At 36.3% G+C, this 106869-nt stretch overlaps 3 protein-coding genes across 9 annotated transcripts; 1 reads left to right on the plus strand and 2 right to left on the minus strand.

Moving 5' to 3' along the window:
• Positions 1 to 511: 511 nt before the first annotated feature.
• Lipn (lipase family member N) lies at positions 512 to 47845 on the minus strand. 7 transcript variants are annotated; one of them, XM_047553569.1, is made up of 11 exons: positions 24973 to 24992; positions 22291 to 22368; positions 20935 to 21050; positions 19938 to 20055; positions 17458 to 17656; positions 13565 to 13674; positions 11026 to 11162; positions 9439 to 9585; positions 7927 to 7998; positions 7311 to 7382; positions 512 to 3463 (listed from the first exon to the last, which is right to left on the minus strand). In XM_047553569.1, exons 3-11 carry the CDS (start codon positions 21037 to 21039, stop codon positions 3230 to 3232), a joined length of 1194 nt encoding a protein of 397 aa, XP_047409525.1. In that variant the 5' UTR covers positions 21040 to 21050; positions 22291 to 22368; positions 24973 to 24992; the 3' UTR covers positions 512 to 3229. The 7 variants fall into 7 exon arrangements, with proteins under 7 accessions (XP_047409525.1, XP_047409526.1, XP_047409522.1 ...); XM_047553570.1 differs by lacking the exons at positions 22291 to 22368; positions 24973 to 24992 and adding an exon at positions 47826 to 47845; XM_047553566.1 differs by lacking the exon at positions 22291 to 22368 and having other exon boundaries at positions 24973 to 25066.
• LOC124985144 (chromobox protein homolog 3-like) lies at positions 34202 to 34789 on the plus strand. The gene has a single exon (XM_047553572.1). It carries the CDS (start codon positions 34203 to 34205, stop codon positions 34575 to 34577), a length of 375 nt encoding a protein of 124 aa, XP_047409528.1. The 5' UTR covers position 34202; the 3' UTR covers positions 34578 to 34789.
• On the minus strand, positions 35466 to 81917 carry Lipk (lipase family member K). The gene is made up of 10 exons (XM_047553564.1): positions 81824 to 81917; positions 69699 to 69811; positions 67732 to 67849; positions 64546 to 64744; positions 63440 to 63549; positions 62235 to 62371; positions 49815 to 49961; positions 47826 to 47897; positions 40632 to 40703; positions 35466 to 37035 (listed from the first exon to the last, which is right to left on the minus strand). The coding sequence occupies exons 2-10, from the start codon at positions 69798 to 69800 to the stop codon at positions 36778 to 36780; spliced, it is 1215 nt and encodes a 404-aa protein (XP_047409520.1). The 5' UTR covers positions 69801 to 69811; positions 81824 to 81917; the 3' UTR covers positions 35466 to 36777.
• Positions 81918 to 106869: the final 24952 nt, after the last annotated feature.

Raw genomic sequence — 106869 nt, forward strand, 5'->3', positions numbered from 1 at the left:
CTAGCAATAGCCCACTAATCTCAATCTGATGTTTAGAGTTCATAAAGAAAATCACTTCCCCAGTCTCTCTTGCTTTACTTTTCCAAGGGATTTTGGTAGAAATGTAATATAAATATGACCTTCAGCATGGTGTCCCATTGTCATTTCTATACCATTCCAACAAGTATACATTTAAACTATTTCATGCTGTTGTGTAGCTTTTAGTGTGTCAGACTCCCTGGGTTAAAATCATGATCCTTTACTTGTGTGGTCTTAGACAAATTCTTTGCCTCAAATTTCTTATCTGCAAAATAAAGAAAACTATGATACCTATTTCATATGGTTTTAAGTTTTAAATCAGATATTTCATGTAGAATTCTTAGCAAAGAAAATGTTATTATTACTCAGACCTGTAATAGAAGATATATTTGCTACCATGTGCAGAAATAGTATGTGAACAAGTGGTATCGATAACAGTGTCCTTTTTTCTGTACATTTTAATCTGTTAATTTAGAACAGAAATTTAGCAGTTTTCTTTTTAAGAAATATACTTTAGTATAGCAAGCACAATAGAACATGTTCATATATTATAAATGTATCACTGGATAAATTTCACAAAACAAAAGCACTTGCATAACAGTACCCACATCTAATATTAGGACATTTTCTGTCCTCCATATGTTCCCTCCAAGTTCTGATTCTTCCCAAAAGGTAACCACTTTGAGGTTTGTAGCACTCACATGCATTTACATTAAAATGTATAATAAAATATGTATTCTTTTGCATCTCTCTTTCTTTACTGTGCTTGGGAGGTTTATCTTAGTTTTTGAATAATTCTTCCTTGTTGTTTTTTTGTAGGCCATTGTATGATGATACCATCTTTTATTTATTCATTTTCATATTATTGCACATCTGGGTTGTTTTGAGTTGGGGACAATTATGATTAAGTTGGTATTCATACTTTGGTACAAATATTTTGGTGAGCATCCATCTGCATTTTGCTCCATAAACCTAATATTGGAATTACAAGGTCTTGCAATATGGATCTATTCAATTGGAGAAGATACTGTCAAAGACAGAATCCAAAGTGCTTGTACTCATTTATGCTTCTTATTCATTGTAATTTTAGCACTTCTAATGATTTTACTTCATACTTTAAATTTTGCATTTTCCTGATTATTAAGGAAAAATAATTCAATGTAGCACTAATAATAATAAAGTTTAGCACTTCATCCATGAGTATGTCCTCCCTTTTGACAATGCTTATGCAAATGTTTCCATTTTCTATTATGTTTGCTTTCATTTAAAAAAAGTCAATTCAAATAAATGATTTATATATTCTATATGTGTTTTCTGGATATATATTTTAATTCCATTCTATGGTTTGCATTTTTACTCTCTTAATTATTGCTTTGTTTATGGTTCTAGAGATTGAATCCAGGGGTGCTTTACCATTGAGCTATATCCCCAACCCTTTTTATTTTATTTTGAAACGGGGTCTTGCTAAGCTGCCCAGACTGGTCTCAAACTTGGGAGTGGTTCCTGGTTGGTTGTTTCCCAGCATTGTTGTAATAGGAGCTCTCTCAAGTAATCTCCACTTAACAGATTCCTGTGTTAACCAATGTCCTGCATTTCTGTAAAACATATTAGCTAATGTTCAATGCCACTTAAATGTTCATAGCTATTAGCAGGCTAATGTGGTATAGCCAAACCTTCCTACTGTTTTCTCTCAATTCTTATATTTACTAAGAATTCTCTAACCTATTTATGTTCATTTTATTTATTATAGCAGTTAAATTCTTTCATGAATTTTGGTAATCTGATGAAATGACAAAAATACTATTTGTATGAAAATTACTTTATATTCTTTGAAAATCTTGATTTTAAAAGTTGTGAAAAATTATGATCAAAATAGTTATCTTCATAAAGATTATAAAAATATAGATTTTCACTTAAAACTGACTTTCAAGTGGTGTTAATTTTCACCCCATTTTCAAAACATCAAAACTAAAAACTAAGAATGATGAATAATGAATTATTTATTGAAGAATAACTATATGATATCCAATAATCAAAAGCCCTTGGTCCTGCATGTAAACATTAGTGTGCTAATTTATATTTACCTATTTTAAGTTAAAATAAAGTACCAAAGGTAAGTATGTATATCACACTTTTTAAAATGATTCCCTGAGGATCATGAGCAGTTCTGAGTTACATCTTCACAGAAGGTAAAGACTCTTTTTGAGTTCACACCATTCAGGATTACAGGATCTGACAGTAAAACTTCATGTTAGACATTGAACTTTCTACAAAATCTTGGAATCAGTGTCCAGCCTCTTTTAGAGACTATAATGGAGCCGTCCTGTGGGTTTTCTTTGTATATTCTAAATCAGGCTTTGAGGGAACTGCTTTCAATGTTACACATAAAGCAGAATAAATTCCATTTACAAATAAAGTAGTATAAATTCCATTTTGATCCTAACGACATAATAGCTGATCAGCCTAGTTTTTCCTTAGAACAAATCAAGAGGGAATCATTTCTAAGTCTTCTGTCAGTGATCCCTAATACACTATTATCAGACAAATATATTAGTTTGATTTTGTTTCAAAGGCAATGGCCTATAGTGAATAAGTTTAGTTATTAACCATTCAGTTTATCTCAGTCTTTCCCCCCCTAGCTTGTTACAGTACAAGCTCCTGGAAAACTTAAATTTTATTAGTTTTTCATTCTTCCATTTCCATCAGGCTTATTGATGTTGGCCAAATTATTTCATAGATGACTATTATGACTATTGGCCTAATTGTGCCTCCAGGTAAACCACAAGGTAACAGCCATACTAAATATATTCCTAAATGTCTGCCCTGATGAAGACTTTCTCTCTAGACCAGTATGACTCTGCTTCCATTCAATTCTTTGAAAAAGGGTATAAGGAGGTGGTAAGTTTTTGTTTGCACGAAGTATAGGGCAGAGAAACTCCTCTTTATCTATTCTCTTTTAAATGTTCATCTTGTATTAAAAAGAGGCCTTAGCCCTGTCTAAGACAGTAGGATCCTGAAATTTCAGATGCAAACATTTCTTGGAGAAAAGAGCAGCATAGTGCAAATAATCTCTATTGGGATGCCCAGATAAGGGAACACCTCAGCAATAGCAGCAAGGGTGGTAGGGCTATCTCAATGTTCATGAACATTTCCCCTAAGGCTTCCTATGGACTTGGAAGCAACTTTTAACTGAAAAGCAGATGCATTGGATTTAGATATATTCTTTCATCAAAGCTATGATCTTATTGTATACCCGTTTTGGGGCATCGAGGCCCCAGATAAAATCAAAGTGGTTCCAATCTGGTAATACTTTGAAGTAACGGAGATTCCTGATTTGGGGGAGTATCCTGTCCACATCCTTTGTTGTTATAAGGATGTCATGTCCAGCAGCCCAAATAGCAGTAGGCACGTTCATGGCAGTCAAGTCATACAGTGGAGGACGACTCTGTGAAAGAGAAAGAAAAGGCGTTTGTGAGAGAAGGTTCCCAATAGCAGCAGCTGAACTCCAATAAATGGGCAAGCTGTTAAATGAGTCATAGCTCTGTTAGGCCAAGAGAGAGTTAAGAAAACAAACAATGATCCCTTTCTTCAAGGAGTTTGCAAGGAGAGAGCAAGACAAGATAGCTAAACAAACTTCTGTATATAAAGTAGCGTATGTTGTATGCCAGAAAACACTCCCAAAAGGCAATGGAGTTAAAAAAAAAAAAAAGAAGAAGAAGAAGAAGAAATTATTTCTAACTAGGGCTTCCTAAAAAGAAGAGACAACAAGTCACCATGCTATATGCTTGTAATCCCAGTGATTTGGAAGTCTAAGGCAGGAGGATAGCAAGTTTGAGACCAGCCTGGGCAACTCAGTGATACCCTGTCTCAAAATGAAATATTAAAAAAAGGCTGGGAATGTAGCTCAGTGGTAGAGTATCCCTGAGTTCAATACTCAGTATTGTTAATATATATATTTAAATCTCTTGTGGGTGGTTGGATTTTGACAAACAGAAATGGAGATGGGAGGGCTTCATAGGAGACATGAAGAGTGCAGATAGTAATCAATAATGGCAAGCTTCCCAATATACCAGGAGCACAAAATTGGTAAGAGAATATGGTAGGATGTAAGGTTGGAGGCAGATAGTCAAGGTCTGAATATCAAGCTTAGGAATTTGGACATCTTTCAGAAGTTTTAGGGACAAAGCAGAGTCATTTCTCAAAGCTAGTCTTGAGACAATTGTTTTGAGTATAAGTTAGTGTGATGACTTGAAGGAGTAGGTTGAGGATTGGTCTTAAAAAAATCTGAACACAGAATATGAATGGTCTAAATTGAAGTTATGGAGATGGCTAAATTCTCCAAAGAAGAAAGGAAGGGAGTTGTGAAGAATCCTGGGACAATGCTGGTAATTTGAAAAAGGTGTAAGGAAAAGTAGCCGGGGTTGGTGACAAAGACAGTAATCAAAAGGAATGAAAAGATTCCATCTCACCCCAATTAGAATGGCGATTATCAAGAATACAAGCAACAACAGGTGTTGGAGAGGATGTGGGGGAAAAGGTACACTCATACATTGCTGGTGGGGCTGCAAATTAGTGCAGCCACTCTGGAAAGCAGTGTGGAGACTCCTTAGAAAACTTGGAATGGAACCACCATTTGACCCAGCTATCCCACTCCTTGGCCTATACACAAAGGACTTAAAATCAGCATATTACAGAGATACAGCCACATCAATGTTCATAGCTGCTCAGTTCACAATAGCCAGATTGTGGAACCAACTTAGATGTCCTTCAATTGATGAATGGATAAAGAAACTGTGGTATATATATACAATGGAATATTACTCAGCCATAAAGAATGATAAAATTATGGTATTTGCAGGCAAATGGATGAAACTGGAGAATATCATGCTAAGTGAGATAAGCTAATCTCAAAAAACCAAAGGAAGAATGATATTGCTAATAAGTGGATGATGACACATAATGGGGGGTGGGAGGGGTTAGTGTTGGGGTTGGAGTTGGGTTTAGGGAGGAGGGCAGGAATGGAGGAAGGAAGGACTGTATAGAGGGAGGGGAGGGGTGGGAGGGGTGGGGGAGAAGGGAAAAAAATAACAGAATGAATCAAACAACATTACCCTATGTAAATTTATGATTACACAAATGGTATGCCTTTACGCCATGTACACACAGAGAAACAACATGTATCCCATTTGTTTACAATAAAAAAAAAGTAAAAAAAAAAAAAAGGAATGAAAAGATTAGAGATCATTGCTTATGAAACTTCAAGTTAAGGGATTATGTTGACTATGGTAACTAACACAGCATACTTCAAAAAGACCATTGAATTTGGCAATTAAAAGCTGAGAGTGACTTTAAATATGGTACTTGTAATAGAAAGATAAAGAATGAAACTACATTTTCCAAGGTTATCTTCCTGATAGAGAAAGGAAGGAGAAAACAGGAAGACAGAGATATTTGGGTGCAGGTGGGAGGGAAGTTATGCATTTCATTCATGCAACAAATAGATATTAAAGGCTCTAGACATGCCAGGTTCTCTTTTGGGTGAGAAAACACTGGTGAATGAGATGGAGAGAAATCCCTACCCTCATGGCAGTTACATAGGTTGATCTTCTAACACTCAATAATACACAGAGTGGGAACAAAGATCATGCTGGGGACTTGAGAGAGAGGCAAGTTGAAGCTGGTAAAGACTAGTTTCTCTAGGGGAATGTAATAAAATTGACTTCAAATGATCTAAAATTCACAAAAAAAGCAGGATTGACCTGGAGCAGGACCAGCTTACTGCTGATAAATTCTAAAAGGATATTGACACTCATACATACTTGAGAACTTGATTACAATGGTCTTGAGTTTGTGTGTGTTTGTGCATGTGTGTTGTTGTCATTCCACTGTCTTCTAAATAGAAAACATATACAAATATAATATCCTTATTAAAATTAATGAAAGTAAACAGAAGTACTATTATGTGAAGTCCAGAATGTGTGCCCTATTCCTTTGTGTTATCTGCTTCTCTTCCCCTTTCTTCCCCTCCCTGAAGACTACCACTTTAACAATTTTGGGGGGAGCTTTCCTAAGCATTTTCAGATGTATTAACTTATGTATATACATAGTCTAAGAGACAGAAGAAAACTAGTATTTTATAATTTAATTAAGGTATGATTATGTGAGTGAATATATTTGTCAAAATACATTGATTTGGAAACATAAAATTAGCTAATTTTATTGTATATAAACCACATCTTTAACAAACTGATTAAAAATTAAATGATATAATTTACCTCATGTAATTAAGGCCTAATAGAATATTATTCCTCTAATAATTTTTTCATTGCTCAGGAAAGTGACTGATCTGATTGTTTCAATTCTCAGAAATAACTTCATTGATCTATGTTTACACTATTAAAAAGTCTAAAGATTATCTTGGAAAACACTGGAAAATTTAATTTAATGTGCTTAGTTCATATTTAGAAGCCCAGACCTTGACTGAACGTAAAAAGGTTGCAAATGGAGAGAATTAAAATGCAGTGCTAAAATGTCTACAAATTTTGATGTGTTAAAGTAAATGGAAAAAAGATTCCATATGACCCAATTCTTCAATGTTAAATAATACTTTTTAACTTTCATGTGGAATCTTAGGGTTTGTTTTTTCCTGTTGATAATAAGAAATGTGTATTTATTCTATCAAGGTTTTTCCTGAAACAAATTCCATTATTATGTACCTATTAAAATTAAACATATATATCAGAAACTTATTTCAAGATAACTTTATTATATATTTGGAAAACCCAATACTTTAAAATGTTCCTAAACAACAAGATAGTAAAATAGAAAATGAATATACATAAATTGAATGAAAATGAGAAACTAAGGCAAAATATAATTCATACTTTCTGTTATCCATGAATAATATTTTTTGCCTCTAAAAAACATGTTTTAAAAAAAAAAGCTATCAGTAACATTGGTTATCTTGCTATAGTTTGAAATGAAGAAGCAAGATTAAACATTGCACAAATCAACATGCTACTGGAAAAACTGGAATAAATAAGTCAAATCATTAATATATCCAGTTACTTCTGGGTGGAGGGATACAAATGATTTTACTTTCTTTTGTATGTGTTCCTTTTATTTCCTAAAAATTTTTAAATGAATGCAGTTTAAAATTAGAGATTTTTTTTTCATAAAACTGTCATCAGTGTAAATGTCACCAATTAGCAGGTAGGATTCTTCTTAATCTCAAATAATTTCTTATTAAAACTTCTCAAAACCCCCTCCTGGGTTCATTCTAAGTAGCTCACCTGATTATAATGATGCATATTTTCAGCTTCACTTCCCCAGTCATAAGCTCTGAATTCATCAGATCGGTAAAGCTGAAAGAAATGTGTTTTAGAAAAAGAATATTTAGGATAAGAGTCATGAGTTCTAACAGCAAATCTGAGAAAAGCATTGCACTAGGAAGAAAACAAAGCCTCTGGATCACCAGAAGAAAGTCCATCTTACTATCGTTATTAAAAATGGTGTCCAACAGAAAGGGAAACAATGGTCTTCCTTGGTTTGTAGGAAAAACTGATGAAAAACCAAGGTTCTGTAAAAGAAAGTCAAATCCCAGATATTTGTCTCTCTGGGGAGGTTGCAGCTCTTCTGAGGCCCCCTCAATTTAACTCTTACTTAAACTCAGGGCCTTCTTTAATAGTTTTGGTTTAAGATGGGATTCATTTGTCATCTAGCTGGTCTGCACTGTAAACCTCCCCACCTTTTTTTTTTTTTTTTTAATCTAAGGAAATCAAAACATGACGATGGCAACAAAGACAAATTGAAAGCAAGTCGCTAAGATCTTGGGGCAGGCCTAAGAGTGAACTCTGTTCTTTCAAATATAATATGAAAGAGTGTGGTTTCCCATGACAAGGGCTCTACCTGTTTTATATGCAGCATGTTCTGTATTGATGATCCAGTGGGAGCATGGGACATATATACATCCATTCGACTCTATGGGAAATCAATGTTACAGCAACAATGACCCATGGAAATAAATTATGCATTTTAGAATCAGAGAATAATAGGCAGAGTAATTATGCAAGGAATTAATGATGATTACTGATGCTTTGGAAATGAGGGAAAATCATCTAGATAAAACTGTATTTGATGTCAGGCACTTGAATGTGAGTGAACCATAGGTTGACTAGTGGGATGGGTTGCTTAAGAGCAAACCTGCACTAGCTCTGACTATGCAGGGCATCCATTCATTTACTTTGAATTAGAATCAGCAGTGATTGACATTAAGGAGCTCAGATACCAGGGAAGGTGCTATGTGCAAGTGCAGGTTAGTGTGTGCATGTGCATGCATGTGCACTGTCACAGATCCGTAGGTCATAAACCCTGGATTTCATACCCATGTTGTTAATTATCAGCTCTATGACTTTGGCCAAGTTATTGAATATCTCTGAGTTTCTGTTTTTTTCTTCTAGTAAATGAACATATTAAAAATACTACAAACTTGGTAGACTCTTATGGGAGTAAAATGAAATATTCCAAAAGTGAAACTAAAAGTCAATTCTTTCCAAAGATTGCTTCAATCTCTGTAAACATCATAAGGATGAAAATGATAGAAATCAAAGAGTAATCATAATTATATGTCTTAGAATATAATGAACTCATTCAAGGGAAATTTAAAAATCTGTACTTTTGAACAAACAGACTTTGAACAATTGTTCCTCATGAGTTTCAATTTAACAAAATTTAGCTTCTAAAAGCACAGAGATGGACTGGCTGGTGGAAAATAGGTATCTTGGGACTGACTTCACTGCAACAGTTTCATTGGCTGCCAAATAGAATATAGAAGAGATGACTATTTAAACATTAATCTGTAAATGGAAATTCCTCCTCTCTTCCTCCTTTTTGAATCCTCAATAACAGGAAACAAAGAGTTAAGGAAAAAGGACTACTACTTCCTCATAAAAAGGAAATTCCCTCTCCATTTCATATTGTCTGAGATTTTCCAAGTTAAGTGGTGAGTTTTATTTGAAACCACAATCACTCATACAGGAGGGCACATATGAAATGAGAACAATATGTTCATGTGCTTTTCTCCTTTTTTAGGATTTCATTTTTAATGCAACATATTCAAATGCAATAAATTCATGTTAACTGTAGTACATTGTGGCTGATTGTGAACATGTGAAAAATCTATTACCCATCACAGAACATCCATGCTCCTAACTTTGACTGGGGATGGAAGGATGCAGCTGCCTTTCCCTTCCCCAGTCCTTACATGTAAGGTCTATGGAGTATCTAATCAGCTATGCACAGCAAAGACTTTAAAGGTTTAGAACACCATATAAACTATAGTGTAATACATGGATCAAAATGAATTACAGGAAACCTGGAATTTCTTCAAGTATCAAATGGCTCCATAATTATCATACATACTGCGTTCATATTTTTCTTGTTGGATCCAGCCCATAAGGACATAAATTCACTACATATCAACCAGAGTATTTTATTGTTGCAGATTTTGGTAGAAGGTGTCTTCTTGGTCTTATCTTCTAAAAAGAAACCTTTGTTACCAAACATAGCCTGTAAAAGTAAACAATTATCTTTTCAAGATCCACCTTCAGACTTCTTGATATTCCTGAAAAGCAGGGTTTTTGTATTACTCATGTACACATTGGCTTTCTTGTACTGCCCCAGATTAGTCAACTCTCACCGTGAGAGAACAAGATACCAATTGTACTGCCCCAGATTAGTCAACTCTCACCGTGAGAGAACAAGATACCAAAAAGAAGGTGCCACTGGATATCTAAGTTGTGATGATGTCACAAAAATAGCATGGTTAAAACTTTTAAGCCTTGGGAAAGTAACCTTCTGAGGGAAGTCAACAACAGTGGGTAGCCAGAGCATGGGACTTAAAGTGGGAGGAATTTTGACAATAGTGAATGTGAACAAAGATAAGTCAGGAACATTATCTGGTTGATATCTGATTTGTATAACAGCAACACATATACAAAATTGGTTTATTTATAGATAGATGTATCTACATCTGAATTTAATTTGACAGATTAGTTTATTTTACCTTGCCCAAATGGAGATAACATTCAAAATTAACTGATGCAAACACATTTTGAAATAAAACTACCGACCATGCAAATGGGGATATTACATCACTTGTGCTCACAGTAAACAATACAATAAAATTATTATCAAATGAACATTAGGCCTTATGGAAAATATTTCTTCTGTTAGCTCACTAATATTTTTTCCCACTCCTACCACTTTACCCCAAATCAGGGCTTCATCTTTATATACATGAATTATCGTGATATGTTAAATAGTCTCTTTTGACTTCATTTTAGCTCAAATTCATTTTTACCATTGCCCCAAATTCAAAGGGCAACCTTTTAAAAATATATGCTCTTTGTGTACATGTCCTTCATGGAACAGCAAAAACAAACAGACAACAAAACAGAATAGGCCTTTAGTAAATAAAATTCCAAATCCATAATTGTCAATTAGAAAACATTTTCAACCCTTGAAGAATACCAACAAATATCCAAATAAATATGTGAACTGTAATACACTGAGACTTCGGAATGTAAATTTAGCAAATTAGAGCAAACTCCCATAGGGAAAAGTTATATTAGGTTTATCTAACATCTAAACTAGGACATCCATGATCACACATAATTCTAATTGGGCATCGTGAATTCATTGATGATGAATAAACGGAACAAGAAAACATGTGAGCAGAACCTCTGTGAAATTGCACTCAACTTAGATTGAGATTTTGGCATGTACTCAGCTCTGTGGTTAGGTATAGTAGATAGTATGTGGGACCTATAGATACCATGGCACACAGGTGCACACTCAGCACACACATACACAAGCACATGCTCATAGAGTCTGACTTAGATTTTATCTAAGTTTCTTACTTTTACTTCATAATAGATTTAAAACTAATAAAAATCTATGACCCGAAATGAGATCCTCAGGTACATTTTGGCAAAAGGAGAAGCCTACCTTGATTATGGAATTTGGAAGTAGAAAAAAACTGGTAAAAATGCTTGTGGGATATTTGAATGAGATCACAGGACCCAAGGCAAAATTCATTTTGATTCTTTGTGCCAGTTCAGGTATGGTGGAAAAGGCTACAAATCCTGAGAGAATAGAGACAAGACAAAATCTTGTAAAAATTAGAAATATATAGGCAAATATCTACCAACAAAACTGGGGATCTGGTTAGTCATTTCTTTTGTCCTTCTATTGCAAATATCTGATGAATGAATTGGGAAGTTTTTCTGAATTATTCTGCAAAGATAATCAGTCATCAGCTCTTTCTGCTCCTAAGTCCCCTTTTCTTTTATTCCATTGATGGACAATTTAATTTGGTTGGGGATATGGAGTAGCTGGCAGGTGAAGGGTGAGGGTTAGGCTGCTGAAACAGCTCCCAGTAGCTGGGTGAACTGTAGGCAGCCTCACCTCTCATGCACAGGATAAATGCTCACAGTGCTCTCATTGCACTTCCAACTCTGAGATGAGGAATGAGTCACAGAGCTTCTGGAAGTAAATAATCAGCCCACGAGACTTGAATTAGTTGATTCATCTGTAAGATTTATCCAGTTATTCCACAGGCTTTCTTTCTCACTATAGAGTAAGATTTCATTGATCCAGTGACTTGCTGGATGCTCACCAATAACTCAGACTTTCCAGCCTCCAACATGGAAGGGGCTTTTGCTGGGTCCACTATGGTCCCAGAAAGAACCTAGTGCTTCCAATGGCTCTGCTCTTTCAACAATAGCAATACAGCCCTGTGAGGATGAAGGTGAAGATATCACTACGCTGAAAGGACTATGCAGGGTATCTGTGTATTTTGATTTCCTGAAGTGATTTCCTGAACCTCTGCTGGAAGGGTGGTGGGTGTGTGACACACAGAAACACTTACTGAAATGTTAAAACTGTTTTGGTCAGGAAAAAAACATAACTGAACAATTGACTGAATAATTGATTCAACAACTCTGAGCAAGGTGTAATACTTCTGCCGAGAGTTTTGAAAATGTGTACAGGTGAGATTTTTTGGTGGTTACACTGATTGGAAAACCATACTCACATTTAGTAGGCCTGAGACTTGGGTTACTAAATGTCCTACAAACAGTGGATCTTTCCCACATAACAAATTGCTCTGTCCAAAATGTGAACAGTGCTCACTGAAGCATTTCTTGCCCTCAGTGTAGCACAGAATGCTGATGGCCACATTTTCTGTATTCTTTGCAGATCAAATATAAGAGTGTATCTAAGTCTCATCCACTTTCCCAGACACAACTCAAGTCATTCCTCCTCTGCGCAGTCATCTCTCCACAGTGCCCATACCCTCCATTGGTGAAGTCAGACTGGCCTGGTTAGAATCTATGTTCTGCCTCTATGTGCTAAGAGACCTTTGTAAACTTAACTTCTCTGAACATCTGTTTCCTCTTGTATGAGATGGAGATAATAGTAGTAGAGTTGTTCAGAAGATTAGAGGGAGGAAAAACATCAAGCCTAAGGTCCTATACATAATCAGTGCTCAATAGGTGCTAGAAATTATGGTAAAATTATTTGCCTCTTGGTGGCACTTCTTGGGGTCTCCTAGTAGTCCTCTGATACTCTTTTAGTCTGTGTTCTCTAATAATCCTACATGTTTCAAGCTTGTAAACTGTCTGTCATTATAAGGTAATGATCTGTATCTGTTTGTTATTAATGATGATAGTGGTGGTTGTGGACATATGGTAACAGGATTTATTGTTTCTTGCACAGTTTTACCCAAACTGTGCATTTTGCATGACTTACTCTCTTAAAATTAGAAACGTTAATGGAAGATCAATAACAAATTCAAATTTTTATTAGTAGTTTCCTTTAAACTTTTATTTGGAACTAGATTACTGACTTCTTTCCAAAAGATCTAGGTGTAAAAGATTTAGGTGTAAATTTTTTAAAAGAAGGTAATTTTTGAAATTGTAAATATCTACACTGTTTACATTTGTTGTTACATGAATATTAAATAATATGCTGAACATATTAGCCCAGTTAATTTATCACATTAAGTTTTTGTGTTTCAACCCACAAACAAATGTAACCATATCTTTTAAACTTGTTTAAATTAAGTATGATCCCCTCCCTTTTATTTTTTTTCAATCCAATCTGGGTTGTGAGGAAGACCCCATTGGTTTATGTTTATCATTCCTCAGTGATATTTCATGATACTATACTTCAGTTTTTCAGCTCAGAGGAAATTTAGAAACTTACTCTTTAGAATTATTTCCTTGGATTGGGGACACATGATTATTTACGGAAAATTACATCATCATTACAAATGTGTGGCTATGACCCCAAATTGAGGAAAATTGAAAAGTTTGTTGGACATGCTCACAGTCTTTGAACTGGAGGTTCACGGTCACTTAGAGCATGAGAGTTATTCCCAGCATTGGACAGAGTGTTAAGGGCACTTACTTAGAGCAGTTACTCTAGTCCAGTTTAAAGGCATATTCCCATAAGATTCTAATAACGCTGACCCTTGTAAGCATACCTATTGTAGTGCCCAGTGAATGTCCAATGAAATACAACTTCTCCTGACCAGTTTTATTCACAATGAAATCTATTATTCCTGGGAGATCATATTTGGCCATTTCATCAAAACTGCAAAATAAAAGAGGGATTTATAAATACTCGTAGCTGTAAGTTAAAATTCAGACACTTTACCACTTCTTTTTTTAATATGCAGAAGTTTGAGCTGTCTACTTACTCAGTGGGTATCTCATTACTTACCCAATTGAATATATTCCATTGTAGCTTTGTCTTGACTTACAGTTTACTTCCTAATAAAAGAAATGCTTGCAAGACTTGGGTATGCTATCTGAAGTTCAGCCTTATTCTTTATTCTCTTCTCTTGCTTTCCTTTTACTTCCCTTTTCCCATCTAGTTTGCATGCCTCTGCTTCTGACTGTCCCGTGGGATTCAAGACTCCTAGGGCTATTTAATACTCACCTTTGGAAACAGGACTGTTGTCAATTTTGGTCCTATAATTCACTAGCTGAATCACTTTTTTTTTATTGTAAACAAATGGAATACACGTTGTTTCTCTGTTTGTACATGGAGTAAAGGTATACCATTTGTGTAATCATAAATTTACATAGGGTAATGTTGTTTGATTCATTCTGTTATTTTTTCTCTTCCCCCCACCCCTCCCACCCCTCTTTTCCCTCTATACAGTCCTTCCTTCTTCCATTCTTGCCACCCTCCCTAACTGAATCACTTTTGATAAGCTCCTGAAATGCCCTGAACCTAAGCTTCCTCATCTGAGAAATGAACAGGGTAGGGCCTGTTTTTCAGGGCTGCTAAGGGGTTGCACAGTGTGAAAGAAATGACTTGACTGCTGGTAGGCACCTAATCATATGTACTTCTTCAAAGTTCTATAGCACCAGTTCAACCAACATTAATATAGGAGAACAAAAAGACCTGTTATATTGTCAGGTATCCCAAGAGCTAAGACCAGCTTATTAAAAGCATATTTGAGGAGATCTCTAAATTGGTATTACCAAGTGTAAGTGAAATTTTGCAATGTCTTCAAGTATATTACCTCCAAGTTTGCAATCAAGAAATGGTAACATGAAATATTTCCTGACTTGCCCCTTCCACATAGCTCTAGCCCTAAGAGTTTATTCTATCCCCATTCTCCTCTCAGTCTGTCAGTGAGTGATTAATATTGCATTAATATTCAAGAATACAGGAATGCATGATCTATTTTAGCAGCAAACCAATAGGGAGCTCAAGTTTGAGGAAGGACAAGCTATATTATAGGTACCAGCTTATTGCCTGGTGACAGAAGAATATTTACATTAAAAGAAATAGGCAGCATATTAAAATGTTCTTATTCCTTGCCCATTATGCTGTTTTACAACTTTGTATTGGATTTTTTTCTGAAAATGGAATTCTATACAATCCCAGAATAATGTTTTTAAGATTAATACAGTATTAATACACATCATCTTTGCAAAATTGGCTGTCTAGGAAAAGATTTATAAAAAATACCATTAGAATAAATACAAGCTTCATGAGGCCAGGGATTTGATCTGAATAGATTTGAATACTCAGGGCATAGGACAGTGCATGCAGTAGGTACTCCATAAACATTGGTTGAATAAATGCATGCATGGGTCATAGGAGTGTTCTGAGATGTCCCTTGGACATACTTATAAAGTATAGTCAGACAGAATTGGAGTTTCAAATAATCTTGTTTAAATGGCACAATTTGGACTGGGGTTGTGGCTCAGTGATAGAGTGCTTACCTAGTATGTGTGAGGCACTGGGTTCTATTCTTAGCACCACATATAAATAAATAAATAAATAAATAAAATTAAGGACTATCAACATCTGAAAAATATTTTTTTTTTAAAAATTGCACAATTTGCCTGTGGAAGAATCAGTCAAAACCAAAGCTTCTTGCTGTTTCTCTCCTTAAGATGTTAGTAGAAACTACCCCATTCACAATAGCTTCGAAAAAAATAAAATACTTGGTAATCAATCTCACAAAAGAGGTGAAAGACCTCTACAATGAGAACTACAGAACACTAAAGAAAGAAATTAAAGAAAACTTTAGAAGATGGAAAGATCTCCCATGTTCTTGGATAGGAAGAATTAATATAGTCAAAATGGCCATACTACCAAAAGTGCTATACAGATTCAATGCAATTCCAATTAAAATCCCAATGATGTACCTAACAGAAATAGAGCAAGAAATTATGAAATTCATCTGGAAGAATAAAAAACCCAGAATAGCTAAAGCAATCCTTGGCAGAAAGAGTGAAGCAGGGGGTATCGCAATACCAGATCTTCAACTATACTACAAAGCAATAGTAACAAAAACGGCATGGTATTGGTACCAAAATAGACAGGTAGATCAATGGTACAGAATAGAGGACACAGACACAAATCCAAATAATACAATTTTCTCATACTAGACAAAGGGGCCAAAAATATGCAATGGAGAAAAGATAGCCTCTTCAACAAATGGTGCTGGGAAAATTGGAAATCCATATGGAACAGAATGAAACTAAACCCATATCTCTCACCATGCACGAAACTAAACTCAAAATGGATTAAGGACCTGGAATCAGACCAGAGACCTTGCATCTTATAGAAGAAAAAGTAGGTCCAGAGCTTCAACATGTCGGCTTAGGACCAGACTTCCTCAACAGGACTCCCATAGCACAAGAAATAAAAGCAAGAATTAATAACTGGGATAGATTCAAACTAAAAAGCTTTCTCTCAGCAAAGGAAACTATCAGCAATGCGAAGAAAGAGCCTACAGAGTGAGAGAAAATCTTTGCCAATCATACCTCAGATAGAGCACTAATCTCCAGAATCTATAAAGAACTCAAAAAACTCTACACCAAGAATGCAAACAATCCAATCGACAAATGGGCTAAGGAAATGAATAGACACTTTACAGAAGAAGATATACAAGCAATCAACAAACATATGGAAAAATGTTCAACATCTCTAGTAATAAGAGAAATGCAAATTAAAACCACCCTAAGATTCCATCTCACCCCAGTTAGAATGGCAATTATCAAGAATACAAGCAACAACAGGTGTTGGAGAGGATGTGGGGAGAAAGGTACACTCATACATTGCTGGTGGGGCTGCAAATTAGTGCAGCCACTCTGGAAAGAAGTATGGAGACTCCTTAGAAAACTTGGAATGGAACCACCATTTGACCCAGCTATCCCACTCCTTGGCCTATACCCAAAGGACTTAAAATCAGCATATTACAGAGATACAGCCACATCAATGTTCATAACTGCTCAGTTCACAATAGCCAGATTGTGGAACCAACCTAGATGTCCTTCAATTGATGAATGGATAAAGAAAATGTGGTATATATATACAATGGAATATTACTCAGCCATAAAGAGTGATAAAATTATGGCATTTGCAGGCAAATGGATGAAACTGGAGAATATCATGCTAAGTGAGATAAGCCAATCTCAAAAAACCAAAGGAAGAATGATATTGCTAATAAGTGGATAATGACACATAATGGGGGATGGGAGGGGTTAGTGTTAGTGTTAGAGTTAGGTTTAGGGAGGGGGGCAAGAATGGAGGAAGGAAGGACTGTATAGAGGTAAAGAGGGGTGGGAGGGGTGGGGGGAAGGGAAAAAAATAACAGAATGAATCAAACAACATTACCCTATGTAAATTTATGATTACACAAATGGTATGCCTTTACGCCATGTACAAACAGAGAAACAACATGTATCCCATTTGTTTACAATAAAAAAAAAAAAAAGATGTTAGTAGAAATGATGAGGAACTTCATGGCTTGAAGTATTATAGACTATCATTAATACCATCCATACTATGATTTTTAAAGAAATTGCCTCCAACTTTCTCCTTGTTTTTTTCTTATCTATGGTTTACCTAAAGGCCCAGAATTTCTCTTCATTTGCTGAGAGTGTTTTGTGTCTTCTTGACCAAGTGTTCCCCCGACTGTTTCCCATCCAAACGTCATAACCTGCATCTGCTAGAAGGAATCCAAGGCTTCCATTGGCATAATTCTCAAGCCAGTAGGCAGTGTCTGCAAACAGGGCATGCTGCAAGTACACAACTGGCCGGGGACCTGGGAGGGTGGTACAAAGACAGAAATCAAAAAGAATTTGTGATAAAGTATGTCAAAACATGATAGAAACATACACCACACACAAATACATGCACAGAATAAAAGACATAAACAGTATATGCTCCCCCTCACCATCATTAGTGCAGAGAATTATAATAATATAAGTTCAATTTCTTGAGCACATACTGGTGCTAGTTTGACAGAATTACCTTCATTTGCTTATTAAATTCTTACAATAACTTATTAAAGTAGCTGCTATTTTAATAATAATTTTACAGTTGTGTAAAACAAGGGGAATTGAGTAGTTTTCCTAGAGGGTCACTCAACTAACAAAAATACAGAGCAGAGATAAACCTGATTCTGTCTCATTCCAACAGAGAACTGTAACTTCTCTGCTTTTATGTGTTCATTTACAAATGGTCACCAGTTTATGATGGTTTGACTTGCTGTTTTCAAACTTACCATGTACAAAATTGATATGTATTCAACATAAATTATATTTCAAATTTTGAATTTTGATCTTTTCCTAGGCCAGCAATATGTTATATAACACTCTTTGAAGATGCTGGGCAGTGGTGGCAAACAGCTCCCAGGTTGTATGCTATCACGTGGATAAAAGATCCATACTACACAGTGCACTGTGTTGTTAAGCTATGGTGTTTGGTAGGTAAGGTGTATTAAATGTACTTTTTAAAATCTTATGTAATTTTTCTTATCAGTACATAATCCCATGCTAAGTTGAGTAGCATCTGTAAACATAGGCTCTGCATATGGCTTATAAAGAGGCAGAATTTGTCATGATTAATGGAGCCTCATCTCTTCCAAGGAGGAAGTGGAGGTAAGCATAAATGGGCACTCATGAGTTCCTTACAACCTCTATCCCAAACTCCAGCCTCTCCTCACTGGATAGCATTGGCAAACTACAATGTTAGAATCAGCTTAACACACTTCGTTCAACTCCCAAATTCATCAGGGAGAGTTTGCAGGAAGAACCAGGATGGACAATGCAGAAACATCACCATAATTCAGTGGCTGCCTGGAGTTTAAGTTCTGGTTCTGTCTCTTGGTTACTTGTGTGACTCTGGGTCGGTTACATAATCTATTGTGCCTCAGTTTCATCATCTGTAAAACGGTGACTATTGGGTTGCTAGAGGCTTTAACTGATTTAAAATATTTAGAATAACACAACAAATAACTGGTTTTTAACTACAAATCTTTCCAAAATTCTCTGTTCTTAAGCAAACCTTTTCTTATAAAATTTTTTCTCCTTTTGTATTTCAAAGCTTCCTCTCCCTCAAGTCTGCTATTGCCAGATTTAGCAAAAGACGAAGCCAAAAATAAACAGAGAGATGCAGGATGCTCTGTTAAATTTGGAATCATGATAACAGTGAATAATTTCTTTAGTACAAGCATAGCCTAAACTAGAACTTCAAAAAACCTATTTGTTGCTTATTCAACATTCAAATCTAACAGAGAATCCCATACTTCATCTGGGAAAACTACCTACACATCACACTCTCCTTTTTCATTCTGAAACTCTTGAATTATGAATTTTTTTCCCTTAAACATGACTTTAGCTGTCACTTGAAAGTAGTGACAGGAGAGACAATGCAAGACCAGCATGGTAAGCATCTGTCAATAAGCGACTTGCCTCTGAGTCTTTGCAGGTATTTTGCTTACTCTTATTTTTCCCTTCTGAAAGACTGTGCAGTTACAGTTCCCCTTTAATAACCACCATCCCAGGCTTTTGCATGCTTGGTTCTTCATTCTACAATTCAGGTCTTATTAATGCCATGCTGTTTCCATTCATAAACTGTTCTTTAGGCCAAGGAGAATCTGAATATTAATTTTTATTCCTGGAAAAAGTTCCTATTCTCATTTAACTTGATGTTTTACTCGACAGAGGAAGGATCATGAACCTTAGTGGGTGCAAAAGAGGCTTTTTGGGTACCCCAGTGGAATCAATTCCTTTACACCCAGAGAAAACCCTTTCCAACAATGAGGAAATCCAACATCCTTGGACATATGAGGAACCAGGAATGACTTAACAAAATGTAGGCTCCATCTTAGCATTTCCACCCTAAGGAACAACCCCAGCAGCTCTGAGCAAGATCCATCTTACCCTTTGTATTTTTAGGTTTTTGTCTTCTTTCCAAAAATTAGAGGTAAAAGAATGAACCTCTTTTAGAGACAACCCCAGTAATTCAAACAAATTTTGATAAAGTACTCTATTTACATTAAGTCACATGCAGTCCCTTCTCTGCAGACATGTATCTTGTACCTGTGCTTTTAGCATGCCTTCTCCCATAGGGGATTCTGTTGATGCCGAGTATGTACCCATCTGCAGTGGTAACTTCATACTCTTCACTGGGGTAGCCGTTGTAGGTGATGATTTCACTCTGCCCAGGGAAAAGACAGATGTCCACTATACCTCTTCTCTGAAGGATATCAAAAGAAACTAGAACAAAGCACCTGGTGCATGCTTATTGGGGTGAAGTATGTAAAATCCACAGCCATAGGCAACTGTGGCATGTAAAATTAATCTACCTTATAAAATGTTGACAAAAAATAAGTAGTCAGGCATGGTGGTATCCACCTGTAATCCCAGCTACTTGGGAGGCTGAGGCAGGAGGATTATAAATTCAAGGCCAATCTGAGCAACTTAGTGAGACCCTGCCAAAAAATAAATAAAATAAAATAAAATGGGCTGGGGATGTGGCTCACTGGTAGAGCATTCCTAGGTTCAATACCCTGTACCTCAAAAAATAAAAATAAAAATAAAAGCAAAACAAAAGAAACAAGTAGAATGTTAGATAATATCTCTTGTGGGCAAACTATTTTGGGGGGTGATATTTAGCATTGATATGTTTTTTCTGACAAAGCTATATTTTCAAGTCACTTGTCATTAGAACCCTCTCTTGGTTTAAAAATGGTAAAACTATAGACCAGTAGCAGGTACTCATATATATCACCCAAATGGTTAATTTAACCCAAATGGTTAATATTAACCCAAATGGTTAATATTCTGAAAGTATAAATTCAGAAGAAGAGTTGTTGTATATAAAAGGTACAATACAATTCTGCTTTGCATTACTAGTGGAAAATATTACTTATTCAACTAAAGGAGCAGATCCACCTAATTTGACTCTTCCAGAGTTGTTTAAAACTATCTACCTGCTTTTCTTATCAGAGATTTTCTGCTATAGCAGGACCTTTCATAATTCCACCATACATTAATCCTGCTTTATTTGATGTTCTTAGGAATCGCTCTTACTTACAGTGTTCATCCATACTTCAGGATTCACTTCATTTTCCAAATCCAAGAATCCACCAGCATTTAATGTTCCACAAATCAAACAAACTGTTGTTAAAAACAGCCACATTGCAGGAATGCCTGACATAAAACATTTAATAGTCACAGATTTATTTCAGCCATCAATCTTGACTTGTGAAATAAAAACAGTGCCCTAATGAAAACCGGAGTAACACCCTGAGAAAGTTGATGTTTGGAAGACAACAGATAAATTGAACTAACTCGGAGTACTATTAATCTACTTTTGCACATAGAAACTGTCTTGACATAGTCCAGTTCTTGAAAGAGAATGAATTTAATTTAGTATAGAGGATTTTTTTTGCTTCTATTTTAATCAAGCTTTTTCAGTTATTTTAAGATATTGTTCATCTGTGAGATACCTGAATTCCTCATGGTTTAGAGGACAAGTTTTCATATCACAGCACGGTGAAAGTAGAGGAAGGAGTCTCTAAGGTAGCCCAGCATCCCACAAACAGTCAAGAAACTGGAAATGATGAAACTTGCCAACAAACAAGCTTACAATCAGTTTCTAGTGCTGTGACTGTGTCTTATGTGGACATCCAAAGGCGTATCTTGCATATGCCCATGTGTGCCTCACTTTGTTGCTATGGTTCAAAACCAGTTTCAATGGCAGGCTGACACCAGTAGGAGAGTAGCGTGTTCATCAGCTGAGTGCTGCTTCAATCAGTTGACCTGAACCCAAAATCCAGCCTCACCACAAACAAGATTTCTGACCTTGGGCAAGTTATTTTGTAGCTCTGTCTTTAGGTTTGTTAGTAACATAAGAATAATAATGTAAGCTACCTCATAGTGTTACAGGGAGGACTAAGTGACATAGTATATATAACACACCCATTGCGGTGTGTAAGTCCTTAGTAAAGTTTCACTGTTTTTTTTAACTCTAAGAATGAGCAAAGGACTAATACCAGAGCGCTTTTACTGTAACAAAAGCATGTCTGACTTATAAAAAACACAGTTTACTTTTGAAGCAAATAACTTTGCATACATTTGCTATCTAGATTAAGATGATTTTATATTTGTAAATGTTATATAATCTTAACACTGCTTTGAAACTATTAGTAGCTAATGTTTATTAAGAGCTTACCTTATGTTAGGCATTGTCCTCAGTGCTTCATAAGTTATTTAAACCTAGAAAAACTCCATGAAGTTGGTGCCAATATTAGCTTCATTTTATCAATTAAAAAAGAAGCAAAGGCTTGGAGAGTTTGAATTTCTGTTCAAGAGCACAGAGCAAGCAGGTGACAGGTCTAGGATGGGCAGGTATGCGGCCTCATAGAAGAGCCCTTGATCTCCATCTTACCTACTTAGGTGAGCTTCACCTGCTCCCAAGGACTCCTGATTGATTAGGAACTTCTGAATTTTTGCATTTGACATCAGGCTGACAAGTAAGATATGGTTGCAATAACAGTTAGAAACTGGGGAGATGAGAAACAGGAAGCTTGTGGAAATGAGGAAACCTTGGACTGTGCCACACCTAAGGCGTCTCCTTGGCACACCAAATGTCATGATGCACTTTGCAGATTGGGTAATTGTGGTCTACTTGATGCCAAGTAACAACTTTAGCTGAATCATTCATATTTCCACCGTGGATCTGTCCTCGTGGGGAGTGTTCAGTAACATTTTTAAAACAGTGCATGGAATGGGGAAGTAGATCAGAATCCTAATGGAAAAAATCAGAGATAATAGTATGTCCCCACAAACCCCACAACCTAACGGTGAGGATCCAAGGAAGCAATGGGTGTGAAAGTATAGTGTCGACCATGTAGTTTGCAGGAATATGCATGACTGTAACTCAGCAGAGAATATGAAGCAATTCGGTTGGTGATGCTTGAGACTGGAGGAGTTTGGAGCTAGAAGTGTGGTAGGAAACTGACTCACATGCCAAAGGTATTTGGCCTATTGTCAACTTTGGCAGCAACTGCCGTGTTTGCTGACCCAGAAACCATTTAACTACTGCTTTAAACAAAGTAGGAATGGAAGCCTGAAAAAATAATGAAGACAATTTAGCTCTAAACTCTACATGAAATATCACATAATGGAGGCACATGTGCTCAATTTTCTACTTTTTTACATACCCATAGAGACTAAACATGAACTCAGTCTCTTTCATCTCAGCATGAAGGATAGGGGAAATTAAGTTACTACCCAGCATGATACAGGAGTTTCACTTCTTTTCATTTGAACTCATTCTCAAATCCTTTCAGAAACAAAGGTATTATCAGTGTTTGTCCAAATCCTAAGATCTATTTCAGTTAAGTGAGAAATTCCATCCTACTTAAATATGGAGCAAAAGGAAGATCACAACATGTTGAAACAGGGAAAAGTTGTGCACTACTTGATACTCATTCAGTCTTTGATGAAAGGTTCAACTATGTTTTGCTCGTATTGATTGTATGATGGCAGAGATGTGTGGATTTGCTTGAAATTGCTCATAGTTTTTGATTTTAAAATGACCCTTTCTGACAAAACTTGAATGGACTCTAGAGAGTTCTAAGAAGCATATTATTATTATTTTGTTGATTTGTTGCCATAACTTAATGTGGAAATAGCATGAGTATAGTCGAATTTCTCAGGTCTTTACAGATTATAGACTAGCTCAAATCTCAAAAAATTTCTGTATTGTTGATTCCTCATATTCTTCCCCCATTTTGAGGGTTAGCTTAAAATCTGAGGAATTCTTCCAATTCTCTTGCTTGTATAGAAACAAAGTCATATCAAATAAATGACACTAAACTTTCTGGCAAAGTTTCATTATTCTTCTTATATAAGCTTGCAATTTTAATAAGCATTCCACATATTGAATATTATATACTATTATACATGGTAGTACATGTATGTGTGAAGCACAGTAATGCATATTCATATTATAATATACCTGCTATAATAGTAAGACTATATATAATTATTATATAGTTCAAATATTCATGTTGACATTGATTCAGATGAAAATTGAAACTTCTTCCTTAGCCCTGTGGAATACAAAATGATAGCCTCTATTCTATTCATCTATTATTTCCTTTTTTTCCCTCATAAAATTAGATGATATAAGAACTAGAAAGATACATGGGCAAAATATATATTGAGGGGCAATCTTTTGGACAAACTGATATTTCTGATATCTTAATTCAAGAATCCTGCCACAGTCTGACAAAGTATTTAATGACCACTGCCCATTGAATTATCAAGATGGCTGAAAATGCATGGCTGGACATGGATCTCTGACTGTGAAAATGGTTCTCACTTAATTCAAAACATGTTTGCTATAGCAATGTTTTGTCTTTTTGCTTGTTTGTTTGATTGCTTCTTTATCCCCAAAGACTGTTTTTTATCTTAACATACAACTTTGTGCAAAAGGGCGTATAATTTCCCCTTAAATATAACTCCAAGTTTAAAGACTTAAGCAACAAACAACAAAATAGAAAGTAATGAGAATTTTCAAAAAATAAATAGTTTAAAAGTTTATATCTTTGAGACAAATTTTGCCCTAGAGTAAGACTTTGCAGGAATAGGAGCCTGGAATTTGTCTCTTGCCCACTAGATAATTAACTCATTTTTATATCCTAAAATTCAAGGAGAGCTCAATAGAACCATGAGAGAGAGATGTAAGACAGAAAGAGAGAGACATGATTAAAATAGCACATTCTGACTTGTGGGAAAATACTTTAAATTTACATGTTAAAATTTTATTTCCTTACCCATAAAGCTAAATTGGCAATATCCATGATATCTATAAGAAATGGTTGCTTTTGAGATTCCCAGTTAGATTGTAACATGATTTCTTTAGTGTTGGTGACAATTATCTTCATTTAATATCACTAAACTACACCAATCTTCAAAACAGCATAGTGATGATAAAGAGGCAGAAGACAGAGATGGCAAAAAGGTAAATAACCAAAATATTAAAGGTTTCTGAAGAGATCATAAAAAACTAGTTGAACATATACCCATCCCAATACAAAATGGTTAAGGGAAAATAACTTACATTTAAGGAGAAGTTTTTACCCAAAATGCTGGTGGCTGCCCTTGATGACATCCATGTCCCTGAGTGGCAGAATCAGGATTGTATTTATGGAAAGGTCAAAGCTTTGAGAGAACAAAGAGGAAGGACCATACCATTGAAGGGGGGGAGGAGATGGTATAATTTCCAGCTTGCCTCACATGCACCACTTATGCATGGTATTCTCTACAACTCGTTTTGCATTTGAATTTCCGTAGGAGGTATATTCAAATGGAGATTCTTTTTTCAAAAACACACAGAACACTTAGCCAGGAATTCAAGTTGGATCTAGTTTTAGATATAGGCTCATCCAATTTTATGGGTAAATGAAATTGTGACTGGAATGTACAAAGAGGTAACACTGGCTATTTTGAAATATGCACCTGTGTCTATCCCAAGTTCATATTCTATTTTGTGCAATTACTGTTAAATCACCTTCAAATCTCACCAGCATCTCTGAAAATAAGTGGTTTTTAGTGTCGGAGGATCTTCATTTCATTCCCCTTGCCATCATCATCACCATCAAAGTTTTTAATAAGTGAATAAGTGAATGAATGGATTTATCTAGAAGTCCAGAGAATGTAGCCTAGTGACTGAAGAATCGAGTAAGTACTCTGTGTCAGTTTTACTTTGATATGCTACTAGCTTGACTATGAATTCTTCTGAATCTCTCTGCTCTTAAGTGTTTCAAAGAAAAATGTTCTTAATTATCTAACAAATCTTAGAGGAGAGAGAAAATTTATGGGGAAAAATTGATTTTGCTTTATGTTTGAACTAAATTAGGCACTTTATTAATCATAAATTGCATAGCATACTAATAAATGAAAAATTGAAACTTGACAGCAGTTGTTTTCCCCCCTATTCAGTCTCCAAATTACCCTCAAACCTGGTAAATGCTATGGCACAATCTAACATCTTTCACACCATCTGTATTCCCTCATTTCTGCATACATTGAAAAAAAAATCTTTCAAGTGCAGAATTATTCAAGTTCTTCTACAAATAATCAGATGCTTTAGGAGAGAATTTCCAAAGTGAACTACATATGCAATTTTTTTCTATTAATCACATTTTTTAAAAAATCTAAAGAAATAGGTGACATAGGTTTTAATAATTGATTTAAACCAATATAATTTAATGAAATTTAAATTATTAATAGATTTATAATTTATATAAAATAAAATTTTATGAATTTATAAAAATAAAATTATTTGAACCAATATATTAAATAAATTATTATTCAAAGTGTAATCAATATTATCATTGAGGAGATACTTTCCATTATTTTTTCACCTCAGTTTTTGAAATCTGCACATCTCAGAAGTAGTCACTTGGTAGCCATATCTGACTGTGTAGCTGTGTTTTAGTATAGCTCTGAATAATCAGTCTTCTGCTCTTGTTTTTCTTTCCCCCTCAAACTTTTCTTTAACCAGATTCTCAATTTTTCATATAGTACTCCTGCTGAATATTTAATTTCATATTGTATGTTTAACAAGATTTGAAATGTCTCCCTATGGAATTTCCTACCCTCCAAATCATTGAACACATATTCTCAAGTGCTTGGCTTCTGTTCTCCAACTGAGATTTGAGTCTTAATCCCCAAGAAATAAAGGTGAAGGATGTGGAAAATGACAACCTTCCAAGACAGTGTGACCTGGGAGGAGAGAGAGAGAAAGAAGGCAAAACATTCATCCCTTCCAATAAATCCTTTCCCAGAGACAAGACAATCCCTGGGAAGAAGGCAAACATCAATCTTAGAATGGCATTCCCTGGGAAGAGGACAAATATTGATCCTTTCTCAGTAAATTCTTTCCCAGTGATAATGAAGTCACAAGTAAATCCTGTCCTAGTGACAATACAATGACCTCAGAAGGGCAAGATAAGCACTGGGCCTGAGCTCTGGGCCCTCCATCTTTACCCAGTAAAAACAAGTTTCAAAATTTTACAACCTTTTTCCTAAATGCCCAAACTGACACATTCTGTTGAAGTGATTAAGTCACCCCTCAGTGTAACCTATAAAGACCCAGATGCTTTTTGTAAAAAAAGAGGCCATTTTCTACCCAGAATTTGAGCCCCTCCAACGCCTGACTCCAACTGCTGAATAAAAGGCATTGCTGATCCGTGAAGTCTGCTCCCTTCCCAGTTATTTTTGCTTTCATGATGGTGCTGAAACCCTTTTGGTTATTTTTGCTTACAAAAGGCATTTACACAAATCCCTAGCTATAATCTTACCAAAAACAATATACCCTCTACTGTTCTAAAAAGATAGCTTGTTATAGTGACTCCACTCAAACATGTTAAATTATTATGTAGTTTTTAAATGATTTAACATTTCCAGATAAAGGGTGACTGATATGATTATGCCAACATCCATGCATTTGAAAGTTTTCCAGATTTAATTCTTTTGAGAGTGTTGATTGAAGAAGCAATAATGACTCTACAGACATAACAGCTTTCTGGAAGGTTTTGTTTTGAGACTATGGATATCAGTACAAATTCACAGATTGTCCATAAAAGAGGACTGAGTTTCCTTATATAGAACTGAGAAATATTTGTTGTTGACTAGTTTTGTGTTTTCAGATAGCTGTGCAATAACCTGGGCTGCCTTTCTCCTTGCCGGGACCACCCCAGACTTCTCAGTACTCCCTGCCCAGTCACTTTTCATGCTGCTGCCGTCATCATTATGTTTAACTGAACATCAGATTGTGTTTTAAGCACTCTTGAGATTGAAGTCCTTCAATGTGACTAGGAAGGCCTAAAACCCAGGCTCTGCCTACCTCTTCAAGTTCATCTTGCCTCACCTCCCCTGGCTTCCTTAATTTTCTCCATTAAACCTAGCTTCTTGCCACCAGAGCTAGTAGTTCGCTGCAGATGTTACAGATCTCAACTGAAATGTTCTGTCCTCAGTGATGTCTACCCGAGGGGACATTTCTTCTAGGAAGATTCATCACAATTATAGTTAAAGATTTAAGTATTTGAGTGAATATCTGTAGAGTGTCTTGTCTGCCTTTTCTATTACTCTAAGTTCTACTTGGACAAGAAAAGAGTCTACCTTATTGTTCCTTTTGTTCTGACTGTCTAGCTAGTTCATGATACATTCTTGCAACATTATGGCATAAAAGATTAAGAGCTTAGGTATCTAAAGTCAAGATGCTAGAGTTCAGAGAATAGGTCAAGTTGCCCAATATCTATAAACTTCAGTTTCCTAAGCTAACAGAAAAAATCCAAGTAGTACCATTTTGTAAGGCTGTAATGAAGACTAAATGAGATAGTTCATGTACAGTGCTCAGAATGTTCTTCTTATTTAAAAGATTTTGTGAACTTGAATGATTATGGAGGTGATAGTTTTTGGCAAACCATATATTTCCTGTTTGTTGGTTGTTTTCATACATACCAAACAACATTTTCATAGTAGAACTTTCCATATGTTTTATTACAGGTAAAAAATGCACCAGTCTGGGTCAAAAACTGAAAAAAAATTATGATAATAATTTTGATGGCATGTTTTTTATCTAAATTATAAATATATGTTTTGGTCTTATGTTCAGCAACTTCTTATAAATTTCAGTTGCATGACTCAGCATATCTAAGTACAGTCATTTCTGGAATGATGACAAGACTGGGTGTCAGAATGTGCCAGTATGATATGCCATAGACACCACAGAGGTGCCTCCCTATGAATCTTTTGGTACCTGCCCACCAGTCTTCCTTCTCAAGGCTCAGACCTAATTTAACAAGATCACATCTATAGCCCCTTTATTTATACCAAGAAAATCTTGAGAAATGAGTCTTAGCCAAATGTACATTAATTTCAGTTTCTACATGATTCAAACAAGTGCTTCATAAAAGAAAGGACAATCCCAGTCTTAATCTTTTGTTGATCACTGACTCTACCTGGGTGATGGTGTTTGCAAATGTGATAATAGATAGATAGAGCCACTGCCTTCCAGAAGCTAGGCTCCCACCTCAGTTCATTTGGAACCCAGACCATCTCACATTCTTTGCTCTTTTATTTGTCTGTACATACCCTGACACTTCCTTCACTACTTTGGTCATTCTCTTCCTCCTCTGAAATGTCTTTTCTGACCCTTCTGTCTTCCATGGTCTTCTCATGCTTTGAGATTCAACAACACCCCATACCTAACATTCGTGGAGCATTTCATGTCTGTTATATCCTGTTACCCTTCACACATATGTGATTATATCCATACCAAATTCACAACCTTGAGAACATATAGAAAAGCTCTTGGAAACTAGAACAGACAGTTATTTGCTATTTGACTTTGAGAACTTTACTCAATGATTTTTGGGTCTTCATTGTAACAAAACAATACTAATGTCTAACTTATAAATGATTGTGAGGACTAAGGGAGATAATATGTATCTCATATGAACTTGATACATAGCAGGGGCTTAACAAATAGGAATCCTCTATCTGCTTCCACACCCCCATACCTCTTCTCTTCCTCTTCCCATAGTAGATAGCACAACTGGATAAAATATGAGAATTAATAGAGAATAATGGGTTGAAAATACTATTATACAGGCAAAAATACACTGTGAAAGGCAGGATAGGATCATGATTAGTCAGGAGAGTGTCACAGTTAGTCAAGAGTGCTTGTTCTGTAATAGGACAGCTTTTGGGTTCATAACTTTCCAGACATTCAGTCTCCTCAGATGTAAAATGGGTGAGACATAGAATTCATCTTCTACATACTATGAAAATCACATGAGATAATGCACAGAGAACACTTAGCAATGAACCTGACAACTTTTAAGGGCTTACAAATATTAAGTAGAGATGGTTTCTGTTAATATTATCAAAATAAAATATGTCCATGTCTCAAGAAAGCAAAGAAACAAATTTTGTGATTATGACTTTATATGCCACTAAAATCTTCATATATTTTATTCCTTGCAAATCAAGAAGTTTATTTTTCCATACAGGATTATGCTCATGATGAATAAAACTGTAAGTTGTCATCTTTATTTATTATTTTAAGTAATAATTTTTATTATCCTCTTTTCATTAACTGACATTGTGCTAAATTCTTTCAATGCATTCTCTCACAGCAATACAATGATAGTGATATTAACATAATCTCCATTTTACATATGGGGAAAATGTGAACTACAATGTCAAGATCTAAAAGACAATAAGAGCCAAGACAATAGGGGCTGTATGTTTAGGTGCTATGCTATTCTAAACTGCTTCATGTACATCTTTATAACAATGTATGAGGTAGGCTGAAGTGTAAGTCTCTATTTTATAGAAAAGGACATTACAAGAATTTTTTAAAAATCAACTTTTCCAGAGATACCCAATGTGAAGTAGATCTGCTTCTGAGATCCCCATCATTTAAACACACTAACATGAACATCCATTCCGTAGCAATTCCACGTTGCATCTCAACTAATAAAAAGGAAAGGCAATTATGCCTGAGAAAGCACTTTGAAAAGAACATGAAGTGCCATAGAAAGAAGAGGGTTTTTTGTTGTGATGATCTTTATCGTTACTGGTAGTGCTCACAATGTCCTAGAGGGGAAGCCCTTACAGAGAACTGGTTCATTTCAAAACCTAAATGTGTCTACCTGGCACCATCTTAGGGAACAGGATACAACAGTTATAACCCACAAATAAAGAGCCAAGCCTGGAAGATGGAACACAAAAGGTGTGATAATGTTCAGCCTTAGGTAAGAAGTCTCAGATATGAAAATAAGGCACAGGTCTTATCTTACAGGATACGGTGACTCCTCAAAACTGCAGATTCCGCTTTATTAAAAGGTGAAGTGTGTTTTGTTGAGGTTTGGGTGATTCTCCAGCATCACAGGGCAACATCATTGAGGGACTGACGTTGGGTAGGGTCAAGTAGATGGTGGCTGGCTTCTACCTTTGGTGGTGTTGCTATGGAAAAAGTCATCATGACACATCTGTTGACAGGTTTTTGCAACGAACACTACCAGGCCAGCAGCCCTGGCCCTGTTCTCTGCCAACCTGTTTTGACTCAGAACTTGTGTAACCTGTTTTACATATGTATCTACACTCCTATTTTGTCCCAACATTACCTATTTCATTCCTGGCCCCTGTTGTTGGTTCAGCCACTCCCCTTCAGTCTCTAGCTCTTGTGACACTAATTTTGTCTTAGTCTCTCTATTAACTATAATCTATTCTAAATTATGTCCTTGCTCATTGTACAGATCCGCAGAAATTTTCACAACACCAGGTGCTCTGATTAGGGTACTCTTCCCTGATTACCCTTTCTTGATTAGGGTACTCTGGACATTCTCACTTGTATCTTCAGAGCAACAAGAGAAGGACATGTTAAGAGCCTGGGACTTGGATACAAATAACTCTGGGTTCAAGACCCATATTTTTTACTAATTCTTAAATTTTATCTGAATGACAGTATCATGTCTTTGTCACTGAAATGCTAAATAGTTTTAGTTATTTTTATTGCTACCCTCCTGGGGTCAACATCTTTGCAGGGATTAAAAGACACACTGTCACTGTGGAGACATCTGACTGCTCAATCTCTTCATAAAGCTGTATTATGGTAGAATTCAAAACTGGTTCAGTGTGAAAAGTTTTCTCCCTTCTAGAAGCTGTTTGTGTTCAGATCCCTGAACATGGAGTGCATAATCAAATTAAAAATATTAAATTGATATGGGTGGTGACAGTGATGGTAATGTACCATGAAATTCCTATTAAAAATGAATTACTAATTGAAAAGGAATTTTCCCAAGATACAGCAATAGAAATAAAATTCTACTTAATTGAGATATGCAATGTTGGGACTTAATTTTAATTTGACTCCATTTGGTTTAAGGTAAACAGTGTGGGCAAATCCTGTCAAGGAGATGTGTGAGAAGACATGATACAAATCTGTTTGAATGGAAGATGTGCATTCCTGGTTAGGAAGCAGAGACAATTATCTTTGTAAAAACAGGAAGAGTCAGATTATGGGAAAGTCTTGAAAGACAGGCGGAGAGGTTAGGATTTGATGGAATAAAAGAAAAAGCAGAGAGTCATTGCATTGCATTGTTCTAAATTCTTTCAATGTATTATCCCACAGAAATCTAATAATAGTGATACTAACACTATCTCCACTTTGCAGATGGGAAAAACAGGGACCAGTACTACATCTTTGTGAAAACACTGTTTCAGGATATTAGAGGAAGTTAGATGAGTAGAAAAACTTGGGATTAGAGATATTGGAGAAGAAGCAGAAAGTCTTTGTAAAGAAATAAAGATTGGTGTAGTAGAAGTACTATAATGGACAAGTATTTGGGAAATACAATTCTAATCCTATTTTATTCATGAACTTAGATAATGTGGATAAGTCACCAAACTCTATGACTGCATAGGCTTATATCTAAAATTAAAGGGTTGACTTGCATAAGAATTTTCTGTAGCATAATAATAGTAAGAAATACAATTTTAGATGAAAATAAACTTAAAATTATAATAGGCATGTATTAATTTTTTATAGTTACCTTCCAGGTGTCAAGTTATACTGGTAAGGCATAGCTGAGTGTTATAACTTTTTAAAAGCATCTTGACTTTTGTTTCTGATCTTTAGGGAATAATAGACTCTGAAATTATCATCCCACCATAAAAACTAGACATTGAAATCAAGATAATAAATAAAATAAAAGATAATTTTCAGACATTGGACATCAGGCAGTATAAGACTGTGATCCCAGAGAGGAAGACAAGCAAAACATGTGCCATGAAGACCTTGATTTTCTCCCTTGATGGCAGCAGAGGAAGGAGAACCCAAAAAGCTCAGTGCTCTGGTTAATTTAAGGAGGTCAGAACTCGAGAAGATGAGAACAACACAATTTTTGGGTCAGAATGCTAGAAAAAAAAAGTGGGGGAGCAATGCAGAGAAAGAGCTCCAGAAACATGGAGAGGCATGCCCTTCAGTCTTGGGCTAAATTATAATTTGCACCTTCAAAGATAAAATACACAAGGGTGAATGAAATGAAACTTTCAGAGAAAGAGCATTACCAAGGATCTCCACACAGAACAATTCCTAGCATGTGAATAGTGCACATAGGGATGAATTTGAATTCCTGTGAGCCAAAATAGACTTTTGCTTACAAGGGGCATTGAGTAGAATCTTCAGAAGGTACATGCCTTTGGAATAGGGCATAAGTCCTCAGAGCAGAAGGAATGCTAGACCTGCCCTTGAAGAGATAAAAACAAGTGTCAGAATGATCAAACCTGTCTGCAAATAGATTGCTTTACTGTCCAACAATTTCCAATCATCTTGAAAGGAATAAAAGAAAATCTAGCACTCTGCAATGCAAAATTCAATGTCTAGCATCCAATAAAATTTTTTTAAGGACCATAACAAAAAAAAAATCATAGAAAACACTCTGTAACAAAGATAATTGCGTAAGAAGAAATTATTTTTAAATAATGCTAAAACATGGCTGGGCTATACTCAAGGATTTAAAGAAAAAAATGAAATATGGAGAAGAAAAACAGAAGATATAAAACTCACCCAAATGGAATTTCTAGAGATGACAAACACGGAATTTAAAATACAAAGACCAACATATGTAATTATAGCAGTTTAAGCGTTGTGAAAGAAAAAAACCTGCAAATGCAAAGACATGAGAGCAGAAACCCTCTAGAATGAAGCACCCAGAAGAAAAACACAGGAGAAAACACTCAATTTCAGTGACTTTGGGATTAGCATACAGTGCTCTAACATTCATATAATTAGAAATTCAGAAAAAAGTGGAAATATAAAAACTATTTCAGGAAATAATACCCCCCAAATTTCCAAATTTGATGAAAACTATAAATTCACAGGTCCAAGAAACTCAGCAAACTCTAAGAAGGGAACAAAAACCATACCAAGGCTCTCCCAAATCAAATTGGTGAAAACCATTGATAAACAGAAACTCTTAAAAGCAGACAAGGGGGAAGAAAAAGATGCATTACATTCAAAGAAACAAAGATAAGAGACCATAGATGAATCAGAAATGATTCATGTCAGAAGACGATGAACATTTTTAAAGTCCTGAAAAAAAAAAAAAAACAACTATGAAACATGTCAATCTAAAATTCTGTTCTTTTAAAAACGTTCTTTTAGAAATGAAGGCCAAAAAAGACTTTTTCAGGGAGATGCTGCAGATTCACGACCTGGAGCATTGGAGGTGGTAAATAATAGCTCTTCAAGTCTGCAATAAAAAAAAAAAAAAAATGGCCTCCAATAAAACTACATTGCAAAAAATAGGAAAGAAACAGAATGGAAAGAGTAAAAAAGTTGAAGAGGCAGAGCCTGAAGAATTTGTGGTGGAAAAAGTACTAGGCCGGAGTGTAGTAAATGGAAAGGTGGAATATTTCCTGAAGTGGAAGGGATTTACAAATGCTGACAGTACTTGGGAACCTGAAGAAAATTTAGATTGTTCAGAGTTAATTGAAGCATTTCTTAATTCTCAAAAAGCTGGTAAAGAAAAAGATGGTACCAAAAGAAAATCTTTATCTGACAGTGAATCTGATGATAGCAAGTCAAAGAAGAAAAGAGATGTTGCTGACAAACCAAGAGGCTTTGCCAGAGGTCTTGATCCTGAATGAATAATTGGTGCTACAGATAGCAGTGGAGAATTGATGTTTCTCATGAAATGGAAAGATTCAGATGAGGCAGACTTGATGCTGGCAAAAGAAGCAAATATGAAGTGTCCTCAAATTGTAATTGCTTTTTATGAAGAGAGACTGACTTGGCACTGTTGTCCAGAAGATGAAGCTCAATAACTGTTTGCATTGTTTTATATATATAAAATCTGGGTCTTGGCTTTTGATTTACTAGTATGAAAAAATAACTACATTCTAATGAAAATCAAGTTTGATATGTTGGTTTTGAAAGTAGTATTGGGGGAGTTGTTGCATTTTATTTTTTTGTTTTGCATCAGTAGCACTGGTTACTTTGAACAAATAAAAGTTTTCTGTAGTTGCTTCCTTTATCAGGAAAGAGCATTTGATATGATGGTATATTTCCTCTGCTTTTCTAAAAGTTAGGGAAATTTTCCACAGTCATTACTCAGATTTACTCATATTCCTAAGGATCATTCTGGGGGTTTTATCTGTGTGTGTGTGTGTGTGTGCGCATGTGTACATAAAATACTTACATAATGGTTTTTGTTTTTTAAACATTCACCAAAATAAATACCATGGGTGTAAAACCATGTTCCTGAGATGCCATCATTCTCTGTAACCTATAAGTCACTTCAAGTTAAATTGAAATTTTTCCTGAAACCATAACCTTTCAGATTAAATAAATGATTCTGTAATTAAAACTGGATAATTAAAAGCAACCACATTAAATCTACATTTACAGTCACATAAATGTAGCAGTTTTATTTACAAAATTCCTGAAAGGAAAAATACTATCAACAACTTCTGCACCCAGACAAGTAAATTAGACAAATCCTAGTTTGTCTTAATTAACAAGACTTAAGTGGACATTTTAAGGGTTCCTCTAGTTAGCTTTCCTTTTTTAAAAGTTGAAATCTCTGTACTAAAAACTCATAATTCATGGAATGTCTTAAGATTTGGCTCATGGAAACCTCATCAGATGGCTAGAGATGTTGGCAATTTACAACCTGCTCACATAAATGGGTGAGGAATTTTTTATAGTCTAAATTATTGACCTGCATGTTTTTTCTTTACCCCAATTCATTCCTTACATGTAGGCTCAATCTTTTCAGTGTTTGGGTTACTGTTACAACACAAGCCAGGAAAATAACTTTGTTGTAATCAGAATGTTACCCAACTGTATATTGTTTATTTTATTGTATATATACTGGTGAACAATGGTCAATAAATAGTTTTATATTCCTTTAAAAAAAAAAAAGACTTTTTCAGACAAAGAAACAGTGAGTGAATCAATCACCAGAAGATCTGCAAAACAAATGCTCAAGGAAGGTCATCTATCTGGCTAAAGGGAAATAAGTAAAATAATGAATGGGGTCTATCAAGTTTTCAGCCAAATAGACAGAACAATAACCATATATATAGTATAAAAATATGGTATAGATTATATATGTGATAAGTTGTATGTAACAAATTATATAAGATCACATAATAACATGATGTAGAATAGAACTAATATAATGAATTAAATATTATATTTATTATATGAAATAATTATTATATATTAACAACGATAATAATTATTAGTAATAGTTTCTGATAACAAATTACCACAAATTTGGCAATTTAGAACCACACATTTATTATCTTACTGTTTCTGTGGGTGAGGAGTCCAGGCATAGTATGGCTGGTCATCTGCACAGGGTTTCACAGGTTGCAGGCAAGGTTGGTATCTCAGTAAGAGGCTTTGCTATGCAAGAACGGGCTTCCAAGAAGCAGCAGGTTTTAGGCACAATTCAATTTCTTGTGGCCATATGACTATGGGCCCTGCTTTTTGCTAGTTATCCAGCGGAGGCCACTGTCAGGTCTTAGAAGCCATATGCTGTTCTTACAATGTGGTTTCCTCACATATCCTTTATTTCCTCAAGCCACAGGAAGATTCTCTTATTCCAGTCTGTATGGATGGATTCATATATAATGCAATGTAATTATGGAATGACATCTATCAACCTGTTCAACTTAGTAGAACCTAACCAAAAGTATGGCATCTTTGCAAATTCTCTTGGCTAGATGGAAGACTCAGATCCCATTCGTGCTCCAGGGGAAGGAACATCAAGTGATGAAAATCACTGGGGAATCACCTTAGGGTCAGTGCACTTCATTATTATTACAAAAACCCGTATGTTTAGAGAAAAAGGTGTGTTTCATTTTGTAAACATTCCTCCATTAACCTAATTAGGTCTTGATAAATTTCCTGGGGAGCATCCTGTCCAAGGTAAAAATCCATATGATTGTAGTGTGGGATCGCCTTATAATAAATGAGGTTGGCAACTTTAGGGAGTAAATTTTCAATGTCCTTGGGATCAGCCACAACATCCTGTCCACCACTCCACATGGCTGTTGGAACTTCCATCTTAGTAACGTTGTATAAAGGAGGAATGAGCTAAGTGTGATGAAAGAGATGGAGAGAAGGGGGGAAAAGCTACATTAAAAAAGTGACATTAACTCTCTGTTGCAAAGCAAGTTTTTCAAATGCTCAAAGTGTGCAGGTTGGAGACATTTGATTTGTAAACATTAAAATGTTAAAAACATTTGAAAACACTTTTGTGCAATAATATGCATTGTGAATAAAATAAATAAATAAACAACAATCATTACAGTCCTGGCTTGCAGTTTTGGAAAATAGAAAACAATCCAAGAGGAAGACTTTTATTTCTGTGGGGGATCATCTTTCTAGTTGCACTTAGTCTGAGAATGCATCTTTACAAACAAATTGTTGAATAGGAAAACTATCCAGTCATATGCAGAAATTTGGAATCAGTGACTTTATTGACACTTGTACATCAGTATCTTCTTGGGGAGTATTGATAACTAATGCATGAAAACAACTTGAAGTATGAGCTTTAGAAGAAGCCAGTCTGCTACAGAGAAATAGTTTTTAACTCCAGCAAATTTTCCCTTACCCTTTTTCTTTTGCTGATTCAACACAACCCCCACCAAGTGAACAGGTCTGGTCAATTAATCCCTCATTTTTCTGCCACAGTGATTGAATGATACCTTGGCATTTCACCAAATCTGGTCATAGGTTAGTTTGGAACTTCCTACCAGAGCTACTGAGAAAATATTGGATTTTTCTTTGGGTTTCTGATTGCTAGGACTACACGAGTTACCCCCTCAGCACTTTGTTGAAAAGAACCTAACAATGGAAATAAGCATCTCAGATCAAAGTTGAGAGGGAGAGGGAAAGAGAGAGGAAGAGCAAGAGGAAGAGGGAGACTTGGTTGTGTTTAAGTTCCTGGGTATTGGCAGTTAAGTACTACTTAAGAGTTCAGTATGCAGTACTATTTTTTTAAATCTCAAATACAGTTGGTTTCTGCTACTTGCAACTGAATAACTGTCTACTTCAAATAGCTTCTGATTATTATGTGCTGTGTACTGAATTTGTATTCTTCCCAAATTCATATGCTGAAGCCCTAACTCCCAATGTGAGGGTTGAGGAGGTGTGGAGATAGGGCTTTTAGGAGGCAATTAAGGTTAAATCAGGTCCTAATGGTGTGTACCTAACTACATAGAACTGAGAATCTTATAAAAAGGTAAGGATTTCTCTCTCTCTCTCTCTCTCTCTCTCTCTCTCTCTCTCTCTCTCTCTCTCTCTCTCTTTGGAGCAAGCAAAAAGGAAAGACCATGTGAGTATTAGAAAGGTGCCATCTGCAAGCCAGGAAAAGAGCCTTCCCTTGAACCCAGACACGCTGGTGCCCTGATCTCAGACCTCCATCAGACCTCCAGCCTTCCAAACTGACAGAAAATAAATTCCTATTGTTTAAGTCACCAGTCTATGGCATTTATTATGGCAGCCCAAGCTGAATAGTACACTACTTATTTGTGACAGAGAGACTAGGAGGAAGACATAAGATAGACAAAGATGTAGATTGTAATGAAGCTGTGACCATGGCCTGGGAGAGATTAGAACAACAGAAACATGACTGGGGGTGACTGCACCTCAGGTTCTCTTAGGAGAGTAAAATTCAAGCAGACCCCACTGGTATAGTCACATCAGATGTTTCTATCAGTTGATGGATTGCTACCTGGGTCCTAAATATTGTAAGCATGTCCTGCTTCCCTCTAGTTTTAGGAGGCTTTGGATCTAGGCTTTAAGAATAGGTGGTAAATGAGAATGTGGTTTTGAGAAGGCAAAACAAAGGGCAGAGAAAGAAGTAAGTACAGATTAGCACTGACCAGTGGTATGTACAAGGAAGATGGGTTCCAGAAAGCTCTGCACAGGGCCCTAAATGCAAAGTACAACTGATGAAAGAGGAGGCATGTTTGTTGTTCTGATTGCTGTTTTCTTGACAGCAGAATATAAAGCATAAATATTTAAATTCAAAGATATAGAATGACAAAGAATAGAAAAAGCATCAGAGGGGCAGCAATAAACACCAGCAAGCTTTGTGGCACAATGGCACAACGTGGGTCTGAGAGTCCCTGAAATCAGAATTCCTTCAATCCAATGATTTAATTACTTTACTAAGACTGAAAGTGAATGTCTAGAAAATGTCAAAGCAAAAATGAACATCAAAATTTGGATTTAAGTTATATCTGGCATATCTTTGCCAGGAATATTTTAAAATTTATTTTTTAAGTGGGCACTTAAAAATTGTATATAAGTATTAAAAATGAATTACTTTCTTAGAAATAAAGGATTATTGGTGATTACACTGTTAATTACATCTGCCTAATTTATGGTGCTATTAATTACAGCTGTGACTAAAGTTATTGCCTTTTAAACATGTATGTAGTTCATCTTCTGTTTGGGGTTTTCCTTCCCCCACCCAAAGTTCCAAGCCAAAGTTCCATATCTGAACCTGAGTCATCATGCAGGCATAATTTTGATGGGATCTGCAAGCACAATGATAAAGCAGTAAACACCAGCAAGCTTTGAGGCACAGAGTGGGTCTGAGAGCTTTTACCCAGCTTTCATCCAAGCAGGTCTCAGAGTCTTATAAGGTGAGGTCATCAACTAAACGACTTTTCCTCAAGAAACCACACACTCTTGCTAGGACAAAGAATTCACTAATTGCAAGAGAAAATAGCACGTTGATGTAATGTATGTGGGCACCCCACCCTGAACCACATATACTTCTAACTACAGCAGCTTAGGAGGAAAATACAGTAGCTGGAGTTAGGCATATTCACTATTTTAGTTTTTATGGTGGCACTGAACATTGTCATCTTAAAATTTTTGAAGCTTCCATATTATAGATTTGAAAAACTTATGCATACTTGATGACCACTTGTTCAGTTTGAACTTAGTCTATATTCAAGAAGCCAAAATAATTAGTGAATTCCCTTATATACTGGGGAAAAGTAGCAAGAACAATAACATATACTTTCTTTTAATATAGAATATTTGCTCTCAAAGTTTCCATAGGTAATGTCAAAAAATATTTTGATATACCATTCTCTAGCAGATAGTGCCTTCCTAAAGGTGATGATTTTGGTTGATATATCTTTAACGATCCATTTGTATATAGGTTTTTTAAAAAGTACTTAGTAAATGACATAAATCAAAAGCTATTAGAACAAAGTTTATTAGAAATGGAATAGAAGTTAGAAAATATGCTTTAAAAACAAAGATTGTGTATTTCTAATTCACTCTTCAAAATGTAGTGTTAATTAAATGCTGAGAGTTTTTGTATCTTGAAAAAGAATAAGTGTAGTAGAAGAAAAAATATTTTTAGATTTAGGAATCCCTGGTTGGTTGTCCCATTCTGGTTATTAGCTAGCTAAATAATTGTGGCAATTTATCTAACCTCTTAACACCTCTGGAAAAATGGCAATAATATTATTTACCTTGCAAGATCTTTGTGAGGATGAGAAATAATTATATGACACATGATAATACCCAATAAACAACATGTGATAGCAGCAATAAGCAAGATCCATGGTACTGAATGGGAAGTAGTAGGTACTTAAGAAGTGGATACTGTTTTTATTAGTTCATGTTCGGTATGTCACTGACTATGATTATTATTATTATACCTGGTGGAAGTGCATCATGTTCTGATCAGGTTGTCCCCAGTCAAAGGCTTGGAGCTGACCAGAATTAACTGCCTAAGATAAAACAAAAGTAATAAACACATTGAAATGATATAAGAAAACAGTGCACATTTAAAGTTAGCAAGCAAGAGATTTACAAATAAAGCTGATATTGCAACTCTTTAGGTACAAAAGCCAAATTTCAATAAGTCAGTCAAATAGGAAAAATTATGAAAAATGGATACAAATTCACAGAACTGACAAAACTGCTTCCTCTCCTGAATCTTTCCAGTGAAAATCCTCAGAAAGCAATGCCTTTAAATGTTACAAAGTTGCATATCAAAACAGTTTTAAAGAATGTCAAAAATGTTAAATATCTTGGCTATATATATATATATATATATATATATATATACACACATTATATATTTATATTGATATTTAATATATTTATAATATATAAATATATATATTTATATATATATAAAATTTGGGGTGATGAGGTATCTTCCAAAAGATTTTATGATAATACAGGAATATTCAGAGATAAAATTATTAAATTATGAGAGCTGTAAACTAATCCATCCAACCTAAGTAAGTTTCCATAAACTTACTAGGTGGTAACTATAGGCAGACGTCATGTGGTTAGATGAGGTAAATAACTAGGGATGTGTTCTAAAAGGTTTCATCTTCCCTGCAGCCCCTTCTCCTCTCTTCCTCTCTCTGCCTCCTAGACACTTTGAGTGGAGCAGTGCTCCTCCACCACACCCTTCCATCTTGAACCTAGAGCAATGGAATCAACTGACATGGATTGAACCCCCAAATCTGTGAGCCCACAAATAAACTTTTCTTTCTATAAGTTGTTCTTGTTGAGTATTTTGGTCACAGTGACAAAAAACTGACTAACACAAAAATTGGTACCAGAAGTGGGGTTGTTGCTATGACTAACCTGATCCTGTGCTTCAGAAGCCATGGGAATTGTCTTACAGGAGGAGTTTGGAAAAGTTTGGAGATGCAGGTTAGAGACGATTTAGCAGTGGAGGTTAATATGTGATTCTGGTGGAAACCCAGAAAACCAGAATGTAGACAGTACTGTGCTCATGAGCTTACATAGAGGAACAAAGATTATATTTGGAACTGGACTAGAGGTCACTCATGTTATATTATGGCAAAAAAAGTGTTTACATTTTGCCCTTATCCTGAGACTTTGAATAAGTCTGGATTTAAAGGTGATGGACTAATTAATCTGGGGGAGGATTTTTTAGGACAGCACAACATTTAGGCTGTGGCATGGATATTTCTGACAACATTAAGACAAGTTCACTGTAATAAGGATCAGAAAGCAGAGAAGGATGTTTTAAAATGCTTGTAGTGTGGCCAGAAAAGTGCATGTAAAACCAGGGCCAAGGAAGTTATGGTTGTTAAAGAGATACAGTCACTAAGGAGATGCTAAGTACTTTGCATAGAGACAATAAGAAAGATTGCTTGAGTGCATCTCAAGAATTGAAAAGACCTTCCAATCACAGGCTTAAAGATATAGAAATAAAAATTCCCTTGGGAAACAATCATGGGGACACTCTTCTCACACAGGGGAGCCTAGGAAGTTGTTTCATCATACTCAACCACCCAGGTACTTGGAGGTCATTGAAGCCACAGTCCAAGGGGACTTGATTACTTCTTCAGCTGGCAGCAGACCTTGGCATCATTCACATGGTGCTGGCTCTGCAGGAATTTAGGATGCTGAACTTAGGTGATCAAGGAGGCTTCCACTGAGATTTTAAAGGAAGGTCTAGGAGGCCAGGTAAATTGTATCGGGGTAAAAGTCCCTGTGGGGTGCCTCTGAGAAGAAAATGCATTAAGCTGTGAAGGTGAAGCCAAAACTGGAATGGAAATCCCAGAAATTAAAAGATGACAGTAACATGAACTGACTGCTGAGGAAAGCTGTTGGTTGCAGAGAGAGGTCACATGGGCTGCAACAGGCAGGGGGAAAAGGATGAAAAAGGGGCAAGGCTACCAAAGCCCTTTGGAGAGGATATCTCAGTGCATGTGCCCCTGATACCAGGGATAGCACTACAGGACTTGTTGGATCAACTTGTTTTTGGTCTTGTTTTAGTCCCATTCATTCTTCCTATGCCCCATTCCTCCCTTTTGGAATGGGAATCTTTATCCTGTGCCATTGTCTATTGAACATATGTAACTTGCTTTTGATCATTATAGGAGTTCAAAGTCAAAAGTTTGCCTTGAGTATCAAACGAGACTTTGAACTTGGACTTTGAGGCATTGCTGACACTGTTAAGATTATGGGGATTCTTAGAGATGGACTAAATGCACAGAATGCATTTATTACAACCTTTTAAGTCTAAACACCAAAATGCAAAAATAGTCATGCAGAGTGTCTCAAACACTCAACCCATGCTATTTGACAGATATCTTTAAGAATAGGGAATGTGGTCTTAATAGCTTAGACCACTTGATGGAGATAATAAGGTGCAAATGGACACAATGCATTTTGCATTGTGGGATGGACATCAACTTTGGGGGGTCATGGGTGGAATGTCATGGTTTGTATATGAAGTGTCCACCAAAGATCCTGTATTAATTCATGGATATTCAAAGTAAAATGATTATATTATGAGAGTTATAACCTAATCGGTCTATCCTAGTTTAAATGGAGTAATTGGGTGGTAACTGTATGCAGGGAAGGTCTGACTGGAGGCTATGGGTCACTGAGGGTATATCCTGGAATGGTTCATCTACCCTGAAGACCCTTTCCTTCTCCTTCTGCTTCCTTGCTGCCAAGAGCTGAATAGCTTTCTTCCACCACATTCTTTGGCCATGATGCTCAGTCTCACCTTGGGCTCAGAACAATGAAGTCAGAATATCATAGAAAGACCTCTGAAATTGTGAGCCCAAAATAAACTTTTTCTCTTCTAAATTGGCCTTGTCAGGTATTTTCATCACAGCAACATAAAACTGACTAATACAGTAAACATATATGTTTTTAAATGGTACCAGTTATATATTTCCAACACTAAAATTTTCTATTACTGTTATTAAACAACTTTGTACCTTATTATCTTCATCAAGTAGTCTAAGCTATTAAGACCACATTCCTCATCCTTAAACAACTTTGTCCAATATAACCAGGGGCTAAGTGTGCATAATAACTATTTTTAAATCTTGGTGTTTAAACTTCAAATAGAATAGAAACAACCATATATTTAGTAATTCCTTTTTTCTGTTGTTTGTCACCCATGTTGGATTAAGGAAGCAGAGAATTTTCACATACATTTACCACAAGCACTTTATTAAATGATCCTTAGACTACACTAAGAGTTTTTTCTAAGCTTGAATCTCAGATTTTTAATCCTGATGTCCAGTTTAAACTTATTCCCATCATAGTTTACATTGATGGATGCAGCAATTTGCTGTTATTGAAATCTGCAAGTTTTCAGCAAGGAGAGTAACAGAAAATACTACTCAGGGACTTGGTCTCTAGCATCAAATGAATCTGTTTTTTATTCATGTTTAATGGATGACTAAATCTGTTATCTAGGGCAAAATATTAGTGAAATGACAATGACAATGACATTCTTTTCATAGAACTGTGAAGATTAAATAGGGTACTGTATATATAGCATGTGGCACTTAGTAAAGTTTCACAAGTAGCTAATTTCACTAATATAGCTGTAGGTCAAGTATCACTTCTCTGAAATGCTTGAAACCAGAATTTCTTCACATTTCAGAGTTTTTAGATTTTGGAATATCTGCATAGATATTATCAGTTAAGAACCCCTGATCTGATAATTCTAAGTCCAAAATAACTTCAAAAATCCAAAATTTTTTGAGCACAAGTTTTGGATTAGGAATACTCAATCTGTAATATCATTATGATCATTACTCTTGCCCTAGCTGTTCCCAGCACTATTTATTTCTATTTTAGAAAAGACCTTCCATCAAATAAGAAGAGTTCTCTTTAAGAGAAGTCAACTGTGAGATGTATAATGTATTGAATGATAAATTGTGTGTGTGTGTGTATGTGTTATAAAATCAGCCTATGTTATATAAGCTGACTATCATGACCAAAGGGTGTGGTAGAAGTCAACTTTTCAATGCATTTCAGAAACCCTCAACTGTGTTTCACACTATCTTTAACAGTGATTCTCAACTTGAAAGTAGGAAACATATGTATTAGTATGTAGGTTAAAATGCAAATTCCTAGGACTCTCACGCACACACCACACACACACACACACACACACACACACACAGCATATACACAGAGAATTTTATAAATATATATAAAATTTTATGTATATTGAAATGTAGAGATAGATATGTGTATATGTACATATATACACACATGTGTGTATACACGTGTGTATATACCTATGCACATGTGTATACACACACACACACAGCTCCAATTTTTGAAAGATATGAGACTATAGTCAAGGTTGCAGGCAAAGGTTACACAATGAAAGAATGAATATGCACACACACATGCATATTCTTGACTCAGAAAGGTATAATGACTCCCATTTGCAATAACCTCAAAAAAATACTTGGGAATCAATCTAACAAAAGAGGTGAAAGACCTGTACAATGAAAACTACAGAACACTAAAGAAAGAAATTAAAGAAAACCTTAGAAAATGGAAAGATCTCCCATGTTCTTGGATAGGCAGAATTAATATTGTCAAAATGACCGTACTAGCAAAAGCACTATACAAATTCAATGCAATTCCAATTAAAATCCCAATGATATTCCTCATAGAAATAGAGAAAGCAATCGTGAAATTCATTTGGAAAAATAAGAGACCCAGAATAACCAAGGTAATCCTTAGAAGGAAGAGTGAAGCAGGAAGCATTATAATACCAGACCTTAAACTATACTAAAGAGCAATAGTAACAAAAATGACATGGTATTGGCACCAAAATAGGCAGGTAGACCAATGGTACAGAATAGAAGACATTGAGACAAACCCACATAAATACAGTTATCTCATACTAGACAAAGGTGCCAAAAATATACAATGGATAAAAGGCAGCCTCTTTAACAAAAGATAGCTGGGAAAACTGGAAATTCATATGCAGCAAAATGAAATTAAACCTCTATCTCTCACAGTGCACAAAACTCAACTCAAAATGGATCAAGAACCTAGAAATAAAAGCAAGAATCAAATGGGATGGATTCAAACTAAAAAGCTTTTTCTCAGCAAAGGAAACAATCAATAATGTGAAGAGAGAGCCTACAGAGTAGGAGAAAATCTCTATCACACACACTTCAGATAGAGCACTAATCTTCAGAATTTATAAAGAACTCAAAAAACTTAACACCAAAAATACAAATAACCCAATCAAAAAATGAGCTATTACAGAAGAAGATACACAATCAATCAACAAATACATGAAAACATGTTCAACATCTCTAGTAATGAAAGAAATGCAAATAAAAACTACTCTAAGCTTTCATCTCACTCCAATTTAGAATGGCAATTATCAAGAATACAAACAACAATAAATGGTGGCAAGGATGTGGGGGGAAAATACACTCATACATTGCTGGTAGAATTGCAAATTTGTGCAACCACTCTGGAAAGCAGAATGGAGATTCCTCAAAAACCTTGTACTGGAACCACTGTTTGACCCAGCTATCCCACTCCTTGGCCTATATACAAAGAAGGACTTAAAATCAGCATACTACAGTAATGCAGTCACATCAATATTTATAGCAGTTCAAGTCACAATAGCTAAATTGTGGAACCAACCTAGATGCCTTTCAATAGATGAATGGATAAAGAAACTGTGGTATTGTTATGTGTTGGATGTGAGGTGTCCCCAAAAAATTCACATTCGAAACAATGCAGGAAGGTTCAGAGGAGAAATGATTGGATTTTGAGAGTCTTGACCTTATCAGTGAGCTAATCCCTGATGGGATTAACTGGGTGGTAACTGGAGGTAGGTAGGGTATGGCTGAAGGAGGTGGGAATTGGGGTGTGGCTCTGAGAATGTATATATTTGTAACTGGCAAGGGGAGTCTTTCTCTGCTTCCTGATGATGCAAGCTGCTTCCCTCTGCCATGATCTTCCATCATGATGTTCTGCCTCACCTGGATCCTTGAGGAATGGAGCCAGCCTTCTACAGACTAAGACCTCTGAAACTGTGAGACCTCAGGTAAACCTTTCCTCCTCTATAATTGTGTTGGCCAGATTTAGTCACAGCAGTGAGAAGTTGACCAAAACAGGTACATATACACAATGGAATGTTATCTGTCTTAAAGAAGAATAAAATTATGGCATTTGCAGGTAAACAGATGGAGTTGGAGAATATCATGCTAAGCAAAATAAGACAATCCCCCAAATCCAAAGGCCAAATGTTTTCTATGATAAGTGGATGCTTTAATATAATGGGGGGGGGCGGGTAAGGGAAGAACAGAAGAACTTTGGATTGTGCAGAGAGGAATGGGGGGAGAGGAGGGATGGGAAAGGAGTGGGAAAGATGGTGGAATGAGACAGACATCATTACCCTATATGCCTGAATGATTGCACAAATAGTGTGACTCTACATTATGCACAACCAGAGAAATGAAAAGTTGTACTCCATTTGTGTACAATGTATTAAAATGCATTCTGCTGTCATGTATAACTAAATAGAACAAACAATAATACAAAAAAGAAAGGTATAAAACCTGAACTTGGTTTATCTTTGAGCCTACAAAATACTGAGAAATATAATAAACAAAAATTTAACTAAGGGTAAAAATACATACTATCAATCTATTTAAATCCTTCCCCAGCATTTAATTTTCTCTGAATTAAACATTATTTCTACGCTTTAAAATACCTCATATGCCAACTGCAGAATGAACAGGTCTTTCAGGGAAAAAATATACAATTCTATTAGATATGGTGATTTCCAAAAAAGAATAAATAAAAACCTTTCCTGAAAAGGCAACATGCAATAATTTAAGGATCAGAACTCAGTCTCAATATGTGGGAGATAGGTTCATAACCCAGACTGAAGACAAGGAGATAGAGGGGAGCAAAGAAAATCAAAATGAAGAGTTAGTGCTGATTCCAGAAACATCAATGTGATGGATGGTGTCAGGTGCCCTGCTGTGAGTTTCTGGGAGTCCTCTTAGAGAACCTCACAACAGGGGTATAGATGCCGTCAGTCAGGGACAGAAAATACATACCTGGGCCCAGTGCAGCATATTCTGAACAGATGTTCCTGCGGGACTCTGTGCCAAATAGACATCCAAGCGACTCTGTGAAGAGATGATTTCTCATCTAGAGGCTAATCATAGCACAAGTGAACATCTGGGAGGAATTTAATAACTTCTTTTTATTTTTGTTGGTACTATTAATATAATTATTGTTGTCCTTTAGGAAAAAATCACGCACCATACCCTATTACCACATTAACCAAAGAAGCCTATTTAAGCACTTTCTCCTCCTCCCAGCTGTTTGTTCTGGGTAGTGACTTCATATGGCCCACAGAGGGCATCCCATTGGTTGAAGACAGAAGATAAGGCACTGATTCTTTCCTGACTCCTCACATAGATCAGAGTGTAGAAGGTCAAGGAATTAAAAACCTCAGCAACACTTACCTTCACCCTGCTAATTCCCAAAGTCCATCCATAGAAATCTTTGACCACAAACCCTGAGAAGAGGTATGAATGTTTCCTTTTGTTTGTTTGATTTAAAACAAAGTGGTAAATATTCTATAGGGCTCTTTGGAGATTTGTAGTACAGAATTCCTTCAATATATTTAGATAATATATTTCTTGTGGATCAAAACAAAAAACACTGTATTCTTTCATTTTTTTCAATTACATTATTTTCAAAATAAACGTTATTTTCGAAGAGTTATTTTTCTACCAAAGTGAGCTCTAGAAACATCTTGGAGTTTTAAAATATATATATATATATATATATATATATATATATATATATATATATATATATACCTATTGATAAGCTATTCAAAACTACTGAATAAAAACTCAAATATCTAGAGTTGAGTTCTGGACATGTGCATTTTTTTCAAAATTCCATAAAAGCTACTTTGTACCTCTAGTTACACTTCATTAAAGCAAACAGCCTTGCAGATACTGTAATATTGCATAATCCAGTCCTTACAATGAGACAAAGGCTGATATGATTATGTGCATAGACAAGGAGGGCCTTTAATGAATAGCCAAAGGTGTTATTTTGTAAAGTCTTTATGAAATTCAGCCAAGTTGAGAGACTACTTTTGAAATTACTGTCTTTTGTGTTTGCTTCTAGATCTTTTCACTTAGCTTTGGCTACCTAATGTGTTTTCATCTACATGAGATGCTTCCCTGTAAGTGATAAGCAAGTATAGTTTCCCTAGACAATCAAGACAGTAGAAGAGAAGTGTGCAAAGGCAGTGACTCAGACATACTTTGCATGGAAAGCCTTTTGTGAAAGTCTGAAGTGCAAGGAGAATTTTAATCATTCTGACAGGACAACCAGTCTCTGCGTTGAAGTCTCTGAGATAAATGGAGACCACCAATAACTCTCTTCACCTCTGGTTTCAAACGGTTCCTCTCAAGTGAGAAGCAAACTAACTTTCTGTCTTTCTCCCTTTTACTCTTCAAGTCAGCTATGAAAAAGGAGACTCGGTTGTTAGAAATAACCTGGCAAGAACCCCAAGACCAATTCCTCTTAGTTTCCCCTGAACAGAAAAGCTATAGCTGTCATTGAAGAGCCATAACTTTATCTCATTTGATTAACGAGTGTTATACAAAATAATCATTTCCAAATCACCTTTAAACGTGGAAAATTGAAGGAAAAAAAAAAAGCAGATGCCTAGAATCACTCCCTGAGATTTTACTTCAGTAGATCTGAGATGTAGCTTAGGAACAGCAAGTTAAACTTCAAAACCATAGCCCTTATCTAAGTGAAGGACTTTTTATTTGTGACTTTTTAGCCAACAGCAAGAGTTGATGAGAATTTTTGGCAGGAAAACCTTCTTCTCAAATTCTCCTATGAAAGCAGGTTAAGATTCACGACCTTGGTTGGAAGTCATGAACATACAAATTACATTCCCAGAGACAAAAAAGAGACCTTGAAATGTGGTTTCTATGCAACCCAGAGTAAACACCCATCATCTTGGTACAGCAAAAGGATTGTTTTCCAGTTTTACTATTTATACATACCATGTTTAGGTTTTGGGGATCAAATCCAGTCATAGTAAACAGGAAATTGCTGCACAAATGACGGAATATCTTCCGGTTGCACACTTTGGTGGCAATGAATTGGTCCATCAGTGTGTGAGGGGAGAACATTTTGTCACCAAACAGTACCTGCAAGATTGATTTAAAACATGATCAAATTTCATGAATGTGGATGTCAAGAGTGGAAAATGAGCAGTAATCCAGACAAGCACTGGACAGGAGATGACAATCAGCTCAGTGTTAGTCCTCAGTGAAACCCAGAGTTTTGTTAAATTTGTCTCTGTAGTCCTCCCAACTCACCTCTTGATATCTTTTCCCATGAATCTTTAATTGGGGCATTTTTTTGGCATGCTCCCTGAAAGACCAGTGCCCACAGGAAATTAGTACAGCTTTGGAGTCAAACATATCTGATTCTTATTCTACTTCTTATAACTTAGGAAAGTAATTTAATTTTTATTACCCTGAATTTTTTCAACTGTAAAATGGGAAAACCTTTATCCACTAGGCAGAATCATTGTAAAGATGACAGATCATGCTTAAAATCTACCTTGTGTAGTTCCTAGCAGCAAACAATAGCTATTATGATTAGTGAGCCAATCCTTCCGGGGTCTTTTAATGCTTAACACAAAGAAATGAATCTCTTCTAATGATATTTCAGGCAAAGTTGCAAGTGAGTTGAATGCACCTTATGAACTGTGGAAATCCTTCATATTATAGCATAAATTAATAATTAATCCCTATGCATATTAATTCAATATTTGTTTTACAATATATAATTTTATAATCTTAGGATAATAAAGTAAGTACAGTGTGAAAAGACTTTTTTACCTCTTAGAACGTTTGGAAATATCATTTACAGAAAAACTGGCATATCTTTCTCCCGGAACTCTTTACTAACTGGCAATTATAACTAAAAACCAGTAATAACTAGCATTTATTTTTTATTCCACTAATGTACTACAAAATCATATACTATCCTTGGTAAACTGGATTCAGTAAATTCTTATTAGGTATAATTATTGAATTCTGAGTTTGAAAAATGGTTATGTAGAAGAATTGTATTGACGGATGGGAGAGAATTCTTATTTAATAGAATATTTGATACAGCATGAAATTTTAATGCAAAATATAAAATACCAGAACATAATTAATATTTCTGTTCATACCAAATACAGAGAGAGAGGAAAGGAGGGAGAGAAGGAGAGAAAGAAGGAAAGGAAGCAAAAAAGAAAAAGAAGGAAGGAAAAAAAGGGGAGAAGGAGATAGAAGAGGAGGGAAGAAAAGGAAATGTAGGGAATAAAAGGCAAGAACTACAAAATATTAAACCAGTTCATATTTCTCAATTCTTTACTTCTGGAAAAATAATAATAGGACATTGAAGATATTATCAAATACACTGACTCTTCATTTTGTCATAATTACTAGGACACTTCGATAAGATATCAAATAATTAATTTTAACTTACCAAATTATGACTCTCCCTGTGTAACTGATAATTTAGTAATAGTAGCAGTACACATTCAAGGACATGTTAACATCCTTTCAAAGCTCTCGAGTGTGACAACTTAAATAAACTGCCACGTGAGTAAATAGCTGAACTAGAGACAGGAACTAATTTTAATCATTGAACATTTTATTTTTCATTTAGGAATACTGTCTCCATGCTTTAAACAATAGATGTAAAAGGAAATAGACAATACATAGAAATAATCAACCATGAAAATATGATGTGAAAGGAAAAAGTTATATCTACCACACTGGGCCCTGGTTCTCAGTTCTGATAACTTTTCCAAACACAGGGTTAATTAGCAGGATAGTCTCTGACTTTACTCCCCTACTACATATTTATCCAAGGACAAATGATTACTCCTTCACCCTAATCTAAAAGACAGGATAGCAATGCAGGCTAGTCAGAAGGACAGCACTTCCAAAGTAGCAAATGTGCTAACTTGCAGGTGTAATTCCAATTCAGTTCTGGAGGGGGCATGTTTGTCACATAATAGTCAGGAGACAGACTTCCTCTGGTAAGTCTTTTAGTACATTTGTGAGAATTAGAAGAGTCACCCTTTCTTCTGGAGACGTGGTCTTGAACGCAAGGATACATGGCTTGCCAAGCAGAACAGGGACTGAATTCAGTCGTCAACAGCCTCCTTCTAAGCTTCGGCTTTGAAAAAGTGGAGAAACCATTACATATAAGCAAAACCACTGACCTTTTTTTTTTTTTTTTTTATTGTATACAAATGGGATACATGTTGTTTCTCTATTTGTACATGGAGTCAAGGCATACCATTTGTGTAATCATACGTTTACATAGGGCAATGATGTTTGATTCATTATTTTTTTCCCTTCCCCTCACCCCTCCCACCCCTCTTTTCCCTCTATACAGTCCTTCTTTCCTTCATTCTTACCACACTGCTTATCCCTAACCCTATACCTAATGCTAACCCCTCCCACCCCCCATTATATGTCCTCATCAGCTTCTCAGCGAGATCATTTGTCCTTTAGTTTTTTTGAGATTGGCTTATCTCACTTAGCATGATATTCTCCAATTTCGTCCATTTGCCTGCAAATGCCATAATTTTATCATTCTTCATTGTGGAGCAATATTCCATTGTATATATATGCCACAGTTTATCCATTCATCAACTGAAGGGCATCTAGGTTGGTTCCACAATCTGGCTATGGTGAATTGAGCAGCAATGAACATTGATGTGGCTGTATCTCTGTAGTATGCTGATTTTAAGTCCTTTGGGTATAGGCCAAGGAGTGGGATAGCTGGGTCAAATGGTGTTTCCATTCCAAGTTTTCTAAGGAATCTCCATACCACTTTCCAGAGTGGCTGCACTAATTTGCAACCCCACCAGCAATGTATGAGTGTTCCTTTTTCACCACATCCTCACCAACACCTATTGTTGCTTGTGTTCTTGATAATCGCCATTCTAATTGGGGTGAAATGGAATCTTAGGGTAGTTTTGATTTGCATTTCCCTTATTACTAGGGATGTTGAACATTTTTTCATATATCTGTTGATTGCTTGTACATCTTCTTCTGTGAAGTGTCTGTTCATTTCCTTAGCCCATTTGTTGATTGGATTATTTTTATTCTTCGTGTAGAATTTTTTGAGGTCTTTATAGATTCTGGAAATTAGCGCTCTATCTGAAGTATGGTTGGCAAAGATATTCTCCCACTCTGTAGGCTCTCTCTTCACATTTCTGATAGTTTCCTTTGCTGAGAGAAAGCTTTTTAGTTTGAATCTATCCCAGTTGTTGATTCTTGCTTTTATTTCCTTGTGCTATGGGAGTCCTGTTAAGGAAGTCTGATCCTAAGCCGACATGTTGAAGATTTGTACCTACTTTTTCTTCTATAAGATGCAGGGTCTCTGGTCTGATTCCAAGGTCCTTGATCCATTTTGAGTTGAGTTTTGTGTAGGGTGAGAGATAGGGATTTAATTTCATTCTGTTGCATATGGTTTTCCAGTTTTCCCAGCACCATTTGTTGAAGAGGCTATCTTTTCTCCATTGCATATTTTTGGACCCTTTGTCTAGTACGAGAAAATTGTATTTATTTGGGTTTCTGTCCATGTCCTCTATTCTGTACCATTGATCTACCTGTCTATTTTGGTACCAATACCATGCCGTTTTTGTTACTATTGCTTTGTAGTAGAGTTGAAGATCTGGTATTGCAATACACCCTGCTTCGCTCTTGCTACTGAGGATTGCTTTAGCTATTCTAGGTTTTTTATTCTTCCAGATGAATTTCATAATTGCTTGCTCTATTTCTGCAAGGTACATCATTGGGATTTTCTTTAGTGTTCTGTAGTTCTCTTTGTAGAGGTCTTTCACCTCTTTTGTGAGATTGATTGCCGAGTATTTTATTTTTTTTGATGCTATTGTGAATGGGGTAATTTTCCTAATTTCTCTTTCTGAAGATTCATCACTTATGTACAAAAATGCATTGGATTTATGAGCATTGATCTTGTAACCTGCTACTTTACTGAATTCACTTATGAGTTCTAAAAGTTTTCTGGTGGAATTTCCAGGTTCCTCTAAATATATAATCATGTCGTCAGCGAACAGGGATAGTTTGAGTTCTTCTTTTCCAATTCGTATCCCTTTAATTTCTTTGGTTTGTCTAATTGCTCTGGCTAGAGTCTCAAGGACGATGTTGAATAGAAGTGGTGAAAGAGGGCATCCCTGCCCTGTTCCAGTTTTTAGGGGGAGCGCTTTCAGTTTTTCACCATTTAGAATGATATTGGCCATGGGCTTAGCGTAGATTGCCTTTATAATGTTAAGGAATGTTCCTACTACCCCAATTTTTTCTAGTGTTTTGAACATGAAGGGATGCTGTATTTTATCGAATGCTTTTTCTGCATCTATTGAAATAATCATGTGATTCTTAACTTTAAGTCTGTTGATATGGTGAATGACATTTATTGATTTCCGAATGTTGAACCAACCTTGCATCCCTGGGATAAAACCCACTTGATCGTGGTGCACTATCTTTTTAATATATATTTTTATGCGATTTGCTAAAATTTTGTTGACAATTTTTGCGTCGATGTTCATTAAGGATATTGGTCTGAAATTTTCTTTCCTAGATGTGTCTCTGTCTGGTTTAGGTATCAGGGTGATATTGGCTTCATAGAACGAGTTTGGGAGGGTTCCCTCCTCTTCTATTTCATGGAATAGTTTGAGGAGGATTGGAATGAGCTCTTCTTTAAAGGTTTTGTAGAACTCGGCTGAGAACCCATCTGGTCCCGGACTTTTCTTTGTTGGTAGGCTTTTGATGACCTCTTCTATTTCATTGCTTGAAATTGGTTTATTTAAGTTGTGTATGTCTTCCCCGTTCAGTTTAGGTAATTCATATGTCTCTAGAAATTTGTTGATGTCTTCGAGGTTTTCTGTTTTGTTGGAGTACAGATTTTCAAAATAGCTTCTAATTATGTTTTGTATTTCAATCGTGTCTGTTGTGATGTTTCCTTGTTCATTCCGAATTTTAGTAATTTGAGTTTTCTCCCTCTTTCTATTTGTTAGTGTGGCTAAGGGTTTATGAATTCTGTTATTTTTTCAAAGAACCAACTGTTTATTTTGTTAATTTTTTCAATTGTTTCTTTTGTTTCAATTTCGTTGATTTCGGTTCTGATATTAACTATTTCCTGTCTTCTACTACTTTTGGTATTGGTCTGCTCTTCTTTTTCTAGTGCTTTGAGCTGTAGTGTTAAGACATTTATTTGTTGATTTCTACTTCTTTTTTTGAATGCGCCCCATGAAATAAATCTTCCTCTAAGTACTGCTTTCATAGTGTCCCAGAGATTTTGATATGATGTGTCTTTGTTCTCGTTTACTTCTAAGAATTTTTTTATTTCCCTCCTAATGTCTTCTGTTATCCATTCATCATATAATAGTATATTATTTAATCTCCAGGTATTGAAGAAGTTTCTGTTTTTTATTCTGTCATTTATTTCTAATTTCAATCCATTATGATCTGATAGAGTACAAGGTAGTATCTCTATCTTCTTGTATTTGCTAACAGTAGCTTTGTGGCATAAAATATGGTCTATTTTGGAGAAGGATCCATGTGCTGCTGAGAAGAAAGTGTATTCGTTCTTTGTTGGATGGAATATTCTATATATGTCCGTTAAGTCTAAATTGTTGATTGTGTTATTGAGATCTATGGTTTCTTTATTCAATTTTTGTTTGGACGATCTATCCAGTGGTGAGAGAGGTGTGTTAAAATCGCCTAGTATTACTGTGTTGTGGTCTATTTGATTTCTGGAATTGAGAAGGATTTGTTTGACGTACGTGGATGAGCCACTGTTCGGGGCATAGATATTTATGATTGTTATCTCTTGCTGATTTATGCTTCCCTTAAGCAGCATGTAATGCCCTTCTTTATACCTTCTGACTAGTTTTGGCTTGAAGTCCACATTATCTGAAATGAGGATGGATACTCCAGCTTTTTTGCTGTGTCTGTGTGCATGGTATGTTTTTCCCCATCCTTTCACCTTTAGTCTATGGGTATCTCTTTCTATGAGATGAGTCTCTTGCAGGCAGCATATTGTTGGATTTTTCTTTTTAATCCAATCTGCCAGTCTATGTCTTTTGATTGATGAGTTCAGTCCATTAACATTCAGGGTTATTATTGTGATATGATTTGTATTCCCAGTCATTTGACTCATATTTGTTTTTTGACATGATTTGGTTTCTCCTCTATTTGGCTATTCCTTTAGGCTAGCGCCTCCTGTTGCTGATTTGCATCGTTGTTTTTCATCTCTTCCTCATGGAATATTTTGCTGAGAATGTTCTGTAATGCTGGCTTTCTTTTTGTAAATTCCTTTAGCTTTTGTTTATCATGGAGGATCTTAATTTATCGTCAAATTTGAAGGTAAGTTTTGCTGGGTATAAGATTCTTGGTTGGCATCCATTTTCTTTCAGGGTTTGGTAAATGTTGTTCCAGGCCCTTCTAGCTTTTAGGGTCTGGATTGAAAAATCTGCTGATATTCTTATTGGTTTCCCTCTGAATGTAATTTGATTCTTTTCTCTCGCGGCCTTTAAAATTCTGTCTTTATTTTGTATGTTAGGTATTTTCATAATAATGTGCCTTGGTGTGGGTCTGTTGTAATTTTGTATGTTTGGAGTTCTATAAGCCTCTTGTACTTGGTTTTCCATTTCGTTCTTCAGATTTGGGAAATTTTCTGTTATTATTTCATTGAATAGATTGTTCATTCCTTTGGTTTGTTTCTCTAAGCCTTCCTCAATCCCAATAATTCTTAAATTTGGCCTTTTCATGATATCCCATAATTCTTGTAGAATCTGTTCATGATTTCTTACCATCTTCTCTGTTTGGCCAACTTTGTTTTCAGGATTAAATAATTTGTCTTCAATGTCTGAGGTTCTGTCTTCCAGGTGTTCTATCCTATTGGTTATGCTTTCTATGGAGTTTTTAACTTGGTTTATTGTTTCCTTCATTTCAAGTATTTCAGTTTGGTTTTTTTTTTTTCAGTATCTCTAACTCTTTATTGAAATGATCTCTTGCTTCCCATATTTGGTCTTTTAACTATTGATTGGTGTGATTATTCAATGGCTGCATTTGCTCTTTCATCTTCTCATTTGCTTCCCTGATTATTTTAATTATGTACATTCTGAACTCCCTTTCTGACATTTCTTCTGCTGTGCTGTCATTGGGTTTTATTGATGTAGGTTTGTTTGGGACATTTTCTTCCCTTGTTTTCTCATATTGGTCAGCTGTCAGTGGGAATCTGAGATATTGCAGATTTCCTCTATTGGCTTATAGTGTCCTGGTAGATTTCCAGTGTATCACCTCCCAGCCTTCAGCCTGAAGTCTGGAGGAACTTGATAATGCAGTGCTTCCGAAGAAAGCTGCCCCTAGCCCCTACTTGTTCCAGGGCTTGGAGCTGGCTCTGTGCGGAAAGGCTCTCACTGGGGGCCTGCACCGTGCAGCTGGCCGTGTTGGGGGAGCCCACTGCCGGAGTGTGGAAGGCTACCTTGGGAAGACTCTAGCTGCCCTGCCCTGCTCTGATAAGCCACCTCTATCTGTTCCTGGCGCCCAGGCCAAGTTTCGCCCAGTGGGGGAGACTCACCCCGTGACTCTATTTTTGTCCAAGTCTCTCAATGCCTCCCCTTCTTGAGTCCTGGGTTCTGGAGCAACTGGAGATGCAGTCACCCTCTAGGTCACCATCTTGGATCGCCCCATGGAAAGAGCCTGCAGCTGGAGTGGACAGAGCCACCTGAAGAAGTCTCTGGCTGCCCTGCCTTGATCCCAGAGGCTGCTTGTGGATCAAAGCTCTCCGTTGGCTCAGGGACTTGTGGCTAGCTCTATGTAGAAAGTCTCTCACTGGGCGGTCTGTTCCGAGAAGCTAGCCTTGAAAGACACCTCCCACCTCAGGAGTCAAGGCTGCTTGGGGAGGTCGCTGGCTGCCCTGTCCTGTTCCCTGAAGCCGCTTGCGGGCCAGAGTATGCCGCGCTGGCTCCGGGACTTGGAGCTTGTTCTGATCAGAAAGGCTCTCAGTAGGGGGCCTGCTCCGAGAACCTGGAGAAGCTGGCTGTGTGGGAGGGGCCCAGCGCCAGAGTGCGCAGGGCTGCCTGTGAAAGACTCTAGCTGCCCTGCCTGGCTCCGATAAGCCACCTCTATCTGGGCCTGCCACCCGGGCCGTGCTTTACCCAGTGGGCGGACTTACCCGTGGCTCTATTTTGGTCCGAGTCTCTCAATGCCTCCCCTTCTTAACACCTGGGTTCTGGAGCGACTGGGGATGCAGTCCCCCTCTACTCCGCCATCTTGGATCGCCCCTTAGGGTAGTTTTGATTTGCATTTCCCTTATTACTAGGGATGTTGAACATTTTTTCATGTATCTGTTGATTGCTTGTACATCTTCTTCTGTGAAGTGTCTGTTCATTTCCTTAGCCCATTTGTTGATTGGATTATTTTTATTCTTCGTGTAGAGTTTTTTGAGTTCTTTATAGATTCTGGAAATTAGCGCTCTATCTGAAGTATGGTTGGCAAAGATATTCTCCCACTCTGTAGGCTCTCTCTTCACATTGCTGATAGTTTCCTTTGCTGAGAGAAAGCTTTTTAGTTTGAATCTATCCTTGAGTTGCCTGATTAAATCTGTGTTCAAGTTTTGGCTCTGTCATCCCATTAGCTGGGTGACTTGAGACAGGTTGCTTAGGCTTTCTTAGCCTTAGGTTCTTCTTTTAAGAGATGAAGATAGTACTAAAACCCCTTAGTTATAAAGCAAGTATAAAGAGCAAAGGATCAAAGAAAGCTATAAACAAAAAAAGTAGGGAGACAAGAACATACAGATATAAATCCTTAGGGGCAGAACGGGGAGTGGAAAAAAGAGAAAGGGGGATGATTAGGAGATTTGTAACACAAAGTACTCTGAATTTGAATCTAAAATAAGCTTGACTAGTACAATTAATAATACTAAATAATAATTAATAAGCACCAATTAATAGACCAGGTATGATGCCTAAACATATATTATGTCAGTGGCTATCCCAACTTGACAAATTCTACCCATTTTATAAATGTGAAAAGTAAACTTTAGAATGGTTAAATAACCTGTCCACTGTCATGAAGGGTAGAGGCAGAATGTGAACATAGTTCTGTCTGACTCAAATTCTTGTGCCTGTGCCTTATGTGAGTTGAACTTAATAGAAACAAATGAACAATCAAAATAACTAATGGTATATATAAAAAGAAATATACTACTTGAAACATTCTTAGAATAAATCATATGGTAGGCCACAAAATAAATCTCAACATGGAAATTAAATAACTTATTCCTTAACTATCATTGATCAAGAAAGAAATCAAGAATATAATTAAAAAATTTCTTGAAACAAAGGATAATGGAAGCACAACAAATCAAAACCTGTAAGATAGAGCAAAACAAGTACCGAGGGTAAGTCTATAGTAATCAATGCCTACATCAAAAGAACAGAAAGATCTCTAATGAACAAGCTATTGTTGCACCACAAAAAAACTAGGGAAAAAAAAAAAAAAGAGCAAACCAGGTTTAAAATTAGTAGGAGAAAAGAAATAATAAAAATCACAGCAGAAATAACTGAAATAGAAACTTAAAAAGAACATAACATAAAAGATAAATGAAATGAAGATCTAGTTTTTTAAAAGCATAAACAAACTTGATGAAATTTCACCTAGACAAACTAAGAAAAACGAGAAAACTCATAAAAATCAGATTCAAAAAGGAGTCATTTCAGCAGTCACCACAGAAAAGCAAGGATCGTAAGAGATTATGATGAGCAAGTATATGACAACAAATTTGATAACCTAGAAGAAATGGACAAAATCTTGGACACGGACACCTTGCCAGGACTGAATTGTTAAGAAAATAAAAACCTGAGCAGAGCAATAAAAAGTAACAAGAATCACCAATAAAATGTCTCCAAAGAAAGGTGCAGTACTAGATGCTTTTTTCAATCTCATTCTATGAGGCCAGCGTTACCCTGATACCAAAACCAGACAAGGAAACAACAAAAACAGAAAGCTAAAGACTGATATCCCTGATAAGCAGATGGAAAAATCTTTAACAAAATACTAGCAAACCAAACCTAACAGCACATGTGAAATGTTAGTCACCATGATCAAATGGAAGCCATCCCAGGGATGTAAAGATGATTCACCATTATCCAAATCAATAAACATGACATACCACATCAACAAAATGAAGGCTAAAAATTATATGATCATCTCAATAGATAGAGAAAAAGCATTTGATAAAATTCCACCTCACTTCATGATAAAAACTTTGAACAAATTAGGTATAGAAAGAACATACTTCAATATAATAAAAACCATATGTTAAAAGCCCATGGCTAACATCATGCTAAGTCGGAAAACTGAGAGTTTTCTCTCTAAGATCTTAAACAAGAAAAGGGTATTTACTGTCACCATTTTAATTCAATATAGTAGTGCAATGAGTTAAAAGAAAAAAATAAAAGGTATCCAATACTTTAAGGACAAATTTAAATTATCATGGTTTGCAGATGACAGAATCTTACATAAAGAAAACACTAACCAAGAGTCCACCAAAAACCTATTGGAACTAATAAATGAATTCAACAAAGTTGCAGGATACATGGTTAACATGCAAAAACCAGTAGTGTTTCTACCTGCAAATAGAGAATTATCTAAAAAAAGAAATAAAGATGGCAATTCCTTTTAAATAGCTACAAAAAATAAAATGTCTTACAATACTTTTAACAAAAGAGCTAAAAGATACCTACAGTGAAAACTACAAAACACTGATGAAAGCAATTGAACAGGACACCAAAAAAAAAAAAAATAGATATTTTGTGTTTATGGATTGGAAGAATCAATATTGTTAATGTTTACACACTACCCAAAGAGATCCGCAAATTTAATGCAATCCTTATCAAAATACCGAGGACATTCTTCATAAAAGTAGGAAATATTTTAAAGTTCATATGGAAACACAGAAAACCAAATAGTCAAAGTAATCTTTTTTCTCCTTTAGAAATATTTTATTAAATCATGAATATACAACAGCTTCTTAATTCTACACACGCACTTAAATTTTTTTAAAGGAAAAACATTTTGTCTTATTACACCATGATCCTGGCTAATAGCTTTCCAAAACTTTGAGAAAAATCCTAAAAAGTTTTCACATGTCTCCTGAAATAACATTATCAAAGAAGGAATGCTTCTACACTCTTACAAAGACCACTAGAAAGAAAAAACAATTAAAAAGGTAAGAAACTCTCTCAAAGGCATTTTTTTTTTTTTTTACAATCTTTCCTCCACAGCAAGGTAATGTTCCAAATAATCTTGAGCAAAAAGAATAAAGCAAGAGGCATTATTCTATCAGATTTCAAAATATATTATAAAAGTATCTTAATCAAAACTGCATGATATTGGTATGAAGCCTAGAAGTAAACCCACAAATCCATAGCAAACTAATCTCAACGAAGGTGCTAAGAACACACATTAAGGAAAGGACAGCTTCTTCAATAAATGGTGCTGTGAGAATTGGATATCCACATGCAGAAGAGTACAGCTAGACCTCTATTTCTCACCATAAAAAAAAATCAACTCAGAATGGATAAAAACTTAAATGCGAGACCTGAAACTCATAAAAGGAAGAATAGAGAAAATGCTTTAGGACATTGGAACGTGCAAGAATTTTTTTATGTATATAATGCCCAAAGGCACAGGAAAAAAATGGACACATGGGATTACAACAAACTAAGTAGATTCTGCACAGCAAAGGAAACAATCAACAGAGTGAAAAGACAACCAACAGAATAAGAGCAATATCTGAAAACTTAACATCCAGAACATATAAGAAAAACAAGTCAATAGAAAATAATCTCATTTTAAAATGGGCATTAGACATTTCTTAAAAGAAGATATGCAAATGGTCAACATCACTAATCTTCAGGGAAATGGAAATCAAAACCACAATGAGTTATCATTTTACTTCAGCTAGAATAACTATTACCAAAAGGACAAAGATGGCGAGTGCTAGTGAGGATTTGGGGGTAAAGTATCTCCTCACACATGGTTGGTGGGAATGTAAATTAGTACAGCCAGTATGGAAGACAGTATAGAAGTCCCTCAAACCAACCAACCAATCAATCAAATCAGCTCTCACTTATGCTGTGATTGAGAGATGACATGTGAGAGAAACATCTAGACATAGATGAAGACACCAGGGCAGAATGGCTTCAACATGAGCTCCTTGAACCCTGATAATAAATGTGTATTTTATCAGTAAACCTACAAGGATACCTTGGACACCTATTATATTCTCAGATGTTTGCAAAATGTCATTTGTCTTCTTTTGAAATCAGTAGAAACAGATAGTTATTTCAGATTTTTATTTGGGAAGTGACATACCTTGATGGTTCCCCTGGAAAGAGTTGTTAATTTTTTTATAGGACTTTGGGTGTACTTCACTGTGACAACTGGTGCCAGTGCAAAAAAAATCTTAATCCGCTTAGCCAATTCTGGATTCGTGGAGAAGGCTATGAAAGCTGGAAGTGAAGGAGATACTAGTTCACAGGTTGAAAACAATTTCTTCTTCATTTTGCAAGAGTAGCCACATTAAAAACAAAACAAAACAAAAAACAACTCAGAGTAATAACCATTTAGGGGGAGGAATTTCTAAGTTTCTCAAAGGTACACATGACTATTTCAGAATAAAGTGAGTTCTTTTATCCCTGGGGAGTATAGGTCTACTTATATGGAAGTGGAAGAGAAGGTTCAAACATCCTCTGTGGAGTCTGGTTAAATCCAAGGACCATTCCAGCCTGACTATGGTTTGGTGTCAAAGTCACACTATAAAGTTTATGTACACTATAAACTTGGCTTCGCATTCACTAGCTGTGTAAAGTTACCTCTCCAGTATGAGTCTCAGTTTACTCAATCTATAAAAGAAGATAATTAAATCCTTAGAGAATGATTCATATATGTAATACATATGCATATATATGAATATATGTAAATGGATAAGTCAACATTTTATATATGAATCATCCTTTAAGGATTTTTTTTAATATATAAAACTTAAGGTATTACTTAGCACTCTCAACATTGGAAGAAAACCTTAAATTCAACTCTTTGTAAATTACAGATATTGGTCTCAGGTGTTTGTAGTTTCCAATGAGAGAAATAGACAGTGAGAGGACAGAGATATCTCATGGCTCCACCCATATGGTCCTGCCCACCCCTGGCCTACCCATGCTCCCTTGGCAGGCAGAAGCCACATCGATTGTAAAGTGTCTGCTTTCTTTTCTAGACTGTGAGATCCTCAAAGGAGGATGGATACCAGATTTATCTCTGCTTTCCTAGCATGTAACCCAAATTCTCACAAAAATTCAGTGGGCACATAAATTAATAAACAAATTAATTTTCTCTTTCAGGCCTACCTCCAAAATTCAATGTTGGAGAAAAAGTTCCTTATTGTCATCCTTGTTTTATTCACTTTTCAGAAAACAGTCAGAGCATATTGTTTCCTGTTTAAAGTTCCCAAACTAGAGACTCTACAGAGAGATACTGATCCTGTCCAATGGAAGAAGCCCCAATATTCTCCGATCACTCACCTATGGTGGTACCCTGAGAGTGGCCCACATAGTAGAGCTGCTCCTGTCCAGTTTTCTCTATGATGAGATTAATTGTGGCTGGAAGGTCATATTTAGCCATCTCATCCAAACTGCCAAAAAAAAAAAAGAAGAAGAAGAAAATTAGAAAAGACATCTCATTGTTAGGCCTGCAGTATTTAACATTATTCATTGTAGACATATATACTCTACTTTATAAAAAATGAGAATAGAGTTAATGTGTGATGTTACACATTTGAACAACATTTCAGGATGTTGCTTTGATTTGAAGAGACATTTTTAAGAAACAGGAATCAGAAAAAATTTAATTTATAAGTCTACTAAAGATTTTCCTATAAAGCTAGTTCTATTTCATTTAATCTCATATCAGATTTACCAGAAAACAAAACAAACAAAACAATCAACAACAATTATTTGGAATGCTCATCTAAAAATCAGAAGAATAAATTGAACAGATTCACAGACCTTAGCCCAGACTGGTCTGAATCAGATATCCAGGAAGAATCCTGGTGATCTGCAACTTTGTGGTCTCAGGTGCTCCTGGATCCTGTGTATAGCTTGGGAAACATTCACCTAGGGAATCATCTTGTCACTTGCAATAATGCAATGACACAACCACCCTGTGGTGTGGAATTAGGAAATGCCAACTGGTTTCCAGAAGGAAGGCAGGAATGAGGCCAAGGAACAACTGGCTTTAGTGACCTCCAAGGCATGGTTCTTAGCTCCTATGCAAGTGCATGGGTTTGTCCCTGTGAGGAAGCAGGTCAGACTTCTGAAGCAGACAGCACCCCCAGGCACTGTTGCTGACAACTCTTTGCTATTGAACTGTTCTGTGATCAGGAGGCACAGGTGCACACACATACCCCTGAACATATCCACACACACACACAGACACCAGGAAGGAAGAGGTGGGGGTAAAAAACAAACAGCAATACAATAACAAGGACATTTATGGACAGAGGAAGAAAGTTTTTTTTCCTTCTTATGGATTCCATTGGATGTATTGAAACCAAAGGAAAAATCAACAGGCATTCTTTCATATAAATGAGCAAAGCACACCCTTTATTCATTTGCAGGCTTCTCCTTACCTAAAAGCCCAGTATTCTGGGGATTTGGGTGACAATTTCAGGTGTTTTCGGGACCAGGTGTTTCCTCGACTGTTTCCCAACCATACATCATAACCATTATCTGCCAGAAGGAAAGCCAAGCTGTTGTTGGGGAGGTTACAGATCCAGTCACTGGCAGATGCAATTAAGCCATGCTGCAAATACACTACTGGCTTAGGAGCTGCAAGACACAGGCAACGAGATTTTCATGTTTGAACTTCCTCAGTGTCTACATGAAAATTCTCTTTCCCAACTTCCTAAAGTATAGAAGAGAGGTTAGGGTTTTCCTAACGATTTGCTGGGCAAGTGATTTATCTTCTCTATGTCTTATCATTTATAAAATGGAGATTATGTATAATGCTGTGTAAGTACTAAAGTCAAATTGCTCTGATTCAAAATCCATTTTACTATGTATTCAACCCTTTGTGGATCAGTTAACTTATCTGTATAATGGGGAATGATAACAGAAACTATCTTGTAAGGTAGTGATAAGATGATAATTAAAATACATACTTTTCAGCACAACAAATATTAACTCTAATACTTTTATATTAATAGCATTTTATTTCTCAAAAAATATCAAAAAGCTTTTTTAAGGTTTTCTTGAAATAATAAAAATGATACCAAAAACACCATTCATAGAATATTTTCTGAATGCCAGGCACTATGCAGATTCTATAGGCACTGCTTCATTCTATTTGCATTGTTAGAAAGCGAAATGCAAGGCCTTAAGAAGAATTTCACACGATGAAAAATTGTTAAAAATACTACTCCCAATTTAAAATTGAAACATTTTAACCAAGAAAGAGAAAAGATGCCTGTGATCCCAGCTACTCAGATTGCAAGTTTGAGGCCAGCCTGGGCAACTTTGTGAGACCATGTCTCAAAATAAAACTTGGAATGGACCCACCTTTTGACCCAGTTATCCCACTCCTCGGTTTATACCCAAAGGACTTAATATACTCCATAACACAGTCACATCAATGTTTATAGCAGTTCAGTTCACAGTAGCTAGATTGTGGAACCAACCTAGATGCCCTTTGACAGATGAATGGATAAAGAAACTTTGGTATATATACACAATGGAATATTATTCAGCCATAAAGAAGAATAATATTATGGCATTTGCAAATAAATGGATGAAAATGGAGAATATCATGCTAAGTGAAATAAACCAATCCCAAAAAACCAAAGGCCAAATGTTTTCCCTGATAAGTGGAGAATGATATATAATGGGGGTGGGGGGTGGGGAGTGAGAGAAGAATGGAGGAACTTTAGATTATGTAGAAGGAAATGGGGGGTATGAAAAATGGTGGAATGAGACAGACATCATTACCCTATGTACATGTATGATTACACCAATGGTATGAATCTACATCGTGTACAACCATAGAAATGAAATGATGTACTCCATTTGTGTACAATGAATCAAAATGCAATCTGTAAAAAATTTAAAAATAAATAAATAATTTTAAAAAATAAAACATGAAAAGAATGAGGATATAGCCCACTGGTGGTGTCCCTGGGTTTATTCCTCATTACCACCAAAAAAAAAAAAAAAAGAAAGAAAGAAAGAAAGAAAGATAAAAGGGACAGAAAACAAGGAGGAGGGGGATGGGGAAAGTGTGAAAGTGGTGTTGAAAAACAGTGAGGGAAGAAGAAATAACTAAATAATTAGAATCTCTCTCTTTCTGTCTTTCTCTCTCTCTCTCTCTCTCTCTCTCTCTCTCTCTCTCTCTCTCTCTCTCTCTCTCTTTAATCAGAGATTGAACCCCCAGGGGCACTTAACCACTGAGCTACATCCCCAGCCCTTTTAATTTTTGTCTTTTCACTAAGTTGCTTAGGGCCTCGCTAAATTGCTGAAGCTGACTTTGAACTTGGAATCCTTCTGCCTCAGCCTCCCAAGCCACTGGGATTATAGGCATATGCCACCACACATGGCTCTCTTCTTTATAAATGATTTGTGATGCCATATTGGTACCTCAAAACACTGTGTCAAGTCACTTGTGGAACTAGACTGATGTCCTCAGAGTATGCTAACTTGACTCTCAGAAAGTCAGCCTTCTTAAAACATGAAACTAAGGGTTCATGTCCAACTAGTCACGTTTTGGAGAGAAGGGAAAGAGTGTTACTAGCACTGCCAAAGTCCAGACATGCCAAGTAGCTGTCATAGCTCATATCTCTTTCCGATCTAAGCCCTCGGGCAGCCGTTTGTTGTAGAGATTTCTATTGGGTACATTTTAGCAGCTATGTAGCAGAAATGACATAAATCCAAAGTCATTTAAAGGATGTAAAGATTTAAAATACTCTCATGAGTATTTATAAAGGCAATAGAGTTATTCTGGCAAATAGTTGACTCTATAAAGTAAGAGGCATCATTATTCCCCTCTCTTTTTAAAAATCTAGACTTTCCTTAATCCTACTGATAATGACAAGTTTTGTTCTACAACATGCCAAAGAAGAAAAGGGGCTGAGGAAGTGAGAGAAAAAGTAAACAATTTCTACCAAAAGGATTGTTGTTGTTATTGTTGTTGTTGTTTTCCCTACAGATAGTAACCTGCATTGTAGGGAGATAGAAAAGACCCTTTAATTAAATTTAAATAAAGAATTAGTAGGGTCAAATTTACTTCAAAAAAGTAATATCACACTGACTTGAGTAGAGAAGTGATCACAAGCAGCAGTGATTGCCAGTTAGAGGGTATTGTAGTAGTTGAGATTATGTCTAAACCTAGGTTGAGTGGTTAAATCTGAGAAGTTTTCAGGTTAGAGAGAAATTTAGAAAGTGAAGTTGATAGTCCTTTGTGACTGACTGCAAAACAGGAACTGAGAAAAAAAATGATGTCCAGAATGGTTTCTAGGTTTCTGGTTTTCAAAATCATATATTGGTATTACTGGAATGAGACACATTATTTTTGTTGTTGTTTGTTTTTTGTTTATTTGGAAGGAGTACAAAGACTTGGAGGGAAAACAAGACCAATAAATGGTGCATGTGAAAATGATTTAAAACTTCAAAGAGTTATACAAATAAAATAGGGAGGTGGGGTGATCATTTTTCTCCTCAAATGGAAGGGACTGCAACCTAGTTTAGAACAAAATTTTCTCTGCTGCTATCAGGATGATAGCAGGCATCCCTGCTTTAGGTGTTTTTCCTTTCACAACAAATCATACCAGTTTTCCTTGGGCATCTTCTTCCATGAGGAATCCTATAAATTCCAAGAATATAACCATCCTCTGTGACAACATCATACTTTTCACAAGGATAACCCCAGTAAGAAATAATCTGGCTCTAGAAAAGGAAAAGAAAAATTTATAACATCATGATATAATCTATTACTTTTCATGCATGCATTGAAATATAGTATTTTAAATTGCAACTTCATGTTCATCAGTTTCTGTGTTGGGACTGAATATGCTGGGAGAAATTAGGATGGTTTGAGGGTTTATAGAAGGGGTTGCATGCAAAAGCATGGGTAAGACAGGGTGGGGTGACTCTACATGCCAGTTTCTACATTGCAGACTGCTAAGGACAATTCCTGATTATGCCTGTTGGCCTAGAATTACCAATGCACACTAGTTCATTCTCAAAATGTTCTGATACAAATTTATGTGGCCATCTAATGAGCAAGATCACAGGGTTCTGCAGTACTTGTTGCTGATAATTGAGCAGAGAGGGCCACATTGAGGGAGACACCTGGTCTAATTTGATTTTCATGGGGTTGAAGCTAGGGCAGTACCTGACCTCATTCTCCCCTTTTTTCCTATGTTTTGCTCAAGATTTTTATTGGCAAAGTGGATCTGAAAACCAAAGGTGAAGGGAATTTTTTAACCTAGTCCTTATAGATCAGCTAAGTATAAAAGAACAGAGTTTGTTAGAAGGTTCCTTAGGAGATGCCCCAGCCACAGATACACAAGGAAGAGGGCACTATGGGGTATCTTCTGCATGAAGGTTTGTATGCCTTGTCTCATTAATCCTTGTAAGAGACCTTTCAGATAAAATTTTACCCATTTTACAATTGAGAAATGTGAAGTTCAGGAAGATTAGTAATTTGTTCAAGATTATACACTAGGAAGAGAAAAAAAAGATTACTTACAGAAATAATTAATTTCAAAGCTTATGTTCTTATAATAAAACTATGCATTTGCCTCTATCAGCATATAGATGTGTGCATAACTTATGGGATTACATAAAACAGGTTAAGAATTCAGATTCTGGAGACAGACTATATACCACTGAATTCTTGCTCTTCTTATTAGCTATGTTACTCTGGGAAAGTTACTTAATCTTTCTGTGCTCATTTTCAGGTTGAGATAATAATAGTACCTCCTCACACAATGTTGTGAGGATTAGCTACAATAGATGTAAGAGTGTACGGAACAAAGAAAGTGTTCTATGAATGTTTGTTATTCCTACAATCATTATGAAAGGATGAAAAGCCAAAAAGCACTTGGATCAGGGAGAGAAGATTGGGCCTGACCATGGGAGGAAGAGGAAAATTTAGATTTGAGGAAATACATTCATGGACTGTGAGTTTGGCAGTCATACCTGCTAGATATGGAGAGACATAAATAAGAAACTCTGACAGCTTTATTCTTCCTAAAGTTCTAAAAGGAGCTTGAGTGTGGGTGAGGACACCAGTAGTGCACTGTGTACCCTGGAGTATGGAGCATAACCAGTAGTGGACGTTTGTCATTTGTCGTTTTGTTTGTTTCCCGAGTGCTTCCATTCTGCTTCTGTTGTGAATTATTGCAAGTTAAATACTTTGGACTATAAGCAACAAACATCAATCCTAGCTTATTAAACCAAAACGTATGCTGGTATTCCTCACAAAATTAAAAAAAAAAAATGAAAAACCTCAGGAAGAACTCCAGAATATTCTACGGGGATCATCAGTATGAACTTATGAGTCTTTCTCTCCAGGAAGCCACCATTAGATGGTAACTCAAACCACCAGGAAAGGGAATATTGCTACTCCAAATTAGGTCACAACTCTTGGATTAGTTATCCGTACCAAGGAACACAGGAGGAAGCACAAATTTAATCACTGGAAGAATTGCTGAAAACTAGACAGGCACACCAATCATAGCTAATTAATAATTCCTTATCTTAATTAGCTTTTTTTCAATGCATGACTTACAATATTCATATTAGCTTCAGGATTTGTGATGCTTCCTTTTTTATAACCATATATAGGTCCAAGAAGAAGCACCCAGCATGCTGTTGCTAAAAGCTGCCACATTTGGAGTCTGCCTGGGAAAGGAAATATTAATGAATTTGTCATCAAAGAGAAATTCTGCAAAATGAAATCTGGTGTATTCTTTTTACAACATTACTCTGGGAGAGAACAGAAACATACACTTCTAGGTTATACTTTAGCAAGTAACATACAGAATTATTCAGGACTCATTCCATGAAAAATTTTGTATGGAAGGAAGGAGTTGATTACATCTTTAATTCAGGGCTGTATCTGTTGGAAAGATAAGAGGGACATTTTTTAAAGTTGGTCTTCTCTTTCAGGGCATTGACAGTTTAGATGTCCTGGTATCTGCTGAATGATTGGCATTTTGTGACTCTGAAATCACAATTACTGGCCAGAGGAGCTTAGTGCCCTGTGTAGAGCAGATCCAGCTCTCTTCTGAAATGGTCAAGCTGGAGAACCTGTGGGGACTTGTAATGCTGCAGGGGAAGAAAGCCTTGTGACTAGTACAGTATGCTGCTTGTAGGAAGAGCTGGAATCTAGCTCCAAGGGATGGCCCCAGAATGAATAGGTTGCTTTCTATAGCCATGACATAGAGCCCAAAAGCTACCTTTGTTTCAATCCTCTGGGTATTGGAGCTGGATATAGAAGGGTGGCACACCCAGGCCTGAGTAGTCTCAGTGTGTCTCATTTTGTAAGGAGTGGAAAGTCCAATCCAAAGAGTTTCTTTTCAGGCACCTCTTAATGAGGGTGTGCTTCCCTGCTTGGCCCTATATAAACCTCATACTATTAGCCATAATTGTTGGGTAAGTCTGCCTGATTGAGGTACCTCTCCTTAATGATACCCCAAGAGTCCTCATTTCCTTGACCTGTTTCTATGACAGTTCCTGATGAATATTGCCTTTTTCTGTGTTCCATATTGACATAATGTTGGTTCTTACTACATCTATAATGATATTAGACTAAGAAAAAAGGAGATATTATAATTTCCAGGAGATTTTTAGTCTTCAAAGATGAGACAATTAGTCTCAGATACCCACATTAAATCAATATAGATTATCATAGATATAATCAATAATGAGTATATTGATCTATCACTCTAAATCAGCATTTCACACTGCTGTTCTGTAAAACATGTCTCCCATGGATATTTGGAACAAAGGATTCATGTGTAATCATAAGTTAAATTATATATGATTAACATGTTAATCTACATGTTTGTATGTATATATTCATATATGACATGATTAGAGAGTCATATATAAATGCTATAAATATGACTTACAATTTTATTTGTCATCATGTTTTTTTGCTTGAATAACACCAATTAAACATATTATGACCTAGATTGTACTAGAAACACCAGTGAGAAATGCTGTTTTGATATTTGTTTCTTTCTCTACTTATTATACCACATACACACAAAAATCTGTGTAATGCAGGGAAAGCCAAAAAAGATACAAACAACCCTAACTCAGAACCTTGTCTTTCAAAAGTTTCTTCAGAAGGATACTGTGCGTGACCATGGAGACAGTTGCTACAGTCTTACCCAGATTTGGTTGCAAATGATAAATATCAGGATATGGCTGTGTGTATTTTCTCCTAGCTACTGAAGTCAGATAACTGTAAACTTTCAAAAGAATATTGCCTTACTGGCTTTTTGGTTTCAAACAGTTTAAATATTTCACATCAAATGTATGTGGATTACATATAGGCAGCTTCCATAAGTAATGCATTTTACATTGACAGATGTATATTGATGATAAAATCAAGGATAACAATTTCTCAACAAAAATTAACAGAAATAATAGAGACCTTTATTTACACTTCTCATTGTCCCATAATAGGAACTCTCAGATTCATCAAGCAGACATTCAACCAGAGTTTATGCTCATGCTTAGATAGTATTTGTGATTAATTCACACTCTAATTCTCCACTATGCTCAGAAATGGAGAAGAGAGTTGGCCAGAATACGCAGATTACAAGCACCCTACGGGGAACTCTAATGTGCTTTTGTTATGAAAGCACGTGGAGGCCAGTGTCTACATATGGCTCCCTGATGAATCTCAGTTTGCTCAATGGTAATGAAAAGCTAATGATGAGTGATTGGTGAAAAGTTTTGATTGAAATTCTGCTTCTGTCCTTCAGAAATTAAGTCAGTCATAAAAATATAGCTCTCAAATTCTGAACCACAAGAAGCAGAACTGGCCATCAGCCATAGCTCCAGTGCTCTCATATCCATCACTTTTTCCCACCAAAGCCACCCTACTGGTGTTGGCAATTACTGTTATTATTATTATCAGTCATGAGATTCTCACTAGTCAATTTAACTTCCCTTGAAACTTAATTTCCTCATCTATATGATTGCGATAGTAACACCTACTTATGGGGTTAGCTTGAAATAATAAATAATGATGTAGTAAATAAGATGACAATATCTATAAAACATCTAATGCTGTTTGACTCGATAAATGGTAGCTATTGTTATAGCATATCTTCTATTATTTTAACAATGATTGACTTCAATAATGGTGGTTATTGTTATATCTTCTATTATTCAGTGGTTCTTTCAGATGTGTATGTCTTGCTCTCTACCTCTTCCACAGGCTTCTTAAAGGCAAGAACCACCTTCTATGCTTTGCTTGCATTTGTATTGTTCTTATCCTTTGTATCTCTAGGCTTCTTCATACCAGAGATGGCACAATTCTTTCAATGGAATTGTAAAATATGACAGCATATTTTGTATCAATATTTCTTCTCATATAGGAACATGTAAAAGCAGTTAAGAATTTGTTATCATTATTTCTAACAATAATTTTCCATTTTTACTACATAGAATGTCCCACCTACTTAATCTATAATGTTTATACCATGGTTTGAGCATCTACATGCTTAATCTTTGTACTTCTGATTTTTCCACAGATAGTAAATGTCAATTTAGGAATTTGGGAGGATTGATTTTACTCAATTTTTTTTACTCAATCTTACTCCCTCTTATAAAATTATTCTTAAAAAATTAACTGATAGAAAATTCTTCAAAGTATTCTTCAAATAGACATTATAAAGTTTGGGCACAGTATAATTCATTAGAAGACCAAAACAGATTTAGTATAAAATTCTTATTCCTGAAAAATTGAAAATGAGTTCAAACCCAGAAATATGAAAACATCCTTTGTATGCAGTTTATGTTCCAAACAAATAAAAGAAATTTAAAACAGAGCCAAAGACTATACTTTCAGGTATCATTTCCATAGTTGGTCATGAAAACAAAGAAAATGCAAACATGGTCAATAAAATGTAAATAAAATGTGTGACATTTTCACAGCCCAAGGAAGTTATGAAAATTACCATGTAAATAATGTGTTTATGTAATATAAATTATATATTTACAATCATGCACAAAATTGTAAAAGGAAGCCAAATGTAATATCAATAAGAGTCACGATCATATCTTTTGTCATCAGTGACAGCAGACATTTTCATTTTTTTCTTGATAAGTTTGTTCAGAAAACATTGAACTAAGAAATCTCTACACATAGGTGGGAGGTAAAAAAAAATGTAGTAGATACTCCTTTGGAGAAAAGGATAAAATATCCAAATTTATAATGAGTCAATATTGTTTATATGATTATAGAGGCTAAGCAAGTAGCTGAAAGAGGCTCCTCCCCAACCCAAAGAGAGAAAGAAAGAGGGGAAGAGGTTGGGGAAAGGAATAAAGGAAAAGGGAAGAAAGGAAGGAAGAGAGGGAGGGAGGGATGGAGAAATTGTATAGTAAACAACAAAAGTGTAGGTGATCTGGTGCTATTTTTAAATTTTTACATTCTGACTCAATTATCTATGTTTGAGCAATTCCCCATGTCTAGTTTTTGGTAAATAATATTCTCAATAGACACAAAGGCACTTGAACTATTATTTCTCTATATTTCTGAGTGAGATGTTAGCCAAAAGTTTATGGACATCATACATTCGGTTTATTTTCATTCTGCAGATCAGATTACAAATTATTTTCCCAACTGTGCAAAGAGTTGGTGAAGTTTATTATCATCTTCTTGACCATAATGCCAAATCAGGAGAAATTCCTGCAAATAGTCAAAGAGTTCTAGAGGAAGACTAGAAGACAGAGATGAAGACTACAGTTTGGGCCTTTCTTTTCCTATCATGGGTAGTATACAGGGCCAAAATTTCATGCCCTGCACAGCCTACCTAATAAGGTTGTTGTAAGTTTTGAAAAAGTTCATTTTAAAAGGTAGCCTATTTAAAATCATGAACAATTACAAAATCCAGGAATATAAGGCAGAATGCATCTTCATTTTAGGAAGACATAAGAGCCAAAGAATGTCTTTGCTGCATTTCCAATTCATGCCAGTGGAGTTAAAAAAAAAAAAAAAAAAAAAGCCTAAAAACAAGCCTAACCTCTCATTTCATATCCCTTGAATGAAAGTATCCAGAAGCAGGTAGATAATGATGGAAGCAGATAGAAGAACATTCCAAAGGAATCTGGTAATCACAACCACTTAGCAGAGGCTTTGAGTACTTGTCCTTGAGTTTATTATTTAAAGGAACTAACTAACAAAACAGACAAATCCCATGGTCAGGTCAGCCAGGTGAGATCTCTCCTGCTATCTCCTGATTGCTGGCCCCCTCCTGTGCTTCCCATGTTTGACTTCCAGCTCCACCATTCACCAGCAACACCCACACGTCTCCACCCCCTCTCCCTGACCCAACAGCATGGTATGTTCTGTCCACTGAATGCTCTTTTCCCCCAAACCCATTCCTTCAGGTAGCTGTCACTAACCACATGCTTTCATATATTTTCTAGATGAAAAAGAAATCCAAGTCCATAAATCTTACCTTGATGAGTCATCTGAACTCTCGTCCCATATTTTCCTGAACCTTTCAGGACATATCCACTTTGATTTCTTTTTGGAAACTTTAATACAACATACCCCTAAATAAAATCACCTTCATTTCCTATTTCCACTCCACTTTTATCTTTTCAATTCTAAACTTCTTTCCCCTAATACTGAGAGCAGGAACTTAGAAAAATTCTCTTATATTCTCTGATTTCTGCGTACCCTATAATCAATCTATTAATAAATAATGATGCTCTTTCAATTTTTTTTCAAATTCCTTTTCAGAACTTTGCTCAACATTTGCTTTTTTCTTTTAATCTTCAAAAAATTTTTTTTCAATTAGTACTGCTACCTCTCAGTGAGTATCTCAAACCCAATGCCTGTATAATTATCCTGAACTCTTGACTAGTCTTAACTTCTTTCATTTTTTTTATGACTCAAATCATTATGCATGTTGCTGCCAGGTTAATTTTATGAAGCTCCTTCATCTTTTCAAATATTCATTTAAAAAAACAATGAAAACTATTTCCAACCATGATGATGTAACTCATACAAGCTGATAAAATGTACAACTTGATTGTTTTCTATCTTCAAACCCAGGGTAAGATACCACAGACCTGAGATAGAAGTATTACCTGCTGTCAAGAGAGGAATCAAGATAGAGTGCTAAAAAAGATTTGATCATTCTAAAGGAAGGCAGGTAAAGAAGGTAAGAGGGAAAGAAAGAAAGGAGAAGAAAAGAAGGGAGAAAAGAGGAAGAGAAAGAAGAAAATCAGAAAACAAATAGCAAGAGATCAAGATGGCAGACTTAAACCCAGTTTTATCAAAAATTACATTCAGTGTTAATGCACAAAACACTCCAATTAAAAGACAGAAATCATCAGACAATAAGAAAGCAAATCCCAACTACTCTTTTTCAACAAGTGATACACTTCAAATATAAAGGGAAACAGGTTGAAAATAAAAGAAATTCAGAAGTATATCATGTAAACAGTATGTAGAAGAAAGCTGATATATCTATATCAGAAAAATAGACTTCAAGACAGAAGGATTATCAGAGATAGAGGGATAGTTCATAATATTAATTCATGTAGAAGACAAAAGTCTATTCAGCAAAAAGATAATTATCAGGCATCTAATAGTACCACTTAATAATAGATGAAGAAAAAACTGACAGTACTAAATAGAATTTAGTTTTGTAGTTGGAGATCCTGACATCTCTCTTTAAACAACCGAAATTACTGGGACTCAGTATTGGGGCTCAAAGATATTAAGCTCTGCCATGCTGAGTATTTTGAACTAAAGAGCTTGGAGGGCTTCAGAAGCCACCTCAGAAGCAAAGTATCTCTCCCTGATATCCTGCTCTTCTGTTTCTAGTTCCCCTTCCCTTTCCCTCATCTAAGCTAGTCACAGGAACCAGAATTCTTCCCCAAGGCACATCATAGAAACTAGAAGGCCTACAAATCAAGTCATAAAACCTAGAAAGGTTATTCTCTCCTTTCCCTTACCCTATATCTAGCAGGAAGGAATACTACACAGAGAGACCAAGAAGAATCTGAACAGACAAGTCTTGCTGGGTTTCCCCTTCTTAGTCTACTAACATTACATCATGCCTTTTTATCCAATCACATTTATACACAGGTGTCCATTCTTCATCAAATTCAAGCAGAAAAACAGTTCTCCCAAGGTTTTGGGCTCTTTATTTTTGAAATCTCGCATGCCATATAACTCTAATTAAATAAGTTTATTATGCTCTTTTCTTGTCAGCCTGTCTTTTATCATAGAAGTATTGACCATGATTCATGTAATAAGTGAGGAAAGATATCACACCTTTCCAGTTCCTATAGTTTCTGGTACCTAATGTGGAACGACTGGGACACATGACATGCTCCAGAGCCTGCTGATGAGATTCAGAGGCAGATGATAAAAGGCTAAAAAAGAAAATTTAGGATTTTTTTTTTTTTGACCAAGGTTAGCATCCCCATATCTCTTAACTGTAGTGCCTAGTTAAGAATGGAAGGTAATTTTTTTTTTTTTCTTTATCCTTTCCTTTCCAAATTCAGATTGTCAGGAGAAAATCATTGCATAACTAGTTACTGAATACAACTTCTGGTGATTTTTTTTTTTTTGAGTACTTTCATTTTCTGATTTCTTTCCTGCCAGACAAAGTCTTTGTTTTCCCTTTTCACAGTCTTTTGTGTCACAAAAGGAAGAACACAGGTATAGACCTTTGTAAACCTGTTGAAGCCAACCTCCAGTCAGATGGAATTCATGGCTCTCACCAGACCAGAGTCTATTTAGACAAATTTGTTGTGGGTCCCTAAGACAAAAAACAATAAAGGAGGATCCATTTCATCTTGTTTTATGTCCTAAGAGCTTGATTTTGTGACCAATTAAGAATCGTCTGATCTCAGCCACCCAGGAGGTAACTGATAGGTCACATTCAGCAATCAGTCAGAAAACACTGGGGACTCCAGATACAAGTTATTTAGCTGCATTCTCTTTGTCCAACCATGCTAAGCTCTCAGGGAAGTCTGTCTTAAAAAGAAGTCTCACTTATCAGGGGATTTTGTCATCTTAACCTTCGTTGCCTGGTTAGCGCTGGGAAAGTCCAACACGAAAAGTACCTACTGGTGTTACAGATGAGTGCACTGGTTACATGCCATATCCTTGTGGGATACCGGAGGTTCTGTTCACAAAACACTGTCCTTAACAATTCATGGCCATGAGGATCTTTGAGTCTCTGAGTCTTTCTGGGAGTGAATGTTTGGGATCATGAGGGCTATATCTTCTGTATTTTCTTTGGGATCACCTATTGGTTTCAAGGTAAAGATTTATCCTAAGCCCCAAAAGTTGTCTTCTGGTCTTTCTGTGAAAAAGTTGACTGTATTGGATCACTATTGGAATATATATACTATTGAGGATCCTAATTGTCAATGTCCAAATGATGGATCTTTTGAAGTGAAAAGACTTTTATATTTGAAAAAAAAATTAAGCAATTTCCTTATTGGTATTTATGGGAAAATAAAATTAAAAGGAGGAAAAAAATTTTTCAGGAGTTCTATAGTTATATATCATCTTTATAGGAGTAGAAAATTATTGGAAATAATTCAAACATTCATCAATAATAGGTACACAGTTATGTTATATTTATGCAATAGAATACTATTTGTTGACAATTTTGGCAGCATGGATGAATTAAACAAAACTTATGCTGAGTGAAAGAAGTCAGAGCCCCAAAAATGCATATACTATAATTCCAATTCTGTGGAGATGAAGAACAGATCAAACTAGTCTATAGAAATAGAAGTGTTTGTTTGCTGGTAGGTGTTGGCCCTAAAGGCACAAGAAGAATCCTTGAAGGTGATGGTAGTATTCTATGCTTAAATTGGTGTCATTGTCAAGATTCATCAAATAGTACAAGGTGCATTTCACTGAATGTAATTATATTCCAATTATAAAGAAAAGGAAAACTACATTGCAAAGCAGATGTTCCCAATGATTGACTGTGCTGGCATAAATTAGTGCAACTTATTTGAAAGCATATTGCTATATTTACTATAAGTTTTGAGTAATATCTCTCTTATACCTCAGAAGTTCTATTCAGCATAATTATACTAAGAAGAGAGATTCTCAATTTGAAGTTGAGGGAGGGATCTTTTTGTATAATGTTTTATTCTCATTATTTGTAATAAAGAAAAATTAAAAACATTTTTTTAATTATAGAAGGATGTCTAAACTATAATGTGTAAATTTAATCTCAGATAAAGCCATTAAATCATGTATAAAGGTGATATAATAAGATAAAACATAATGCTATGTTAAATGGGAGGAAGAATTGTGTGAAGACTATTGTGAGAAGATATATCAGAAGTATTCATCTTCACACTAGGGTATACGAAAATTTTGAAAAAAAATACATAGAGGCACTTAAATTGTTTTGAAAGAATGAAATTCTAGGCCTTGGATTCCCATGAATCACTCTTTTGTTTTATATGGATATGGCATTGAGAACTTCTGACTCCAAGCAGGTTTTTTCCTTTCAAACTCCACAGAGGAAAACCTTTTCTCTTCCCCTCTTTCTATGGTAAATTGCTCTGAGTTGTAAAATAATCTGGAACTCTTTAACAACAACAACAACAAAATTTGGCAATATTGGTATTGGGAAGGAAGTGACTTTAATAAAGTAATAATTCCTTTCCAAGGGCAATTAACTTCTGAAAACAAGTAGTTTCTACTTCTCGGTCTTAAAAGAACAGGAAAAGGATCTACTCAACTTGTTAGCAGAGATCATAAGACAAATCTTGTTGATACATCATTATGTGATTCATGATACAGAGTTACAGAAAGAATTCAAAGGAGTGAATGGCTTGCAAACATGGTTTCTCAGCACTTAACATCTATTCAAAAAAGTGGAAAAGACTAATAATGAATTTTGTCTAGTCAATAAATAAAACAGTGGATGCATGAATTAAAAAGAAAAGTCTGTTTGTGCCATTAAGATTTGCATTAAAAATAAAATCTTTTAATGCTCGTTATTCATTAAACTTTTAATATGTTTGTAAATCTTTGACCAATTATATGCTAATAAAATTAAAATTAAAAATAATTTAGAATGAAAATAAAATGCAACTTTTTAGTCACAGGAAATCAAAACAATTTAAATTCAATGTGTATGTACTTTTAAGTACCAGAGATAAATCTATTGATCATTAAAGACTTATAAGCATATAAATATACTACATTAGCATATATACCTCTAGACATACACAAAATACCTGTAGAAAAAAATGAAATGAGACTATGAATTCATGGATAAAAATAAAATATATAAAACTTAATTAAATAAAGGAATTTTTTTCAATGGATGATATTAGGTTTCAAATTACTGTTCTATTAGATTCATTAAAAAAACATGTAAAGACATGTGTGATGTTATACACCTGTAATCCTAGCAACTCCAGAGACTGAGGTAGGAGCAAGTTCAAGGCCAACCTGGGTAACTTAGTGAGACTGTCTCAAAATAAAAAAATAAAAATGGCGGTGGATATAGCTTAGTGGTAGAGTATCCCTGGGTTCAAACCCCAGTACCCCCCCGCCCCCCCCACACATATACACACATACCAAGTAACAATTTTATTTTAAACTGCCAGTGATTATGATGTTACTAAATGCATCCTTAGCTACTACTTAAAATTATTACAAAAATTTTGTCAACTTAAAAATTGGCAAGTACATATAGGGTTCTATAAAATTTGGGGTTAGAAAAGCACTAATCTATTTATTGGTTATAAATTTCCTTCAATTACTTTAGTAGCTTGAATTACTTTTATAATAAAATATAGTTTATGATGTTTAGAAATAATAAGGTATAGATATAAATTCAATGATCTCTGGAGTAAAGACTTTAGGATGTCTTGGTATAGAGCAAAGTCTTCAAGTTTTAGTATTTCTACCTGTAATAATCAATTTGGGTGTTCCTTGTAGTTTTTATTACAGGATTTTTGGCAGCTATATAAGTGACTTAGTTTGCCAGAAATTGTTGTCAGGCAGAATGTTTTGGCATCTGCCATATTTTCCATTTTTTATAGAATATTTTCAATCTAAAACCAATTGACTCTATACAAAAATTTAAGTACTGTCTTGCCCCCAGTTTTGCCTCACAAAACTCCAACATTCTTAATCTCATCAAAAACAGTAAGTCACCTTTTACACAGTTATGAGTAGTAAAGGTAATCAGAAGCTCTAAATTGCTTCTCTATTTTCCTACGCCCATAGAGTGAAAGACTTAATGAATGAGGAAGAGGAGAAAACACTGGGAACAAAGGAACAAAAGGAACTCTTTACACAATAGGATCTCCAGGACTACAAATTAGATTGGAGGATTAAGTTCCTTTGAATCAAAGGAAGAACAAGGCAACTTTCATGGGATCCTCAAATAAGCCGGGAGGCCAATAGCTCTGTGTGCCAAGCCTAGAGGCAGCAAAAGGCAGGAGTTTTAGGATGAATGGAGAGTAAAAGGTCCAGAGGAGAAGAGAAAGATGAATAGCAAACATCTGCAGGGTAAAGTGTTTCATGTCCCTCCTATAATATGTAGGGAAATGCTCCTTTTCTGCCTGGCAAAATAGATTCTCAAAGGGAATTCCTTCAAAATAATTGTTCTCTCAATTTCTTTACGAAGTAAAAGAAAGACAGAATATGTCAGTGAAGGAATATAAAAGCAAGTCATGATGGACTAAAATGACAGCTTGAATACCCTATTCCTATTCCCAAATTTAATTCCACACTATCATATTTCCAGTCTGAAGTGCTAAGTGTCCTAAAGTGACTGTATTTTTGAACTGGTTTATTTTTCCATAGATGAAGAATGTCTGGTAAGAACTGCTTTATTATATCTAGAAAATGGAAAATAAAGAATAAATATTTTGTAAAAACAAACAAAACATAACAATGGTTAAATTTTGACACAGAAATGAAGACCAATTCTTTAATCTCTATGTCTGGTGGGATATTAGTCTATCAGGTTGACTCATCCTCAACTTCTTAGCTTCAAATGCAGGTCTGCATTTCAGAGTTAGAGGAGCATGCTCATCTTTAATATCATCTACATTTAGGTAAACCTATTTTTCACTCCTCACACAGTAAGACCATATTATTGCAAAGCACAGACGAATAATGGCATGTCCTTCATAAATTATCAGAAGGTGTTTATAGTTTCCATAAGTGGGGCGGTCTCTTTAGCCAATCACTAGCCCCACTTTCACCTGTGGTGATTTTGGTCATAAGACAATAAAGAGCTTTTTAAAAAAAATGTTAAACATGTTTTAAAACATGATTCATATATTATTCCCCAAATCCCTACATGCATAGCCCAAAAGAAAGATCCATAAAAAAATCTATTGCTAACTTTTCCCAGATACAGAATTTCAATATTTCCTTTCATTGTGAATCAAATATACTAATATTTGCTTTTTAAATGCAACAGCTTTCTGAAAGGGAAAGCTTACCAAAAAAAAAAAAAAAAAGTCTAAAAAGCTCTGCAATGTAACTTCGTCCTCCCTGCATAGGCATAGTATATTCCTTCCATCTCGTGTTTAATTTGATAGACTCAAAACACCAACATTTAAAGTTCTGTACCTCCAAAGGCTTCCTATGTCTCACTGATATACCATACATAATCCAGCCCCTATAAATAGATCAATAATTATTACCAGATCTCTTAACTCTCTGTGGGGGGATCTTTCTTCAAGTCCTGAGAGCTTCAGGTTGATCCTAGCTTCTTCCAGAGGTGACTATCAGTGGAGCATGCTCTGTTCTAAACAACTCAGAAGATGTTGCAATCAGAAATTTCTCAACAGGAGGCAGATTAATCATGACTTCAGATATGGCAGGTGCTGCCAGGGCAATCTTGTTAGGTGAGTTCTTAGCCGGTGATGAAAAAGAGAGTGATAATTGAATTAAAATCTCTGCTTCTGCCAAGCCAGTCCTCGAGTTCTGTGCCTGAAAAATCACAAGGATCAGGGGAATATAGATTCCACTCAAAATAATTTTCACCCAAGGGTGTCTACAATGAGGCCAGTCATATAAACATTTTAGGCATTTAATCCCCCTGTCCCATCCAATGGCAACAACTCTAATATCACCACACTCCCATTTCTACTATGAGTTTTCTGCTTTGATGTGTAACTTGGATATTAAAACTGGCAGCAAATGCAGAAAATATGATATCCAGTTTTATCTCTCCTACACAGTGTCTCACTTGAGATCTCCAGTTAGATAAAAGAAAAACAACAAGGCTTTTGACTACTCTCCAACCAGTCTCTTTCTTGTCATGTAAGCAGCTCCTTTATCTGCATTGGGTGGAGACTTGGTATTAGGGAACCTGTAGGATTTTAGAGATTGCATAGTTTTCTATTTTCAGGAGAGGCCTCTTATATTATAAAAAATTACAAATGTTCAGGTCTAATTTGGTGAAATTAAAACAACAAACTTCTAAAATGATTCCAAACTACTAGTTTGCCTGTGTGAAGGTCTTCGGCAGAACAGTGAATTCCTGAAATTTCATCCTTGATTCAGGCAGCCAGGACTTTATGAGGCTGGCTTTAATATTTTTGAGTTTGACTTGTATCAATTAGTGTGGAGTCAGTTTGGTTAGAAATTATAATTTGAATTGGTTTTGCTTTAGTTACTATGGTAGTTCCACTCATTTAATTACATTTGTTTGTAGATTCATTTGACTTATTAGAAAATATTTATTCCTATGTTTTTAATACAATTCTACCTACAAAGTAATATGTTCTATTAGCATGATATTTCTAGCTTCTGACTGAAAACAAAATAACTGTACAAATAGCTCGTGTATTTGCAATACAGTAGTTCTCCCTTATCTGATGTTTCACTTTCAAAGCTTCAGTCACCAATACTGCAGTATGAAAATATTAAATGGAAAGTTTCAGAAATAAAGAATTTATGTTTTTAATTGTGTGTCAATCTGAGTAGTGCAATGAAATCTCATGCTATCTAGCTCTGTCCTACCAAGGATGGGAATCATCTCTTTGTTCAGGATATCCACCCTGTATATACAACCTGCAGTTAGTCATTTAGTAGCCTTCACAGTTGTCAAATCAAATGTTATTGTATCACAGGGCTTGTGCTCATTTTTGTCATAATGGTTTCAAAACACAAGAACAATGATGCTGGCAATTCAATCATATGAAAGATAACTCATGAAATGCTTTATTTAACTGAAAAAATGAAAGTGCAGTAAGATACCTTGAGAGAAAGAAAAAGACCACGTTCACATGACTTTTATTATGGTATATTGTTAATAATTGTTCTATTTTAGTAAGTATTATGAATCTATCATGTGTCTAATTTATAAGTTAAACGTTATGGTAAGTAAATATATATGAAAAACATTTCATCCGTGGTTTCAATTATCCACTGGAGATCTTGGAATGCAACTCTTGCAGATAAAGGATATGACTGCATACATAAACAATTATAGAATCTAGTCTATGCTAGAAAATGCAGACATTCTTGGGCAAGAATTATATTGATCTTGTAATATATTACCAAAAATTTCTCTAGTGCCTACCTCAAAAATCCAAATCATTTTATTCTGGTGCACTTTTATACTGATCCCTACTTCCATCTAACTTCCATTTTATCCTAAAATATGAACACATCATTGTTTGTTTTTGTTTTTTGCTGTTATTTGTTATTGTTTTTTGTACTGGGGTGAGACCAGGGGTGTTTTGCCTCACCAGTTCTTTTCATTTGAGACAGGGTCCTGCTAAGTTGCTTAGGGCCTCCCTAAGTTGCAAGACTGGTTCACTTGGGATCCTCCTGCTGCAGCCTCCAGAGTCTCTGGGACTACAGGCATGCCCACTGCACCCAGCATATTGTAAAGTATATATGCTTTATATGTGTTACTTTACAATCAATCTCAGTGTGTTTCCTACTTTCCTAAATCTACACCATGCTTTTCAGCAGTACTGACTCCACAAATTATGGATCCCTATACAAAATTAAAATGTGGGACTCCTTGTTAAGAAGTATTAAGACTTTCCAGCTGGTGACAGCAAAGTAAGAAAGTATGAGACCCTTGTAACTAGTGTCCTGTGCAATTTCATATTTCATATCTCTGTCAGACCAGCCTCATTTGTGATAAAAAAGCTGCTGTTCATTTATGTGGTTTGTTCACAAAGTTCTTTCTTAGAATTCTACAATATCCACCTTTTAACTACACCATCCCCTAGTAACAGATAGTTTTATTTCCTTAAATTCCCCACCATTACAAACATCAGAATTTACACTCCCCATCTTGGAATTTAGTGAGAATTTCTTTAAGACATATATTGAGGAATGAGATTTTTTTGGTCCTAGATTACATAATTGCTTAATTTAGCTATATGCTGCCAGATTGTTCTAGAATAGGCTGTGCACTTCCATCAACAGTGCTGAGAGCCCTTTTTCCTATCTATTCTATTCACTAGATGTGATGTTATAAGCATCTCTGTCATCAATATATCATTTCTCTACTTATGTCATCTGGATCTAATTTATTGAACAGAAATCCATCTTTGTTTATAATATTTACTTTTTCAATAATAATTATGATTTTGGTATCTTTGAAATAATTTCCCCATTCTTTGATCACAAAATCAAAGGGTGAAAGTTCTTTTCCTTTCCCTGTCTTAGTAGTAGCTTCAGGGCCCTGAGAGGGGTGATGCATGTCTTGCCTTCTTTTCACCTCTTCCTTCCTGCCTCAGCATGCAGGAGGTGTAGGTGTTTTATCCAGTTTTCTACGACCTTGGAGGTATTTGGGTGGAGCGAGGAAAAGAATGGAACAAACCCTGCTTGATTCATGTTGCAGATGCTTCTTGGCCAGTGTATTCACCCAGCTGCTTGTGTCCAGCTTTTTCTTTTGCTTTAGTTTTTTTTGGGGGGGATGTGGGGGGGTCTTACAGGAAATGCATCATTTAGAGTGGAGTTGAGCTGGGTCCCCAATCTGGAGTGAGATAAAATCTTAGAGTAGTTTTGATTTGCATTTCTCTAACTGCTAGAAATGTTGAACATTTTTTCATATATTTGTTGATCGACTGTATTTCTTCTTTTGTGAAACATTTGTTCAGTTCCTTAGTCCATTTATTGACTGGGTTATTTGTTTCTTTGGTGTTAAGTTTTTTGAGTTCTTTATATAGCCTGGAGATTAGTGCTCTGTCTGAGGTGCATGTGGTAAAGATTTTCTCCCATTCTGTAGGATCTTGCTTCACATTATTGATTGTTTCCTTTGCTGAGAAGAAGCTTTTCAGTTTGAATTCATCTCATAATATTTCTATTAACACTAGAGTGCACTGAAGATTATCAATCATAGTGGAACAAGATCCATGGACAAGGCAAACATTAAAACTCTCTTTGCTAATGAATGTAGTAACCCATCAAGACATGGATTTTCTAGGAAAAGGGTGACAAATTGGAAGACTAAAGAAGATATTATGATTATTTTATTAACTCTAAGATGTCTTTATTATAAACTGTACCATTATGTTGTGTTCTCTTAGCAAAGAAAAACAATGTCAATTATATTTGTAATACATAATAAATTAGAAGTAGTCTTCTAAGTACAGAGGTATAAAAATGTCAAAAAATGCACTTTTAAATCATTGAGATATAGTTTATTACAATGCCAAGGCCCTAAAATCTTCATATGAATTTGCTTGATGATTCAGACTTACACATGGGTTAAAACACACAGGCTTTAGCATATTATAAAGTGCAAACACCTAGTATTCTGCAAGCCCCAAAGATCTCTTTTCTTCTCTAAAATTTTGTAAGAGCTTTAAGAAGCCACAGCTACTAAATGAAGAGTTTTTATAAGTTTTATATTATGCTTTAAATAGAATAAATATACATACAATTTACATCTATGTTGTAAATAGAACACCACATATTTTTTGTTTTGTAAGATCTGATTGACATAAGGAAAGGTAAAAGTTTACTAGCTCAGTTTCATAATTATCTATATTGCTGGATGGAGTTTTAAAAATGCATCAAGATTTAGTAGAAGCAATAGTGACAAATTTTTTCCATTTTTATCTACATATTTTTATGTGACACCTTTCTTTTTTTAATTATTAAATTTTACAGACTGCATTTTGATTTATTCTACACAAATGGGGTATAACTTTTCATTTCTATGGTTGTGTAAGATTTAGATTCATACCATTTGTGTAATCATACATGTATGCAGGGTAACAATGTCTGTCTCATTCCACCATTTTTCTACGTATACCATTCAACCAAGTATGGAAATTTTGTAAATCAGACATTGGCATTAATGTATCACTGTGTTTATGTAAATATTAACAAAAATTATTTCTAAATATTAAAAAAAAGCCACAGATATTGGGAAGAGACTGCTCAGATAGGTAACCCATTAACTCTAATTGTCACACAAACACTACATAGTAAATATTATAATCTGTATTTTACAGGTAAGGGAACTGAAATTCAGAGAAGTTATAAACTGCTTAGAGAACTCACAAATGGACCATAAATAATGCAACATTTATCCCCTCATGAGACATTTAATTCATAGAGCAGGAAATGCCAGAATTGTCCTACTGCTATAGGTCTCATAGCCCAAATGACCATCTCTTAAGTCCACATTTTGAATTGTGGGAATTAAAAATTAAAAAGTACATATGTATTGAAATATAGAAATATTGTTTACAATTTACTCTGAATGAAATTTCTGAAATTTCTATTTGTTTCTGAAATTTCTATTTATGTTATTATCTAGTATTCAATATATTCAGAAAGGGTACACAAGTCTGGCCCTTCTACAAGATGAAAAGAGGAAAAGATAATTCCTCTTTCTACAGAAATATTTTCTATACACACATAATGCCTGTCTTTATACACATCTGTTTAATATATATATATATATATATATATATATTTTTTTTTTTTTTTTTTTTTTTTTTTTTTTTGCTGAGGCTAGCCTTGAATTTGCAATCCTCCTGCCTCAGCCTCATGAGTCTCTGGGATTACAGATGTGTGCCACCCTGTGGGGGATAAATTAATATATATATATATATATTTTTTTTGTAAACACATGGGATACATGTTGTTTCTCTGTGTGTACATGGAGTAAAGGCATACCATTTGTGTAATCATAAATTTACATAGGGTAATGTTGTTTGATTCATTCTGCTATTTTTTCCCTCCCCCCACCTCTCCCATCCCTCTTTTCCCTCTATACCGTCCTTCCTTTCTCCATTCTTGCCACCCTCCCTAACTCTAACCCTAACACTAAACCCCCAAACCCCATTATGTGTCATCATCTGCTTATCAGCGAGATCATTCGTCCTTTGGTTTTTTGAGATTGATTAGCATGATATTCTCCAATTTCATCCACTTGCCTGCAAATACCATAATTTTGTCATTCTTTATGGTGGAGTAATATTCCATTGTATATATATACCACAGTTTCTTTATCCATTCATCAATTGAAAGACATCTAGGTTGGTTCCACAATCTGGCTATTGTGATTTGAGCAGCTATGAACATTGATGTGGCTGTATCTCTGTAGTATGCTGATTTTAGTCCTTTGGTTATAGACTGAGGACTGGGATAGCTGGGTCAAATGATGGTTCCAATCCAAGCTTTCTGAGGAATCTCCATACTGCTTTCCAGAGTGGCTGCACTAATTTGCAGCTCCACCAGCAATGTATGAGTGTACCTTTTTCCCCACATCCTCACCAACACCTATTGTTGCTTGTGTTCTTCATAATCGCCAGTCTAACTGGGGTGAGATGGAATCTTAGGGTAGTTTTGATTTGCATTTCTCTTATTACTAGAGATGTTGAAAATTTTTTCATATATCTGTTGATTGCTTGTAGATAATCTTCTGTTGATTGGATTATTTGTATTCTTGGTGTAGAGTTTTTTGAGTTCTTTATATATTCTGGAAATTAGCGCTCTATTTGAAGTATGAGTGGCAAAGACTTTCTCCCACTCTGTAGGCTCTCTCTTCACATTAATGATAGTTTCCTTTGCTGAGAGAAAGCTTTCTAGTTTGAATCTATCCCAGTTGTTGATTCTTGTTTTTATTTCTTGTGCTATGGGTGTCCTGTTAAGGAAGTCTGATCCTAAGCCGACATGTTGAAGATTTGGACCTACTTTTCTTCTATAAGATGAAGGGTCTCTGGTCTGATTCCAAGGTCCTTGATCCATTTTGAGTTGAATTTTGTGGATGGTGAGAGATAGGGGTTTAGTTTCATTGTGCTGCATATGGATTTCCAGGTTTCCCAGCACCATTTGTGGAAGAGGCTATCTTTTCTCCATTGCATATTTTTTTCCCAATTGTCTAGTATGAGAAAATTGTATTTATTTGGGTTTGTGTCCGTGTCCTCTATTCTATACCATTGATCTACCTGTCTATTTTGGTACCGATACCATGCCGTTTTTGTTACTATTGCTTTGTAGTAGAGTTGAAGATCTGCTATTATGATACCCCCTACTTCACTCTTTCTGCTAAGGATTGCTTTAGCTATTCTAGGTTTCTTATTCTTCCAGATGAATTTCATGATTGCTTCTTCTATTTCTGTAAGGTACATCTTTGGGATTTTAATTGGAATTGCATTAAATCTGTATAGCACTTTTGGTAGTATGGCCATTTTGACAATATTAATTCTGCCTATCCAAGAACATGGGAGATCTTTCCATCTTCAAAGGTTTTCTTTAATTTCTTTCTTTAGTGTTCTGTAGTTCTCATTGTAGAGGTTTTTCACCTCTTTTGTGAGATTGATTCCCAAGTATTTTACTTATTTCGAAGCTATTGTGAATGGGGTAGTTTTCCTAACTTCTCTTTCTGAAGATTCATCACTTATGTATAAAAATGCATTGGATTTATGAGCATTGATCTTGTAACCTGCTACTTTACTGAATTCACTTATGAGTTCTAAAAGTTTTCTGGTGGAATTTCCAGGTTCCTCTAAATATATAATCATGTCATTAGTGAACAGGGATAGTTTGAGTTCTTCTTTTCCTATTCGTATCCCTTTAATTTCTTTGGTCTGTCTAATTGCTCTGACTAGAGTTTCAAGGACAATGTTGAATAGAAGTGGAGAAAGATGGCATCCCTGCCTTGTTCCAGTTTTTAGGGGGAATGCTTTCAGGTTTTCACCATTTAGAATGATATTGGCCATGGGCTTAGCGTAGATGACCTTTACAATGTTAAGGAATGTTCCCAATATTCCTATTTTTTCTAGTGTTTTGAGCATGAAGGGATGCTGTATTTTATCAAATGCTTTTTCTGCATCTATTGAAATAATCATGTGATTCTTAACTTTTAAGTCTGTTGATATGGTGAATGACATTTATTGATTTCCGGATGTTGAACCAACCTTGCATCCCTGGGATAAAACCCACTTGATTGTGGTGCACTATCTTTTTAATATATTTTTGTATGCAATTTGCTAAAATTTTGTTGAGAATTTTTGCATTGATTTTCATTAAAGGATATTGGTCTGAAATTTTCTTTCCTTGATGTGTCTCTGTCTGGTTTAGGTATCAGGGTAATACTGGCTTCATAGTTTGGGAGGGTTCCCTCCTCTTCTATTTTATGGAATACTTTGAGGAGTATTGGAATGAACTCTTCTTTAAAGGTTTTGTAGAACTTGACTGAGAACCCATCTGGTTCTGAACTTTTCTTTGTTGGTAGGCTTTTGATGTTTCTATTTCATTGCTTGAAATTGATTTATTTAAGTTGTATATGTCCTCCTCGTTCAGTTTAGGTAATTCATATGTCTCTAAAAACTTGTTGATGTCTTTGAGGTTTTCTGTTTTGTTGGAGTATAAATTTTCAAAATAGCTTCTAATTATGTTTTGTATTTCACTCATGTCTGTAGTGATATTTCCTTGTTCATTCCGAATTTTAGTAATTTGAGTTTTCCTCTTTCTTTCTCTTTGTTTGTGTGGCTAAGGGTTTATCAATTTTGTTTATTTTTTCAAAGAACTAACTCTTTATTTTGTTAATTTTTTTGATTGTTTCTTTTGTTTCAATTTCACTGATTTCAGTTCTGATTTTAACTATTTCCTGTTTTCTCCTACTTTTGGTGTTGGTCTGCTCTTCCTTTTCTATGGCTTTGAACTGTAATGTTAAGTCATTTATTTGCTGATTTCTACTTCTTTTGTTGAATGTGCTCCATGAAATAAGTCTTCCTCTAAGTACTGCATTCATAGTGTCCCAGAGATTTTGATATGATGTGTCTTTGTTCTCGTTTACTTCTAAGAATTTTTTCATTTCCCTCCTGATGTCTTCTGTTATCCATTCATCATATAATAACATATTATTTAATCTCCAGGTATTGGGGAAGTTTCTGTTTTTTATTCTGTCATTTATTTCTAATTTCAATCCATTATGATCTGATAGAATGCAAGGTAGTATATCTTCTTGTATTTGCTAACAGTAGCTTTGTGGCATCAAATATGGTCTATTTTAGAGAAGGATCCATGTGCTGCTGAGAAGAAAGTGTATTCGTTCGTTGTTGGATGGTATATTCTATATATGTTGGTTAAGTCTAAATTGTGGATTGTGTTATTGAGATCTATGGTTTCTTTATTCAATTTTTGTTTGGAAGATCTGTCCAGTGGTGAGAGAGATGTGTTAAAATCACCTAGTATTATTGTGTCATGATCTATTTGTTTTTTGCAGTTGAGAAGGATTTGTTTGACATATACAGATGAGCCACTGTTCGGGGCATAGATATTTATGATTGTTATGTCTTGCTGATTTATGCTTTCCTGAAGCAGTATGAAATGTCCTTCTTTATCCCTTCTGACTACTTCTGGCTTGAAGTCCACATTATCTGAAATGAAGATTGATACTCCAGTTTTTTTGCTGTGTCCATGTGTGTGGTATGTTTTTTCCCATCCTTTCACTTTTAGTCTATGGGTATCTCTTTCTATGAGATGAGTCTCTTGCAGGCACCATATTGTTGGATTTTTCTTTTTAATCCATCTGTCAGTCTCTGACTTTTCATTGATGAGTTCAGGCCATTAACATTCAGGGTTATTATTGTGATATGATTTGTATTCCCAGTCATTTGACTCGTTTTTTATTTTTTTTTTTTATTTTTTTTTTTTTTACATTTACATAGGGTAATGATGTTTATTTTATTTTTCCCCTCCCCCCACCCCTCCCACCCCTCTTTTCCCTCTACACAGTCCTTCTTTCCTTCATTCTTGCCGCTCTCCTTAGCCTAACTCTAAACCTAACCCTAAACCTAATGCTAGCCCCTCCCACCCCCCATTATATGTCCTCATCCGCTTATCAGCGAGATCATTCGTCCTTTAGTTTTTTGAGATTGGCTTATCTCACTTAGCATGATATTCTCCAATTTCGACCATTTGCCTACAAATGCCATAATTTTATCATTCTTCATTGCGGAGTAATATTCCATTGTATAAATATGCCACAGTTTCTTTATCCATTCATCAACTGAAGGGCATCTAGGTTGGTTCCACAATCTGGCTATGGTGAATTGAGCAGCAATGAACATTGATGTGGCTGTATCTCTGTAGTATGCTGATTTTAAGTCCTTTGGGTATAGGCCAAGGAGTGGGATAGCTGGGTCAAATGGTGTTTCCATTCCAAGCTTTCTGAGGAATCTCCACACTGCTTTCCAGAGTGGCTGCACTAATTTGCAACCCCACCAGCAATGTATGAGTGTTCCTTTTTCACCACATCCTCGCCAACACCTATTGTTGCTTGTATTCTTGATAATCGCCATTCTAATTGGGGTGAGATGAAATCTTAGGGTAGTTTTGATTTGCATTTCCCTTATTACTAGGGATGTTGAGCATTTTTTCATATATCTGTTGATTACTTGTACATCTTCTTCTGTGAAGTGTCTGTTCATTTCCTTAGCCCATTTGTTGATTGGATTATTTGTATTCTTCGTGTAGAGTTTTTTGAGTTCTTTATAGATTCTGGAAATTAGCGCTCTATCTGAGGTATGGTTGGCAAAGATATTCTCCCACTCTGTAGGCTCTCTCTTCACATTTCTGATAGTTTCCTTTGCTGAGAGAAAGCTTTTAAGTTTGAATCTATCCCAGTTGTTGATTCTTGCTTTTATTTCTTGTGCTATGGGAGTCCTGTTAAGGAAGTCTGATCCTGAGCCAACAAGTTGAAGATTTGGACCTACTTTTTCTTCTATAAGATGCAGGGTCTCTGGTCTGATTCCGAGGTCCTTGATCCATTTTGAGTTGAGTTTTGTGTAGGGTGAGAGATAGGGGTTTAATTTCATTATATTGCATATGGTTTTCCAGTTTTCCCAGCACCATTTGTTGAAGAGGCTATCTTTTCTCCATTGCATATTGTTGGAAACTTTGTCTAGTATGAGAAAATTGTATTTATTTGGGTTTGTGTCCATGTCCTCTATTCTGTACCATTGATCTACCTGTCTATTTTGGTACCAATACCATGCCGTTTTTGTTACTATTGCTTTGTAGTAGAGTTGAATATCTGGTATTGCAATACCCCCTGCTTCGCTCTTGCTACTGAGGATTGCTTTAGCTATTCTAGGTTTTTTATTCTTCCAGATAAATTTCATAATTGCTTGCTCTATTTCTGCAAGGTACATCATTGGTATTTTAATTGGAATTGCATTGAATCTGTATAGCACTTTAGGTAGTATGGCCATTTTGACAATATTAATTCTGCCTATCCAGGAACATGGGAGATCTTTCCATCTTCTAAGGTGTTCTTTAATTTCTTTCTTTAGTGTTCTGTAGTTCTCTTTGTAAAGGTCTTTCACCTCTTTTGTGAGATTGATTCCCAAGTATTTTATTTTTTTTGATGCTATTGTGAATGGGGTAATTTTCCTAATTTCTCTTTCTGAAGATTCATCACTTATGTACAAAAATGCATTGGATTTATGAGCATTGATCTTGTAACCTGCTACTTTACTGAATTCACTTATGAGTTCTAAAAGTTTTCTGGTGGAATTTCCAGGTTCCACTAAATATATAATCATGTCATCAGCGAACAGGGATAGTTTGAGTTCTTCTTTTCCTATTCGTATCCCTTTAATTTCTTTGGTCTGTCTGATTGCTCTGGCTAGAGTTTCAAGGACGATGTTGAATAGAAGAGGTGAAAGAGGGCATCCCTGCCTTGTTCCAGTTTTTAGGGGGAACGCTTTCAGTTTTTCACCATTTAGAATGATATTAGCCATGGGCTTAGCATAGATTGCCTTTATAATGTTTAGGAATGTTCCCACTACCCCAATTTTTTCTAGTGTTTTGAGCATGAAGGGATGCTGTATTTTATCAAATGCTTTTTCTGCATCTATTGAAATAATCATGTGATTCTTAACTTTAAGTCTGTTGATAAGGTGAATGACATTTATTGATTTCCGAATGTTGAACCAACCTTGCATCCCTGGGATAAAACCCACTTGATCGTGGTGCACTATCTTTTTAATATATATTTGTATGCGATTTGCTAAAATTTTGTTGAGAATTTTTGCATCGATATTCATTAAGGATATTGGTCTGAAATTTTCTTTCCTCGATGTGTCTCTGTCTGGTTTAGGTATCAGGGTGATATTGGCTTCATAGAACGAGTTTGGTAGGGTTCCCTCCTCTTCTATTTCATGGAATACTTTGAGGAGTATTGGAATGAGCTCTTCTTTAAAGGTTTTGTAGAACTCGGCTGAGAACCCATCTGGTCCCAGACTTTTCTTTGTTGGTAGGCTTTTGATGACCTCTTCTATTTCATTGCCTGAAATTGGTTTATTTAAGTTGTGTATGTCCTCCTCGTTCAGTTTAGGTAGTTCATATGTCTCTAGAAATTTGTTGATGTCTTCGAGGTTTTCTGTTTTGTTGGAGTATAGATTTTCGAAATAGCTTCTAATTATGTTTTGTATTTCACTCGTGTCTGTTGTGATGTTTCCTTGTTCATTCCGAATTTTAGTAATTTGAGTTTTCTCCCTCTTTCTCTTTGTTAGTGTGGCTAAGGGTTTATCAATTTTATTTATTTTTTCAAAGAACCAACTATTTATTTTGTTAATTTTTCCAATTGTTTCTTTTGTTTCGATTTTGTTGATTTCGGCTCTGATTTTAACTATTTCCTGTCTTCTACTACTTTTGGTATTGGTCTGCTCTTCTTTTTCTACCACTTTGAGCTGTAGTGTTAAGTCGTTTATTTGTTGTTTTCTACTTCTTTTTTTGAATGCACCCCATGAAATAAATCTTCCTCTAAGTACTGCTTTCATAGTGTCCCAGAGATTTTGATATGATGTGTCTTTGTTCTCGTTTACTTCTAAGAATTTTTTTATTTCCCTCCTGATGTCTTCTGTTATCCATTCATCATATAATAGTGTATTATTTAGTCTCCAGGTATTGGAGAAGTTTCTGTTTTTTATTCTGTCATTTATTTCTAATTTCAATCCATTATGATCTGATAGAGTACAAGGTAGTATCTCTATCTTCTTGTATTTGCTAACAGTAGCTTTGTGGCATAAAATATGGTCTATTTTAGAGAAGGATCCATGTGCTGTTGAGAAGAAAGTGTATTCGTACTTTGTTGGATGGTATATTCTATATATGTCCTTTAAGTCTAAATTGCTGATTGTGTTGTTGAGATCTATAGTTTCTTTATTCAATTTTTGTTTGTACGATCTATCCAGTGGTGAGAGAGGTGTGTTAAAATCGCCTAGTATTATTGTGTTGTGGTCTATTTGAATTCTGTAATTGAGAAGGATTTGTTTGACGTACATGGATGAGCCAATGTTCGGGGCATAGATATTTATGATTGTTATGTCTTGCTGATTTATGCTTCCCTTAAGCAGCATGTAATGTCCTTCTTTATCCCATCTGACTAGTTTTGGTTTGAAGTCCACATTATCTGAGATGAGGATGGATACTCCAGCTTTTTTGCTGTGTCCGTGTGCATGGTATGTTTTTCCCCATCCTTTCACCTTTAGTCTGTGGGTGTCTCTTTCTATGAGATGAGTCTCTTGCAGGCAGCATATTGTTGGATTTTTCTTTTTAATCCAATCTGCCAGTCTATGTCTTTTGATTGATGAATTCAGGCCATTAACATTCAGGGTTATTATTGTGATATGATTTGTATTCCCAGTCAATTGACTCATATTTGTTTTTGGCATGATTTGGTTTCTCCTTTATTTGGCTATTCCTTTAGGCTAGCGCCTCCTGTTGCTGATTTGCATCGTTGTTTTTCAACTCTTCCTCATGGAATATTTTGCTGAGAATGTTCTGTAATGCTGGCTTTCTTTTTGTAAATTCCTTTAGCTTTTGTTTAGCATGGAAGGATCTTATTTTGATGTCAAATCTGAAGGTAAGTTTTGCTGGGTATAAGATTCTTGGTTGGCATCCGTTTTCTTTCAGGGCTTGGTATATGTTGTTCCAGGCCCTTCTAGCTTTTAGGGTCTGGATTGAAAAATCTGCTGATATTCTTATTGGTTTCCCTCTGAATGTAATTTGATTCTTTTCTCTCGCGGCCTTTAAAATTCTGTCTTTATTTTGTATGTTAGGTATTTTCATAATAATGTGCCTTGGTGTGGGTCTGTTGTAATTTTGTATGTTTGGAGTTCTATAAGCCTCTTGTACTTGTTTTCCATTTCATTCTTCAGATTTGGGAAATTTTCTGTTATTATTTCATTGAATAGATTGATCATTCCTTTGGTTTGTTTCTCTAAGCCTTCCTCAATCCCAATAATTCTTAAATTTGGCCTTTTCATGATATCCCATAATTCTTGTAGATTCTGTTCATGATTTCTTACCATCTTTTCTGTTTGGCCAACTTTGCTTTCAAGATTAAATAATTTGTCTTCAATGTCTGAGGTTCTGTCTTCCAGGTGTTCTATCCTATTGGTTATGCTTTCTGTGGAGTTTTTAACTTGGTTTATTGTTTCCTTCATTTCAAGTATTTCAGTTTGTTTTTTTTTCAGTATCTCTAACTCTTTATTGAAATGATCTCTTGCTTCCCACATTTGGTCTTTTAACTGTTGATTGGTGCGATCATTTAATGCCTGCATTTGCTCTTTCATCTCCTCCTTCAATGCCTGCATTTGCTCTTTCATGTCCTCATTAGCTTCCCTGATCATTTTAATTACGTACATTCTGAACTCCCTTTCTGACATTTCTTCTGCTGTGCTGTCATTGGGTTTTATTGATGTAGTATCTAGGTTTGTTTGGAACATTTTCTTCCCTTGTTTTCTCATATTGGTCAGTTGTCAGTGGGACCCTGAGATATTGCAGTTTTCCGCTACTGGCTTATAGTCTCCTGGTAGATTTCCAGTGTATCGCCTCCCAGCCTTCAGTAGCCTGATGTCTTGGAGGAATCTGATAAAGCAGCTCATCTGAAGAAAACTGCCCCTAGCCCCCTACTGGTTCCACGGTTTGGAACTGGCTCTGTGCGGAAATGCTCTCACTGTGGGCCTGCGCCGTGCAGCTGGCCGTGTGGGGGGAGCCCACTGCCAGAGTGTGGAAGGCTACCTTGGGAAGACTCTAGCTGCCCTGCCCGGCTCCAATAAGCCACCTCTATCTGGGCCTGCCACCTGGGCCGAGCTTTACCCAGTGGGCAGACTCACCCGTGGCTCTACTTCAGTCCGAGTCTCTCAATGCCTCCCCTTCTTAACTCCAGGGTTCTGGAGCGATTGGGGGTGCAGTCTCCCTCTAGGCTGCCATCTTGGATCGCCCCGAGAAGAGAGCCTGCAGCCGGAGTGGGCAGAGCCGCCTGAAGAGACCTCTGGCTGCCCTGCCCTAATCCCAGAGGCTGTTTGCGGATCGCGGCTCTCCACTGGTTCGTTGCCGGAGTGCGCTGCGCTGCAGGGGCTCCGGGACTCGGAGCTAGTTCTGGTCATAAAGGCTCTCACTAGCGGGCCAGTTCCGTTCCGAGAACCTGGAGAAGCTGGCTGTGTGGGCGGGGCCCACCGCCGGAGTGCGCAGGGCTGCCTGTGGATGACTCTAGCTGCCCTGCCCGGCTCCGATAAGCCACCTCTATCTGGGCCTGCCCCCCGGGCCGAGCTTTACCCAGTGGGCAGACTCACCTGTGGCTCTATTTCAGTCCGAGGCTCTCAATGCCTCCCCTTCTTAACTCCTGGGTTCTGGAGTGACTTGGGGTGCAGTCTCCCTCTAGGCCGCCATCTTGCATCGCCTCGTTTTGGTTTTTTGACATGATTTGGTTTCTCCTTTATTTGGCTATTCCTTTAGGCTAGTTTCCCCCATTGCTGATTTGCATCATTGTTTTTCATCTCTTCCTCATGGAATATTTTGCTGAGAATGTTCTGTAATGCTGGCTTTCTTTTTGTAAATTCTTTTAGCTTTTGTTTATCATGGAAGGATCTTATTTTGATGTCAAATCTGAAGGTAGGCGATCCAAGATGGCGGCCTAGAGGGAGACTGCACCCCCTGTCGCTCCAGAACCCAGGAGTTAAGAAGGGGAGGCATTGAGAGACTGGGACTGAAATAGAGCCACAGGTGAGTCTGCCCACTGGGTAAAGCTCGGCCCAGGTGGCAGACCCAGATAGAGGTGGCTTATCGGAGCCAGGCAGGGCAGCTAGAGTCTTCCCAAGGTAGTCTTCCACACTCCGGCAGTGAGCTCCTCCCACACGGCCAGCTGCACGGTGCAGGCCCACAGTGAGAGCATTTCAGCACAGAGCCAGTTCCAAATCGTGGAACCAGTAGGGGGCTAGGGGCAGTTTTCTTCGGATACGCTGCTTTATCAGATGCCTCCAAGACATCAGGCTACTGAAGGCTAGGAGGTGATACACTGGAAATCTACAGGGAAACTATAAGCCAATAGCGGAAAACTGCAATATCTCTGGGTCCCACTGACAACTGACCAATATGAGAAAACAAGGGAAGAAAATGTCCCAAACAAACCTAGATACTACATCAATAAAACCCAATGACAGCACAGCAGAAGAAATGTCAGAAAGGGAGTTCAGAATGTACGTAATTAAAACGATCAGGGAAGCTAATGAGGACATGAAAGAGCAAATGCAGGCATTGAAGGAAGAGATAAAAGAGCAAATGCAGGCATTAAATGATCGCACCAATCAACAGTTAAAAGACCAAATACGGGAAGCAAGAGATCATTTCAATAAAGAGTTAGAGATACTGAAAAAAAACCAAACTGAAATACTTGAAATGAAGGAAACAATAAACCAAGTTAAAAACTCCATAGAAAGCATAACCAATAGAATGGAGCACCTGGAAGACAGAACCTCAGACATTGAAGACAAATTATTTAATCCTGAAAGCAAAGTTGGCCAAACAAGAAAGATGGTAAGAAATCATGAACAGAATCTACAAGAATTATGGGATATCATGAAAAGGCCAAATTTAAGAATTATTGGGATTGAGGAAGGCTTAGAGAAACAAACCAAAGGAATGAACAACCTATTCAATGAAATAATATCAGAAAATTTCCCAAATCTGAAGAATGAAATGGAAAACCAAATACAAGAGGCTTATAGAACTCCAAACATACAAAATTACAACAGACCCACACCAAGGCACATTATTATGAAAATACCTAACATACAAAATAAAGACAGAATATTAAAGGCCGCGAGAGAAAAGAATCAAATTACACTCATATATTGCTGGTGGGGCTGCAAATTAGTGCAGCCACTCTGGAAAGCAGTGTGGAGATTCCTTAGTAAACTTGGAATGGAACCACCATTTGACCCAACTATCCCACTCCTTGGCCTATACCCAAAGGACTTACAATCAGCATACTACAGAGATACAGCCACATCAATGTTCATAGCTACTCAATTCACAATAGCCAGAGTGTTGAACCAACCTAGATGCCCTTCAATTGATGAATGGATGAAAAAACTGTGATATATATATATACTCAGCCATAAAGAATGATACTCAGCCATAAAGAATGATAAAATTATGGCATTTGCAGGCAAATGGATGAAATTAGAGAATATCATGCTAAGTGAGATAAGCCAATCTCAAAAACCAAAGGAAGAATGATCTCGCTGATAAGTGGATGATGATACATAATGGGGCATGGGAGGGGTTAGTGTTAGGGTTAGAGTTAGGGTTAGGGAGGCGGGCAAGAATGGAGGAAGGAAGGACTGTATAGAGGGAAAAGAGGGGTGGGAGTTGTGGGGGGAAGTGGAAAAATAACGGAATGAATCAAACAACATTACCCTATGTAAATTTATGATTACACAAATGGTATGCCTTTACTCTATGTACAAACAGAGAAACAACATGTATCCTATTTGTTAACAATAAAAAGAAAAAAGAACCAAGATGCAAAACAAAAAAAAGAAACACATCCTAATTCGATTAATTTTTTTTTAAATGCAGATTCTGATTCAGTTAGTCTGGGTGGAGTCTAAGACTTTCTCTTTCTAACAAAGTACTAGGTGATATGAAAGTTCTACTGGAACATGGACCAGACTTTGAGTAGCAGTGGCAAAGCTAGGGTAGAAGTTGTTTTAAACCTTGTTTGGTTTGAAAACAGTGTCCAGGTTTGAATTCTGATCCTGTTGTTTGCTAAGTGTTTGAGCTTTTGCAAGTTCCTCTGGTATTTTTTTTTTTTTGACAGTAAGGTTGATAAAGGGAATTATAACAATGTAACTACCATTTATTATTAAACACCAATTATGGCCCAGACACTGAGCTGTTTTTGGAGTGATTTTTTTCACTTAAAAATGAAAAAACTGATTGGAGAGGTAAAATAATTCACTTAAAACCACTCATTCAGGCTTGCTTACTCTTTCCACAATAGGTCTCATTTGTAAAGGAAGGACAGAAAGTAGAAGTGATAATGCATGCCATGTGCCTAGAAGCATGTTTGATGTTTAGTAGTTGTTAAATAAATATCGGTCACCTTTCCTGTTCAGAGAGGAGCTATATTGCATATGTAATTATTTTCAGAAAAAATTATATCATAATTAGGTGACAAGAATTGGGGAAAAGGAGCACTCTGGGAAGACAGTATCCTTAAATTCCATATTTCTCTTTCCCTTGAGATCTGTTTCATTTACTGGGGGACCATTGTGACCGGTGGTCATAATCCCTCACTATTTTGTTCCCAAGGATCCTGATGAGAATAGTCACCAAAAAGCCCTAATCCTGCAGCCTACCCTCTCCTACCTAGTCCAACTAGTCTACCTAGTTGGCAGGGCAACTGCTGATGCTTCTCCACTCAAGGTACATTTCTCGATCCTGTCCCATTGCCAGATATTTTTTCCCCCACCCTGACCTACCCGGATATCAGGGTCTTTATTTCCCTGCCTTGACTCTTGTCCAAAGTGCTGTGGAGGCAAGGACACTTCATGTGACAGTGGGTGAGCACATGATTTTTTACTGGGGATAATATAGCTAGGACTGCAGTTTGAAGTGGAAGTGTTCCTGAATTTTTCTGTTTGAGTTTTAGCACGGATTTAGAGTCCCTCAGTATCACATGATGATACATGATGACTTAAACACACTTAGGAGAACTGATGTAAGAATTCAGTAATCACATAGAGCAGGACTGCTCAAATCATGGCCTATGGATTAGTGAGCATCTCAAGGAGCTTGTTAAAATGCAGTTTTCTTGGGGGCCACTCCAGACATACTGAATCAGTATCTCTGGACCTGGGTCACCGTGTTTTGCCGTACTCCCAGGAGATTGCCATGCATGCTGAAGTGGGTCCAAGAGGTTCTGAGCTACAGCATCATTTTCATATGAAAATGTGTTACAAGTTCCAAATAGACAATTTAGAAATCAGCATTCAGAGACCACCCATTTTTGAATGCAGGCATTACTAGCTTTACAAAAATAAGAAAACAGATGATCTCTTTATTTCTGGAGAAGGCAACCCACACTGTCTCCAAGCAGCAAAGCAGATCAAAAGTCTCTAGTCTACCTCTATTAAAATCTCTGTCTATCTCTGTCTACCTCTATTAAAACCTTAACACAATGATTTATCTATATCCTTAGCCAATGTAAGGTTCATACACACACACACACACCTGATTTGTGATTACAGAAGTTATAGGTGTTCAGAAAAGCTGAAGCTTGCTTTTTGTTTTTTGTTTTTTTTTTTAAAGAGAATTTAGGTTTATTCCTACTCCAATATACTACCTCAATAATTGTATTTTCACTCCAGAAGGACAGTTTGTTAGTAAGGTTATTGAACATATACATTCTGAAGTATGTTGCTCTATTCTCAGCTTAGCTCAGTCATCCTGCCAAGTGCCCCTTCCTAGCTTACCTGACTCACCAGAGGCAAGGTTGAGATTTCGCACCTGTGTATTCCTGAAGCTTTCACTGTGGTTCTTCACACATAATAGACACAGTGCTGATTGATTAGTACAGGCAATGTTTTTCCTCTTCAGGGAAATGCTTGAGTTTTATTTTAGAAAATAACTCCATGGATAAGAAAAACTCTCAGAGATAATACAAAGAAAAGTAAGAGATTCTGTGAAAAAAATTGAACCCAACAGTTTGTTTTGCTTTGGTTCAGTTTAGCATTGTTTTCTTTCAGTCCTGAGTGGTGACATATCAGACAGGGGTGAGAGGGAGTGTCCTTTGGAAAATGTGTCAGAATCCCAGAGGGTGACATGGTATAGTTTGAAAAAATCCCACAGGTGATTTTGAAATTCATCTATTAATAGAGCCATAAATAAGAAATAACTACTGAGATAAATACTAGAAAACAAAGTCTACTTTATATTAGCAGTGATATCACAAATTGTTAAGAATACTTTGAATAAGAAACAATGGAAACTAAGTGCAGGAAAGTACATGGTTTTACTGAAGGACATAGATGACAACCTGAAAAAAGTTGAGACATTTAATGTTCTGAATGAAATTCAAATTTGAAAAATTGTTTAGTTCTTTGAGAACCACTGAAAAGACTTAAAGCAATTTGAATCAAAATTCTGGTGATATTTTTTTGCAAAGTTGCTGAAAATGTAAATTTTGTCAAGAAGAATAAAAGAAAAAAATATTTTAAAATATTGGTTTAAATCAGAGTACCAAAATAGGACTTACCTATATTTTAAAAAGGATTTAAAATTAAACATTTCAAAATGTGTACCATAGTTGTGGGCCACAACTCTACAAGGAAGAAAAATAGGCCAAAACCAATTATAAAATAGCAAAACATGATGTATAATACAGGACATAAAATATAAAAAAGGGGGGGTTTCAAGATGGCGGACTAGAGGGCGGCTGCATTTCATGTTGCTCCAGGACGCAGGATTCAAAAGAGGAGATAGTGAGAGACTTGGGACCAACTCAAAGCCGCCGGGTGAGTCTCTCCCATTGGGGAGGCATCCCGGATGGGGGGTAGCCCCGGAACGCAGGGAACTTTGTGAAGTAGAGTTGCTTGGCGAGACGCCCCTCCCCCCACTGGAGCGGTAAACATGGACAACTGGGATCATCGTAGAGGAGGCGGCTCAGCACAGCGCTTGGACTCGGAGCAACCACTGGGGCTCCAGGCGGCTGCCTGAGGAGGAGCAGCGTGGTGAGCTGTTTAGACTCAGAGCAATTGCTTCTGAACACCGGGGGGTTGCCTGGAGGAAGAGGAGAAGTGCGGTGGGTCACTTGGTCTAGGAGTGACTGCATCAGAGCTACAGACGGTTGACAGAGGAGGAGCTGCGTGGTGAGTTGTTTGGACTCAGAACGACCGCTTCTGGACACCAGGGGGTTGCCCGGAGGAAGAGGAGAAGCATGGCGGGTTGCTTGGTCTAGGAGTGACTGCAACAGAGCTACAGGTGGCTGCCTGAGGAGGAGCTGCGTGGCGAGCTATTTGGACTCAGAACGACTGCTTCCGAACACCGGGGGGTTGCCCGGAGGAGGGGAGAAGCGCCGCAGGTCGCTTGGTCTAGGAGTGACTGCATCAGAGCCACAGGTGATTGCCAGAGGAGGAGGCGAGTGGTCAGTTGTTTGGACTCAAAGCGACCACTCCTGAACACCCGGGGAGCTACCCCGAGGAGGAGGAGGAACAGGGCGGGTCACTTGGACTCCGAGTGACTGCCTAGGGCTATGGGCGGTTGGCAGGAGGAGGAGACGCGAAGATGGTTGTTTGAACTCCTAGTGACTGCGTCAGAAACCGGGCGGCTGTCCGGAGGAGGAGGTGTGTGGTGGGTCTCTGGGTATCGGAGCTATTGTACGGGGCTCCAGGTGGCGACTCAGAGGAGGGGCCACATAGCCAGGCAATTAGGTGCAGAGCAGGGTCCCAGGACCGGCTTCTTGCTGGAAGAGCCGCACAGAGACACACCTAGGGGTGGAGCGAAATTTCCAGGACTGCGGGCAGATTCTATGAGGAGGGACAACCTAAGGAGACTTGTCTGCGAAGGGTGAGGCTCCCAGGCCCAGGAGGTAGGTCCGGGCCCCTGGGAACATTGCAGAGGAAGACAGCCCAGCCCAGGCGGTAGTAATTCTCTCATATTATTAATTTAGACTTAACAGACATTTATAGAATATACCATTCAACCAAGAGCGAATACACTTTCTTCTCAGCAGCACATGGATCCTTCTCTAAAAGAGACCATATATTATGCCACAAAGCTAATGTTAGCAAATACAAGAAGATAGAGACACTACCTTGTATTCTATCAGATCATAATGGATTGAAGTTATAAATAAATGAAAGAGTAAAAAACAGAAACTACTCCAATACCTGGAGATTAAACAATATGCTATTATATGGTGAATGGATAACAGAAGATATTAGGAAGGAAATTTAAAAGTTCTTAGAGGTAAATGAGAACAAAGAAACATCATATCAAAATCTCTGGGACACTATGAAAGCAGTACTTAGAAGAAAATTTATTTCATTGAGCGCATTTAATAAAAGAAGTAAACTCAACAAATAAACGACCTAACACTACAGCTCAAAGCCCTAGAAAAAGAAGAACAGACCAATACCAAAAGTAGTAGAAGACAGGAAATAGTTAAACTCAGAGCTGAAATCAATGAAATTGAAACAAAAGAAACAATTGAAAAAATTGACAAAATAAATAGTTGGTTCTTGGAAAAAATAAACAAAATTGATAAACCTTTAGCCACACTAGCAAAGAGAAGACGAGAGAAAACGCAAATCACTAAAATTCGGAATGAACAAGGAAATATCACAACAGACACGCCTGAAATACAAAACATAATTAGAAGCTATTTTGAAAATCTATACTCCAACCAAATAGAAAATTTCAAGGACATCAACATGTTTCTAGAGACATATTAATTGCCTAAACTGAACGAGGAGGACATACACAATTTAAATAGACCAATTTCAAGTAATGAAATAGATGAAGTCATCAAAAGCCTACCAACAAAGAAAAGTTCAGGACCAGATGGGTTTTCAGCCGAGTTCTACAAAACCTTTAAAGAAGAGCTCATTCCAATACTTCTCAAAGTATTCCATAAAATAGAAGAGGAGGGAACCCTCCCAAACTAGTTCTATGAAGCCAATATCACCCTGATACCTAAACCAGACAGAGACACATCGAGGAAAGAAAATTTCAGACCAATATCCTTAATGAACATCGACGCAAAAATTCTCAACAAAATTTTAGCAAATCGCATACAAAAACATATTAAAAAGACAGTGCACCATGATCAAGTGGGTTTTATCCCAGGGATGCCAGGTTGGTTCAACATCAGGAAATCAATAAATGTAATTCACCATATCAATAGACTTAAAGTCAAGAATCACATGATTATTTCGATAGATGCAGAAAAAGCATTCGATAAAATACAGCATCCCTTCATGCTCAAAACACTAGAAAAAATAGGGATAGTGGGAACATTTCTTAACATTGTAAAGGCCATCTATGCTAAGCCCATGGCTAATATCATTCTAAATGGTGAAAAACTGAAAGCATTCCCCCTTAAAACTGGAACAAGGCAGGGATGCCCTCTTTCACCACTTCTTTTCAATATCGTCCTTGAAACTCTAGCCAGAGCAATTAGACAGACCAAAGAAATTAAAGGGATACGAATGGGAAAAGAAGAACTCAAACTATCCCTGTTTGCTGATGATATGATTATACACTTAGAGGAACCAGAAAATTCCACCAGAAAACTTTTAGAACTCATAAGTGAATTCAGTAAAGTAGTGGGATATAAGATCAATGCTCATAAATCTAAGGCATTTTTATACATAAGTAATGAATCTTCAGAAAGAGAAATTACGAAAACTACCCCATTCACAATAGCTTCGAAAAAAATAAAATACTTGGGAATCAATCTCACAAAAGAGGTGAAAGACCTCTACAGTGAGAACTACAGAACACTAAAGAAAGAAATTAAAGAAAACCTCAGAAAATGGAAAGAACTCCCATGTTCTTGGATAGGAAGAATTAATATTGTCAAAATGGTCATACTACCAAAAGTGCTATACAGGTTCAATGCAATTCCAATTAAAATCCCAATGATGTACCTTACAGAAATAGAGCAAGAAATTATGAAATTCATCTGGAAGAATAAAAATCCCAGAATAGCTAAAGCAATCCTCAGTAGAAAGAGTGAAGCAGGGGGTATCGCAATACCAGATCTTCAACTCTACTACAAAGCAATAGTAACAAAAACGGCATGGTATTGGTACCAAAATAGAAAGGTGGATCAATGGTACAGAATAGAGGACATGGACACAAACCCAAATAAATACAATTTTCTCATACTAGACAAAGGGGCAAAAAATATGCAATGGAGAAAAGATAGCCTCTTCAACAAATGGTGCTGAGAGAATTGGAAATCCATCTTCAACAGAATGAAACTAAACCCATATCTCTCACCATGCACGAAACTAAACTCAAAATGGATTAAGGACCTCGGAATCAGACCAGAGACCCTGCATCTTATAGGAGAAAAAGTAGGTCCAGATCTTCAACATGTCATCTTAGGACCAGACTTCCTCAACAGGACTCCCATAGCACAAGAAATAAAAGCAAGAATCAACAACTGGGATAGATTCAAACTAAAAAGCTTTCTCTCAGCAAAGGAAACTATCAGCAATGTGAAGAGAGAGCCTACAGAGTGGGAGAAAATCTTTGCCAATCATACTTCAGATAGAGCACTAATTTCCAGAATATATAAAGAACTCAAAAAATTCTACACCAAGAATGCAAATAATCCAATCGACAAATGGGCTAAGGAAATGAATAGACACTTCACAGAAGAAGATATACAGAGGTTCAAGATGGCGGACTAGAGGGCGGCTGCATTTCATGTTGCTCCAGGACTCAAGATTCAAAAGAGGAGATAGTGACTTGGGACCAACTCAAAGCCGCCCGGGGAGTTTCTCCCATAGGGGAGGCGTCCCCGAAGGGGCAGTAGCCCTGGAACGCAGAGAACTTTGTGAAGTACAGTGACTCGGCGGGTCGCCCCTCCCCCGCCGGAGCGGTAAAAACGGACAGCGAAGCGGAGCGAAAAATGGCGGATTGAAGTTTCCAGGACCGCGGGCAGATTCTCTAACCTAAGGAGACTCGTCTGCGAAGGGTGAGGCTCTCAAGCCCAGGAGGGAGGTCCGGGCCCCTGGGAACGTTGCCTGCAAAGGCTGCCCCTGCCCAGGCGGCAAGACACACCTCCCCTGCTGGAGCAGTGAACTCGGAAAGCGGGGATCTTTGCAAGGGAGGTTGTGCGACACACTGCTTGGTTTTGAAGCGATCTGCCAGGGCTCCAGCGGCTGCCAGAGAAAGAGTGGGGCGGCGAGTTGTTTGGATCCAGCAACCGCCTGAGCAACGGGGAGGG

The sequence above is a fragment of the Sciurus carolinensis genome, chromosome 5 (assembly GCF_902686445.1).
Source record: "Sciurus carolinensis chromosome 5, mSciCar1.2, whole genome shotgun sequence".
Classification (NCBI taxonomy): Eukaryota; Metazoa; Chordata; class Mammalia; order Rodentia; family Sciuridae; genus Sciurus; species Sciurus carolinensis.

Coding starts and splice junctions, on each gene's coding strand:
- Lipn (XM_047553565.1), bottom strand. Junction 17,657..19,937: donor AAGGCATGCTAAAAGCACAG/GTACAAGATACA, acceptor CCACCCTCCCAG/GTCCCCGGCCAGTTGTGTAC. Junction 13,675..17,457: donor GAGAAATTCTGGGCCTTTAG/GTAAACCATAGA, acceptor TTTATTTTGCAG/TTTTGATGAAATGGCCAAAT.
- LOC124985144 (XM_047553572.1), top strand. CDS start 34,203: ATGGCCTCCAATAAAACTACATTGCAAAAAATAGGAAAGAAACAGAAT.
- Lipk (XM_047553564.1), bottom strand. CDS start 69,800: ATGTGGCAGCTTTTAGCAACAGCATGCTGGGTGCTTCTTCTTGGACCT. Junction 63,550..64,545: donor CCAGAATACTGGGCTTTTAG/GTAAGGAGAAGC, acceptor TTTTTTTGGCAG/TTTGGATGAGATGGCTAAAT. Junction 40,704..47,825: donor ATATGCTGCACTGGGCCCAG/GTATGTATTTTC, acceptor GTTTTATCTTAG/GCAGTTAATTCTGGTCAGCT.